At 50.8% G+C, this 103,829-nt stretch overlaps 1 protein-coding gene across 2 annotated transcripts; it reads right to left on the reverse strand.

Moving 5' to 3' along the window:
- Positions 1 to 4,002: 4,002 nt before the first annotated feature.
- Positions 4,003 to 51,569, reverse strand: PKD2L1 (polycystin 2 like 1, transient receptor potential cation channel). Of its 2 annotated transcripts, none has more exons than XM_048506043.1 (15): positions 51,185 to 51,569; positions 45,035 to 45,148; positions 30,609 to 30,736; positions 29,725 to 29,978; positions 25,627 to 25,851; positions 20,748 to 20,976; positions 20,236 to 20,406; positions 14,430 to 14,611; positions 13,061 to 13,181; positions 11,786 to 11,884; positions 8,582 to 8,703; positions 7,622 to 7,739; positions 6,457 to 6,581; positions 5,711 to 5,810; positions 4,003 to 5,008 (listed from the first exon to the last, which is right to left on the reverse strand). In XM_048506043.1, exons 1-15 carry the CDS (start codon positions 51,480 to 51,482, stop codon positions 4,877 to 4,879), a joined length of 2,418 nt encoding a protein of 805 aa, XP_048362000.1. In that variant the 5' UTR covers positions 51,483 to 51,569; the 3' UTR covers positions 4,003 to 4,876. The 2 variants fall into 2 exon arrangements, with proteins under 2 accessions (XP_048362000.1, XP_048361999.1); XM_048506042.1 differs by having other exon boundaries at positions 4,003 to 5,012.
- Positions 51,570 to 103,829: the final 52,260 nt, after the last annotated feature.

Genomic DNA, 103,829 nt, shown 5'->3' on the forward strand with positions numbered 1-103,829 from the left:
AAGGCCTCACTGGCATCATGCGCTGGAAGTGGCATCATTGTGTGGCTGGCAATGTGGGGACACTCTGGTATTTCAGCAAAAACTCTATGGTAGAGGCCAGTTCTCCACAGAAGTTCTGCCTGAGGACCAGAGCATCCTCCTGTCCTGTGGTACTTGCCAGAAGTGAAGCTGCTGCCTTCCTTCCTGGTGACAGTGTTGCGTGTAGGCCTCCCCTGCTGCCTGGATGCAAAGGGTGGGCAGGGGGCTCCCCACTCCCCGTGGGGGCCAGCAATCCTCCCACTCCCCCCTTCCCCGGGCCTGGCCTCTCGGCCATCTGCTTCTCTGCCTTCCAGAGCAAGCCCAATCGCTGGGTGACCCTGGGCCAATTCCACATACCTGACCCCAACCCAGGCTAGGGTTTGGATGGGAGACCTCCAAGGACCCCCAGGGGAGTGGTGCAGGGGCAGGCAACAGCAAACCTCCTGTGAAGGTCTCTTGTGGAACACAATGCGGAAGTCAGCGACTAACTTCAAAATGCCACTTTCGAGCGAACACTGAGAATGACTTAGTTAAAGTGCTTGGAGGCTGTGGTTTTATTCTGACGCTCTAGACCAGCCCGTCTCCTCACTTGGAAACAGCCCCGAGGCTACAGAATCCATGAAAAAAGAGGTCTCCCAAAAGCAGTTTTAAGTCAAGACAGACACAACATCTCTTCCAGTGTGAAACTGGAAGTTATGTCACTGAATCAGGAGTCACTCTAGGATCCCAATGAAATGGTAGAATCTGAAGGTAAAACCTAGAAACCTAATATCCCAGAATGTTACAGGTGTGGGTCCCAAGCACTGGAAAGTGGTTTTGGGGGGCAACCACGTGGCCTCAGCAAAGTATACTTTGATCTTTTGTGATATCACCCCTCAATCTTTGCTACCGAAGTTACCCTAAGAAGATAGCCTCCACTTAAATTGGGATTAGCTGGAAACACAGAGCGAGAGCGGGTAACTGGGATGGATAACAGCAGAGGAAACCGACCACAAGAAAGGCAGACTCCCAGGGATGGGGCCAGATTTAAGAAATGATGGGGACAAGCCCAGCTTTTGCTGTGGCCTTCCATCCCCTAAAGACATCTCACGGGCCTCCGGTGCCCTATGAAAATGTGGAGGCAGAATGTAGTTGTCACATGAGCTTGAAATGTTACCAAGAACTACACAAGAAGCTGTTGAGCCAATGAAAAGAAGGTGTTTTATTCAGAAACAAACAAGCAATGCAGTTCCGGGTGGTCAGGCAGGGACCTCTACTGGCTCACTGTCAGGAATGCACCTTAACATGCGGTGGAGGGTGTTCGTGTTGGCGGCGCACTGCAGAGACCGTGAAGTGCTGCCTCAGCGTGACACTCCCTTGGATACACACACGCAGAGGCATGTAAAAGCCTCTGACCCTTTATTTGGGCACAACCACACGTACATTTTTCTATTCCACACACTTCTTGGTGACCCTAGGAATGGCGTGATTTCCCAAGTATTTGTGCCAAGCACTCCAGAGGCAGAGAGGTGACCCCTGCCCTGTGGCGCACCACTCACAGGAGCACTTTTCAGTAAATCTCCAAACATTTCAACTGCTCTGTTTGCATCTCTGTTTATTTTGCACATCATTTAGGCTCCTGCTGTGTTAGGAAAGCTGTTTGTTTTACTCCACTCTAAGAAGAAAGAGGAGAAACCACCCGGGGCTCAGCACACGGGCTTCCCTGAAATACACTTTTCTCCTTTCAAGTAACATCATGTCTTTTAGCCTACACAACAACAGTGTGACAGGAATCCAAGAAGGCAGAGTGAGAAATGCAGCAGGGGGTGGCATATTGTAAAGCGAGAGGGAATGTTCCTCTTTCACTGGCAACAACCATTACACAACACAAGAGCAGCCACTGCGGGGTGGGTGGAGCATGGCGCACAATCAGGTCTACGGTACCCAGCAATCATCTCTCTGATACCTGGCTTTAGATGTACACCATGCAGAATATATCCAATACATGACTGACTGAAGCTGCATTGATCAGAGTCAGAATAAATCTACACTAAGTGCATAAAGGTATTTTTTTAATCTGATGTTCACAAGGAAAACACCCAGCAGGGCTCCTCCTCTTGTGCAGGGGATGAGGCAGGGATTAGGGAGGCATCAGAAGCACACAGGAAATCCCACTGCTGAGACTAGCTATGAACCCAGCTTGGCTGAGCACGGCTTCCATGCGTATGGCTTGGGCTATGAACATAACACATGACATGCCAGACCACAGCCTGCTCCAACAATTGGGTTTCTGGGCGCTATGCAGGGATGTAGGTATAGATTTTTTATGGGTGGGTTCGGGGGTGGGGCCACACCCCCACCCACCCCTAGGGCATGGCCACACTTCCCCAAGCCTCACCCCATCCTCAGTGCTTATAAAAGCAGCTCTCCAAGGCCAGGGACGGCAGACTCCCCTGCCCCCCCCCCCCCACTGACTGGGCTCCCAGTCAGCAGCTGGCAGTCCCTTCTGCCCTCCCCTCCAGGCAGAGGCATAGCTAGGGAAAATGGAGCCCAGTGCAAAATCTGAGTTTTGCGCCCTGCTCCCCACCATGGGCAGCTGCTGTGATGCTGGAATCCACCCCCAAACAGCATCAATTTCAATGGTGTTTAAACTAGGGAGCCCAGATCTCCCTTTAAATCCATGCGGAAGGCGATGGATTTAATAGGAGAATTTGGGGAAATTTGGGGGGTGCCTGCTGTCTTTAGGAGACCCTCCTGATGATACCACCCAGGTTTGGTGAAGTTTGGTTCAGGGGGTCCAAAGTTATGGACCCTCAAAACTGTAGCCCCCATCTCCTATTAGCTCCCATTGGAAACAATGGGGATGGGGGCACCCCCTTTGGGAGTCCATAACTTTGGACCCCCTAAACCAAACCTCACCAAACTTGGGTGGTATCATCATCAGAGTTTCCCAAATAATCCCTGAAATGGTGGTGCTGCTAGCCTAAAAATGTGTCCCCTGCAGGCCAAAAACTGAAAAAAACACTTTAAAAATTAAAAAAACCACAAACGGGGGCGGAGCTTCAGACATGTAATGGGAGGGTTTAAACATGGGGAAACCCCCCCTTACATATGTCCTTGGTGCTATGAAACTGCTGCTCAGAAAAGATAGTGAAGAATTCTTTCACATGATCCTTTTTGAGTTTTTCTCATTCTAATGGCTAGTAACAATTCTTAGTTTTTCACTGACAATGAAAATGAGCGCTCTGAAGTGGTAACTCAGGTAATTCAGAGAATTTGGCTAAAAATGTGGAAGGTGACAGGTACTGAAAAGTGAATTTCCCTTCCTTTCTATTTCTCTGATCCATAGATCTTGAACAATGGCTAAAAGAGTACTAAATTAGTTTCTAAAACAAAATATGATTGATTATTGAATGGTGAACATGATAAAACTGGTACAATCCATCAGTTCCTCAAAACAGCACAAAAGGAGCGTTCCATTATTTTATGAGGCAAAGTATCAATTTTTCTCTGGCCACAAGGAGAAAGACAATCTAAATATGGAATATTACAAAACATTCCAGGCAAAACTTCAGAGGGTTAAGAAAAGTTAAAGCAGATGCCCCAGCACAGTGAGGAAGTGCTAAATATCTCGTATAGGAAGGCAAGGACCGAGGGGGTAAAATACAGAAGAATTGGGTCAAATCAGTTCTGCCAGCATGAATTACCCAGATATCCTAATCAAGAGGAAGAAGAAGAGTTTGGATTTATATCCCCCCTTTCTCTCCTGCAGGAGACTCATCTCCTTGCCCTTCCCCCCTCACAACAAACACCCTGTGAGGTGGGTGGGGCTGAGAGAGCTCCGAGAAGCTGTGACTAGCCCAAGGTCACCCAGCTGGCATGTGTGGGAGTGCACAGGCTAATCTGAATTCCCCAGATAAGCCTCCACAGCTCAGGTGGCAGAGCGGGGAATCAAACCCGGTTCCTCCAGATTAGATACATAAGCTCTTAACCTCCTACGCCACTGCTGCTCCAATCAAACCTGGTAAAGTCACTCCTGACAATAAAGAGAGTCTCTGTCTAATAAGTTGACTCCTGACATTAAAGAGGGCGCCTTGCTGGAAAACACAGCACACCTTTCTGAAGGAATCAAACGTGATTCCACAAACACGGGCTCCTGAAGTTCTTTTTCGCTGAAAATCAGGCACGTGGGGAGGATTGGGGGGAGGGGAGGGGAGGGGGGGATTAAGTGTCCCCCCACACACACACACACAAATACACCATTTTCCGAATTTGAAATGGCTCTGAGGAGCCGGTATTTACTCTTTTGAGGAAACATACAAATATTTATATTTTAAACAGTTGATTTGAATGCTTGTTTTTAGGTACCAATTCATCCTTCTATATTATAATAAACAAAAGATTTTTCATGGGTTTTAATTTTTCTTTTTAAATGCCACATATATACCAAGGAATATACAAGAAGAATGTGTATGTGTACGAATAGGTTGTAATTGAGGCAGCAGATTCCCACGGAAGGTTCCCCTTCATGAAAGCAACTTCTGTTTAGGAAACACATCTTGTGCAGAGGCCATTCCCAGTCTTCCAGATGTGGCCAGGATTGCAGTCAATTTAAAACATATGTAAAATATAGTCGTAAACAGTTGTAAAATATAGATCCGGATCAGAAATCCCCCAAAGCCTGCAGGTGAAATTTGCCTTTGGGTGCCTGATAGGACAGAGAAGCTCGATTATGGTGCTTGTGTTTTAGCTTCTCTGGCAAGCATAGCAGGACTGGAACAGCAGATGAGGGGGTTTCAGCATCATGTTGAGATGATAAAGATGTGCTAGAAGTTCATGCTAGGTTGCAGCCGGATGCTTTTGGGCAGCTCCATCTCGGTCAGCACAGGGCAGTTGCTGGTGTTGCGCAAGTTCCTGCTGAGACTCTCCATCCGGGGTGGCCCCTCCCTTCCACTTCCTTCCTCGGGGACCCAATCAAGGTTCTGATGGATCCGATCTTCATGGCTGAGTTCTTTCTACAAACAAGGCACTTTATGCACTTATCTGCATATCTATTAATAGCTTCTCTGAAGTCTTAAGAAAAAATACATTCACAGGGCTGTGCATTGGGACACCTGTGCTGTGGGAAACACCTTCCAAACAGGGTGATTTTGCTCTTTCTTCTGGAAGGATATATGGGAAAGGGGCAGTTGTTCCCGACTACATTCAGGGCCTTCTCGTGGCCCTGGGAGCATGTGGAAAAACATATTGCGATGTGCGATGAGATGCTTGCTGGACGGAGTGTGTTCGGCAAGGACAACAGCATGCCTTTTAGTGCTACCAGGGATCTAGCCCTGACTCAGCAATCAAATATTTTGGCAAGGGGCGAGGAGGCGTGCAGAGCTATGCTTTCAGAGACTGTCTGTGCGCCACAGGAAGAATATAACTCTTACAGAAGGGAAGTCTATGGTCCACTCCGCAAGGGTATAGCTACTGCAAATAGGGTTGCCAGCCTCCAGGTGGGACCAGTTTAAGAGGGTGGACTCAACAGCATTACCCCCTGCTAAAGTTCTCCCCAACCCCCCCCCATAGGCTCCACCCCCAATTATCCAGCGGCTTCCCAATCTGGAGTTAGCTCCACTCCCCCTCCGCCCCTGCTGCAAGAGCCACCGAATCCTGGACTAAGGAGACCTATTTTGTTCCTGTGGTCGAGACTCTTGTCTTTCCTCTTTACCTTGTTTCTCTCCAGGGTCTCCATCTTCTTGCCCACTGCTTCAATCTTGGACACGATCCAGCCAATGGAGGATTCCAACTGCAGCACCCGCCGAAGGAGTCTGTGAAAGGAAGTGAGGACTTTCAGAGCCCACCCTTCAAGGGCTGGCGGGAGGCGGGCAGCCGGCCCAGGAAGGGTCCCAGGGCAGCCCTTCTGCCGGTGGGGCTCCAGGGAAGGCTGACTGCTCGCCCGTGAACGGTCAGGTGTGCCCCCGATAGCAGTTAAGCTCTCGAACAGACATTTCAAGTTGGCCTCGGTCTGTTTATTTTGACTTTATATGCTACTTTCCTCTCTAAGTGGGACTCATAGCAGCTGATCCCCTCCTTATCCTTCCTTCAGCTCATTCTCACAACAATAACCCTGTGAGGTAGGTTATAGCAGTAGTTCTCGTGAGCACCACAGAATCTGCTGATGCCTCTCCTGGCGCCCACCAAGTGGTTTTAGGACCACGGGCAGGGCAAGGTGGGACTTTTGCCCCGGAGGACTCTTCTGACTGGCTGTGGAGGTTAGGAAAACACTGCTTCAGCAGCTGTGGCCCCCACGACACACCGGGATCCATTGGCAAACCTATGGCAGGCTCTGTCTGCCCCCTGGCAACCCTCCTCCCCACAGCGACTCCCCTCCCCTCTTTGCCCCACCAATTCCCCACCGTTGCCACCAGCCTGAGGCCTGAGGCCCTTCAGAAGGAAAACCCTGTTAATACCCACATTTGAAACTCTTCCTCAGACCACGAGCCAGACTGGTTGGTTTGATTGTTCTTTGCAAGGGTATCACCAAAATTGTTGCCCCTGAAAGATTTCCCCAAATTCTCAATTTCCGCATTCAGTGCAACCTAGAAAGGAGATGAGAAAAGTCATTTTGTCCTGTTCAGATTTTCCTGCGATACCATGACTATTGATTTAAAAACCTGCCGCCACCACCAAACTCAAAGGGCCTCTGGAAGTGGCTTAATTGCATTTATGTATTTTATTTATTTCATTTGTACCCCACTTTTCTCCCCAATTAGGGAGCCAAAGCTGCTTACAACATAATTCTCCTCTCACTGGTTTCATCCTCACAACAACCCTGTGAGGTAGGCCAGGCTGAGAGTAAGGGACTGGTCCAAGATCACCAGCTCCCTAGGCTTAAGTGGGGATTCAAATCTGCACCTACCACATCCTAGTTCGGCACCAACCACGACCCCACTCTGGCTGCCCTCTCCGAGTGAACGTTTCTTGCTGAGCCAGCGTGGTGTCGTGGTTAAGAGCAGCTGCACTCTAATCTGAAGAACCGAGTTTGATTCCCTGCTCTGCCACTTGAGCTGTGAAAGCTTATCTGGTGAACTAGATTAGCTTGTCCACTCCAGCACATGCCAGCTGGGTGACCTTGGGATAGTCTCAGTTCTTCAGAGCTCTCTCAGCTCCACCCCCCACCTCACAGGGTGTCTGTTGTGGGGGGGAGGGGAAGGGAAAGGCGTCTGTCAGCCCCTTTGAGTCTCCTTACAGGAGAGGAAGGGGGGCTATAAAGCCAACTCTTCTTCTTACGCTTTCCGTTGTGGGGAGCAGCACCTCTTTGCCCGGCGGAGCTGGCTCTGGGCATTTTGGGTCCCAAACCAAGCTATGAACGTGGCTCCAGAAGACCGTGGGCGACCTCTCCTCAGACCTCCTGCTTCGTCTGCTGGCTGTGATCAGCCCCCCCATCGCTGAACCTTTCAGTGAAGCCCAGTGCCAAGAGGCAGGCACAGAGCTGCGCGGGCCTTTCTGTCCTTCCTGCCCCCCTCAGGTCTCCCTCGACCATCAGCAGGGCCGGGCCTCTCCCCTCCCAATCCTGGCCGCGTGGGCTCTGCAGCCGGGCCAGCACTCACTGAGCGCACCTTTGGCCCTTTAGCCTCACCCTCTTCTCCTCCAAGTCGTTCCTCATCCTCTTCTGCTCCTCTTCATCGAGGATCTGGTTGCCGTCTTGATCAAACTTGGCAAAGGCCGTGGCGATCTCGTGCTCTGCGTGGCCAAGCCTGAGGAGGAGAGAGGGGTTGATTCAGGACCTGCACACGAAGCGTGGCCAACTCTGGACGGGGAAATTCCTGCAGATTTGGGGGTGGGGGTGGAGGCTGGGGGTGTGTGGCATTTGGAGATGGGAGCGGCCTCAGCAGGGGATGAGGCCATTCACCCTCACAGGTAGCCTTTTTCTCCAAGGGTACTGATTCCTGTTCCCTGGAGATCAGATCTGATGCCAGGAGATCTCAAGGCCTGGGACCACGCTACTTACAGGAGCACTACCGTCACACAGATCAGCCTGGGGAGTGCTGAAGTCATGGGGGGAGGAGGAGGGCTCTTTTGGCTGCAGGGAGGCCTTCCTCTGTAATAGCTCCCACTTTATGGAATGCCCTTGAGGTCCGACAGGTACTAGGACCATATACCTTTCGGCACCTGGTGAAGACCATCCTTTCGCCCCTCATAGGAATTTGAACGACCAATACGGTCTACCCCCAGGCCCACTGGGCTTTTTCGGAACTTGTCCTCCACCCGCACCTGGGAGGGGGTGGGTATGGTTTAGGTATGTTTTACACCTGTTTTTGTCTTTGGTATGTTTTGGTTTTAGATATGTTTTTAGGATTTTTTATCTGCTGTTTTCACTGTAATGTGGGAAGCATTTTTGGATTGTTGTAACCCACCTGGGATGTATCTGAAGGGCAGAATGGAAATCAACTTTTTTTTAAAAAGTCCATTCTGGAGGTCGGCAATCCAAAGGGGGGTCCTGGCAGGACAGTTTTGAACTCCCTTTCAGGAAGGCATGGGAACTGATCGCCCACCTGGAACGCGGGTTTCTGGCCCGTGCTGCAGTCATTTCACTTACTCTCTCAGGCTGTTTTTGAAATCCTCAAATTCGAGTTCCTTGGTCCCTGTTTGCAGGGCTTTCTGCACGTCAGAGATGCGCTCCTTTTTCAGCTTCAGCCTCATGAGGGTCTTGTGGTAGCCCTGGAATGAAGGGATGCTGGCAAAAGTTAAGCCTTCTGGCCATCTTGTGTGTCAAGCACACGGCCACAGCATCAGTGCATGGGGAAACCAATGGCAAAATCCAGACACACGGTCCTTCATAGGTGAACTGGGGGTGGGGGTGGGCGGGAGGAACCAGAGACAGCACATTTTCACAGATGGCCCCTTGCTTTTGGAATGCCTTTGCCTTTTAAACAGCAGGCCCACACATTTCTTTTTACCTGGGCTTTTAACTAAGGAGTAGTATCTTTTTAGCTGCTTTATGATCTTCTGGACAACCCTGACCTGGATAGCCTGATCTTGTCGGATCCCAGAAGCTAAGTAAAGTCAGCCCTGGCGAGTATTTGGGTGGGAGACCCCCAAGGAACGGCAGGGCTGCTCTGCACAGGCAGGCAAGAGCAGACCAACTCTGAATATACCTTGGCTTGGAAACCCCACCAGAAGTCGCCAGAAGTCAGATCTGACTTAATGGCACACACACGCAGTCATGTAACTACAGCTGGGCCTGGGCACGCAACATGGGGGTCACGTGGGGGGTGGAAAATCACCCCCCCACACACACACACCCTTCCCCTTCGCCCCACCTCACCAGCCTTGGCAGAAGCTCAGCTAGGCTGCTTTTTCAGCTCCTTGCAGCAGGCTGAACTAAGGTAAATGGGGGGTGGCAGGGGTAGCAGGGCCCCAAAAAGGGGGCCACAGGGGGGTGGGGCCATGCCTCCCTGCCCCCCACTTACCTTAGTTCAGCTGGCCCAGCCAGGCTGCTTTTAAAGCTGGTTGCTCTTTGCAGCCGGCTGAACAAAGGCAAGTGGGGGGGGGGCAGGGGACGCCATTTTGCCCCAGGTGCCATCCCCCCCCCCACACCACTGCACACACGGTCTACTTCTGGTTTGTTTGGTGGATATCTTTATCCTGTTTTTATGTCTCTGGCTTATTTTCCATGTTGTTAAATTATCGTGATGTGATGTCATGCTTTTCTGGTATTTTGACAGCTAAAAGAGGAAGGGTTTCTTCTTGATGTGGAAGAAGGCAATAATGGGAAAGCACCTCTGCCAGACCTTTGCCTTGACCTGCACGGCCCATGCCAGCCCAACCTCTCATGTCTCAGAAGCTAAGCAGGGTCAGTCCTGAATAGTGCTTGGATTGCAGACGACTGAGGAAGTCCAGGGTCTGTATGCAGAAGCAGACAATGGCGATATCCCCACTTCAAATTAAATGCAGATACATCCAGGTTTCAAAAGAATTGGAACTTTTTAATCATGGATTCTCCCTCCCCTCTGCAGCATGTTTTTAGTGAAGATATCTATGTCTATTGCAGATTCAAACAATGCTAGACTCCCCACAGACACACGATCAGTTTAGCAGGTCTATCCTGATTGGCTGTCATGCTGTGTTGGGGCGGGGACTTTTGTGCAAAAAAAGTGCTAACGTGAGCATGTAAGCACGTACGCACAGTGTCCATTTTTTTCTGATTGGCTATCATGCTGTGGCAGGAACTGAACTGCACCCTCGTCTTGTTTTCTTTGCGCAGTTTCGTGCCCGCGTTCTTTCGCCATTTTAAAAGAAAAATCCTATTGAAACACACGATCCCTTTAATAATTTCTCTTTATGAGAACAGAGGCTACTAATCTTATTAGAGCTTCTGATCGAGGAGCCAGAGGATAAACACCTCGCTCCTAAAGTCTTAGCAGTGACTCTAAATGGTTTTTCAAGACTGTCCCTTTGAAGCAGAGATCTGAGGATACGTCAGGACCATCTGCTTATTTACTGGACGGGAAGCCCCCTGAGCTCAAGAGAGCTTCCTTTTCCTTTCAGGTAAATCTGCCTATGGCTGCAGGCGTACATGATAGGGAGTGAGCGTAAACTGGAATAGATGGCAATGTCCTGCCATCAGAAAAATACGTCTGTGATTGACTCCGAGCCCTGGGCCAGTTTGTGGAGCCAGAGGAGGTCCACAAAAAGCACCTCTTTCTCCCCACCTGGGGGACGGGGGCGTTAAGTACTTCCGTGGACACTGAAAACCACGCCAACTCGTAGGCTTTGAATCCACAAACTTTATTCCATGGCAAAGGACAAATTTGCAGGGTTATTCCAGAGCAGCCTCTCCTTCAAGGCAGGGGAGCGGAGTCCAGGGGCGCTGCTAGACACTCGGGGAGTCCTTTCCACAGGGCCCACAGGAGGGGGGGGCAAGGAAGCGGCTGTGGTTTCCTCCTGCGGGATTCGGCTTCTCCCTCTCCCCCCCCCTGTGGAATTAACGTGATTGATAAAAGCTGTGGGAGCTGGTTCGGCCCCTGATCTGGGACCGTCACTGCCCCTTCTGCTCTTGGCCCCTTTCATTGCCAAACCAACTCTGGGCTGCTGGGCAGCATGAGGTGCACTCGGCCCTCCTTGGTGAAAGGCTAGGTGGCACCTGTTGAGATCTCTCAGGATCGGGGCCCCAGACAATGTCCCTACTGCATGTGAGAGGTGAGGCCGAAGCAGGCCAGCGAGTACTGTACTCTCGTGCGCATGTTTCAGTGGTACCCAGTGGTTTCAGTGGTACTGTACTCTTGTGCATACGTTTCCACGTTAACCTCAGCCGGCAAAACAGGAAAAAAGGCTGCACGCACATCGCGTACAGCCCACCGTGCTGTGATTTGCATCACTATCTATGGCAGGAAAATTCAAAACTACATTAGACCCCCACCCCCCCCCCCCCCCATGGATCTGGAGAGGAGACGTGTGTTTTTTCAAAAGTTCACATTCAAGCAGGTTTGGGAAAAACCCGTGATGGGGGGACCCAGGACCGGGATGGTTCAGCTGTGGGGAGTTTGTTCTGAAACCTGGATATTTCGGGTGAGTATCCTGGGACTCGTCGGCAGTGGGGATATCGCCAATGGCAAACCACCCCTGCATGGATTTTGCCCTGATGAGGCTGGCCAGACTAGCCTGATCTCACCAGACTCCAGAAGCTTAATAGCCCTGATTAGATTTGTATGGGAGTCCAGCGTTGCTACGCGGAGGCAGGCAATGGCAAACTCCCTCTGCTTGCCTCTTGCTTCGTGTACTTTTACTGGAATGAGCTAACCTGTTTCAGGATGTCTGAGAGCTGCAATTCATCTTTCTGGTTGGACAGCTCCTCCTTTACTTCTGAGTAGGTGTCATTGATAATAGCCAGGAACATGTTCTGTGAAGGAGAAAATGTGATCAGATGAATCAGACGAGTGTAGCTTAGACACAATCAGCTCCCTCCTTGCTTGAGCAAATAAGCATAAAGGCGTGCCATTTTGTGAAATTTCCTTCAGTTCAGGTTGGTTCCCCCCACCACAGAAGAGACTAAAGTTCTTCTTGGTCAGACCATTCAGTCTCCCAGAGCAGCTACCCAAAGAGCCTGCTCTGTTTGCCCCAGCATCTCACGTTCAGAGACACACGCGGAGACTCCATTTGATTGCCATGAATGATAGCTGCCAGTGAGTTTATCCTTCATGAATTTGTCCAACCCCATTTTAAAGCCATCTTGTGGCATTTGAATTCCATACCAACTGTGCACAGTATCTGGTGCGTCTTTTTCTCTGTTCTGCACCAACAGTTGAACAAATGATTGACCCCAATTTCGAATACTCATGAGAAAGAGACAAATTATTTCTATCTACTTTATCTGCTGACATGTTCTGTTCTCCTTCCTGTTCTTTATCCCTCTGCTCCTATGAAGATACCCGACAGTGAGACACAAAAAACGGATACAGATTAACTGCTTTTTCTGTATATTGTCAGCCGCAAATAGAAAGGCTGATATCAGCGTGTGGGATGCTGTCTGTCTTGCTAATATAGGAGTAGGTGTCATTGGAGTTCAGTAATTCTGCCTCTCACTGTGGATGGTGGGAAAGGAATGGCTTATAGACCCTTGTGTGGAAGCAATTACATTTGTTTTACTTGCTTTACTTATTTATATCCCACCTTTCTCCCCAATGTGAGACTGAAAACAGCTCACATCCTTCTCCTCTCCTCCATTTTATCCTCACAACAACCCTGTGAGGTAGATTGGGCTGAATGGCTGTGACTGGCTTAGGGTCACGCAGAGAGCTTCCATGGCAGTGTGGGGATTCGAATCTGGGTTTACCTGGATCCTAGGGTGGCATTTTAACCACCACACTATGCTAACTAGAACGAATTACAGCCTGTGATCCAAGTAATGCTGTTCTGGGAAATCTCCTGTGGGGTGTTTACAGCACAGCCTGAAGGACACTAAGCACCAACCAGTAGCTTTTATTAGGACTCCATTTAGACTGGCTAAAGGTTGCCCTCTTTAAGAACCAACAAGATTCTATGTTAGCGGGAAGCAATTCTTAAAAAGACTCCTTACCAACAGTACAAAGAAGACAAAGAAGACGTAGGTGACAAAATATATGGGCCCCAATATCCTGTTAGCATTGTCGATGGCATTGTAGTCAAAGTCACCGAGGATTATTCGAAACTGGGTGAAGCTGGCAAAGGAAAGGAGAGCGGTCAGAAGCACAGCTGACTCTGTCAGAATTTCTGCTTTCACCACCCACTCACATTCAAGTTAGACATGTTCCAAGGCTGGAGACAGCTGAAATTCCAGGGCCCCTCCCCAAAAATCTGGTTTCATCATCTCACCTATTTGTTTTAACCTGGGAGGTTCTCTCTGACCTCTCCTTCTCTTCCTGTGGTCTTCATTCTCTTTCTCATACAATCATAGCGTTGGAAGAGACCCCAAGGGCCATCCAGCTCAACCCCCTTCAATGCAGGAACTCTCTTTCCTTGTTTATCTACAGGTCTATCATACAAAACCCCATTTGAACAGGTCCACTTGGCACACTACCTGTATTGCTTAATAAACCCTGCTCAAAGGAGAGCCATAATGCTCGTCAGGTTTAATGTTACACCTTCTGCCTTGTTACATGGCAGATTTAACAAGCAAGAAAAGGCTAAAAGATTGTGCCCATGTAATGATGGCTCAGTTGAATCTCTGGCCCACTAATTACTACACTGTTTCAGATTCAAGGAAATCAGTTCCAAGTATGTGAATCTTACTCCTTTACATTTACCCCATCTCCCTGATTTATTTAGATTACACTACTTGCTGGACAATCCTGATCCTTCTCTCTGTATGATAGTGGCAGACTTTCTCCTGGAAATTACTAAATGCCAGTAGATTTCCCTCCACTTAACACTTATTTCCTGTGTTGTATATGTTTTTAATCAATTTTTTACTATTGTTGTACTGTTGTCTATGCCAATAAAGGCTTGCTGCTTGCTGCTGCTTGCTGCTATCATACAAAAGCTGTGTCATCTTACTTGCACACACATGATGTCAAAACAGCTAGTCACTCGTGTTAGGGAACAGTGGTCTTTAGGCTTCTCTCTTTCACCTCTGATTGTCTCTAGCCTTGAAAACTCTACTGGGTCACCATAAGTGAGCTGCAACTTGATGGCACTTTACACAAACACACATAACTGTGCACCGTTGCTATATTAAACTAATACATATCCCCAACAGTGTTGACCAGAAGTTGTCCAGAATCACAGAGGAGAGAGGAGACATAGCACCTCCCCTCCAGCCTGCTCTTGCAGGGCCAGGGCCGTTGACTCCCCGCCGCTGCAGACACCTGAGCACTTTGTGCCGTAAGCAGGAGACCAGTTTGCTGCCCCACCTATCACAGTGCTTGCCTCGTTGCAGATAATGCACACTGCAGACAGACCACACTCACATGCATTTCACAAAGGTGCTGAAGTTTTCCACTTGGGTCCCAAAAAGAAGGTACCCTAGTTGGGCGTAGGCAAAGAAGACAATGAAGAACATGATGGCGAAGCCCAGGATGTCCTTGGCACAGCGGGCCAGAGTGGAGGAGAGTTGGGTCATGGTTTTGTTGAAGCTGATGTATTTGAATATCTGGGAGGGAGAAAAGAGAGAAGCAAATCAAAGCCCTACCTGACCACAGGTGGAGCTGCCTTCTTCTGAGCCAGGTGCTTGTCCTTCATGGAGACGGTCATCTGCTCTGATCTCTCCGGGGTCTCTTGTATGTATTTGTGGCTACAAAACACATTTTGGGTCTTGTTCACTGTGACTGGGGTCTTGATTGTGCATCATGAACTATAGGGCATCCATATGTATTATACATTGAGGAGTACTTCGCCTGGTGGCTTTCAGTCTAGGAGCTCAATTCAAGGCCCATGTTTTAAAATGTGTTTGTGTGGTGCCCTGTACAACAAATTGGCCTATTTGGATATTGTTTCTGCTCAACCTTCATAGCACTAATTCAATTTTGGGTTGAGCTTTTGCTCCTTTTTCCATGTGACTCTGGGCATTGAGCCTTGTCTCTTCAGCACACCAGGCGGATGCTCTGCCGCTGGCCAGGCATGACGGACGCTGTTCTTATCCTGAGTTGTTATTTATGCTGACACATCCTTGGCCGACCAAGGTCAGCACTGACTGTTCTGATTGGATCCTATGCAGAGACCTGGCCTATCACCTGCAGCCCTGCAAACCCAGAACGTTGGCTCCGGTGAAGGGGATCTTCTCAGTGTGTCAGGACTGAGCCTGTCAGGGCCAGATGGAGCTACTTCCTATGGCGCAACATGGAACTCCTCTTTGCCTGCGCCGAGGCAGGGGAAAGGGAATGTTGGGCTCCGCTGCCGCTGGATGGGGCGCTCCAGCCAGCAACCCCGGCCAGTGTGCTGCCTGCCAATCCACAAGAGACACCCCTTCTCCCAGCACTGCCAGGGCCACCCGTACCTCCGCTACCACCAGCAGCCCCACAACAGAGGCAGCGCCTGAAAGCCCGCTTCGATGGGGTGACTAATGCACGGCCTTACTTCCTGGTGCAGGTGGAAGCACACATGGAAGAGTACGAGGACGAGATCGAGAAGGTGCATGAAGCAGGGGCCCTTCTGAGGGGGGAGGCAGCCAGCTGGTACATGGGACTGGACGAAGGCTGGGCACCTGAGCTGCACTCCTTCCCCCATTTCATGTTGGCGCTGCGGCGGCAGTTCGAGCACCCGTTCCAGGAGGAAAAGGCCCGCACCCGCCTCCAGCGGATCCGGCAGGGGACCCAATCAGGGGCCAACCATGTTTCTGAGTTTCGGCAGCTGGCTGGGGTGAAGGGCTGCATCCCAAGGTGGCCCAGTGGGCCCTCGTTACAGTGGAACTGACTTCCCTGGCGGGGTGGTGCACGAAGGCTGGGAAAGCAGAAATCTGGCTGCTCAAGGTGCAGCTACTCAAGCAACAGAGCAGCCCCCGCGCAAGGCCCCGCCGCCAGCTCCCCGCCACTCTCCACTGGGGGAAGCGGCATCTGGCCACAGCAACAAGGGGGCAGCGGAGTCCCTTCATGCCCACCGCCATCAGCCGGGGCTCTGCCTGCATTGTGAAGAAGAGGCTGCCGTGTGTCCCAGCAAGCGAGCCAGCCCAGTGGGGGCCCCCTTGGGTGAGGCGACAAAGTCGGGGGCGGCCAATGGAATAAGGAAGAAGCCACCCTTCAAGAAAGGGACGAGGTTGCAAGTGGAACCGTGTGAAGCAAGTTCTGCCTCGGAAAAAGCAGGTGACCTGGAATCCAGTGAAGAGTTGCGGGAAACGACAGCGACCTGGCCTGAAGCACGCCCACGGCCAGGCCCCATCCATGGGCGCAGACCTAAGGGTGAGTGGCACCAATAAACCAATCCTCCTCCCTGTAGTGGTTTCCAACCAGGTTTCCGGGACTAAAATTCAAACTCAAGTGTTAGTCGACTTGGGCTGCACCCGTTGCCTAATGCAGCCGGCGCTCGTTCGCCAGTTGGGGCTGAAGCAGATCCCTCTGCCCCATCCCATCCAATTCGAGCAAATGGACGGTGGGGGGTTGGGTGGCACCCCGGCCATGCACAAGACTGAGCCCATTTCACTCTGCTGCAGGGGGGGGCACTGGGAGTGACGGGGCTTCATCATTGCAGCGGTGGCTAAATATGCCTTGGTATTAGGGGTGCCCTGGCTCCATGAGCATGACTCTAACATCACCTGGTCCACCAACACACTTCAGTTCGTTGCGGGGCTCACCTAGCTGCTGGACCCAGCAACCCTCTGACTGGGGAAGAGGGGCTGTGTGAGTTGGCGGGCGGTTTGCTAGATGCCCTGGCCATCCCCCTCTCTTATCAGGACCTCCGGCGAGTGTTTGAGGAAGGGGAGTGCAACAAGCTGCCGCCCCATCGCAAAATGGACTGTAAAATCGAGCTTTTGCCAGGTGCCAAACTCCCCAAAAGCCGTCTCTACCCCATGAGTCCCTCGGAAGCTCAGGCGCTTCAGGAGTTTTTAGAGAAGAATTTAAAGCGGGGCTTTATAAAACGGGTTATCAGTGACTTTGCGGCTCCAGTGCTCTTTGTGAAAAAGAAGGATGGCACCCGATGGTTGTGCACTGACTGCCAGGGGCTGAATGCAGTCTCCGCGTGTAATAAATACCCACTGCCGCTGATCAAGGATTTGTTGAGCTGTTTGGGGCAGGGCAAAATCTTCACCAAATTGGACTTGAGGGAGGCTTACTACCAGGTGCGGATCACCAAGGGCATGGAAAAAAACGACGGCTTTTAACACAAGAATGGGCCAGTTCGCTTACCGTGTGCTCCCATTTGGATTATCTGGAGCTCTTGGGGTTTTCATGAGCTTAATTAACAAAGTGCTTCAGCAGTTTTTGTTCAAAGGGGCGGTGGTGTATTTGGACGATGTGCTGATATACTCCCAGATGGAAGCAGAGCATGTGGCCACTGTTAGGGCTGTCCTACAATGGCTGCTGGACAATGACTTGTTTGTGACGCTCTCTGTCAGTTCCACAAGGCAAACTTGACTTTTTGGGGTACCACATTTCCAGCCAGGGGTTGGAAATGGACCCGGGGAAGGTGTAGGATGTGCTCCAGTGGCAGGAACCCTGCACGCGAAGGCAGTTGCTATCGTTCCTTGGTTTTGCCAATTTTTATTGTGACTTTATCCCTGATTTTGCCCAGCTGGCCCTCCCCCTCACCGCACTATTATGCACCAAAGATAAGGGGGGTGGCAGTGAAGCCAGCAGCCCCACTCTCGTGGTCTCCCAAGTGTCAGCAGGCCTTTCAGGCGCTTAAACATGCCTTCACGTCCGAGCCCATCTTGCACCATGGCGACCCCTCCAAACCCTTTGTTGTGCATGTTGATGCCTTGGACAAAGCTATGGGCGCTGCTGCAGCAGGGGGATGATGGGAAGTTGCACCCCTGCACCTACCTCTTCCGCAAGATGTCAGGGGCAGAGCTGCATTGGACTGTAGGGGACAAGGAGACGGAAGATTAAGCGCACCTTGACGGACTGGTGCCATTGGTTGGAGGGCGCTGCCCTCCTCTTTGAGGAGTGGATGGACCATAAGAATCTGGCGGTGCTCCGAGCGCCAGGGAAGCTCTCCACCAAGCAGCTCCGTTGGGCTGATTTTTTCCCGTTTCAACTTTTTGCTGCATTTCTTCCTGGGGAAGTCTGATTGTGTGGCTGATGCCCTGTCACGCTTGCCCGACCCCTTCCCGGTGCCCTCTGTTCTGTTCAGGACTGTGTTCTCCCCTTCCCAACTGGGATTGGCAGTGACTACCCGCAGTCGGGTGTCGCTCCGCACCAATCCCCCTGTCTTGCCCACGTCCCTGGAGGATGCCTTAAAGGAGGCAGGAGCCCTCCCGGTGCCCCCCAGGGAGGGCAGCAACCAGCTAGAAAAATGGGGCGAGTTTTGGTGGAAGGGGGGATCGGCTATATGTGCCTCCCCACACACGCATCCTCATGTTGCAGGGGACCCACAATGTTAAATCAGCGGGGCACTTTGGGTTTGTGAAAACGTTGCATTTGGCCCGCAGGCAATTTTGTTGGTGAACTTTGAGGGGGGACATGGAGGTGTGTGTCAAGGGATGCCCCATGTGTGCGACCACCAAGCGGGCACAGGGGAAGGTGCCTGGCCTCCTCCAGCCCTTCTGGTGCCTTCCGCCCCCTGGAAAGTGATTTCCATGGATTTCATCACTGACCTCCCATCCAGCAAGGGGAAGTCTGTGATTTGGATGGTTGTGAACTTGTTTTCGAAACAGGCTCATTTTACCCCGTGTGCCTTGCTACCGACAGTGAGCAAACTGGCCCAAATGTTTGTGACTCACCTTTATAGGCTCCACGCTGCCCCTGACAAAATAATTTCAGACTGAGGCAGCCAGTTCGTATCGCAGTTCTGGTGCCATTTCCTCAAGCTGCTAGGCATGGAGCAAGCCCTTTCCTCAGCATACCACATGGCAACAGATGGGCAAAGTGAATGCATGAATGCTACCCTGGAACAATATCTGTGGTGTTACATTAATTACCACCAAGACAATTGGGTGAACTTCCTCCCCTTTGCCGAGTTTGCATACAATGCAGTGCATAGTAGCACGGGGAAAATCCCCTTCAAGGCTGCTTCGGGCCAGTTGGCTAAGCCCTTTCCATTTCTGGGGGAGGTGCAACAGGGGCCAGTGGAGCCCCACAAATGGATGCAGTCTATCTGGCAAGCATGGGGCCCCATGCAAAAGGCGCCAGAGAAGGCTAAACAGGAGGACAAGTGGCAAGCCGGTAAGAAACGACGCCCCATTTCTCTCGCGGTGGGGGATTGGATGTATTTGTCTACCAGGAACTTGAGGGGGTTGCAGGGGTGTAAGAAACTGGGGCAGAAATATATTGGACCGTTCCCTGTGCTTAGGGTAATTAACCATGTGACTGCCGAGTTACAGTTGCCTAAGAATCTGCGATCCATACACCCTGTTTTTCATTGCAGCCTCCTCAAGAAGGCACCCTCCCGGACGACTGGAATCCCTGGGCGCAGGTGCCCGCTCTGGTTCGCGTGCATGGTGAGCCTCACCATGAAGTGGAAGTGATCCTGGACTCTAAAAGACACCGCAACCGCCTGCAGTACCTGATTGCCTGGACCATTTCCCAGCCGGGCACAATGAATGGGTGGACTCAGGACATGTGCAAGCCCCCTGCTTAGTGAAAGCTTTTCACCGGGCTTACAATGACTGACCCGGGGGGAGGACTTAAAAGGGGGCGGAAGGTCAGGACTGAGCTTGTCAGTGCCAGATGGCAGGGAGAGCAGGGGGAGGAGGTTTACCATTCTCTGATACGGGGCGAAAGTCCGGTGTCTTCCCCTCAGCGCCCCAGGACATCCCGGACACAGATCTTCTCAAAGGAAGGTGTGAATTGTTCCCAGGCTTGCAATGTTTTGTAGTAAATGCTTTGTAGTTTGTAGAGGGATAGTAGGAGCCATTTGGCTTGGTGGGAGGGGGCAACAAGATATAGGTGGTGGGTTTGCATGGGAATCGCCAGATTCCTCTTTGACAATGTTACCTACGCTCTGAAATAAAGGCTTTAGAACAAATCTACAGTTTCCGTGATTTTCAGATCTGAGGTCTGACACAGTGCCCCTTCAACTTTATAGATTATTGTGGGACAAGGATCTGAGCCCTCAAACAGTGGTCAAAATCCTCTACAATTGGTGGAGCACAGCAGTGGCGGGGAGAGGGATCCAGTAAGCTACCTTGATCCAGGCGAAGAATAAATTGACAGCGTTCATGTTGTTATACTGGGTCTGCCAGAAAGCCAGGAACTCAAAGTCGGCATAAATGCTGGGTTTCTTCAGCAGCTGTCCCATCAACCTGTTGACTTCCATGGTGCGAAACATGTGGAATCCAATGGCAATGATAGAAAGCTGAGGGAAAGAGTTGGGATTCAGTGGGAATTTGGCAGAGAGGAGCTGAGTGTTTCCAGAGGTCTGGTGGCAGGTGCTGATGAGGACAGTGATGAGCCGCACTCTCTGTCACCCAGGGTTAGGCCTCATCCCAATAAAGCTTTGGATGATGTGCCCCACTCTCTGGTCTAGGTACAAGGGATTCTCCTTTAGACCCAATGGATTTATGTTGCCAGATCTTGGAAGATAAGCAGAGCTGGCCCCAACTAGTGCTTGAATGGGAGAACACCAAGGAAATCCATCTCATCTGCCACCCTTTTCTTCCTCCCTTCTACTACTAATTGCAAGAAATCTTATCTCACCAAGATGACCACTATATCAAGGATGTTCCAGATACTGGTGAAGTATCGAAGCCTGTGGATGTGCAGTTCCAAAATCTCTTCTATGACGTAGTAGAAGATGAAGACGCAGAAGACAATTTCACAGGCAACAATAAAGAAGTCCCAAGTGCTGACATACCGGAGGAGCTTGACAGTTCGGATCTGCCACGAGGGGATGGCTCCACCAGTGGCTGGGAATTCAACCACCAACCTAAGCAGCAGTGCAAAGGGAGAAAGGAAAAAGTGTGTTCCCTTCACACATGTCTGAATAGTACAGCAGTGTCCCTGTGGTGTGATAGAATGCTGGACAAGTGGAGGAAGGGACACAAACTGTGGCAAAAAAGCACAAAGAAAAGGTCAGCTGGTGAGGCAGAAGAAGAAACTGGAGAAAAGAAGGGAAGAGGGTGGGTGTGGTCACTGACCAGTCACATGACCAACATCTAGGGTTGCCAACCTCTAGGCAGGGTCTGGAGATTTCCCAGAATTACAACCGACCTTCACATTATAGAGAAAATGGCTGCTCTGGGTGGGTGGGGGAGACATTATACACCATTACACACCAGGCTCCACCCCCCAAACCAGTGGTGGGATTCAAATAATTTAACAACTGGTTGTTTACAAGCACCATTTTAACAACCGGTTAAGAACATAAGAACATAAGAACAAGCCAGCTGGATCAGACCAAAGTCCATCTAGTCCAGCTCTCTGCTACTCGCAGTGGCCCACCAGGTGCCTTTGGGAACTCACATGTAGGATGTGAACGCAATGGCCTTCTGCGGCTGTTGCTCCCGAGCACCTGGTCTGCTAAGGCATTTGCAATCTCAGATCAAGGAGGATCAAGATTGGTAGCCATAAATTGACTTCTCCTCCATAAATCTGTCCAAGCCCCTTTTAAAGCTATCCAGGTTAGTGGCCATCACCACCTCCTGTGGCAGCATATTCCAAACACCAATCACACGTTGCGTGAAGAAGTGTTTCCTTTTATTAGTCCTAATTCTTCCCCCCAGCATTTTCAATGGATGCCCCCTGGTTCTAGTATTGTGAGAAAGAGAGAAAAATTTCTCTGTCAACATTTTCTACCCCATGCATAATTTTGTAGACTTCAATCATATCCCCCCTCAGACGCCTCCTCTCCAAACTAAAGAGTCCCAAACGCTGCAGCCTCTCCTCATAGGGAAGGTGCTCCAGTCCCTCAATCATCCTTGTTGCCCTTCTCTGCACTTTTTCTATCTCCTCAATATCCTTTTTGAGATGCGGCGACCAGAACTGGACACAGTACTCCAAGTGCGGTCGCACCACTGCTTTACATAAGGGCATGACAATCTTTGCAGTTTTATTCTCAATTCCTTTCCTAATGATCCCCAGCATAGAGTTTGCCTTTTTTACAGCTGCCATGCATTGAGTAGACATTCCCATGGAACTATCAACTAAGACGCCTAAATCCCTTTCCTGGTCTGTGACTGATAGCACTGACCCCTGTAGCGTGTATGTGAAGTTTGGATTTTTTGCCCCTATGTGCATCACTTTACATTTTGCTACATTGAACTGCATTTGCCATTTCTGAGCCCACTCACCTAATTTATCAAGGTCCGCTTGGAGCTCTTTGCAATCCTTTGTGGTTCTCACCACCCTACATAATTTGGTATCATCTGCAAACTTGGCCACCACGCTACTCACCCCTACTTCCAGGTCATTTATGAATAGGTTAAAGAGCACTGGTCCCAAAACGGATCCTTGGGGGACACCACTCCCGACATCTCTCCGTTGTGAGAACTTCCCATTTACACCCACTCTTTGTTTCCTGTTTCTCAACCAGTTTTTAATCCATAGGAGGACTTCCCCTCTTATTCCTTCATTGCTGAGTTTTCTCAACAGTCTCTGGTGAGGAACTTTGTCAAAAGCCTTTTGGAAATCCAAGTAGACAATGTCCACCGGTTCACCCCAGTCCACATGCCTGTTTACACCCTCAAAGAACTCTAGTAAGTTTGTAAGACAGGATTTGCCTCTGCAAAAGCCATGCTGACTCTTTCTCAGCAGGTCTTGCTTTTCTACATGTTTTATAATTTTATCTTTAATGATAGATTCTACTAATTTACCAGGAACAGATGTCAAACTGACTGGCCTGTAATTTCCCGGGACCCCCCTAGATCCTTTCTTAAAGATTGGTGTGACATTGGCCATCTTCCAGTCTTCAGGGATGGAGCCTGATTTCAGGGATAAGTTGCATATTAAAGTGAGAAGATCAGCAATTTCATGCTTGAGCTCTTTAAGAACTCTTGGGTGAATGCAATCTGGGCCAGGGGATTTGGTAACAAAACACTTCGGTTCTGCTGAAGTGGTGTGAACCGACTGGATCCCACCACTGCCCCAAACCTCCAGGCATTTCCCAACCTGGAGCTGGTAACCCTGAAACCATATGTGGTTTTGTGTGAACCAGTAACTGACAGACGACCTTTGGTGGCGGCGGCAGCAGGTGTGCTCAATGAGGAGGCCTCCAGAGATTCCCACTAGAAACGGGATTGGAAGAAGCATCCTGTACTGTAGCACTGTTTTCAAAGTAGGTTTTTCAGCCTTTCACCATTCTGCAGCCTGTCAAAGTCAATTGGTTGTGTTCCATGACCAAATCTACATTATAAAAAAATGTCATTCAAGGTTTGTTGACTAACAGCACAATCCTGTACTCAGGTTCAGTGGTCTGCTAGATGAAGATGGGATTGGAACCAAATCCCTTATCAAGAGCCCAACCCTATGTGAACATGGGATTTCTGTGAATGGAGTTCCTTGTATTTTCTAAACAAATTAAATAGCAAGCATGTGGCTGTCCGATGCATACGAGGACTATGTCTCAAAGGCAGGGGGTTTAAAGCCATCCCCCCATGTCATTTTCCTGACCTGAAGCAACCGCATTTGCTATGGGCCTTCTGGAAGCCCACCTTTATCAGTAGCCATCTGCTCCTCAGTGGGACAAACAATAGCTCCACAGGACAGTCTGAAATTAAGAAAATGGTGCCAGGAGAGCGAGCTAACCACTCTCTTTGCAGCAGGGTCTTGGTCCAAAGTATGCTAGTTATTTTAGAATTTTTAAAACTCTGGGAGCTGATTCATGGCTCTCCCAGCGTCCTTAGTCACCACGGCAAAAGGAAGTTGCCAGATCATAATTACGTGGCTGTAAATCCAATATGTCACAAGTAAACTGGTGTCAGGGCCAGGAAACAGGAGGAGATGGGTATACTAGAGGGAGTGTAGGGAAGTAGTTAGCTTCCTCCTGATCCAATATGCCCCCAGGGCCACGTCCTGCTCCTCCTGGGCCACGGAAGTCAATGAAGAGACACACATTAAACCGCTTTCCCCCTCCTCCCGTCCTGCCTGGGCCGCTTCGGTTGAGCACTGATTCCAGTCAGGCCTGCAGCCAGTCATGGCCCAAGACCAGCACTACATAAACCCCTGGAGCCAGGGGCTGGATGCCTGCTGGACCGGGGGGGGGGGGGTGGATTGCCCATTTCACTGACAGGGTGTCAGGCCCAGCATCCCCGAGACCGGCCTAGCTCCGCGGAGTCCGGCACTGCCTGCCTCTAGTCCAAGGCCACGCCTGGCTCGTTATCACTGCTTGGGGTTTGGATGGCTCTACTATTGCCTCGCTTTGTAACTAGTGATTCAGGCATACGTCCTCCTCCTCTCCCATTTCCTGGGACCAAGGGGGAGTCTTCCGCAGGCTCTGACTCCATAACAATACTCTCTCTCTCTCTCTCTCTCTCTCTCTCTCTCTCTCTCTCTCTCTCTCTCTCTCTCTTGTCTGTTGCACATTGTTTGGGGAAAAGGGGGAGGGGGAATGCCAAATGAGCAGGGGCAGGAGCCAGAGCCCCCAGCTCAGGGGACTCGTCCCTGGGGTCCAGGCATGGTTCGGTAAAGCTCATTGCCGGGGCTTCATGAGTTTCACTTATTGACTGGAGTAACAGATCCTTACACAGGGAACCTTTCTGATGGGCCACTGATGTGGGTGGCCAAGTCACAGCAACGGTGCCAGGGCCCCCAAAGGTTGTTTTGTGGGTAGTGGGAGGCCGCGCACCAGTCGTCCCCTCCTGCATGACTGCCTTTTTGTGGGATGAATGAAGCAAAGGGTGAGCCCACGCCCACAATAGGTGCCACTGAGTTCAGTGGTTCCTGAGGGGCAGGGTTGTGTCTCCACGGGGAGTGTTCGGTTGGGCTTGCCCCAGGGCCATTTTCACTGCCCCGTCTGTCCGTTCTTGCTCTGGCCCTAAGAGCATGCAGCTGGAGACTCTGGGGGTGGAAAGAAGGGCTGGGGTGACAGACAAAAAGGGAGTGCTGTGCATAAACAGCACAGCAGCTGAGCTGCTAACAACGCCGGCACAGCCGATGGCTGCTACAAGGAGCCCCCTCTCTCAGACACCTGTTTACTCCTCCAGCTGGGGATGGAACCACGAAGTGTCTCACACTCACTTCAGCAATTCATACCCTGAAGTGGGCCTGACAAAGCAGCATCTCACACTTGTAGCTGAGCGGAGCAGCATTTCATGGCATCTCGTTCCTCAAAGCTTTAGCGTGCAGAAGCCTCCCACGCCCCCTCCCCTTTACAACATGAAGTTCCTGAGTACTGGTGTAACAATTCTTCCTCCTTCAATCGGCGGCCAGCACCCTTGCCCACACAAAAATGACAAGGTACACACAATATTGTGCAGAAGAGGGTCCCCCCGCCCTACATGGCACTCCCATGTTTCAGAAAGCCTCATGCGCTGGGGAAGGTAATGGGGGAAGAAAAGCAGGCATGCTGCTCTCAAAACCTGGTTGCCCCACTGCAGGATCTCACCCTACAGCTGGGCTGGCTAGAGAGGAGACCACTTGCCTGAGCACACAGAAGAGGTTGATGTTGGCATTGTACACAGAGAAGTCGATGAAAGTCACGCGTGTTCCCCGATCCAGCCACAAGTTCTCTTTCAAGACTTGAAGGGTGGCGATGCTTTCCTCTCGGGTCATTTTGAGGTCTACATAATACCCTCCTCCGCTATAACTTGTTAATCTGCCCCAGTGAGACGAGCCATCAAGTTCTTCCTCTGTGTGGTATTGCCACCTGCACAAACACAATATTAGCCCAGGGGTGGGGGGAGAGAGGAAAGGGGGGGAAGAGCCATTGAAGGTGGTTTGGCATTGCCTGCCTGTGTGTGGACTGAGGAAGTTCTGAGAGAACCGTGACTGGCCCAAGGTGATCCAGCAGGCTTCATGGGGAGGAATAGGGAAACAAACCCAGTTCACCAGACTAGAGTCCACCACTCATGTGGAGGAGAGGGGAATCGCACCTGGTTCTCCAAATGAGAGTCCTTTGACACCGAAAGGGAGATTGGGCCTAAGGCAGGTGAGGCATTTTCACAGCTCCTGCCAGTATCCTAGAAACAGTCCACTGAGGGCTTCACTGCTCAAGATCAGCAGCCGATCACCCGCAGCTGGCTCTGGCATGCCCCTGCCCTGCTCTGGCACACAAGAAGTCTCACCAGAAGTGTCCTCACTTCCCACAAGGAAACCAAGACGCACAGGCGGGGCAAGAGGAAGCAAGTCAGGATAAGAAATCTTGCCCCGATGGGCTTCCCCTGCTGGCGTGAGCCAGGACAAGATCTCTCGCCTCGCTGCACTCCAGCTGCCAGCGCACAGCAGCTGCCCCAGGGATAACCAGCCAGTATCTTGAAATGATCCTACAAAAAAATTCTCTAGCATGAAGGGGGTGCTGAATTTTGGTTCAACAGAAGTTCCCAAATAGCCTTCATGGACTGAGAGATCACTGGGGAAATGTATAATACTGGCAATTGATTTAATTGAACTTGTTAATCAATAATGAAAAATGCTTCAAGCACTCACAGAATCAATTCCCGCATGATTAGGGAGGTCACATTAGATGTAACGGTGGCTACAAGTCCTACCTGTGGCTGTTGTGGCCATGTTAGACAAGAATTTGGAATTTTAAAAAGTGCCACAGGATTGGATCCTCAACACAAGGGGATCAGGCAATCTTGTTCCCCTGTTTGGCTTTTCAAGTACTGAAACACTCATCGAGAAGGTGCTTCTGCACTTGAAAAGGCACACGGCTGTTTCTTAAATGCCCCAAATCTTCTCTGAAACGGCAGCCGTGGCCACGGGTCTGCTGTGGCTGCTGGAATATCTTTGTTTGGTCCTCCATCTCTCACAAGGAACGGAGGGGGCGGCAACGGGCAGTGGCTGTTTCTTCACTTGTTAGTGTGTGAATTTGAGATCTTTGCTTTGGAAAGTTTAAAAAACACACCCGCATTGATAACCATGGCTACCTGATTCCTTATGGACTAGCTGTGATGCTGCTGGTTGCTTGACTGAAGCAGCACCGTCCATCAGGGTCTATTATTCCAAGATTTTTTTTACTTATAATTGTTTTTTAGCCCAAATAATTCCTTAAAATGGAAGCCTCTCTCTCTCTCTCTCTCTCTCTCTCTCTCTCTCTCACACACACACACACACACACACACACACACACACACACATCAGAAGTATCCTTGACAAAGCGCTGCATAGATATTGCAGATTGTGATGTCACCAAGTTGTTGCTAGATCGACACATGGTGGGCCAAGGGAATTCTGTTCGGAGGACAACTGTGTTTCTATCCATCTCGGTCAACCCCTGGGGTGCCTATCAATGCAGTGCCAAAATGGGGAGTGCATTCTTTGCATTGGCAGCTGATGCCTCAACCCATTAGATCCGTGGTGGCGAACCTTTGGCACTCCAGATGTTATGGACTACAATTCCCATCAGTCCCTGCCAGTATGGCCAATTGCATTAGATCAATGACACAACCATTAAGGTTGATGTCTGTCTCTTGTCTTTCCTTGGAAAGGCGGGACTCCTCTTTGTCCTGGGTGATTAAAGGGTTAACCCTACATAACCCTCAGGGTCCCCTTTTCCCTATAAGAAGCCCCCTCACCCAGTACTCAGTGGTCAATATCTCTGGACAGCTCTCTGTCTGTGATATTACTCCACAACATTCTGTTCTTCCGGAGCTAAGCACAGGTCACTCAGCTCTGCTCATGGGACCATTCTGCTCCAAGATGAGGTGACTATAACCCTTATTCCCCATTTCCCTCATCTATTCCAGATCTATCCCCTTACAACTGCTTATATCTTAGGACTGGGTGTGTGTTCTGCTGCTTTTATTATTGTGTGCTTGTGTACCCTCATTATCCCAATAAAACTTGTTAAACTTTATTCACTCTCCTGAGAGTTTCTTTCAAAAGCTGACCTCAGTATATACATAAGCCATCAAGGTCTCGAGTTTGCCCAACCTTTTGCTAATCCAAGAGTCTGTTCTCACTAATTCCCCACTCCCACCACAAAGTTACTGGTCCATAAGCAAGAGAGGTAGTACCTCCCCTTTAAAAAATCAGTGCAAACCAGCACATTTATAGCCGTCTCCTATTCTGTATCAAAAGGCTTTCTCCTATTTCGAATAAAAAAGAATGTAAATTTGCATTTTTCAAGCCTGATATTCCATGGACAGCCTTATTCCACAACTTATTTTTTGCTGTCAAGTCACATCTGATTTATGAAGACTGTCGTGGGGGTTTCAAGGCAAGAGGTGGGTTGTCTGCCTTCATGTCATAGCCCTGGTGTTCCTTGGAGGTCTCCCACCCAAACACTTGTGAGGGTCAGCCCTGCTTAGCTTCTGAGATGTGATGAGTTCAGACTAGCCTGGGCTAGCCAAGTCAGGGCTATGGAGCACCAAAAAGGAGCAGCAGTGGCGTAGTGGTTAAGAGCAGAAAGAGTGCTCTAATCTGGAGGAGTGGGTTTGATTCCCCGCTCTGCCACTTGAGCTGTGGAGGCTTATCTGGGGAACTCAGATTAGCCTGTGCACTCCCACACACGCCAGCTGGGTGACCTTGGGCTAGTCCAGGGGTAGGGAACCTGCGGCTCTCCAGATGTTCAGGAACTACAATTCCCATCAGCCCCTGTCAGAATGGCCAATTGGCCATGCTGGCAGGGGCTGATGGGAATTGTAGTTCCTGAACATCCGGAGAGCCGCAGGTTCCCTACCCCTGGGCTAGTCACAGCTTCTCGGAGCTCTCTCAGCCCCACCCACCTCACAGGGTGTTTGTTGTTAGGGGGAAGGGCAAGGAGATTATAAGCTCCTTTGAGTCTGCTACAGGAGAGAAAGGGGGGATAGAAATCCAACTCTTCTTCTACTTTTCTTCAAAAAGATAAATAGGTTCTAGATCAAATGCAGAATCAGTGGATTCTAGATCAAATCTAGAAGCTAAAATGCTTAAATTGAGACTCTTGTGCTTAGTTCACACTGCGAGCGAGACAAGAGTCACTGGAAAAGACAACAATGCTAAGAACAGTTAAAGGCAGAAGGAAAAGACACAGAATGACCTAATCAAAGAAGCCACAATCCTCAGTTTGCAAAACCTGAGCAAGGCTCTTAACAGTAGGATGTTTTGGAGGACACTGATTCAAAGGTTTGCCATAATTTTGAACTAACTTGATGGTACTTAACACACAGAGGTATTTCTGTGGAGGGGAGTGTCATTATGTTTGCAAAAGGCAATCCTAGGGTTGCCAACTTGCAGATGAGGCCTGTTGATGTCCCATAATTACAACCTGTCTCCAGGCTATAGTAATCTATTCCCTTGGAACACAGGTGTCAAACTTGCGGCCCTCCAGATGTTATGGACTACAGTTCCCATCATCCCCTGCCAGCATCATGCTGGCAGGGGATGATGGGAACTGTAGTCCATAACATCTGGAGGGCCGCGAGTTTGACACCTATGCCTTGGAGGAAATGGCTGCTTTGAAGGATGGGCTCTATGGCATTATCCCCTGTTGATGCCCTTCCCCTCTCCAAACACCACCCTCCTCCCCAGACTCCACCTCCAAATCTTCCACCATTTCCTGTTCCTGATTTGGAAATCCTTGTTGCGATCCACTTACGCTGTTCCATTGAGGAGCCCAAAGGAGGATCTGTCTTCCTTCTCCTCACTGTATACATCATAGCAGCCGAAGATGTCTTCTTTGAAGTCCTCATGCACAGAGCAAGAGTTGTTCTGGACCTTCAGCTGCCGCAGTCGAGGGACACCGAGGAGCAAGTTTTCGTAATAGATGTATGATTGAGTGTTCTGGCCCAGTGACTCATTATTGTACCATTTGGTCCAGTACAAACTATTTAGTAAGGGGCCCTGAGTATACTGTGGAAATACAGAGAAACAGGAAACAAAGGCAGGTAATTCAAGACAGCTGCACCACAGAACATGGACTGGCCTCCTAGAAATCAGTTTCTGACTCACAAAGAGAGAAATCCTGGCTTTCTCACTGGCAAAATGGGACAGGAAGTACTGAGGAATTCTGGGCAAATCTCATTTCAAAAAGGCTCTTGGGTCAGAAATTAGGGTAGGGAACGGCAGGAAAATAAAGGCTTTGCTGTGTTGGGTGTGGAAAGGGGTGGAATGGGCATCCTGCATGTGTGTTGAGGGACGGGCAACACACAGGCTCTTTTGTGATTTGCTCACCAATCATAACGCACAACGGCAATAACTAAATGGGTGTTCTCCAGATAACACCTTGTGCATACAGCCAACTTGTGCTCGTAGCCACTGATTCTTTCCTGGAAATGGTTCCTCCCACTGCCATGTGTTCAATCCTAAAACATCAAAGTTTGCACAAATTGAAAAGGGAGTCAGATCAGCTTCCAGATGCTGGCCCTGAATGCAGTGCGCTGTGGCACTCTTCCAGAGAGGTCATGGCTGCTTTAGCCAAGGGGCAACAGTTTACAGTTTTCGTCAGGAGGAACTGTGCATGCAAACCTCATTGATACTCACAGCCCAGAAGTCCGCCATGCTTCCAATGGACTGGAAGGAGACACCATTGTCTGCAGAAGTTTGTAAGAAGAGATCAGACATAACTTTGGTGTAATAGTAGGCATTTGAACTTGTCATCCCATAGGTCACTAAGGAAGTGGAAATGGAAAATGGGTCACAATTAGTTTCTGTGACTTACTCCGTGGTCAGAGCAGGCTTCCAATAAGCAAAGCTGGTATAGAAAAGCCACCGGGAGGAAATTCTACCAGTGGAAGAATATTTTAGGTCTGAATGACAGGAAAATCTTCATCCTACAGTGTTTATCCGGTCAAGGATACAGAATTAGAAATTCTGCTGCAAGATCAAAACCTGAACTGCTTCCACACCAACAGAAACAGCAAAGGCAAAACCTTACCCATTTTTAATTTCAAACTCTCTCAGACCAAGCCAGTGACTTATCCGCAAGTCAATGACAGATGAATGGTTTTGCACCAAAGGAGAGGAGAATGCAAGAGAAAGGAGAAAACATTTTTACCCTATGGCTTGCCAGAGGGCCCCAGGGCCTCAGACCCAGAGGTGGGATCCAGCAGGTTCTCACCAGTTCCCGAGAGGGGGTTACTAATTATTTGTGTGTGCCGAGAGGGGGATACTAATTGGGTCCGCTTTTCCATCTCCACGCCCTCCCCTCCCCAAGAGGCAGACTGCCTTAGAACGTGAAGGTTCCATATAGCAATTGCGACTAATAATGTCACTCCCTGAACTGGGTTAATCCCTTTCAGGTACTACAGTTCATTGATTGTAGCCTTTCGTACCTTTTATCGCACCAGTCTCTATCAAAGAACCTGTGTGTTTCACCATTGCTGTGTTCAGATTTGTGAGTTGGGGCATTTTCTATAATGTGATGATGATTTAGAAATGACCTGGTGCAAAAAAAATTTTTGGGGTCGTAGTGGGGTGGCTGCCCATGGGTGGGCATCCAACTCAGGTTTTGCCCAGGGCTCAGGTTTGCCTAGGTACGCCTCTGCCCCCTTTGCTGAGGGGGTGGGCTGGCGAGGGAACCTGTTACTAAAATTTTTGGATCCCACCACTGCTCAGACCTCCATCCACATCTCCCAGGCAGGCCTACATGGTGGTAGCCCAGGCATGCTGTCTTATCTCTGCTAGTGGGTCTACCTGTCCACCAGGGCGAGCATCCCAGGGAAGGCAAATCTCTGGTGTAGGCCTGTGCCGCCTCCAGTGCCAGATTCGGCCTCCCCCCTTGGATAGGTCTATCCAATAGATAGAACTATTATAAAAACCAGTGACAAAAAAGAAGAGAACAACAACATTTTTTCCACAAGTTCCAAGAAATCAAAGGGAAATGTAAAGCACAGTTAGGCATGCAAAAAGATCAACATGGAAAATCCTTAACTGAACTGGACAAAAAAAGATGGGAACGATACACTGGAGGACTACAAAGAAGAGATGAAAGAATGGCAGATCCCTTCTAAGAAGAATACTTTTAAGAAGTGAAAGAGGCACTGAGAGCAACTGGGAGAAACAAACCACCAGGAGCAGATGGTTTATCAACAGAGCTCTTCCAAGTCACCGAAACAGAGTCCATCAAAATCAGCTCGCGGTTCACAGATTACAGCAAAGCTTTTGACTTGGGTTTGCCCCAGAAGGGATATCCCATTATGACTGCCATGACCCCAGGCCTGGAGTGCCCGTGGCCTACAGGCCCAGGGAGGCCTATGTCAAAGTGGGTCTACATTTCTCAGGCACCCCTCTAGGCCTTGTGACTGGTAAACGATTTGGAGGGGAAAGAAGGGCCAATGTCAGGCCTGAGCTTGACGGTTGGGGTGGCAGGCATTTGCACGGGAACTGTAGGGCCTCCTTCTCTCCAGGTGTCCAGCTATCGCGCTCCCACTGCCTGCAGCCTTGGAGCCGGAAACGGCATCTGCTTATCAAGTGTGAAATGTTCCCAGCTATTCTGTGCTTTGTTCTAGGGATAGAGTGAACCGTTTGGCTACGGGGGGCGGGGGCAGGGAGCCTGGGGAATAGAGGCAAGTGCAGGATCTTTAGAATTGTCTTTGCTGATGTTTGCCCTTTGCTTTGAAATAAAGACTTGAGAGCAAATCTACAGTTTCTATTATTTTTGGGCCCAGGGTCTGACAGCCAATTGGGATGGAGGGGTGGTGCATCGGAAGAAGGGATACAAGGCCTTGCCCAAAAGGGAGGCTGCGGTAGAGGGCCAGATGCCTCATCCAGGAAAGGGGTGGCCTGGCCTGGTGCCAATTCCAGGAGACAGTGTCTAGGGCCAGTAAAGGTAGATGTGGCAGGCAGAGGCGTAGCTACCATGGGGACAACCGGGGACAAATGACCCAGGCACCACCTTGTGGTGGGCGCAAAAATTGCAGGTTTCTTTGTGGGTTTTTCTATTTTTTAGTGTTTTTTTCCATTTGTGGCCTTCAGGGGGCGCAGTTTTTAGGCTAGCGGCACCAAAATATCAGGGTATCATCAGGTGACTCTACTGATGATTCCAGACAAGTTTGGTGAAGTTTGAACCTGAAAGGACCAGACTTAAAGTAACTGTAACAGTTCTTTATTTCTTAAACTTCCATGATGCACAATACAGGAAATGCACAACGCAAGAGCACCGGCTGGGTTCTAAAGCGCGCGGGACCTTCGCTTCCCAACAGGCTGCCATCCATCTGGGTAAATGGAATGGGTTTGGCCAAAGCAATCCGCTCAAGACCCAATTGTTCGGCAACTTGGGGTCTCATTAGGCAGTGAGAACAACCAGAGTCTACTAGAGCACGCGCAAGGATGCGCGTGTGTTTAACAGGGTTGGCTAAAGAAGTCATGATTGTTATGGGGGCACCACCATCACTGACCGCGTCTGGCGGGGGAGTTTCCTCCGAAGGGACCGACGAAAGACTCATGGCGCTCCCTGGTTCCTCCTTGGCCTCAAATTCTTCCAAGTCATCCTCCAGCATTGCTTTCGACACTCCCTGAGGGGCTTTCGTCCCTGGCTTGTGGGGAGTTTTGGCTGTTAACTTGAGTAGGGGCCTTAGTTTTCTTCGGACAGTTGGCTGCCATATGTCCCGGACCCCCACAATAGAGGCATAACCCTAGACGGTGGCAATGATCCGATGTGGATTCGGTGGCCAGTGTTCCACTGGTGGCCTTTTTCGTCGGGGCAGCGGCTGTCTTGGATGGCTGTTGTTTCCCCGAAGGCACATTGGAACATGTAAGCAATAGCACTGCCAACCTCAATCCATTCAGCTATCGTACGGGGCTCTCGGTGCATAACTGCCCATTTTCGGATCTCCGGATCCACGGCTTCAAAGAAGTATTCGCATTTCATGCGATCAGGCCAATCGGGAATTTTACTGGCAGCTGCACGGAATTCCCGGGCGAAGTCGGCAAAAGGACGATTGCCCTGTTTGATGGTTTTTAGAGTCTTTCTGGCCTTATTGACCACGTCTTTATCCTCAAAGTGAAGTCGGAGTCCCTGGAGTAGTTCAACTACAGTTTGTAGTTCATCAGCCTCCAGTTCAAATAGCTCCACGAACCATTCAGCAGCCTCCCCGTCCAAAACGGACCCGATGTCTCGAATTTTTTCGAGACATCATCATATATAAGTGACGATAAAAGTCATCAAATTCCTGCATGTGGGCATCTAACTGCAGGATAAAGTAGGGTAACTTGGAAGCGGTCCCATCAAAATGTGCTGGGATACGAGGTCTAGGATAGCCCCAGCCCGGAGCCGGCGCAAGTCGAGGTGCAGGAATTGGTGCGGGGGCCGGTATCGGAGGCTGAACTGGTGCAGGCGGCGGCTGAGGCAGAACCGGTGGGAGGATAACCCTAGGCTGCGGCCGGGGAGCTGCTGCTCGTGGTGGGGGTACAGCACCGACTCGAGGAGCAGCAGCGACGGGGGGACCAGTCGTTGTTGCAATGTCCGCCAGTGTTGGGGCGGGACGAGTTGCCGGTAAGGTAGGCCTTCTGTCAATTCGGAGCACTCTTTCCAATTCCTCGAGTTCCCTCTCTTTGTGCGCGAGGGCTTCTCGTTGTCAATCTAGGGTGTCTCTCTCGCGTTGCAATCTTGCTCGCTTGGCCTGCTGCATCACGGAGTCGACCTCCCCCTGGGTGCGAAGAGCCTTCAAACTTTCTCTCTGGCGTTGGAGATCGAGCCTGGACTGTTCCGTCACCTTATCCTGGATCGTCAGATCATGTAGGAATTGTAGTTGAAGGACTTCTTTCTCCCGAGCCAGTTCTTCTTCGAATTCTTGGCGTTGCTGTTTGCGTTCCTCAATAAGGGCTTCCCGTTCCTGTTGCCAGTCCCGCTCAGCCACTTCGAGAGCCTCCAGCTGGGTGGCCCAACGGGTTGGGTCCGGTTCAAGGGGCCGCGCCAGATCTCCTTCACGTAAGGAGGCAGCTCCTGGTGGGTCAGCCGGATCCAGTGGGTCCCGATCACGGGGATCTTCTGCAAAAGAAAGTCGAATCCGGGATCCCCGTGTTAAGTCCACTATGCCCTTGGATGCATCCCCAGTCGCAGGTAGGGCCGCTGACGGTCCAAAATCAGGCAGAACAGAATCCATGGATTCCCGGGGAGCTGAGGAGCGAGAAGCAACCTTGGGGCGAGCCCTGGTACTTTGCCATTGGTGTTCAAGGGGAGGTTCCTCGAGGTGACGATCCAAAAACTTCTCCAGAGATCCTTGGGTGTCCCCATGGATGGTTGACAACCCAATTTCTTCGGTGACTGTTCGTATCACCGGTTTATAATCCACATGTTGGCGGGTGGTGATGTGCAGCTCTCGAGGGGCACGATCCATCGACACTCCGCCACCTGGATCACACAGGTCACGACGCACCTCTAGGCATTCGGTAGATACTGTGCGTCTGGCCATCAGGGTAGCCTCGTCCACTTGCTCTTGCAGTTGGAGGAAGGCCATGCTTCGGCTGAGCCGAGGCCTGGAGAGGGCCACCAGGGAGACGGATTCCTACAGCTCCCGTGATGTAACAGATGCGGGGAGAGAAGAGACGGAGCCCTCTTTGGGGGCTACCGTACCCTCCTCATACTCCGAATTCAACGGTCCCCAAAATTTCAACTTCTGCATGCCGAAAGACATCAGAGTCCAACAGGATCGGGTAACGTGGCTGGTTGGAGGCCACGGTTACTCCGAGGAAATGTGGAGAGTCTGCATAATGTAAGGAACCTGAAAGGACCAGACTTAAAGTAACTGTAACAGTTCTTTATTTCTTAAACTTCCATGATGCACAATACAGGAAATGCAGACTCTGACCTTTCCCCACCAGACAGCTGCTTTTACGAGCTTCTCTGACCCCCGCCCACAGCACAAAGCAAACACTCCCAAAACTCCAACCTGCAATGTAAGTTCTCACGCGAACAGAAAGTAAGATTTCACACACATATAGAAAGCACAGATAGACAGCAAGGTTAGCGATATCAGCAGTCCTGGACACGCAGCCCAGTCCGAGGAATATCTCCAAGGCCAGGCTGACGGGCAGAAATCAACCCACAACCTTACACTTAAGAGGGTTCAAAGTTATGGACCCCCAAAGTGGGTGTCCCTATCCTCCATTGTTTCCAATGGGAGCTAATAGTAGATGGGGCTACCATTTTGAGGGTCCATAACTTTGGACTCTCTGAATCAAACTTCACTAAACCTAGGTGGTATCACCAGGATAGTCTCCTGCTGATTCCACCCAGGTTTGGTGAAGGTTGGTTCAGGGGGTCAAAAGTTATAGACCCCCAAAAGGGGTGCCCCCATCCCCCATTGTTTCCAATGGGACCTAATGGTAGATGGGGCTACCCTTTTGAGGGTCCATAACTTTTGACCCCCTGAACCAAACTTCACTAAACCTGGGTGGTTTCATCAGGAGAGTCTCCTGAAGATAGCCTAAAATTTTGGTACTGTTAGCTTAAACATTGCTCCCGTGACAGGCACCCTCAAATTTCCCCCAGATTCTCACTTTAAATGACCCCCCCCTTCATGGATTTAAAGGGAGAATCTGGGCTCCCTAGATTAAAAAAAAACATTGAAAGTATTGTTGAAGGCTTTCACAACCAGATTCAACTGGTTGTTGTGGATTTTACAGGCTGTATGGCTGTGGTCTGGTAGATCTTGTTCCTAAAATTTTGCCTGCATCTGTGGCTGGCATCTTCAGGGGGGTATCACAGAGAGAAGTCTGTTATAAGAGAAGTCTGGACACAGTGTATAACAGACTTCGCTCTGTGATACACCTCTGAAGATACCAGCCACAGATGCCGATAGAGCTATTAGGAACAAGGTCTGAACCGGTAGGATCCACGCAGCCCAGAAACCCACAATAACCAACATTGAAAATGATGCTGTTTGGGGGGTGGGTGGGGAATCTACCCTGAAATAGCATTACTTTCAATGTTGTTTAAACTAGGGAGCCCAGAGTCTCTCTTTAAGGTGGATTTAAAAGGAGAATCTGGCCTCTCTAGTTTAAACAACATTAAAAGTGATGCTGTTTCAAGGTGGATTCCCCCCTTCAAAAAATAGCATCACTTCCAATGTTGTTTAAACTAGGGAGCCCTGGGTGTGTTCAGATTTGTGTGTTGGGGCATGTTCTATAATGTGATGGTGACTTTGAGATGACCTGGTACAAAAAAGTTGTTTGGTTGTGGTGGGGGAGGGAGCTGCCCATATGGGGGGGGGGGTGCAAAACTCAGATTTTGCCCCGGGTGCCATTTTCCCTAGCTACACCACTGATGTCAGGGTTTTCATTTGTTCGTTTATGGGCTTATATGTGCATTGAATTATTGTTGTTATTAGACCTCTTTAATAAACTGTTTGTTATTCTGTCTGGGTCTTCACACCTCATTTGGTCACATAAAAGGTGTAGGAAGTGACTATAAGAGGTAAGGAAAACAGGATATCAGTTTGCAGTTGAAAAACAGGATACGTATGTCCCCGCAAGATAAAATAGCCACAAAAAAAGAGAGCATGTTTAGAAATTGTCAAAATTTTCCCACTCAGTTATAAATACACATTATTTAGTTAATAACTCTGGGATATTACGTTAGCGGGTCTAAGAATCAATCAGGGGGCAATACTGGTAGTGTATAAATTGTCTTGCTACTCGACTATTCTTTGAAGACCCCTTAAGAACATAAGAAAGAGCCTGCTGGATCAGACCAGAGTCCATCTAGTCCAGCACTCTGCTACTCGCAGTATCCCACCAGGTGCCCTTGGGCAGGGGTGTAATGCCCATTGGGCAAAGTGGGGAGTTGCCCAGGGTGCCCCCTTGTGGTGGCCGCCAAAAATGCAGGGTTTGTTTGTGGATTTTTTTGGTATTTTAGCAGGTTTTCCGTTTTTGGCCTGCAGGGGGCGCAGTTTTTAGGCTAGCAGCACCAAAATTTCAGGGATGTTTCAGGAGACTCTCCTGATGCTATCACCCAGGTTTGGTGAGGTTTGGTTCAGGGAGTCCAAGGTTATGCACTCCCAAAGGGGGTGCCACATCCCCCATTGTTTCCAATGGGGGATAATACATGGGGGCTACACCTTTGAGGGTCAATAACTTTGGACCTCCTGAACCAAACTTCACGTCCCTTTTGTACAGGCCTGTCTTGTCCCCAGTTCCTGACAAATCTGAAACCCTCTGCCTTACACCACCTTCTCATCCACGCATTGAGAACCTGTATCTCCGCTTGCCTAGCTTGCCCTGCGCGTGGAACAGGTAGCATTTCTGAGAATGTCACCTTGGAGGTCCTGGACTTCAACCCGTTACCTAGCAGCCTAAATTTAGCTTCCAGAACCTCCTGGCTACATTTCCCAATGTCGTTGGTGCCAATGTGGACCACAACTGCTGATTCCACCCCAGCACTGTCTAACAGCCTATCTAGACGAAGCGTGACATCTGCAACCTTTGCACCAGGCAGGCAAGTCACCATGTGGTCATCACGCCTCTCATAAACCCCACTCTCTATATTCCTAATGATTGAATCACCTACTATGAGTAGCCCCCCACCTCCCAGAGGGGTATCCTCAGTGCGAGAGGATATCTGATCACCAGCTAAGGAAGGGGTCCCATCTAAGGGAGCATCTTCCCCCACCTCAGACTGGCACCCTCCGTCCCCAAGACCTTCATTCTCCATGACATCTGAAGAGATGTCACCTTGGGAGTGGGACCCGGCTGTTAGGTCCTTGAAAGTCTTGTCTGTCACCCACTCTGCCTCACTCAGCTTCTCCAGGTCTGCCACCTTGGCTTCAAGAGAACCCACACGTTCCCTGAGTGCCAGGACCTAATTGCAGCGAGGGCACACCCACAACTTGTGTTCTATTGGCAGATAGTTGTACATGTGACACTCAGTGCAAAACACTGGAAAGCCCCCATCCCCCTGCCTTCATATCTGCGTGTTCCTCTTTATTGCAATAAAGACTATCCTTTTCTACTGTCCATACATTGCTATTTGGCATTGTTTTTCCAGCAAAGGTATTCCCTGTTGGGAAATAGTCTGGGGCAGAGAGGGTGCTCTGAGCCCTCCTGAGACCCACACCAGAGAGAGTGGTGGCAGCCAAGAAAAATTTCCCTTTTCTCCCCACTTATTGCTGTTGCTTATGGCTGCCCCCCACCCCCAGTACCCCACGGGTTGCTGGGTTGAGCAAGGCAAGCCTAGATTTCCCCACCCCTAGCCAGTGGGTGATTGTGCCCTGCATCATGGGTTTGCTGGATAGTGTATTTTAACTCTTATTTCCCCTGGTTTGAAAAGCTACAGGAGGAGTTGAAGGCCACAAGAGGAGAAACCAGGAAAGCAGTGACTCCTCTGCTGCTGCGCTGACCAGGAGCGTCTTTGCTGGTCTAATTCCTGGAACAAAAGGCTCTTCTGTGCCATAGACAGGCTGGCTGTCCTTACGCAGGCAAGAGATAGAATCTGTGAATAGGATCTAACTTATCTCATGCACCCATCCACACATAGAGACACAAGTGCTCTCTTTGTCGAAACATCAATTGCTAGATGTTCAGGGAAATTCTGACAGGCACCAACAAACTTTCAAAGCATCTGTTTTGTACATGTCAGAGCCTCACGCCTGTAAGGGAAGAGGGATAGGCATTTTGTTCCCCTGCTTGCCAATGATAGCCATCATCAGTGCGCCTACTCTATCGCAGTATGCATGAAATATGACCCATTGCCCTATGAGACACCACAGGTGCTCCTTTGAGATAGCAATGAATCTTCCTAAAACAAACACCCATTGTTCTGCCTTTACAAAGTGCTTTCGTATTCGGCACACAGTTGCATAGATCCACCTTGAGAGAACAATGGGAACTACCCTCATGTTATCAGCCTGGTCACCCTTCCCACATTAAACCAAGTCATGGTCTCGTGGAAGTTTTAACTGCACCTTTCACACATCAGAAAGCTCCGAGGAAACATTCTTGAAAAATGGGAGCATCATATTATTTGTATCCAGCATAGTTTGCTGTGATTAAGCCGGATATTTTATAAAATGCTTATTAGCATGTGGCAGAAAGTGCCATCAAGTTTCAAACAATTTCTGGCAACCCTGCTGGATTTGCAGGGCAAGAGTTGTATGCCACAATATAAACTCAAGCCTGCTCAAGCAAATACAGGTAGCTTCTAGAGCGTCATTAATTAATAATCTTCATGTTGGAAGAGGGAGCACTCATGACTGAATTTTGCATTAATAATAATAATAATAATAATAATAATAATAATAATAATAATAATAATAACAATAATAACAATAATAACAATAATAATAATAATAATAATAATAATAATAATAATAATAATAATAATAATAATAATAATAATAATAATAATAATAATAATAATAATAATAATTCTGGACTGTCAATTTGCAGCTGACTCATGGAAAGCCCATGGGGTTTTCAAGGCAAGACATTTTATTTTTATTCATTTATATTCATATTTATACCCTGCCCTTTCCTAGCTGGATTCAGGGCAGTGAACATCAAATAAATACAGATTAAAACAGCCATAAAACAGCAATCAAATTATTAAAATTAAAACAACAGATGGCGCTAAAAGAAACCCCAACCACACCCACGGGAGGCCAATGAGGACAAAGGTGGTTTGCTGTTTCACTGCATGTCTCTGCACAACAACCCCAGTTTTCTTTGGATGTCTCCGATCCAAGAGCTGACCACGATCAAACCTTCTGAGGACCAGGCTGGGCTAGTAAACTGCTAACTTTGCACTAGAAATTCATTTTATTTTACTGTACATTCAAATCTATAACCTTCCTTTTAATCCCATGGAAGAGAAGGCATCTTCAAAGGGATGTAGATTCCTGGACAAGGGAAAGAAACCACTTTGGAAGTAAAGGTTTGCAGGCCAGGAAGAAAATTAAGGCTCTACTTTGGTTCCTCCCCTGTGCAAGCACAAGGTCAGTACTGATCCATGGGGGATTATGTCACTTCACAATGTGTACAAGGCAGACTGTGTTTTACAGGGTGGTTTGCCACTGCCTTCCCCAGTCCTCTGCACTTTACCACCAGCAAACTGGGGACTCACTTTACTGACCTCAGAAACCTTGAGCCAGCTGCTTGAAACCGACTTCCGGTGGGATCGAACTCAGGTCCCAGGCAGAGTTTTGACTGCAGTACTGCAGCTTGTTAAGTTGAACCACAGGCCCCTTTTATTTATTTATTACTTACTACATTTATATTCCACCTTTCTCCACAGTAGCGACCCAAGATGGCTTCTACTGCTCTCCTCTGTTTTATCCTTACAACAACCCTGTGAGATAGATCAGGCCAAGAGTATGTGACTGGCCCACAGCCACCCCGAGGAGAGCTCTGGCTACTGCCAGATGTCATGTGTTGCCATCAGCTCTTCTGGAGGGAAGATCTAAGAATATAGAACGTTCTAAAAGGGTTTGTTCTTGTGATCTGGTTGACCACTCTCTGTTTGTAGGCCCTAAATATGATAAGATACGCATGAAATATATGAATTCTATTTTCTTGCAATGTTCCCAGTGGCAAGAGGGTTACAAGATACCCAACCTCCTGAATTTTATACTGGAAATTAGTAATGTTAACTGTGTTTTTTAATCTTGTTTTACTCTGAAATTTTGTCCTGTTTTGTATGCCAATAAAGGCTTGTTGTTGTTGTTGTTGTTGTTGACTGGCCCAGAGTCCCCCAGTGAGCTTCTGTGGTGGGGATTGGAACCTGCATCTCCCAAATCTTAGCCCAATACTCAGTTCGCCCCCCTGGCACTCGGTGATTCTCGAGGCATCTCTTCTCAACAAGCTGAGTGAAGCCACTTCCATTTTTGAGATGAACCAGATGACTCAGGCGCTTGAGGAAAGGGCAGCAGAAACAGGCCCAGAACATGACAGACATGATGACTTTTCACAAAGTCTGCGCACGGACACGGTTCTGATTCGCTCTCCCTCTCAATTAACTTCACCTGGTCCCTCTGAATCATCACATGGCCAGATCAACGCATGACCTCTGAATACTTCTGATGGATGGATTGTACAGTAGCAGTGAGGGTGGACAGTGAGTGGGGGACAGAGCCTGAAAGCTGTGCCCCCCAATGTTTGGCAACCCAGCCCCCACACTGTTGTGGAATATGGAGGCTCCTCTTGTCCGGGCGCGAGCCCCAGCGCGGTGCCCAGACTTGTTCCGGAGCCGTGCGAGACCGCGGCCCTGCCCGCGGCCGGAGAGGGGACGACTCGCTGTCTGGCTGATCCACCACCTCCCCGCCCCGACGGGACGCCGCTGCCCCGACACGGCGATTCATTGGCACCCGGACCGGACGCCATGTCGATACATCGACCTACTGATCCTTCGGCCAGGCGATCCACCGATCTGCCGACACAAACGCGCCAGGTTGAGGGACTGCGGGGGCGGGGCTCTGAGCCCAGCCGGGCTTGCCCAGTCTCAGACGAAGCAGGGAGATGGGGGGAAAGGAATATAAGGGGGTGGGAAAGGAAGCTCTGGGGCGTTGGCTGTGGGAAGAGGGAGGAAGGGAGTCCTGTAAGGAGGCAGGGAAAGAGAGCTCTGTAGCCCAGGAGGGCAGGGAGTGGAAGGGTCCTGCAGCCCAGCTGTGCAGGGGAACAAGCTGGGGGACCGGTGCGGAGCCCCCACCCTGTGAGGGTACAACAGGGGAGGGGGAGTGGTGGGAGCCTGCTAGGCGGACAACCCCCAGGTAAAGGGAGGTGGGGGGCGGTCAGGGGAGGCGCCACACCTCTTAGGCTAACGCAGCAGGCGACAGGGCTGGTGAGGCAGCTGCCAGGACCCAGGTGAGGACCACAACCACTGACCAGCTCTTCACATGCCTACCCTGCCAATGTGCCCTTCCCTCAGACTCCCTGTTTTTGCCAGTGAAGAGGAGGAGTTCGCATGTATACCCCACCTTTCTCTCCGCAAGGAGTCTCAAAGCGGTATACAAACTCCTTTTCCTTCTTCTCCCCACAACAGACACCTTGTGGGGTAGGTGGGGCTGAGAGTTCAGAGAGAACAGCAGACTTCAAGTGGAGGAGTTCTCCAGATTAGAGTCCGCTCCTCTTAACCACTACACAACACTGCTCTTTATCCCCAAATTGCCTGGTGCCATTGGAGAAAAGGCATGGGAGGGTCTCACAGACAAAAGAAGGATACGTAGGCAGGCAGGAGGGCAGGGAAGGAGGAGTCAGTGGGGACTTGTTGTAGGCAGAAGGGAGGAGAGGGGCCCAAGGCTCTGTCTGCCCCCAAACTGGATCAATGACTGTGACTGATCTGGGAGCTTCGACTTGCAAGAGCTCATATTTCGAAAATCTTGTGGAGCTCTAATGTGGATTCCATACAGGCCAGATAGAACGTACACAGGGCATTATATGAACTGTTTGGGTGGGCGGGGGGGGGGGGGCGATTTCACACAGGTCCCATCCCCGAAACAAGTTTGGCCCATTTTATTCCCCTCAACCCAGGATTTTCAAAGATCCTTTTGCAGAATCCTGGGTTGAGGCATTCCCACACAAATGCCACAGGCAGGAGAACGCTTTATTCCCTTCCTTTCCACCCATTCACTTTTGGCTCTGCACCATCCATTGTCAGGAAGAATCTTCCCACCCACCCGCCATTCTGTGCAGGTAGCCCAGCAGGTTGGGGACAGATTCTCTGAGCACCTGACAGGGTACAAAGTCCCGCAAGCCCATTTTTCTCCCCCTGGCAGCGACTATGACAGCCATATAGATCTACAGCAGTGGTGGCGAACCAATGGCATGGGTGTCAGAGGTGGCACAGAGTTTGTCATGTGGGGGGGAATTGCCCCACACACATCTAGGCTGACCTGGGCTGCTGGACTTGATGTGCATGCACCTCAGTGAGCAGGGAGGACTCGGCTGGCAGGCCTGGTGCCTGCGCTCCAGGTGGCTGCTGCCCGGGGGGGGGAGGGGGCAGAGGCATCAGAGATGCTAGAGAGGCGCAGAGCGGCGGATGTGGGACTTGCTGGAGGCTACAGCAGGCTAAAGGGGGTTATTCAGGCTCGAGGGGGTTATTCAGGCTAAACTGCCGCATTGGCACTTTGAGATAAATAAGTGGGTTTTGGGTTGCAATTTGGGCACTCGGTCTCAAAAAGGTTCACCATCACTGATCTACAGCAACACATTCATTATTGTCTGGCCAGTGCAGGGAGGTATCTTTTTCTTTTTCTGTCTGTTTTGCTTATTGCACATATGCAGCTATGCAGGTGCAGCCAATAGGACTGTGGGACAATCGGCATGACTGCGGGGGTTCACTTCTGCATGCCTGCGCAGCTATGCACATGTTACAGGAAATTAAAGAGAGAGAAGCGTCTCTGTGTGAAGGCACAAAAGCAACCCGGATTGTTTCCACAGGTTCCAACTGCTGCCTGAACGGGTGAAGGGCACACCTGTGGACAGGAAGAAGGGAAACAAGTTCCAGCCCATTATACATGGATGCTGTGCTGAACCCACCAGAGGTGCTCCTGGGCTCAAATATCCCTGTTCTACGGCAGACCAGCACAGCTGCCCTCTGCCCAACTGTCAGTGACAAAAACGGCATCTGTGCCTGAGCAGCCCCAGGAAAAAAATTATACAGAAAGGAGTGGGAAAAAATGGGAATATTTACATCGTCAAAAGGTGGAGGTTTATTTATTTATTTATTTATTTATTTATTTATTTATTTATTCATTCATTCATTCATTCATTCATTCATTCATTCATTCATTCGATTTGGTAAACCGCCCTACCCCCAAATTTCACGGAATAGTTCTACCAAATGGTTATTTTTTCCATTCCCCCAAAGTAAAGCTGGAGCATATTTGGCACAGCTGTAATGGATGCGAACAGACGCTCCCCCCTCCCTCCCTCCCTCCCTGACCCCGCCCCTTTGTGAGCTGCCTGCACCGGCCTCTGAACCGGAAGGAAGAGGGCACCACCTGCATCCTGGTAGGACACCCACATGCGCTACTCACACAAGCAGATGTCCACTAAGAATACCACATAGACCAGAAGTTCACGCAGCGTGGTCTTCACATAAAGCTCACGGTTTTCAGTTGTGTTTTCAGTCAAAGTCGTGCCCCACAGTCCTGGAAAGGGAGCAATACAAGGAATAAAATGGCCAAGCTTGTTCATCATGATTTACTTTCAGTGGAAATAGGCTGGGATGGAAGCTCTGGGATTGGCATAACGTGCCCCGGTGATCTGTGGCCAGGCAGAGATTCCCACCCCTCAAGTAGAAATGCTGGATCAATCCCTCATTTCCCAGTGGAAAAGTGCCTGGTGTAGAAACTAAACAAGGAAGAAGAAGAAGAGTTTGGATTTATACACCCCCCCCCCCGTAAGGTGACTCAAAGGGGATTACAAACTCCTTTCCCTTCCTCTCCCCTCAGCAGACACCTTGTTAGGTAGGTGGGGCTGAGAGAGTTCTGAAAGGACTGCGACTAGCCCACAGTCACCCCGCAGGCTTCATGTCTAGGAGTGGGGAAACAACTCCCATTCACCAGATAAGAGCCCACCGCTCATGTAGAGCAGCGAGGAATCAAACCTGGTTGTCACACTGGCTCTGCGTGTGGTGTACATCTGGACTGCTGGACACGGTGCTCCTCTATCATGTCCCTGTCTATAAAGCATCTCTCAGCAGCCCTTTGGTGGCGGAAGGGAAGGAAGGTCACGGCCAACTCGTGCTGACCCCTCACGGGGTTTCCGCAGCAAGAGATCATCACAGATGTTTTGCCACGGCTTGACTCTGCGTAGCAACCCCGGCCCCTCCCTCGGGGGTCTCCCGTCCAACTACCCACAGGGCTGGCCCTGCTTAGCTTTTGAGATTGGACAAGGCCGGCCTCGCCTGGGGCAGAAGGAGGAGGAGCCCTGGAGTCCACACAGGCCCACGGCAGGAAGAAGCCCTCTGAGTCCCACAGAAACCCCTTCCGCTACGGGCTGCTCCAGCATCCCACGTCCCCTCCATGCTGAGCCACGCTTGGCTTTAGAGCGCCTGCAGAGGAGGCGAGCGCTCATGCTGGCACGTGGCAAGGAGAGCATTGGTTTCATTGATCAGTGCACTGCGCGGGGGGGAGGGGGGGCTGGTGCCTCCCCCTTAAAAAGCTCAGCGTTGTGTCACTAATGGCTCACTGTTTGTTCTTGTTCTCACTCTGTGTGAATTTTCAGCTGAAAGCTGCGAAGGTGGCTCCCCTGCCAATATCCACGGGGTTTGGCTCCTTTCATGTTGTGTCAAGTGGCTCAGCCTTGAGAACGCCCAGGGGGGTGGATCCAAGCACCTCTCCTCTAATCGAAAGCACTCAGTGCTCTCACTGCAGGGGGGGGCACTAAAAGCTTGGCTGGGCTGCACACCTCCCTGTCCTATGCTGGGCTGTACCCTTCCCAGCTCTGAATGGTCCAAGCAGGGCCAGCCCCTGGGCCAGACACCTGAAACGACACCCAGGCACTTCCCCCCACCCGCACCCCCACCCCTGGTTAGGGGCTGTGCAGCGCTGGGTGCATCCTGAGCAAGCTTCCATGTCCCCAAATGGCTGCGCATGGATTCAGACCTGGGTGACAGAGGAGGCTCAGCCTGTCCGTCAGCCGAGCGGCTGGCTGGGGAGTCTGGAGGCAGGAACAGAATGGGGGGTTGTCATTCTTCCTGCCTGCCTTCCTGCCTGCCTGCCTGCCTCATGGGAGCAGGGGTGGAAAAGATGGCACTGGGAGTCTGGGCGGCAACGAGGGTTGTTGCTTGAAGCCTGAGGTTGCCGGCTGCCATGTGGAGTCAGGACATCCCCCGAAATGGCCACAGCAATCCAGACGACAGGGATCGATTCCCCTGGAGAAAATGGCTGCTTTGGAGGGTGGACTCTGTTGACGTTCCTCCCCTCCTCAAATTCTGACCTCCCAAAGTTCCATCCCCAAATCACCGGGAATTTCCTGACTGGCAACTGTGCTGCCCCTGGACCCTCTGGCCACCCAGGTGATCACTGGTGGCCAGATGGCCATCAGGCTGCCTTGCTTCCTCTTAGACATTTCACCATTGCTGGTGGCCTGAAGGTCCTTCCGGCATCGTGCCCCATCAAGAGTGTGGAGCCCCACAAGTGCTGCCAGCTCTGGGTTGGGGACATTCCTGGAGAACTGGGGGCAGAGCCCAAGGAGAGCAGGGTTTAGGGAGGGGGGGCACCTCAGGGGGTTATTATAATGCCACCGAGTCACCCTCCAATTCCAAAGCAGCCATTTTCTCCAGGTGAGCCGATATCTGTCGCCAGGAGATCAATTGTAATCCCAGGAGATCTCCAGGCTCCCCCTGGAGGCTGGCAACCCTTAGCACCAGTGAATAGCCAGTGCTCATAGGCCTCAAGCACATAATTCATATAACTGAAAATATAATGTCTAAAATCCCAGATGATGTCAAGATCATCTCTGCTCACCTGAGGTCCAGAGCCAGCATAGTGTACTGGCTAAGAGTGGAGTGGCCATATTCAGTTCCCCACTCCTCCACATGAAGCCTGCTGGGCGATCTTGGGCTAGAATTCTCTCAGAACTCTCTCAGCCCACTCAGGGGCAAGCAATGGCAAACCACCTCCAGCCGCCTCCAACTGCCTGGACTCCTGACACCGTAAGTCAGCTTTGACTTGACAGCACATAGGGAAAAAATGATGGATGAATTCTCCTCTCGGGTCAGCACGACGCAGCATCAGTAGAAGAGGTTTTAGATGTTGCTGAGTAGACAGTGGGACAGAATCCCCCTCTAGCTCCAGAGTGGGCCCAGCCATGAAGGAGGAGAGCAAAGAAGAAGAGTTGGATTTATATCCCCCCCCTTTCTCTCCTATAGGAGACTCAAAGGGGCTGACAAACTCCTTTCCCTCCCCCCCACAACAAACACCTTGTGAGGTGGGGGGGGGGGGCTGAGAGAGCTCGGAAGAACTGTGACTAGCCCAAGGTCACTCACAAGTTGTCACCGAGAACTAGCAGCTACAGTCTAGTTGCAAGCTGGCATGTGCTGGAGTGTTCAGGCTAATCTTAATTCCCCAGATAAGGCTCCACAGCCCAAGTGGTAGAGCGGGGAATCAAACCCGGTTCCTCCAGTTTAGAGTACATCTGCTCTTAACCACTCCGCCACTGCTGCTCTGAAAGAAGATGAAAGAATCTAAACTGATCGCCTGACGGTCCTGGCTTCATGCCCCCTCAAGGGTCAGGAGCCCCTATAGGGCTGCCAGCTTTCCCAGTTTTCCAATACTTAACTTGGCTCTGGGTGCAGCTGAGCACAACTGCGACATGCTCCAGGGGAGGTCTAGCATCATTTAGCAACTGAGTTAAGATGCTACAAGTCATATGATATCACCCAGAGTACTGGCAATTATGCTGTAGCTTTAAGTTCCTGGTTGCAGCTTGGGAGTAAATGCACAGAAAGGCCTGATTTGGGTTGCACAAGAGAAGGAGGAATGCCTTCTTCGCTCATGCAGTGGCCATGATCCAAATTGGGTGCTGTTGAGTTTTTACTCACAAGTTGTCACCAGGAACTAGCAGCTACAGTCTAGTTGCAAGTCTCCATGGAGAACTGGAGCAGTTTGGGGTTTTTTAACCTGAATAATAAATATTATTATTATTATTATTATTATTATTATTATTATTATTATTGTTGTTGTTGTTGTTGTTGTTGTTGTTGTTGTTGTTGTTGTTGTTGTTGTTGTTGTTGTTATAATTAGATTTGCACCATCAGCTTTTGGTTGGTGCCTCTGTACAGCATGGCAAAGGAGCAGGCTCAGCTTGAAGGGGATCACGCAGGGAGCTTCCTCGTCCGTCAGGGCTGGGCCCCCTCTGGACAAGACCCTGCTGCCCTGGGAGGAGGTTATTGCTGGCAAGACTGATCCTACAATGCCACCTAGGATGCAGACCCTGCCCCCCTCACCAGCAGGTTCAGTCAACAGGAGAGGTCATGCCCATGTTCCTCTTCTCCTCTCTGGGGTTCCCAGCTCCAGGTTAGGACATTCCTGGAGATTTGGGGGGTGAAACTGGGGAGGACAGGGTTGAAGAAGGGGAGGGGCCTCAGCAGGGCATAATACCATAGAGGCCACCCTCCGAAGCAGCTGTTGACCCCAGGTCCGGGGGGACTGATCTCAGCAGTCAGTTGGAATTCTGGGAGATTTCTAGGCCACACTTGGGGGTTGGCAACCCTCCCTCCCACCCCCAGCCACTTGTCAGGGATTAGCTGTAGGCTAATCTCGCAAGCCAACTTGCTCTCTACTCAAAAACAGGCCAGCCTGACAGCTGGGCTACAAACAGAGAATTGGTGCTCTGCAGGACGGGGGCCAGAAGAGTGCTCAGAGCTCCGGCAGCTCAAAGAAGCGGAGAAGGAGATGAACAAGAGTTTGGATTTATATCCTACTTTTCTCTTCTGTAAGGAGACTCAAAGAGGCTTACAAACTCCTTCACTCATAGTGGCGTGGTGGTTAAGAGCTCATGTACTCTAATCTGGAGGAACTGGATTTGATTCCCCGCTCTGCTGCTTGAGCTGTGGAGGCTTATCTGGGGAATTCAGATTAGCCTGTGCACTCCCACACACGCCAGCTGGGTGACCTTGGGCTAGTCACAGCTTCTCAGAGCTCTCTCAGCCCCACCTACCTCACAGGGTGTTTGTTGTGAGGGGGGAAGGGCAGGGAGATTGTCAGCCCTTTTGAGTCTCCTTGCAGGGGAGAAAGAGGGGATATAAAATCCAAATTCCTCCTCCTCCACCTCCTCCACCTCCTTCTTCTTCCCGCAACTGACACCTCGTGAGGTGGGGGGGGGGGGGCTGAGAGAGTTCTGAACAAACCCTGACTGGCCCAAGGTTACCCAGCAGGAATGCCGGAGTGCAGAAACAAATCAAGCTGCACTTTCCAAGAGAAAGCCAAAAGGAAGGTGATCCTGAATGCAAGATGAACCCCCCAAAGTGTTAAACACTAAAAGGGATTTCCCCCCCTTGGTATTGGATATAGAAATAATTAAATTTAAAAAATAATTAAATATAATTTTTAAAAACAATTTTGGAATTGGATATACCTGCAATTTGTTTGCAAATTTGAGACTTCTTCTGATGGCATACCAAGGGAAAACCTCATTTGAGTATCTATGTATGCAGCTGACCTGAAAGTCAGAAGCAGAGGTGGTTTGCCATTGCTTTCCTCTGCAAAGTCTTCCTTGGTGGTCCCCCTTCCAAATATTGTTGATGCCGCCTTGCTTGCCTCTGTGACAAGGTCAGGCTACACCACGCTGCCTTTCCCCTTCATTTGAGCAAATACTGTAATAATCCAGAGCAAAATAAATGTGATCCACCACCAAATCATTGAGGGAACTCTCCTCTTGCCCCCAAGTAAGACAGACCTTGAGCATAAAGGCTGCAAACAAAATCCTATCTACACAGCTGACATCTTGCCTGGGGTTGAAAACCCTGGCTTCGTAATGCTCTCCTTGGGCCAGAATCCACGCAGACCCCCAGCATTCCAAAAGGCAAAAAGGTCACCCAGGTCAGGCAAGTGTGTTTGAGGCCGCCGTCTGCCCCCTCTGCCGACTTGCGATGCTCAAGTGAAGACGATGTTCACCTGAAAGCGCTGACAGGCCCTGCAGGCAGCATTGGGGAGGTCTGTTTTCCTGCTTCGCAGCCTCTGGATCAGGCCATACGGCGGACAGGCTACAGAAACGACTGGCCAAGGGATACCAGACTGCAGAGTTGTTCTTATAGTCATCATACAAGTGTGCTGTTCTTGCTTGGTCATGGATCTGACCGGTGGTGGGATTCAAATAATTTAACAACTGGTTGTTTACAAGCACCACTTTAACAACCGGTTCTTAAAATTTTTCCCAGAGCCTGCTGAATCCCACCCCTGGATCTGACATACGTTGCAAGCAGACCCCCGTTCATGTATTCATTTATAATTTAATGTATAGGCTTCCATCAGAGGAAGGCTTCCAGCAGTGTTAATAAAATCATAAAAACGTCAGTCAGGTCCTCACAGTTAACATATATCTCATCGGGCCCAGTTCCCAGGTCAAAGGAGGAGAGCAAAGGCCGTGGCTGCCCTCAGCCCTAGGCCTGGAGGAATAGCTCCGTCTTACAGGAAGTCCTGATGTAATGATGCAGCCTCAGCCCCACCCCAGAAGCTTACCTCGAATGCCTCTGGCGATGTGGAGACAGCAGCTGGGGACGGCCCGGGCCCTCTTGGCTCCCTCCACTTCCTTCCTCTCGCCCTGGTCGGGCAGAGCACCGCTTGGCTGCTCGGTGTTCTCGTAGGGGTTTTCCAGGATGGCCTTGGGGTTGTATATGGCCCTGATCTTCAGCGAGGAAGAAGGTGACCCGTTATAAACAGGGTTGTCCCAGGCTTTCTTCCCCAGCGTCTCCAGCTCATGTTCTTCTTGCGCTTGGAAATGGCTCTCCGCTCGGTTGTTCAGGTGCAAAGAGCTCATGTTTGTATTATCCCCAGCAGAAGTTTCCTTTCAGTCTCAGGATTGTTCAGAGGAGCCCAGATGAAAAGCTCCACACTCACACACACACACAGAGGCAGGCAGGCAGGCAGGCAGGCAGGACAGTCACGGGGTGGGGGTGGCGATATTACTGCTGTCTGCTCCGTTGCCTCTTTTATATCAGTCCATTGGTTGACAGGTATAGAAAGGAAGACCAGGCCATTGTTGGGAACAGATGTACGGTCTGTTCTCTGAGGCTCCCGGTTACGCCCAGGGGAGGAGGCGCTCAGCCTCTTTGCAGACCAGTCGGGAAAACCAGCATGGGGTGGGGTGGGGGGGAGGCTGCTCCAGTACTGCTTGTCAACAGGGAGGGGGGAAAGGGAAGAAGGGCGAGACTTTCACTGGACACTTTGGGTTGTGCAGTCGGCGGTGAGTGGCACCTGGCTCATCCCCAAACACTCAGGGCTGCTTTTAAATAGAGAGGCACCAAAGGGAGGCTTTGAGATCTGTAAATCATCTGTTCTAGACTTGTTTTTTGGAAACTGGTATTCAAAAGTGGGGCCCTTGAGAACTCACAGATTCTGCACTACAGAAGATGAAGGAAGCGGTCTTGGTCCATCACCAAGTCCAGACATAAAAGACCACGAAAGGCCATTTACAAAGTTCAGTTTAAAAAATGCCACACAACTGGGAAGCCCGAGAGCCCTCCAGGACTCTCCTTTCTGTGTCCTACACCCAACCCAATGAAGAGTTCTGGAGAACTCCAAACGTTGCCTCTTGTGTTTGGGATGTGGCTTTTGTTTTTCAATGTTGTATAGGCACCTTTACTCTGTTTTAGTCGAATTGATACAGTTTGCTAAAGATACAGAGAATGCTTGATTAGGACACATGGCAACCAAACGAAAGGTGCACAGTTTGTAGGGTCACAGACTGCCTAGTACCAAACAGCCAATTCAGTTTTAAGACTGGCTGCTTGTGAACAGCCAAAGCACATCCTGGATGGATACAATGCTAAAGCTTTCCCCAGCCATTCCCCCCTCCCAGCAATGGCATCCTCCTGACAGCACCCTTCTGAGCAGGTGTATATGCTGAAGAGATACTCATGCAGAGATACACCAGACTTGAGTCATCATGTTTAGTCCCAGCCAGGGACACCCACTGCAAAGACACCCAGTTTGCTCCAGTCTCCAGAGCTTCAGTGTGGAAATGTTTGGCTGCAGGACCAGTTGGGAAAACACGCTTGTGGAGAGTTCCCGTTCATCCTCTTCCAGCCCTCCCACACGACCGATGGGGGGGTGGGGTTCCGTTCCAAAGCCTTGCCAGACTCTGCTGGGAAGAGGAAGTGTTCTTCACTGGAGATTCCAGTCATAAAAGGAGTACAACCTACCCAAGCAGTCAGGTTAACCAGTGTCCAACCTAAGCAGGGGTAACAACTAGGGCTGAGCAAATACCTGGATTTGGGGATTTCATTTCATGTGTGGTGCTGAAATCACCTGTTTGAAATGATCTCCAAATGCAAATATAATGGCTGCATCAGCAGGGGTGGACCTTTGTTGTTCTTTAAAGTTCTCTTCCACACTAATCAGCAGACAGCTGGCCCACACGAGACATGGACCTGATGACCAAGTTTGCTAAGTCCAAATTGGGAAATTTCTGGATATTTAGGGAGGATAAAGTTTGGGGAGAGGAGGGGACGTGGCAGGAACATTATGCTGTCATCTGCCTTCCAAAGATGTAATTTCATCCTGGAATTATATTGACTGCTGCCAATATCATTCCCTCAGACCTCTGGCTTCCCTCAGAGGTTGGCAGCCTTGTGTAGTACCTTGTATCCAAGCCTGTTACCACACAGTCATTTGCCAACTTGTTCAGGAACAGCAGCGGATCCAACATGCAGTGACCGGTTTTGAACGGGAGGCAACAGCAGAGGGAACCTGGGCACTGCTCAGAGCCTGTTCTGGGAAAGAAGACGAAAGTTGCCGGCCTCCAGGTGGAGCCTGGACTTCTCCCAGAATTGCAACGAATCTCCAGGCGACAGAGATCAGTTTGCCTGCAGAAAATGGTTGCTTTGGAGGTTGTATTTTATGGCTGCAGCCCCAGTCCCAAATACCCAAGAATCTCCCAACATGGAGTTGCCAATCCTATAGAACAGCAGTTCCCAACTTTTTGGTATAGTGATCCATCCAAGATTGGGCCAGGATTTTTTGGCGCCCTAGGCAAACGACGACCCTGGAAACCACCTAGATCTGTGGTGGCGAACCTTTGGCACTCCAGATGTTGTGGACTACAATTCCCATCAGCCCCTGACAACATGGCCAATTGTAGGGGCTGATGGGAATTGTAGTCCATAACATCTGGAGTGCCAAAGGTTCGCCACCACTGACCTAGATCAATGTTCTATTTTTCAGCAGTGGATAACGAGATGTTTTTGCAAAAACAACCAGCATCACACAAAGGGTACATCTGCCCCCACTGTGTGTTCCCTAAAGTGGTGGTGAATTAGTGATAGCAGATTCTTGGCTTAGCAAAGGTTGGGCAAGCTCGGAATCTTGGTTGTGCGGGTGTAGAGAAATCAGCTTTTTGCAAGAAATTCCTCAGGAGAGTGAATACATTTTAACAGTTTTATTGGGATAATGGGGGGTACAACAAGCACACAATAATCAAAACAACAGAACACACAAAGACCTAGGATATAAGCAGATGTGAGGGGACAGATCTGGAATAGATGAGGGAATTGGGGAGTAAGGGTTATAGTCACCTGATCTTACAGCAGAATGGTCCCATGAGCAGAGCTGAGCAACCCACACTTAGCTCAGGTAGAAGAATAATTTGCTTTGGAACAATATCACTGACAGAGAGGTATTTGAACACTGTCTACTTGGCATGGGGGCTTCTTATAGAAAAAAGGGCCCCTCAGGGTTATACAGAGTGACCCTTAATTTCCAGGGAGAGGCAAGGGGTAGACATCAACCTCAATGGTTGGGTTTGTTAATCTAATGGGTTGATGTTCCAAGCTTGGGAGTGCCTGAAAGGAGGAAGGTAACTGATGAAACTATAGCTATAGAACAATGACAATGCAAATGTCATTAGAGAGGTATTAGCCTCAGGATGCTTTCCCCACCAGCCTCTGTTTGCAACACAGACCCACCACCGTCTTTTGGGGCCCATTGGCACGTGCCAGCTGAGCAAAGGAGAACTTCCCCACAACAAGGCATCTGCAGGAGTCATGCCGTCAGCAGGCTAGTCTGCCATGACATACAGAGCATGTGCTTACAGAGGCCGACACATTGTGCCAGGTGGGAATAAGAAGTGCGGGAGGCGAGCAATATGAGGCAGGGCATTTCAATTTGAATGCTTGTGGGGGAAAGAGTTGGAGTTAGGGTTAGTAAGCGATGGTGGGGGTGGCAGTGGTGGCAGGGGGGCACAGGGGGCGAGCCGGTGGTTAGAATTTTGGAATCCCACCACCTGATTAAGTCCTCCAGGGTACATGGTTCCCAACTTGAAGGCAAGCCTCGTTTCCATCTTCTTCACCAGTCTGAGTTTCCCAGAGCCATGCAACCTTGCCTCAGCAACCTCTGGGACAGCCAGGAGGACTCCTAGCCACCCGGAGCTGCACCACCTCCCTTTGGTTGCCTCCAGGACAGCCGGGAAAGCCCTGAGCCACTTGAAGGTGCCCGACCACACCCAAAGCCTTTAAGCATGAGGGGGACACCAACCAAATCCAGGGGCTCCCCAGCATACCCTCCCCAGGGTCACCCACACACACACACCCCCCCACCAGGGCCCCACATTTATTCCCTGACTTGGCAAGGGAGAGGTAGCCAGCCCATGCAGGCCTCAGTGTCATGTGGAGAGAGAGGGCAGACACAAAGGACTGTTAGGGAAGGCTGGGGGGGGGGCGGTAGCCTCTGGCGCCAGGAGGAGTGGGCTCAGCCCAGACCCAGAGGCCCCGATTAGTGGGCGGCAGGCCAAGGGCAATGGAGAGGGGATAAAAGGGAGGCTGAGGAGGAGGCCAGAGGGCGGCAGTTACCAGTGAGCTGGGAAACTGGCTGGCCCAGAGGGAGGGGCAGCCTGTGAGACCTCCTCTCTATCTTCTGATGCCAGCTCAGGGGAGTAAGAGTTGGAGTTGCCCACCCGAGGGTCCATGGAAGAGGGGTCTCCAGCGACAGGGGCGCCGCCACAGCCTTATCCCTTCCTCTGCTCTTGCTGGGCACCTGCCAGCTGACCTGTTCAGAAATCCTGGCAGACCTGCCCAGGCCCCCTTTCCTTGCCCTCCCCCCACTGTCTGTGCTTCCAGGAGGACGCCTTCCTCACTGTGCCAAAGGGATGGCATGGCTGTGGGTGCAGGCACTCAAGGACCTGGAATGCAGACATTGATTTATTGGGTAAGATATGAAAAAACTCTGATGGGCCATTAGCTTGTGATGTTTGGGGCACAAAGAGAAATCTGGCCTATGCTGGGAAGCCTTCCAGACTGCCCCCAAGACCCCTCGAGGGTTCAGCCAGGGAGTTCTGAGAATGGAGAACTGCCACACTCCAAATGAGGGCTGGAGATCTAGTGGAATCACCACTGAGGTCAGTTCTCCTGGAGAAAACGGCTTCTTTGCAGGGTGGATCCTATGGTCCCTCCACTCCCCAAACTCCACCCTGCCCCACACCCTGCCCCAGGAATGTCTGCCCTTTGCAGATGGTTGACATCATTCCCAGTTACACCAAGTCAAGGGAACGGACAACAGCAGAGGGCAACAGACAGAGAGCCCCCTGGGAAACTGGGGGTACACCAACCACATTGTCATTTTCAGGATAAAAAAATACCTGGAGATTTTGGGGGTGGTGCCTGAGGAGGGTGGGGTTTGGTGAGATGATTTCAATGGGGTGTAATGCCAGAGAGCCCACTCTCCAAAATGGCCATTTTCTTGATTAAAGTTTCCCTTTTGGCTGATGGTGGAACCAAGGAATAGAAAATCTTGAACAATTTCCATTTCTTCATTTTAATCTTAAAGTTGCATACTTCTCCAGTAGTTATTGCTGTTATCTTGGTGTTCATCTGTAATCCTGCTTTGGTACTTTCTGCTTTGACCTGCAACAGTAGTCATGTCACGTTTTCACAATTTTCTGCCAATGATGTCATCTGCATACCTCAAATGGTTAACGCTCCATCAATCAATTTTCACTTTCCCTTCACGTAAATGTAGTCCAGCTTTCTTAATAATATGTTCTGCATATAGACTGAAGAAAGAGACGGGGGGATAAAATACATCCTTATCTAACACCTTTTCCAACGGGAAATCATTCTGGTTCTGGAGGGTTTTCCGGGGGGCTGTGTGGCCGTGGTCTGGTGGATCTTGTTCCTAATGTTTCGCCTGCATCTGTGGCTGGCAACTTCAGAACAATGGACTCCACCCGACACAAGATTTGAATTCACCAATACTGCTGCTGCAGGGCATGAAAATGTGAATCACTCCCTGGACTGATAAGTCCCACCCACAATACAATACTATCAACCACATCTTTGCATAACAAGTTCCACCCAAACACTTACTGATTGGTTCCCCACCCTGGGACATGGACAATATATACCCCAAACATTTCCTTCTCTGTGTGTAACAGACTTCCCTCTGTGATACACCTCTGAAGATGCCAGCCACAGATGCAGGCAAAACGTTAGGAACAAGATTCACCAGACCACGGCCACACAGCTCAGAAAACCCACCAGAACCAGTTGAATCCGGCCGTGAAAGCCTTTGACAATACATTGGAAATCATTCTGTTTCTTCACATTCTGTCCTAACAGAAGCCTCTTGTCCAGAGTACTGATCACATACCCAAACATTCAGATGTTGTAGCACTCTAATTTCTTTTTAAAATCAGTCATAGCTTTTTGTGATCTATACAGTCAATAGCTTTTCTATAATCTATGAAACAATAAGCTGATTTTGATGGACTCTGTTTCTGTGGCTTGGAAGAGCCCTATTGATATCCCATCCGTTCCTGGTGATTTTCTTCCCCTCCCAATTGCTCTCAATGTAGTTTTCACATCATCTTCGAATACTGTAGGTTCTTCTTCAAAATATTCCTCCTGGAATGAATTTGTCATCCTTTCATCTCTTTGGTATAGTTCTTTCACGTATTGTTCCCACTTTTTTTCTTTATTTGCTCAGTTAGTGTATTTCCATGTTGAGGTTTCAGCATGCCTAACTGAGCCTTACATTTCCTTTTTATTTCTTGGATCTTGTGGAACAGATCTTTTGTTCTTCAATTTTTTGTAGTTCTTTTCCTATTTTTAACACTGGTTATTACAAAGGTTCTCTGCCTCTATGTGCAAATCAGTGAAATACTGCATTTAGACTTTTGATTCTGTTTCTATCACCATTTACTTTTGCTTTTCATTTATCTTTAGTAGCATTAAGAGTTTCCTCAATCATCCATCAAGGCTTTTCATTTCTTCTGGCTTTGAGTATTCTTCCTTGATAATATCTCTGGTTACAACCCATAATTCTTCCAGGTCACATTCACTTGAACTTAGTCATGCAAATCATTGCTTGGGTGAATTTAGCTACATGAAATAAAGAAGGGAGATGTGGTGCCCCTTTGGTAGCAGGGTGTTTGTTGTGAGGGGGGAAGGGCAAGGAGATTGTAAACCCCCTTGAGTCTCCTAGGAGAGAAAGGGGGATATAAATCCAAACTCTTCTTCTTCTTCTCTTCTTGTTGCCTCTCCCATGCTTTTCAAATGTGTGTCTCAGCCTGCCAGCTACAGGCTCAAACAGAATCAGCCTCTCATGGCATTTTAAATGACTTTTAAAAGGGGGGCGGCATCTGTATGGCAGCCAGGAAGGTGCCGTCACATCTCGTTTAGCTCTCAGTGACACAAGAAAATATGTGCTGAAAATGGTTTCTTCACCTGAGCTTGCTACACTTGTTTTTCGCTACTGAGAACAAGATTTGGAAATACCTCTCTAGGGTCGATTCCCCATTTACCATTAGATGCGTGCTCATCACTCCAAATATCAGGGTTTCCTGCAGCATTACCCACTACTCCAGCCACCAAAACAGATTCACCCCGTTTCCGCCACTCCCCCCCCCCCCAGCGTGTGTTTTTTCGGAACCTCAATGCATGTACAACTTTTTAAAAAACACACGCCAAACAAGGAGTAGTGGGGAACCTCGGAGGTGAATCTGGAACTGAATTCCCCACCGCTGATAGTGACGTGGAGCCTTTCGTCCAATCAGTGTCTGATGCGCGCACAACGCTTTTGTCCCCATGGAGCTGAGATTGACGTCCATTTGAGGCATTGTGGAGCCAGTGACATAGCAATGCAAGGGAGCAGTAACCTTGCATTCACTTAAAGTCTAGTATTTATCCCCTTCAGCTAGTAGGGCTCTTGTGGCTCAGGTGGCTAAGCCTTGCGCTGCCAGCCAGGGACAAGTAATTAAAAAAAACTTTTTGTGTATGAAGGAATTGGGGTCGATTTTTGAACAGGACAAGTTTTTTGTTGTCTACATTTATCTATTTACTGCAGAACTGTACAGCTTGATCAGGCTGAACCTAAGCAGTGTCCCATAGTTGCAAATCTAACTTCTGAACAGAAAGCAAAGCGATCTCTTCGGAAGGGGACGCTGCTGGTTTTCGAAATGGGGTGCTAACACTTTCACGCAGCTTTCTCACTGTCATTCGGGTTTACTTGAAACACACCACCATAAATCCCTCCAGTTTCTGTCCCCAGCACAATTCAAACACCGGTCAAAATCCTTGCATTCACTTAAAGCCTAGTATTTAACCCCTTTTTCCACTAGGGCTCTTGTAGCTCAGGTGACTAATCCTTGCGCTGCAGTGTACAAGGCTGCTGGTTCTAGCCCAGCCAGAGACAAGTAATTTTTTGCTCGCACAGATGTGGATCCGACGGGAAAAAGTAAAAAAAATTCCCACCCAGCAGCAGCCGCCGCCGCCGCCAATCAGGATAGCCCCTGAGCTGAACGCTTCAGAGTGAGGAATCCTGCATTGCGGCTGCCTGAGGGTGGTCTGGGGGGCACAAGCTGCCGTGGGGAGCATGAAACTGGGATGAAAAGGTGCCGATTCTTTTCAAACCTGGTTCTATCTGCATTCAAATAGTGAGTGGGGAATTGGCCTAGGTGTATTTTTTTGAGGGGGAGGGGGAGATGGTATAGATCAGGGGTCCCCAAACTTTTTAAACAGGGGGCCAGTTCACTGTCCCTCAGACTGTTGGAGGGCCGGACTAAAAAAACTATGAACAAATTCCTATGCACAAATGATTGTAAAATTTTTGATTTCATCTTTCAGCCTTTCTGTCATGGTCTATTTTTAGAACAGTGACCAAAGTATGTCAAGTACAGGGTGGGCTCCAAATATTGTTGGGGAGGCTGTGGAATACCTTCCCCTGTAAAAAAAAGCAGAACTTTCCCAATGAAGCATTCAATCTAACCCAGGATCAGGCATCTTCCTGGGTTCTTTCCTCCCTAGCAGCCAGCAAGCGATTCGCCAGCCTGGCTGATGCCAATGGGAGTGGGGCGGAACAGAAAGCCTGAGAGGCAACACATGGAGTAGCCAAGAGGGAAGGGCGGAGCAGGCGTTGCCACATGTAAGGTTTCCAACTCTGGGTCAGAAAATTCATGGAGATTTGGGGGTGCAATCTGAGAAAGGCAGGTTTTGGGGTGGGGAGCCCACCGTCCAAAGTAGTCATTTTCTCTAGGAAGAGCAGACCTGTGGGCACTGCCTTATTGCATAGGCTGGTTGGGGAGAAAGGAGCCCAGGAGCCCAAGGGAGCCGATCTGGCAGACCCCGAAGGCCGCGGGTATATCCAGAGCTCTGTTTTCCCTCCAGCAGACCCAACAGTCAAAGCCACGGAGACCCGTTCGCCGCCTACCAGCCGGTCCCGCAGGGTGGGGGGTGGGGATCACCCTGTTTGCTTTCAGCTGGCCTTGTTGGCAGGGGCAGAGGTGGGTAGCCCCATTCTCAAGTTGTGGGGGGCCTGAAGGCAGACAAGCGACTGCAAGCACAACAACCCAGTGGGAAACCCTCCTGCGCCGCCAGACCCGCGCCCCACATCAACGGCCGTTGGGGCTGGTTCCTCCTCTCCCTGGAGCCCCCTGGAGCCCCCACTGCACCTGAATGGAGCCATTGCCGCCATGCCTGGCGGGCCGGATAAATGCCTTCAGGGGGCCACATTTGGCCCCCAGGCCGTAGTTTGGGGACCCCTGGTATAGATGGTATCCTTTGCATTTCTGTTTTTAAAAGTAACTAGAACGATGTCCCCATGATGTCCCCCTTGACACTTGCAAAGGCAAGCTGTCGACACCTCCATCAAAGAGCTCTGTCAAAGAGAAACTGTCCAGAGAGGCTTTTCTCTAGTGAGGTGGGTTCACTGGCAGGCAAGTGGAATGTGACAGGGAGAGAACACCTCCCGAGGAGTTACGATGAGGGTGGAAGGGTGAGCTTCAGTCGAAGTTATGAATGTTGCTGAGCAGGCTGGCCAATTCAGAAGCTCAGTGAAATTCACCTTTATGTGTTCACCTTGGTGCACCAAAGACCAGAAGTGCTTTCTGCGTTTATAGCTTTTCATCTGGGGATTGGACTTGATGGCCCTTGTGGTCTCCCCCAACTCTATGATTCTATGGTTATCGATATGACGGTGCAGACACACACCTGCTCTTCTCAGTGACAAATGGAAAAGAAGCTGTCAGAGGAAGTGAAATGCTGAAAGCAAGCTTTCCACATCAACTTGACAGATATCCAAGCAGATAACTCCAGATTAGATCAGAAGATCCAGAGGCTTCCCAAAGGCAGAACAAGGCAAGCCACTGAAGAGCAAGGAAGTGGAACAGTAGCAATTTCTTGCTTGTAGGTGCTATTTGAATAACCAGGACAACTTCCTTGCTTGAAATTAAAAGTATAAGCTCCCCACTGAGTCTGGGAATCCCAAGCATACTAGGCCATATAGCTGAATATCTTTCTCGATTTAACGCTGTGCAATCTGTCCTGCTCTCTGGAAGATTCCAAAGAGTACCTTATGCAGAACGAGTCTGCTCTTATGATCCAGCAACTATTGAAACAGTACAACATATTTTATTCTTCTGCTCATTCTATGCTAAGATTTGGGCCAAGTTCTTAATCCCTATTCTAGTACTGAGAACTAACTCTTCTGTTGCAGCTCTGATGTCCTTCTTTTGCAGATTTGTGTGAGGGTAGCCAGTTTCCTACAGAGCGCTATAAACTTTCGCCTTGCCAGGAACGTGTCAATTTTAGGTATTGTAAAATTATAACATAAGCATTTTTATAATGTTGTTTCTTCAAATTTTTGTATTGCTTTTTCATGTTAAACAACCGTTACTCCTTTTAATTATTATACTTTTGATGCCAATAAAATCTAATGTATGTATGCATGTAAAAGTAGAAGAAGAAGAAGAAGAAGAAGAAGAAGAAGAAGAAGAAGAAGAAGAAGAAGAAGAAGAAGAAGAGGAGGAGGAGGAGGAGGAGGAGGAGGAGTTTGGATTTATATCCCCCCTTTCTCTCCTGTAGGAGACTCAAAAGGGCTTACAATCTCCTTGCCTTTCCCCCCTCACAACAAACACCCTGTGAGGTAGGTGGGGCTGAGAGAGCTCCGAGAAGCTGTGACTAGCCCAAGGTCACCCAGCTGGTGTGTGTGGGAGTGTACAGGCTAATCTGAATTCCCCAGATAAGCCTCCACAGCTCAGGCAGCAGAGCTGGGAATCAAACCCAGTTCCTCCAGATTAGATACATGAGCTCTTAACCTCCTACGCCACTGTGTGTGTCCAGTGCCATCAAGTTGCAGCCACCTTTTGGTGAACCTTCATGGAATTTTCAAGGCAAGAGATAAACAGAGGTGGTTTGCCATTGCCTGCCTCTGTTGGTGGTCTCCCATCCAAGTACTAACCAGGGCCAACCCTGCTTAGCAGCCCAGATTGGCTGAGATAAGACCAGCCTGGGCCATCCAGGTCAGAAAAAAAGCCTACTTAGTTCTGCCAGTATCCCAAGTAGGAAATTTAAACAGTTTCTCTGTTTTCACATTTAAGATGCAGCAGGAAAACAGATTTTGGATTTGGAAAAGTCTAACTACAGGTTGCAGCTCTTCTAGTAACCTGCTGGTGGCAACCAAGAGCCACCAATTTGTGAAAGGGAAGAGGGCGAAGGAGCTTGAAAGGTGAAGTCCTCCATGTCAGGGATCTTAGGCACATTCCTCACTCCCCCTGGAGTAAAGGAGGGCTTTTGGGGGTCATTTTTCCACAGTCCCAACTTGGATCAGGACCATTTCCCCCCTCCCCTTCCCCCCTCCGTTTCCTCTTATAGCTCTTTGTCATGCCCTTGCATAGATCAATGTCACGGACTCATTTGGAACGCAGAACAGGGTTTTTGGCGCTGATGTCTCTTGAAACATTGCAGAGCTGGAAAAAATGCCGGGCAGACAAGTTGGCCGTTGGAGTTCCCTCCCTTCGAGACAAGGCTCAAGGACCCGAGGCTTTTCAGCTTACAAACAAAAGCACAGCTAAGAGAGGACATAATAAATGGGGGCATAACAAATGTTTACCAAATTAAGCATGGAATGGAGAAACTGAACAAGGTGTTAGCTGGATAGGAAACTGGTTGGAGAACCACACCCAAAGAGTCTTGGCATTTCATCTGATGGGAGGCTTGGTACTTTTCAATATTTTTTTATAAATGATCTGGATGAAAGGATGGAGAAATGCTCATTAAATTTGCAGATGAAACCAAATTGGGAGGAGAAGTGAAGACATCAGAAGACAGAAGTGGAATATACTGAGATCTGAACACACTGGGAAAGTGGGCACATGTGAATAAGTCGCAAGTTGAGAAGGATAAATGCAGAATTCTACATGCGGGTAACAAAAATAAGAAGCACGCACACTGGACGAAGGATACGCTTCAGGGTAGCAGTGTGTATAAACAAGACCTTGGGGTATGGATGGACTGTAAATTAAATATGAGCTGCAAGTGTGATGCATTGACAAAAAAGGCTAATACAATCTTGCGGTATCAACAGCAGCATAACATCCAAATGGCAAGATGTCATAGCAAGGACATAGGTAAGGGAGGGTTTCTTGGGTTCAACCTCCCCCCTGTTGCTTGTCTGAAGCTCTGTCCCCTGTTTGTGGGTTTTTTCCTAACTTTAAGTGTTTTTTGTCTTTTGGTCTGCAGGGGGTGCAATTTCTAAGCTGGCAGCACCAAAATTTCAGGGGTTTGTTGGAGGACTCTCCTGATGATACCACCCAGGTTTGGTGAGGTTTGGTTCAGGGGGTCCACAGTTATGGACTCCCAAAGGGGATGCCCCTATCCCCATTGTTTCTAATGGAAGCTAATAGGAGATGGGGGCTACATATTTGAGGGTCCATAACTTTGGACCCCCTGAACTAAACTGCACCAAACCTGGGTGGTATCATCAAGAGGGTCTCCTAAAAATACCCAGAAATTTTGGTGCTGCAGATTAACAATTGCACCCCTGACAGGAGGCACTCCTCAAATTTCCCCAGATTCTCCTTTTAAATCCACCCCCTTCGGCATGGATTGAAAGGGAGAATCTGAGGTCCCCAGTTTAAACATTGAAAGAGATGTTGTTTCAGGGTGGGGGCTAATCCACCCCCAAACAGCATAACTTTCAATGTTGTTTAAACTGGTGACCCCAGATTATCCCTTTAAGGTGGATTTAAAAGGAGAATTTGGGCTCCCTAATTTAAACACCATTGAAAGTGATGCTGTTGGGGGGTGGATTCCAGCATCACAGCAGCTGCCCATGGGGTGTGTGTGCAAAACTCAGATTTTGCACCGGGCTCCATTTTCCCTAGTTACGCCTCTGCCCGGAGGAGAGGGCAGAAGGGACTGGCACCTGTGAGCCCAGCTGGTGGGGGGAGCAGGGCACTCTGCCGTCCCCAGCCTTGGAGAGCTCCTTTATAAGTACTGAGGCTGGGGTGGGGCTTGGGGAGGCGTGGCCACACCCCCGAACCCCCCATAAAAATTTATACCTACGTCCCTGTATTCTGCTGCACACCACATTGGTCAAGCCTTACCTGGAGTGTCGTGTACAGTTCTGGAGGCCTCACTTCTAAAAGGATGTGGACAGGTGCAGAGGAGAGTGACGAGGATGACTGGGGGCCTGGAAATCAATCCCTACAAGGAAAGGCGGAGGGACTTGGGGATGAAGAGGAGGCTGTCACTTGGAGGAGCTCAGGGAGCTTTTTCTGTAGGCAGCACAGGAATAAATGTGTATCAATTACAGGTGGAAATGACAAGGGATCACCTATGTCAGGAACATTTTTTTACAGTGAGAGTCATTGTTGTGGACTGGGCTGCTGGGGGGCGGGGAGGTGAGCTCCCCCTCTCTGGCAGTCTCCAGCTGGACAGCGTCAGACGGCGGGTCCGGAAATAATAGAAACTGGAGATTTGTTCTAAAGTCTTTATTTCGATATGAAGCAAAAACGAACCTGAGGTTCCCGCTTCAATCTACTGCCCGTGTCCCCCAAAGCTCCCTGCCTGTCAGGCTGAACACACTCAAACTAAGTTCACATAAAGGAAAGAACTTTATTGCTTTGTGTTGCCCTAAATACAGGGTGCTGGAACTGAGGATTCGTGTCCTCAGTTCCAGTATTTATTTTATTTCTGAACTCAACAACAACCAACCAGCCTTCTCCCCCCGCCCAGTCTTTGGCCTCTCATTGACCGTGAAGCTCTGGTGGGATGTAGCTTCTCAGTTTGTTTTCCCGCTCTTGTTGGAAAAAGGCGAGAACCAGTGCATGCTGGGAGTTGTAGTCCTGACACTGCCCCCTGTAGCCCAACAGCTCCCATGATTCTCACTACAAAGCACTACAAGCCTGGGAACAGTTCACACTTCCCATACGATAAGATCAGTTCTTCCAGGCTGCCAAGGCCATCTGCAGAAGGAGAGAGAGCGCTGGACACCTGCAGAGTACAAAGCAATACAGAGCAATACAGTTCCCCTTTGCGATGTCCGCCACCCACCCACTGACAGGCACGGGCCTGACATTCAGCCTCCTTTAAGATTTCTCCCCCCCCCCCCCATGAGGTCAGTCAGGGTAAGCATGATGAAAAGCTCTCACTAGCCGGGGGGCTTGCACGTGCTTCAAATCCACCCACTCATTGTGCCTGGCTGGGAAATGAGTCCAAGCAACTAGATACTGCAGACGGCTGCGATGCACTCAAGAGTCCAGGATAGCATCAACTTCATGATGGGGACGTGACCCGAGGTGGGCACCTCTGCCTGGGGATGCCAGGCGTCCAGGGGAGGCGCTTTCTTGAGAAGGCTGCAATGAAAAACAGGGTGTATAGACCTCAAATTCTTAGACACATTAATTCTGCAGTCACATTGTTAATTGCCTTAACCACCGGGAATGGCCCAATATATTTCTGTCCCAGCTTCCTATACCCTTGAAGGCCCCTCAGGTTTTTGTGGACAAATACATCCAGTCTCCCACTGCAAGATCAAGGGGATGCCATTTCTTATTGGCTTGTTGTTTATGTCCCTGCTTAGCCTTCTGGAGTGCTGTCTGCATGGGCCCCTATGCTTGCCGGATAGATTGCACCAACTCCTGAAGCTCTACTGGTCCTTTCTGCACATCCCCCAGAAACGGAAAGGGCTTAGTTGACTGTCCCAAAATGACCTCAAAGGGGCTTTTACCCGTGCTACTGTGCATTGCATTGTTGCAAGCGAATTCCGTGAAAGGTAGAAAGTCCACCCAGTTAACCTGGTGATAATTGATGTAGCAGCGCAGATATTGTTCTAAAGTAGTGTTGGTGCAGCATGATACGTGGAGGAGAGGGCTTGTTCCACGCCTGATAGCTTAAGAAAATGGTGCCAGAACCGCAATACGAACTGGCTGCCCCAGTCGGATATTATTTTGTTGGGTGCAGCACGGAGCCTATAAATGTAAGTCACAAACATTTGGGACAACTTGCCAGTGGACGGAAGTGAGGAGCATGGAATGAAGTGGGCCTGTTTTGAAAACAAATCAATGACTATCCAAATCACAGATTTCCCTTTACTGGACAGGAGATCAGTGATAAAGTCCATGGAAATCACTTTCCAGGGGGTCTCAGGTTCCGGGAGAGGTTGGAGGAGACCCGGCGTTTTCCCTTGCGCTCGCTTGCGGTTGCACATGTAGGGCACCCTTTTGCATAAACCTCCACGTCACCCTGCAAGGTCCCCACCCAAACTGCCTGTGAGCCACGTGCAGCATTTTCACAAAGCCCAAATGCCCTGCAGATTTGACATCATGGGCCCCATGCAACGTGAGGAGGCCTGCTTGGGGGGGCACGTGGAGTTTATCTCCCTTCCACCAGAACTCGCCCCTTTTTTCCAACTTATCACTGCCCTCTCCTGGCAGCACTGGGGGGGGGGGGCTCCCACCTCCTTTAAGGTGGGCAAAGTGGGGTGTGCGGTGCGCAGCAATCGCTGACTGTGGGTAGTCACACTCAAGCCCAGTATGGAAAGCCACTAGGGCCACATCTGGGGGGTGGGGCAAACAAGAAAGAGCATCAGCTAAACAATTGGACTTCCCAGGGAAGAAGTGGAGCATGAAGTTGAAACGGGAGAAGTCCACCCACTGGAGCTGCTTGACTGAGAGCTTTCGGGGTCGCAGAGTACAGCCAGGTTTTTATGGTCAGTCCATACTCCAACCAATGACACCAGTCAGTTAAGGTGCACTTAATAGCCCCTGTTTCCTTGTTCCCTACAGTCCAATTCAGTTCCTCCCCCGAGAATTTGCAGGAAAGGGAAGCCCAGGGGTGCAATTTTCCATCCTCTCCCCTCTGCAGCAAAGCAGTGCTGCACCATAAGAACATAAGAACATAAGAACTAGCCTGCTGGATCAGACCAGAGTCCATCTAGTCCAGCATTCTGCTACTTGCAGTGGCCCACCAGGTGCCTTTGGGAGCTCACATGCAGGAGGTGAAAGCAATGGCCTTATGCTGCTGCTGCTGCTCCTGAGCACCTGGTCTGCTAAGGCATTTGCAATCTGAGATCAAGGAGGATCAAGATTGGTAGCCATAGATTGACTTCTCCTCCATCAATCTGTCCAAGCCCTTTTTAAAGCTATCCAGGTTAGGTGGCCATCACCACCTCCTGTGGCAGCATATTCCAAACACTAATCACACGTTGCATGAAGAAGTGTTTCCTTTTATTAGTCCTAATTCTTCCCCCCAGCATTTTCAATGAATGCCCCCTGGTTCTAGTATTGTGAGAAAGAGAGAAAAATTTCTCTCTGTCAACATTCTCTACCCCATGCATAATTTTTTAGACTTCAATCATATCCCCCCTCAGACGTTCCCTCTCCAAACTAAAGAGTCCCAAACGCTGCAGCCTCTCCTCATAAGGAAGAACAATCCTTCAATCATCCCTCGTTGCCCTTCTCTGCACTTTTTCTATCTCTTCGATATCCTTTTTGAGATACGGCGACCAGAACTGAACACAGTAATTCTGTGCAGCCTAATCACTGCTTTATGGCAGGGTATGAATAACCTTGCAGTTTTATTATCAACTCCTTTCCTAATGATCCCCAGCATAGAGTTTGCCTTTTTTCACAGCTGCCATGCATTGAGTTGACATTCCTAAGGAACTAATAACCGAGACTTCCAAATCTCTTCTCCTGGTCTGTGACTGATAGCATTCGACCCCTGTAGCGTGTATGTGAAGTTTCCGGATTTTTTGCCCCCTATGTGCACTACTTCACATTTAGCTACATTGAACTGCATTTGCCATTTCTTAGCCCACTCACCTAATTTATCATGGTCCACTTGGAGCTCTTTCGCAATCCTTTGTGGTTCTTACCAATTTGCTATAATTTAGTATTATCTGTAAACTTAGGCCACCACACTACCCACCCCTACTTCCAGGTCATTTATGAATAGGTTAAAGAGCACTGGTCCCACACGGATCCTTGGGGGACACCACTCTGCTATTCCTCTCCATTGTGAGAACTTCCCATTTATAATCAATTCTTGTTTCCTGTTCCTCAACCAGTTTTTAATCCATAGGAGGACTTCCCCTCTTATTCCTTCATTGCTGAGTTTTCTCAATAGTCTCTGGTGAGGAACTTTGTCAAAAGCCTTTTGGAAATCCAAGTAGACAATGTCCACCGGTTCCCCCTTATCCACATGCCTGTTTACACCCTCAAAGAACTCTAGTAAGTTTGTAAGACAGGACTTGCCTCTGCAAAAGCCATGCTGACTCTTTCTCAGCAGGTCTTGCTTTTCTACATGTTTTATAATTTTATCTTTAATGATAGATTCTACTAATTTACCAGGAACAGATGTCAAACTGACTGGCCTGTAATTTCCCGGGTTCCCCCTAGACCCTTTCTTAAAGGTTGGTGTGACATTGGCCATCTTCCAGTCTTCAGGGATGGAGGCAGATTTCAGGGATAAGTTGCATATTAATGTGAGAACATCAGCAATTTCATGCTTGAGCTCTTTAAGAACTCTTGGGTGAATGCAATCTGCACCAACACCTTGTCCAATGCATCAACTTGCCTGACAAAGGGTTTGGAAGGGTCGCCGTGACGCAGGATGGGCTCTGAAGTGAAGGCATGTTTGAGAGCTTAGAAAGCCCTTTGGCAGTCCAGGGTCCAAAGGAGCAGGGCTGCCGGCTTTGCAGCTGCAGCCCCCTTATCCTTGGCGTGCAGCAAGTTGGTAAGAGGGAGGGCTAGCTGCGCAAAGTCAGGAATAAAGTCCTGATAGAAGTTGGCAAAGTCAAGAAAAGATGGTAGTTGCTTTCGAGTGCATGGCTCCTGCCATTGAAGCACATCCTGCACCTTACCAGTATCCATTTCCAACCCTTGGCTGGTCAAGATTTTCTTTGTGGAACTCACATTTGGACAATTTCACATACAAGTCACTTCTCAGCAGCCGTTGCAGCACTGTTCTAACAGTGGCAATGAGCTCCTCTTCAGACTGGGAATAGATCAGCACATCGTCCAAACAAACCACTTTTCCTTTAAACAGAAATTCTTGGAGCACTTTGTTAATCCAACTCATGAAGACCCCAGGGGCCCCGAGAGTCCAGAAGGCATCACACGGTAGGCAAATTGATCCATTCTTGTGTTAAAAGCCGTCATATATTCCATCCCTTTGGCTATTAAAACTTGGTAATAAGCCTCCCTCAAGTTAGATTCCATGAAAATTTTGCCCTGCCCCGAACAGCTCAACAAGTCTTCGATCAGAGGGAGCGGGCCCTTATTACATGCGGAGTCTGCATTCAATCCCCGGTAGTCAGTTCACAACTGTCAGGGGCCATCCTTCCTTTTTACAAACAACACCAGTGCTGCAAAGTCACTGGTTATTCTCTTGACAAAGCCCTGCTTCAAGTTTTTCTCTAACAACTCCTGAAGCGTTTGCGCCTCGGTGGGGCTCATTGGGTAGAGTTTGGCACCTGGCAATAGCTCGATTTTCAGTCAGTTTTGCAGTGGGGCACAACCTGTCACATTCCCCTTCCTCAAAAACCCGTTGTAGGTCCCGACAGGGGAGGGGGATGGCCGAGGTATCTAGCACACCAGCAGCCAAGTCATTCGGCCCCCTCCTCCTGCAGCAGGGAGTTATTGGGACCATCGATTAGGTGATCTTTGCAAGGGGGGGGGGGGTCTGTAAACTGTATAGTGTTGGTGGACCAGGTAATGTTGGGGTCATGATCATGTAGCCAGGGCACCTCCTGCACTATGGAATATTTGGCCACCGCCACAATGATGAAGCATTGCTTCTCCCAATGCCCCCCGTAATGGATCAGAACGGGTTCAGTTTTATGCATGACGGGGACACTCCCAACACCCCACCGTCCAAATTGGATGGGGCAGTGCAAAGGGATCTGTTCCAGCCCCAGTTGAGCCACTGAAGAAGGCTGCATTAAGCATTGGGTGCATCCCGAGTCCACCAAAGCTTGTGTCAGCAATTTAGTCCCACAAGCTTTGTTTGGTACCACTAAAGAGATGAGGAAAGGTTTGTTGGTGCCGCTCACCCTTGGAAGGGCCCATTTCAGGCCAGGTCGCGGTCATTTCCTGCCGACTTCTAGCTGTACTCTGAGTCGCCAGCTTTCTTGGATGCAGAACTTGCTTCACATGGTCGCAACTTCAGCCCCTCGCCTTTCTTGAAGGGGGGCTTCTTCCTGGCTCCCTTGGCCACCCCTGGTTTTTTCACTTCACCAGAGGGCCCCCCGGGAGGGCTGCTCTTCTTACTGGGGCACACTGAGGCCATGTGCCCCTTGTCTTCACAATGCAGGCGGAGCCCCAGGCAGAGGCGTCGGGCATAGAGGGACTCCTCCACCCCTCCGTTGTTGCGGCCAGACCTTCAGTGGGATCCGATGGGGTGTGGGGACTGGATCTTGCATGGAGGACTGCTCCGACGCTTGAGTTCTTGCCCCTTGCGTATGCGGGTCTTTATTTCACCGGCCGTAGTGCACCAACCCACCAGGATTGTCAGTTCCCCTGTTACTAGGGTCCACTGTGCCACCTCGGGGTGCAGCCCTTCATGAAAGAAGTGGATTTTTACCAGCTCCGGCCAATCTTGGATCACAATTGGCAAAACTCAGAGATGTACTTGCTCATGGATTGGGTCCCCTGCCAGATCTTCTGAAGTCAAGCGTGTGTCTTTTCCTCCTCTGAAAGGGTCCTCGAACTCCTGTCGCAAAGCCAACGTGAAGCAGGGGAAGGACCGTAGCTTGGGTGCACGGCCCTTGTACAGCCCCACGTACCAATTGGCCACCTCTCCTTCCAGGAGTGCCCCCACCTCGTGCACTTGCTCGATTTTGTCTTTGTATTCCCCCCATGCTTTCCCATGTGCACAAGGAAGTAAGGTAAGGCATCAGTTGCCCCATCAAACTGGGCCTCCAGGCAGCACCTCCTCCTTGGGGCTGCCGCTGGGACAGGGACCAGTGCTGATAGAGGAGGTCCCGGAGGTCTTGGCTGGGGTGGCGAGCAGGGCGCCCCCTTTGCCCCAGTGGGAAACTGACTGGCCCCTGTGTGAAACAGGATGCTGGACTGGGTGGGCCAGCAGGGTGCTGCTCAGGGCCTGGCCCTCCTCCTCCTCCTCCTCCTCCTCCTCCCGGAGCTGCTTTTCTCCAAGACTGCTTGTGCCAGGCTGAGCTGCAGCAAAGCTGTTCCTGGAAGTTTCTGCTTTTAGAAGAGAATCCCTTCGCAATCTGTCATTCCCACCGGGGAGCTTGGAGGAAACCCTTTTCATCTTCCACTGCCTGCGAGTGACGTGGCCCCTGGGCTCAAATGGGATGGCGTCGGGCCAAGCAGCTGCATCACTCCAGCCTGAAGATGCAGGGAAAGTTTTCTCAAGCAAAAGTTTCCTTTCCTCCTGATGAAGGGAGCTTGGACTCCTGAAAGCTCGTTCTCTGAAAATGTTGTTGGTCTTCAGGGAACTGCAGAACTTGAATCCAGCTGTTCTGTGGAAGACCAACACAGTTGCCCTCTGAACCTTTTCTCAAAGAGCTTGTCCAGCGGAGCACATCAATTTGGGGGCAGAGTGTCAGGATCATGCCTTTGTAGTCATGTAACCATTGCTGTCTGCCGTTTGATCTATATTCTGTCTGATCTGTAACTATCCTGACTTAGGTTCATGGCTTTCTTGATGCTTTTAGATAACTAGGCCTCCAGTCTGGCATGCCAGCACTCTGAGAAAGAGTAACTGGATAATTATCTCGTCTCTGGGCTGCCAGCCAGGTGGCTCACTGCAGTTATCAGTTTCTGATAGAATAACCTTGGTACCGGGTCAGACCGAAAGTAACTTTTGCCAGATGTTCTGCTCTGGGCAAGCAGGAGGACGGGGCAGGGGGAGGGGGCTTGTGTATCAACTGGCCAGGTTCCTCAGAACGGGCTTCTTCATGTGTACACTTGATCTGCCTGTCAATAATAAAGGAAACTGAGCAATATACCAGAGTCGAATTATTGGGACAAGACTCAGGGATATAACACCCCAATAACAGCCCCAATATTGGAGGGGGGGCACTGTGAGCACTGTCTGGGGATGCCAAACCTCAGATGAAGCCTGAAGATCTCACAGATTACAAACCCCTCTCCAGCGACAGAAATCAGTTCCCCGGAAGAAAACGTCTGCTCTAAAGTATGAGCGGTGGGGCATCATGTCCTGCTGAGGTCCTTCCCCTCCCCAAACCCCACCACCCCTGTGCCCAGCCCCAACGTCATCAGGAATGTCCCAATCCGAAACGATCCATCCTGAGAGCGCGGAGCCGTGCAGACAGGGCAACAAAGAGGTCTCGCCATTTCTTTGGCCATGCAAGTGGTTTCTGGCACTCCACGGGAGCCATTTTGGGGGGCCCCCACGCCTCCTTCTCAAAGGTCAAAAAAGTGTCCCCAGGTTCAACAAGGCTGAAACCTTTGCTTCCAAACCGGCCTACTATGGCAGCATGAAAGAGTTAGAAAGCTGGGCTAGGTTCTATAATGTCTGGGTTCAAATCCCCATTGTGCCATGAATCTTTTTAGGTGACTGTGGATCAGTCACTCTACTTCAGTTTAACCTACCTCACAGGGTTGCTGTGAAGATAAAACAGTGGAGCAGAAAGCTATATACGTTGTCCTGAACTCTTTGGACAAAAGATGGGATAAAACCCTATTAGACTCACATTAGCATCTCAGAGGAAATACTAGATTACATACATATGCTATACACTAAGCAAGCTGCTTGCTGTAATCTGGTTTTGCCTCAGAAACGATAACTTCCTGGGTCACTGAAGAGAAGAGCTGGGAGTGCCGTGCTGGTGTCAGAATGTAACTCAGGAACTGAGTCCAGAAAGCTTCAGCAAAATGTTTCCCTTTGTTAACTCCACTTCTCAATGCACGTTCCACCCCTCATTTATTCATTCATTTTATGAATATACACATCAGATTCCATCCAGGGAGAATCTTTTTAAGAAGAGCCTGCAGGTTGAGATAGTGAAGAGAAAGCTGCACTGGGAGAAACAAATCACCAGCATCACACAGGATATCAATACGGCTATTTCAAGCCACAGAAATGGAGACTGTCAAAATCTTGACAAGAATATGTCAAAACAAAACTACGGCCCACAGACTGAAATTCCCAATTCCCAAAACAGGACATCAAAGATTGCAGCAACCATCAGACCATCACATTAATTTCTCATGCAAGTAAAGTGATGTTCAAATCCTACAACAAAGACTGTTGCCATAAATGGGATGAGAAATGCCTGATGTTCACATTGGATTCAGAAAAGGGACTAGAGATTATATTGCAAATTAACGTTGGTTACTGGAGCAAACGAGAGAATTTCAGAAGAAAATCAGCTTGGTTTCATAGATTACAGAAAAGATTTTGACTGCGTGGATTATGAAAAGGTATGGCTCGTTTTAAAATAAATGAGCATGCCACAATATCTGTTTTGTTGCTCAACCTGTACTCTGTCAAGAGCCTGCAGTCAGGACAGAACAGAGAGAAACAGAATGGTTTCCAGTTGGCAGAGATTTCAGACGAGGATGTATTTTATCTCCCCATCTTTTCAATCTGTATACAGAACATATCATTAGGAAAGATGGATTAGATTTAGATGAAGGCAGAGTGAAAATTGGTGGAAGGAACATTAATAGTTTGAAATATGCAGATCATACCATGTTAGTGGTAGAAAATAATGAAGAGTTGAAACACCTCGGAGCACTAAAGGCCAGACATGCTGTGATGTGGAGCCCCCTCCAGCTTGGGAAAGGAGCTGCCGGAAGGGCTGAAACACCTGAAGTGAGCTTTCTTCAACAACAATTTGAGATACACAGATGACATCACATCAGTGGCAAAACAGGATGGAGACTTGAAACAACTCATGATGAAGGTCAAAGACAAAAGCAACAACTACTACGGAATTACACAACTTCAAGGGTGACAATGAAGCACTGGAAATTGTTAAAGATTTCCTATTCCTTCACTCCATCATCAACCAACAGGGAGTCTGCAGCCAAGAAATCAGAAGGAGATTGAGACTAGCAGCCCCATTGTGGTGGTGGGGTGGGGGTGAATCTGCCGGTGGAAGCAGCACATGGCTGCACCCACAGATTTGCCCTCCCAGGGGGCACTTGCCCTGGTGGAGGGGCGATTTTGCCGGCGTTCAGTCACCGCTGCTGGCCGGGAGATGCCTACAGGGCATGAGGCCTCAGCCCCCCAAAAGGTGGTGTGAATCTACTGAGGCCCACGGGGGCTTCTCCGCAGCAGGGGGGCCTTTCTCAGCAGTGGGGAGATTTCCTCACTTTGCAAGCCTCCCTACGTGATCACGAAGTCTCTGTGGGAGTGGTGGGACGGGGTGGCCACCGGGCCTCTTGGACGGGCCTGCCTGTAGGGCAGTCATGAAGGGAGAACTCAGGGCTTTTCCAGATGTTCAGGGACCACACTTCATCAGTTTCCCTACCAGCATGGCCAATTGGCCATGCTGACAGAGGCTGATGGGAATTGTAGTTCCTGAACATCTGGAGAGCCGCAGGTTCCCTACCCCTGAGCTAGAAAATATCCTGAAGTGTAAGGATGTGTTGCTGGAGACTAAGATCAGGGTAAGGCATACCCTACGACTCCCTATTATTATGTTTGGGTGTGAAAGTTGGGCAATGAAGAAAGCTGACAGGGAGAAAAGTTGATTCCTTTGCAATGCGGTGCTGGAGGAGAGTTTTAGAGGTACCACAGACTGCCAAAAGCACAAATCAGTGGGTTCTGGATCAAATCAAGTGTGTTCTCCCTAGAAACTAAAGTAAGGCTGTTGTATTTTGGTCACATGATGAGAAATCAAGATTTACTGGAAAAGAAAATAAGGCTAGGAAAAGTTGAAGGCAAAAGGAGACGATGAAGACCCAACACAAGACGGACTGGCTGCCTCAAGGAAGGCTCACTCCTCGGCTGGCGAGGTCTGACCTTGCTATTCATGGCAGGATGTTTTGGAGATGATTAATTCTGACATGGGTGGTCCAAGTCAGCTGAATCCTGTCAGATCTCAGAAGTGAAGCAGGGTTGGCCCTGGTTAGTACTTGGATGGCAGACCACCACCGAAGTCCAGGGTCACTATCAAGAGGCAGTCAATGGCAAACCACCTTTGATTGTCACTTGCCTGGAGAACTCTATTGTGTTGCCACAAATTGACTGTATTTTGACTACACATACACAGTTCATAGGGTTGCCATAAGTTAAAAGCAACTTGACAGCTCTTAATGTGCACACACACACAGCACACATTTCAGAAAAAAAGGACAGAAAAGTCATAAAACCGACCGCATAAAAGACTGGGAGAAACCCCCGAATACAATGCACAGACCAGAGGAGAACTAATTAAAATAGGCCTGCTGCACTACTCAGTCTTGGCCTCTGGCAGGCAGCATCAGGATCAGCTGCAGCTCCAGCCCTGCATTTGGACAGGAACTCACTCAGACCTGAGCTACAAATGGTTTGTTTTTTGATGTAGCTGTTATAACTAACTCAAACTGCAAACTTTATAACAACCAGCAATATTTGGAAGTCTTTGGTTCAGACAGTCACAGGCAGTGACGTAGGCATAGATTTTTATGGGGGAGTTCGGGGTGAGGCCACACCCCCACCCACCCCTGGGGGTGTGTCCACACCTCCCAAGCCCTGCCCCTGGCCCCAGTGCTTATGAAAGCAGCTCTCTGAGGCCAGGAACAGCAGACTCCCCTGCCCTGCCCGCCCCGCGCCCCCCCCCCCCACCGGCTGGGCTTCCAGCTGGTAGCTGGCAGTCTCTTCTCCCTCCCCTCCAGGCAGAGGGATAGCTAGGGAAAATGGAGCCTGGTGCAAAATCTGAGCTTTGGGGCCCCCGCCATGGGCGGCTGCTGTGATGCTGGAATCCACCCCCAAACAGCATCACTTTCAATGGTGTTTAAATTAGGGAGCCCAGATTCTCCTTTTAAATCCATCAGTTAAAACAACATTGAAAGTGATGTTGTTTTGGGGTGGATTATCCCCCACCCTGAAACAACATCACTTTCAATGTTTAATCTGGGGACCTCACATTCTTCCTTTAAATCCATACCGAAGGGGGTGGATTTAAAAGGAGAATCTGGGGAAATTTGGAGGGTGCCTGCTGTCAGGGGTACAATTGTTAAGCTAGCAGCACCAAACTTTCAGGGTATCTTTAAGAGACTCTCCTGATGATACTGCCCAGGTTTGGTGAAGTTTGGTTCAGCGGGTCAAAAGTTATAGACCTTCAAAGGTGTAGCCCCATCTTCTATTAGCTCCCATTGGAAACAATGGGGGATGCGGCACCCCCTTTGGGAGTCCATAACTTTGGACCCCCTGAACCAACCTTCACCAAACCTGGGTGGTGTCAGCAGGAGACTATCCTGATGATACCACCTAGGTTTAGTGAAGTTTGATTCAGGAGGTCCAAAGATATGGACCCTCAAAAGGGTAGCCCCATCTACTATTAGCTCCCATTGGAAACAATGGGGGATAGGGCACCCCCTTTGGTGATCCATAACTTTGGACCCCCTGAACCAAACTTCACCAAACTTGGCTGGTATCATCAGGAGTGTCACCTGATGTTAGCCTGAAATTTTGGTGCCTCTAAAAACTGTGCCCTCTGCAGGCAAAAATGAAAAAACACTTTAAAATACAAAAACACAAAAGGGGGGTGGAGCTTTGTACATGCAATGGGGGGGGTCTGAACCCAAGAACCCCCCTTACCTACATCCTTGGTCACAGGGCTGTCAGAGTTCAAGAAGTTCAGAATTTAGCAATGGCAACATAACTCAGCCCCAGCCACTCACCCCAAGTCCAGTGCTCCTCAGCCTCATCTCAAATATGGCATACCTGCAGTAAATTGTGCCTAGGGCAAGCAGTGAAATCACCCCCCTCCCCGTAGCATGGCTACTGGCAGCCTGGTGCACACTTGCGCGCGCACACACACACCAGCTCTTTTGGGTCTTCCTTTCTCCCCACTTTGGGGTGGTGTTAGATGGCCACTGTGCCTACTGCAGCCTCTCCAAGCATTGGGAGAAAAAACCCACTTAGGGCGTGGGGAGGAAACCTGCCTGGCAGTGTCCTCAGGTGGAATTCCCTGCGCCAGTTCTAGGGTGGCCCTGAAGGTCAGATGGACACCAGAAGGATGCATGTAGCTCCCTGGGTTCTCTGTGGCAGGCAGGTTGAAGGCAATGTTGGGAGGGAGCAAGGGAGGGGGTGGGGGAAGAGTTGAGGGCAGAAGTTGGCCAGCAAAGCAGAGAGCGCCAGCCAGCACTGGGGTGTTTGCCAAAACAGACTTGTTCCTGGCACCTTGATGGGGGACGAGGAGGAGGGGACTGGGCAGGGTTGGGTGTGCAGCTGGTAAGGAAACTGCCGGGGACACAAGGAAAGGGTAGGTAAGAAAAGACTCTGACAGCCTGGGGCTGCAGCACAGGCACGTTCCCCACAGTCAGCCCACCCTGCTGGTGGCACAGGAGGAGGAGGAGTGAAGCGCACCACAGCTGAGCCTGGGCTGCATGGGGATTGGTCGGGCTGGCTGTTGGGCTGGCAGCTGTGGCTGAAGGAGTACAGGGGGGCCAGCTGATTTGCACCCCCCGTGTGACATCTGAAAGTGGTGCCTGGGGCATCCACCTCCTCTGTCCTTCCCTAAATACACCACAGCTTGAAATGCCACATTTCAGTATCATACCTGCAAATCTTTATTTTCACACCAATTTCTGTAACTTCAGGTCAGATTTTCTTTTCATGTTTAGGCATTCCTAACGTTATTTGTGTGTCATTGGACAAATGACAGGATATATAAATGGCACGGGAAAAGATGTTAAAATGCTGTAGGAGAACCACATACCCTAAAAGCACAAACAGTGAAAACGGCCAAAAAATAAAATGTTCCTCAGTGACAAGACTGGAAAACTAAACATAACATTAAAACATAACATACAAAATAAGGCTTCCGGTTGGGTAATGGCTACCTCCAAACACTTCTGAACTTTGCTCCAGAGGCATCCGTGAAAACATCTGTATACCTCCTTGGAAAAAGGGGGAAATCCCTCCTCAAGAGGTAGGAGAGATTCTAGCAATAGAAGGTGGAATATTTCGCTGGGTTAACCGAAGAGGACACGTTCTACAACCCAGAACTTCACGGAAGGCGAGTCCAATAGGAGGAAGCCATACCTGGCAGCTACAACTACTTGAAAAAATACTCATAACATGAATGCACTCTAAAAGAAACTCAAATAGTAAATAATAGAACGTTACAAGAAAGGACTGATTGAAAAAACAAAAATAAAAGAAGATAAGGAATTATCAGAAACTCCGGGTGGACAAACTGCGGGAGACGCACAAAGGCAGCACGTCGTTCGTCCCGGCTTACAGCCCGAGAGGAGGAAAAAGTGGAACATAAGAACATAAGAACTAGCCTGCTGGATCAGACCAGAGTCCATCTAGTCCAGCATTCTGCTACTCGCAGTGGCCCACCAGGTGCCTTTGGGAGCTCACATGCAGGAGGTGAAAGCAATGGCCTGCTGCTGCTGCTGCTGCTGCTGCTCCTGAGCACCTGGTCTGCTAAGGCATTTGCAATCTGAGATCAAGGAGGATCAAGATTGGTAGCCATTGATTGACTTCTCCTCCATAAATCTGTCCAAGCCCCTTTTAAAGCTATCCAGGTTAGTGGCCATCACCACCTCCTGTGGCAGCATATTCCAAACACCAATCACACGTTGCGTGAAGAAGTGTTTCCTTTTATTAGTCCTAATTCTTCCCCCCAGCATTTTCAATGAATGCCCCCTGGTTCTAGTATTGTGAGAAAGAGAGAAAAATTTCTCTCTGTCAACATTCTCTGCCCCATGCATAATTTTATAGACTTCAATCATATCCCCCCTCAGACGTCTCCTCTCCAAACTAAAGAGTCCCAAATGCTGCAGCCTCTCCTCATAAGGAAGGTGCTCCAATCCTTCAATCATCCTCGTTGCCCTTCTCTGCACTTTTTCTATCTCTTCGATATCCTTTTTGAGATGTGGCGACCAGAACTGATGGTGACTGCCTGGTGAGTTGTGAATGCCGGGAGATTTGGTTGGACTTGAAAAAAGCTTATTAATAAATATATTATACGTTGAGTGAAAACCGCCTCACTGCTATGAGAAAAGCTGCTCCTTTAAGTGGGGAGAAGTTAGAATTTGTTGACAGCAAACTTCTGGGCTGAGACTCTGAGGTTAACAAACAACGCGAGATTTGGAGAAGGTTACCATAACAACGGAAGGGTAGAAACGACCGAAACTGCGACTAAACCATTTGCTGTCGGAATACAAAGGAGACGGTCTGGTAAAATCAGAAACAGATAAAGATAAAAGAGGTAAGAATTAAGGAGTCGACACTAAGAGGCGAAGAACGGATATAAACAAAATTTTGCGGAGTCTAGACAAGACGCAATAGAATCATAGCGCCCAAAATAGAAGAAAAAAATTGAGGAATGACGGCTTCTGCCAAGTCTAGGCAAACACAGCTAAGCAAGTTAAAAGGTATAAAAAATGGGCTGACAGACCCAAAAACACCAGTAAAGATGACTGATTTATACTCCAAACTGAAAAAAATATTGGACATTACTACAAATTCTCAAAAGGATATGGCCACATTTCAACAAGAGACCATGGAAAGGTTAACTAGAATGGAGAGAGAAATGCTTAACCTTAAAAAGGAACTGAGCCACATTAAAAAAATAGAAGAAGCCTTACTTTCAATTACAGAAGACTTAAAAGGCAAAGAGTCAAAGCTAATAGTGGTAGAAGATGCAGTAGAAAATTTAAGCGATCATAACCTGCGCCAAGATGCTATACTTGTAGTATTGGAATAAACTTTTAAAAAATGCTCAGAATAAGAGGTGTCCCAGAATTGGACAGGGAAGTGACATTGAGTAGAATTATGCCTCTACTACAAGAAGTATGGGGTCTCAGTAGAGAGGAAATCCTTAAAGAAGTGGACCAAATTTATAGGGTTAATACGAGATCTTCGAGAAATAATAGCCAACCCAGGGACATAGTGTAAGGAATTCCATAGAAGCAGAAATAAAAGGCTCTTTGGTGAAAAAGACCGTTTATTCAGACATCTTAGAAAGCTCAAGTACACGCAGTGGCAGGAATGACACTTCCCGCCAGAAGCACAGGTTATAACTCTATCCAACCCATCCCCCACCCGGCTTCCCATGGGAACGGAGACCTCATCTCCCGCGCAGAGATAAAGTCTCCGCAGTTGAAGCTGGCCCATCGCCCGGGCTGTGGAATGCACTCAAGGTTACTTTACCATCAACACCATTGAAACTATTGAAACCTTTACACTCTGCCTCCCTTAAAGAGAAGACCCTCCCCTCAGGTTTATATGGAAAGGCTGCGGTGGAAAGCAGAAATAAGGGTGGAAGGCCAATATTTCTTCGAATAAAACCCCATTGATTATACCCAGAGGAATATCCCACCCTTAAGAGGACTAAATATTGCAAGCGTTATGCATTAAAGTGAGAGTCCAGGGATGGCATGCCAATTCTCGTGAGGTGCTTGGTGGCCATCAATGAATAGCTTCGGTGGGGGTCTCTCCGCTGGTCGGTAAGCCAGGCATCGGAAGCGGGAGCCTCCCTTGAGTAAACTGGAATGGAAGACAGGATGAATGTTACTAAGAGAGTTAGGGCAAATCCAATCGAAAGCAGTGACATCATTAAATCACTTTAGTAATCTGAAAAGGTCCCACGAATCTTTGCCAAGTTTGGAAAAATTTATGCACGCCTCTGAGATTTTGGTAGACAAATACACCCAAGCGCCTGGCACACGCAGAGGGAAATCCTCGAAGCGGTGCTTATCCGCTTTGCAGCTTTTGGGGAGTCCTTCGCCTCGTTGTGGGCATGTCTGACCGCATTTCCACCCCCGCTAGGATGAAATCCATTGTTGAAACTCTGAGGATCCAAAGCTGTCGCTGGTAGTTGTGGCAACGGGCGGGAAGCTGGAGCCGCACCAGACACAATTTCTAAAAGGGGGGTTTTCTTTGTAAATTGCTAAGTGAACCGACATTGTTATAGGTATGCATTCGCAAACGGAATGAGCTCCGGCGACCAATTGTCTTGGTGGTAGTTGGTGTAACAACGTGAAATACTCGCTCTCTAGGGTTCTGTCTGCTTCTCTCCGCCCTTCACCGCTACACTTTGAACGTGGTAGGGGGCGGCGAGTACCGCCGGGCGGCCCCCAACAACCCTGCAAAAACGCAACTTCCAGAACTCTTTGAAATGAATTGGGGGTCAAGCGGTCGGAGACCACCTTTAACGGGGGCGGAAATGTAGACGGGTAAACATGTTGAATGAACAGCCGCGGCTAACTTATAGGGAGCGGAGGGGATGGGAGGCACATGGAATAAAATGGGCTTGTTTAGAAAAATAAGTCCACCACCACCCACAAAACCGCAGGTTACAGCGATGACTTTCGGCAAATCTGTAATAAAATCCATGGAGGATGACTTCCTTAAGGGCGGGAGGCCACCGGGAGAGGTTTCAACAGCCCATGGGCTTTCCCGGAATGGTTTTGGGCTTCTGCACAAAACCGAAAGCAACCTTTTAATATACTTACCAATGTCCTTAGCAGCATTGGCGCCGCTTCACCAGAATCCTGACGGCGGGCCAAAATGCAGAGTTTTCAGAAAGCCAAAATGTCCAGCCGAGCGGGCATCGTGGGCAGGCTTCAAGAACCTGCTTGCATGGAGGGGGGGGGTAACGTACTCAACAGTCCCCTCCGCCAAAACCGCCATTCTCCAAACGCAATTGGGAGTCATCACTTTCCCTCCGCTGTTGGAGTAAGCTTTCGCGGCAGCCCCGCTTTCCTCGAAGTTCCCTTCGCGAGGGAAAGGAGAGAGACAAAGACTAGGAATGGGCGGTGTGTGAAGGAGGAGTGGACGCTTTGAGATCGGGCAGGACAGCCAGCCCCTAACTGGGAGTGGGGAGAGAACAGTGCGTGGAATGTTCCTTCGTAAGGCAGCTCCACCCTCCCCGGGTAGGGCACGAGAGCCGCCAGCCAGCTTTTATTGGTTTTTCCGGGAAAGAATGGACTGTAAAAAAGAAGGAAACGCAGAGAAGAAATCAGCCTCAACGTGGAGTTGTTTTATGGACATCTTGAGGGGGGGGGTGGAAAGAGCTGGCCTGTGGTTTTTGTGGATCCCACCAAACCTGAAAGTGGGTGTTTAGCCTCCTCCAGCCAGTGCGCCAAGTGGAGAGTGCTAGCAATTTGACGGCCGCGAAGTCTCTTTATCCCCTACAGTCCAGTTGAGTTCAGCACCAGAGAATTTCTTTGATAAATAAAGCTACCACGGAACCAGCCTCACCATCTTTATTTTTCTGCAAACAGGGCTGCCCCAAGTGCTTTGTCCGGAAAGGCATCCACGTGAACTACAAACGGGAGATCAGGATCAGGGTGCTTTTAGGATGGGTTCGGGTGGTAAAGCAGGACTTTTAAGAGTTGAAAGGCTGTTTGACACTCTTCAGGTATCCAGGGAAAGGGGGGCCCCGGGGCTTGGTGGACAGTGGATCTTTTACCCTTAGTGCGTAAGAGGTCTGTGAGAGGGAGAGCTCAGTTCAGCCAATTGGGGTATAAAGTCACTCTAGTAGAAATTCTTTAAGCGCAAAACCAAGAAAAAGATTGGAGTTCTTTGCGGTTGGTGGGGGCAGGCCATTGGAGGACCGCTGGCCAATTTTAGCAGGATCCATTTCCAAGCCCTCGGGCTGGAGATCCGGGTAAACCCAAATAGTCAATGGAGGTCTGGTGAAAACAGCATTTTGGAGAGTTTGGCAAGAGAGAGAGTTGTCGAAAGCAAGCCGCTTTCAATACCTCCCTAACCAAATGTTTCATGCTCTTCTATGGTTTTGTGAATAAATTAAAACGCCATCTAAGTATACCTCACAACTCCCTTGTAGGGCCAATAAAATCATGAAGAACTTCGTTGGATAAGGGCCATAAAAAGCCCTCGGGGCCCGGTAATTTAACCTCGGAATGGCATTATCAAGTATTCAAACTGGGTCCAAACTTTGGTGTTAAACGCGCAGTCAAGTGTTCATGGGCAGCCTTCAGCTAATTCTGACCCCTGTAGTAAGCTTCTCTCAAGTCCAATTTAGTAAAATGCGCCCTTTGCCCAGTGCGTGCATCTTAAAAGCAGTCCCTTGATCAAAGCGCAAAGTGATATTTATTGGACAGGGAGACTCGCATTGAGACCCTCGAGTAATCTGTGCAAAGCCGTAGAAGACTCCATCTCTTTACAAAACAAAACGGAGCAGCGTGTGGTGGTGTTTGGTATTCACAATATGAACTCCGGTAGAGCCGATGGTTCTTTGTCCAAGAAGGCAACGGAAGTTCCTTCTTCCTCATTGGGACTCCATACGGTAGGATTCTACCCTTTGGGCAGTTGCCATACCTGGTTGTATAATGATTTTGCAGTCAGTGTCTCTATGGGGTGGCATAACTCGGATCGCATTCTTGTTCCTGAAAACTCCTCTGGCTAGATCATGGTATCGGGTGGGATGCCAATAGAATCGGGAGCAATCGCTGATGAAGCCAGGGAGGGGGGTGTGTCAGGAGAAGCTGAGTTTTCCCCAATTCATGTGTTCACCGCGAGGGAGGGTCAGTGGAATTCTAAGATCCGGTTTCTTTTCCTAAAATGAACTTTGGTTCATGTAACAATAATCCATGGAATGCCCAAAACTATGGAGTGTTTCGCCACTGGCGCTTCAAAATAAAACTAATTTTCTCCCAATGGTCGGCGCTAACGGAGGGAGAACCGGGTTGTGTTTTGAACTGGGCCGGTCCTTCGCTCCCCGAGGGGCTGCCAGTCCATTTGGGTGAATGGTATGGGCTTAGCCAGGGGAATTTGGCCCAGACCTAGCTCCTCTGCCACCCGGGGCCGCATTAAGCAATGGGAGCAGCCAGAATCCACAAGGGCCGCAGGCTATAATGCGTAAGTATGTTTTAGCTGGGTTGGCCAGAAACGCTTTGACAGTAATGGGAGCGCTGCCTTCACTCACCGCGTCAGGAGTCGGACCCATATCCATGGGGGGCTGAAGAAAAGGCAAAACAGGCTGCTTCCCCTCCTCTAATCGCCTTCGATGACCGCCTTTAGATGAGCTCCGTCGGGCGGCCCCGATTTTATGCGGCGGTGGCTTAGCAGATGGGGTGCTGCGGGCTGGAGCTGTGTTGTTTTTTGTTTTTCGACAGTTGGCGGCTAGATGACCTGGCCCCTCCGCAGGTACAGACACAATCTCCAGTCGGCATGACGGCGCCAGGAGGTGGACTCGGTGAAGCGGCTGTAGCTGGGTTTTTGTCTTTGGTGGGCGAGTGGCAGGCTTGGCGTATGTCGCCCGCGTATCGAAGAAAGTATTCTAAGCGTTTTAGACGCCACCTGGGGATCCTGCAACTGGATCCAATCGGCATATAGTGCGAGGGACCCGAATTAAAACACCAAGCTTCACGCAGCTTGCCGTCACACAATCAAAGCATCCGGAGAAGTATTTCCGCAGATTTCAGCGCGCTCAGGCCACTCAGTGAGGGAGTCGAAAGCAGCCGCCGCATCGTAAATTCACGGGCAAATTCTGCAAACGGGCCGGTTGCCCTAAGTTGGATAGTTTTGATGGTGCTGGATAGCTTCTATTTTCCGCACCATTCCGGATCTTGGAAGTTTGCAGCCCCTCAAGGCTTGGAGGAATGCGCGGCACCGGGCGGCGAGAGTCTTCATCCCTTGCAAATCCAAAAGAGTCACGTAATTTAACCAGTCGGTTGCTGCCCCATCCAGGACTGGAGCCGATGTCCCCGTGATTTTCCTCAAGCCAGACCGGGTATAAATCATCATAGTCCTCCATGTGGGCATCAAGTTGCAAAATGAAGTAGGGAAGTTTGGAAGCCGGTCCCATCAAAACGGCAGGTATCGGGGGCCTATAGTAAACCCCCCCTTCCATCGGGCTCTTTGCGCAGCCGGCAGGGCTGGGCGGTTGCACTGGTTGGAGCAGGTTGGGCGGGCAGCGGTGGCGCAGGGGGCCGCTGGATCGGGGTGGTATCAATGCTCGGTGCCATTGGCGCTTGGGTGGCAGGACTCCAGCAACGCTGTTCCTCTGGCGCCGGCAGTATTAGTAACAGCATAGACTCCAACTTGGGGGCTTCCTGGTCTGTTGCTCTCCTCAGTTCCCTCTCCAATGCAGCCAGCTCTCTCTCCTTGCGGGTCAATGCATCCTGGTACGCGATGCAGAGCTGCTTTTTTTTCTCGCTCCAATTCTCTAGCCAGTTCGGTCTCCGGCTAATAGCTGCAGGTAAGCTCACTTTATGTGGCGCTAAAGCCTGAACGCTGCTGCTGCCGCCTGTAAATCCAGTCTGGAGTGTTCCAGGACCTTATCATGCGACCGGACAGATTCTCTGCGCATATTGCCGCTTGGAGCGCATCTTTGGCACGGTCCAACCTCGAAGTTGGACTTCTTTGGCGCTGCTGTTCCCGGGTCCCTCTGCAGGTTTTCGCCTTGCTGCAACTGTGCCCGTTCCTCCCTCCCATAGCTGGCGCCTTCACGGGTCCATGCTTCTTGGGCATCTCGCGAGTCGCCCCACTTCCTCATCCCAGTTCTCTCTCGATGCGGGAGAGAGGGGAACAGATCTGGCTGGGAATGCAGGCTTTCTTCGGACTCTTCGCCGCCTGGAAGCTTGTGAGACATCGGAAACACCAGTGAAAGCCACCGGGTGGCTCCCCGGGGCACTCTCTATGGGTGCGTCAGCTGGCCCGGGATCAGGGGGTCCGATTGACAGCACGGGTACTTTGATACCCTCCCAATCCCAGGTTTTTCTAGTCCCAGTAAGGTCCTTCTCGGATCGGGCCCCAGTGCGCGCTGTGCCACGGTGGTTCTTGGGAGCATCACCAAAATACGAAGTCCAGGAATCGCTCTCAATCGGACCTCCTGGGTTGCCGCAGATGAAAGGTGGTCAGGCCCGGCCTCCTCCATGACAGGTTGCATTCCTGAGGTTTCCAGTAATCCACCACCTAAAACGGGTAGAGATCCCCGGATCCACAGGTGGCGCTCGATCCATACACAGCGCCCCAAACGACTCATGTAAGTCCCTCTATGGTCGCTGCCACGCCCCCTCGCTCCAACGGGAGTAAAGGAAGACTCGTGGCTGATTATCCGAGGACGGAAAGAGTCACCATGCAGACCCGCTCTCCCGCCGGTTCCTCCAGGATCCAGAAGGTGAAAGGTCGGAGCCCTCTTTGGGGGCTACCGACCTTCCTCGCAGCAAGTAACATGCAACCTTCTCCATGCCGAGACACCAGGAGGTCCACTGCACTAGGAATATAGATGAATTTAGGATTCCTGCCACAATGTAAGGAATTCCATAGAAGCAGAAATAAAAGGCTCTTTGGTGAAAAAGACCGTTTATTCAGACATCTTAGAAAGCTCAAGTACACGCAGTGGCAGGAATGACACTTCCCGCCAGAAGCACAGGTTATAACTTCTATCCCAACTCCATCCCCCCCCCCGGCTTCTTCCCATAGCGGGAACGTGAGACTCCTCATCTCCGCAAGCAGAGATAAAGTCTCCGCGAGTTGGAAGCTGTCTCCATCGCCCGGACTGTGGAATGCACTCAAGGTTACTTTACCATCAACACCATTGAAACCTTTACACATTGTCAAGGCTGGATTAATGGCCTCCAGCGAGCCCCGGCCGCGGCACCGCTGAGCGGGGTGGGGGTTCCTGAGACCAGGGATATTTTGGCCGTGTGGAAACAGCCATATACTTGGCTCACAGGATTCAGGGCTTTGGTTTGTTTGTATGTGGCTCATTTCTGCTTTCAATTCTGTTCTTTCTGATATGGCGTAGGAGGAAATGTTTTGTTTTGGCTGATCAGTATGTAATGCTGCTGACTACGTATAGCTGCCACCACTGCACTGCCAATAGCCAGAGGGGTAAACATTTGTCATTTCTGCAAAAATCCCTGAAAACATTTTAAAAACATTTTCAACCCACCCACCTCCTTTACCATGACAGACAGACAGAAGCCTTTAATGGCATTATGAATTACAATATTAAGAACAAAAAAAGAACATTTATCCATTAACTGAACCCATCAAAATACATTAAAAAATACATTGAGTATCCACATACAAACCCCTATATATAAAACACATAGGTTGATTCCCCACTTCAAAATTGAAAGTAGATTCAAACCTGTTTCATATGAATCAGGAGCTTTTGAGCACAGATTCATGCTCCCCACTGAAGCTGGTCTCTTTGGAATACCTTGCTTCCTATCGAGGTTTCAGAAATGCGGCACTCCTCACAATCACGTGTTCGGCAGTGTTCAGCAGGACTGATCTCTGTTCCGATTGGCTGGAGTGCTGTTTTGGGGGGCAGACCTTTTGTATATTTTTTCTTACTCAAATTGACGTGCATGCGTCGCCACACGCACATGTCATTTCAAAGCTGTTCAACAAAATTTCCCAGCTTATGCTGCAGGTTTTTAATTGGCTAGTGTGTTGCGGCGGAAAAAGTTGCCAAACTTCCTGGTTGTCCAATCGTAATCGCACGTACTCGCCATTACACGATACAGCCGTGCAGACGAATTGACATCTATTTGAGCCCACATATCTGTATGCCTACGTGGCGACACTTTAATCATTTTAAACCATAGCTTCGTCTCCACGCTTTTTTTGGTTTAGTAAAAAGTTCATGCCTTTGTGCCCACTTTGGGTTAAATGCCCACTTTCAATTTAAACCTTTCTCTGCTGGTGCAGACTACTAGACTTGTGCTCAACATGCCTTTTGAGCCTGACATCGCAGATCTGTTGACCGTGATCCTTGCACTCGTCATTCAACAGCGCAGGCTCATCTAGGCTGCCCTCAAAGAATATGGATCTTCTGGGGGGGGGGCACAGAAGGTGGAATTGGCTCGCGCTTGCAGCTATTCCCACACCCCATCGCCAGTGGGTTTACCCACATAGGAGCAGCGACTGGTGGATTAGATGCGTCTGGTCCTCCTGGGATGATGAGGAATGGCTGAAGAACTTCAGGATGACCAAGCGGACCTTCTGCAAGATCACAAAGAGTGTGGCTCCCAGTCTGCAGCATGAGGAAACAAACATGCAGCCAGCCTTGCCAGTGGAGACGAGAGTCGGGATGGTGATCTGGTACTTGGCCAGTCCAAACAGTTTCCGGGAGGTGAAACAGCAATTTGGCTGACAACGGTCGCTGATGCTGTCTATGATTTCTGCCGAGCTGTGCAGGGGATTCTATTCAAGAGGGTGGTCCACTTTGCGGATCCTGTTGACCTGTTTGCCTCCTCTTCCCACAAAGGAATAATTTGCAATGGTTTCAGAAGGCTACAGAATACACGGTGCACAGTGCCATTCACCTCTTGCCCACCTATGGCATCACCCACAGGAAGGCTCCCCCAGTCACCCACCACCTGTGTATGGATCCATCCATCCATCCATCCATTCCCAGTCTCAGTCATCCACCTTTCATGCGGCTCTACTTCTTGAATGGAAATGGGTTGTTCCCTAACCTCTCTTTCCCTAACCATCTCTGCAGGTCATTGCCGGATTTTCCAACATCGGATTCCCACAGTGTGTGGGCACCATTGATGGTTGGCACATCCCGATTCTAAATCCCTCAGATTCGGATGATTATTTGAACAGGAAAAAGTTCTTCTCCATTGTGCTGATGGCAGTGTGCGACCACAAGGGACATTTCTTTGAGGTGGACATAGGCCAACCGGGAAGGAGCCACGACGGGCACATTTTCCACAGCTCCCACTTCACGCATGCCATGGACAGGGGTGCATTTATCCCAGGCAATCCAACACTTACAGTTGACGGAGTGGCAGTGCCAACTTTGGTGCTAGTGCATGGAGCATTCCCAATGTGTAGGTGGCTGGTGAAGCCATACTCCCCAGCAAACATTGCAGTGGAGCGGCATTTCAATAAGAGACTGTCAAAGGCAAGATGCGTGATAAAGCAGGCCTTTGGCTGGCTAAAGGCTCGTTGGCACTGCCTTTTGACACGGCTGCCGGTCAGTATCACAAATGTTAACAGAATTGTGCGAGCATGCATGGCGCTACACAACATCTGTGAGAGCAAAAGCCACAATGCGCCAGAAAGTGAGGGCTGCGCTGGCCCCCTCCTCACACAAATGGAAGAGCAGCAGCCAATTGTGGTGGAACAGGCTGGCCCCCCTTTCCACTGATGACACCAATTTAACTGAGGGAAAAGCGGTCTGAGATGCTGTGGCCGCCTACCTGTGCCACACACAAGAGCAATGGCAGTCGGCACGATACCTGTGCCCACTGAGCATGCCAGCATCCTGCTCATGCTTAGAAGTCAAATCTGTTAAACACCTTGACCAGCATACGGCACACGTGTTTTTGGGTTGTGTCTGTCTTTATTAATAAAACAGTGGCCCCTTCCGCACACGCAAAATAATGTGTTTTCAAACCACTTTCACAACTGTTTGCAAGTGGATTTTGCCATTCCGCACAGCTTCAAAGAGCACTGGAAGCAGTTTGAAAGTGCATTATTCTGCATGTGCGGAATGAGCCAGTGTGTCCTGAAATATGTCTGAATTCCTTGGCACTCCTGCTGTCGTCTGTACAATGCCCTGCCAGCATGGGCCGCAGTTGTAGGCTTGCACGGGGTAAAATGCTGATCCTCATTGGGAGGGATCACATAGGCGGGCAAAGGGTGAAGATGAGCCTTCCAGGGGATTATGGCATAGCCAGGCACAGGGTAAAAAGGCAGAGGCTTCTTGGGAGGGATGGCATGGGATGGCAAGGGGAGAAAAGGCAGAGGCTTCTTGGGAGGGATGGCATGGAATGTGTGTGTCCGTCCAAATCGGCGTCGATCCGAATCAATGTCGACCTGTGAATGCACAGGTGCACGTCGTATGCAACCATGGCAACGTCGCTTTAAACAGACGTCTGGACGTCGTTGTAAAGGAGCGCACCTTTTCCAACGGGCGCCTTTTCAAATTTCATTTTCATGGTGATGTGCATTTGGAGCAGCAATAAAATGGAGCCAGCAGTGTTCCCAGGAGGAGACCTCCCCCAAAGGGTGGAGGGTGGCTGAGGTGTGGGTGCTCCTCAACACTGTGAAGGAGAGTGGCTTTAGCCTTCTCTTGATGGGGGCAACACGGCTCCGCAACAAAATTGAGTTTGGAATAATATCCCAAACCCTTGCTGCCAAGGGCCTTAGGCACACTGTAGCCCAGGCCCAGAATAAGTGGAAAACACTTAAGAAGTCCTTTTGGGATGCCTGCCTTAAATGGCAGTGAGACATCCCCCCCCCCCCCGCCGTTCTGGGTGCCCTCCCTATTATGAAGAGCTGGAGGAGCTGTGGAGATTGGCTGGAGAGCCACCCACCAAACAGGCATTTTGAGTGTGAGTTTCCCTTGCAACCCCCACTCCCCAAAGGCAGCCCTTTGTGACATGACATATGTGGGATGGTTAAGCCAGGACTATGCCACACCTATTTGACTGATTCAATCCTGCCTGATCCCAGCACTGTGAACCATCCAAAGATCCAAACAGAGGTCTTCTGCACTTTGCCATCAACACTTAGTTTTCACTTCACTTAACTTTGCAACCCACTACCCAACAATGCAGTACATTGACATGTTCTTCCTTCATCTGCAGGAACCTCTGGTGAGGCAGCAGCAGCAGCCTTGGGTGCTCCCCAAGAGGGGGGAAGGCCACGGGCAGCCGAGCAGGTGACCCACACCACCTGCGTGCTGATGGGTAAGCGAACGCTTGCGTTGAGGTCCTGCCATGAATCAAACCGTTCTTCTGAAAAATGAGGGTTCCTGCTATTACACCAATTCTAAACTGCCCTGGAAGCAAGGGGGGCACCTGGACTTCAATGCAGCTGAATTTACAATGATGTAGATGTGTGGAAACTATAAAAAGACAGCAAACATGCCACGGCGGTCTGTGGCATGAGCTCGGCACCAGGAACCTGGGCTGTGCTTCCTTGTGTGTGGTTCCATGGGAATGAGAGCCTGATCTGAGTTGCTGTGTGGGGGAGGTTTGCGAAAGAGGGGATTGTAGAACTGCCAACACTGCCATGTCATTACATAGAGGTGTTGTGCAACAGTGCGTGGGTCTATGGTGGCCAAAGACATCCGATTGGCCAAGTATGGATGCAGAGTGCAGGGTCAGACATGCAATCCCCTGATCCAGCGGGCTCTCTTGCAGGGATGTAGGTATAGATTTTTATGGGGGGTTCAGGGGGGCCAAACCCCTACCCGCTCCTGGGGGCATGGCCACATTTCCCCAAGCCCTGCCCCTGGCCTCAGTGCTTATAAAAGCAGCTCTCCAAGGCTGGGGATGGCAGACTCCCCCGCCCCCCCACCAACTGGGCTCCCAGCTGGCAGCTGGCAGCCCCTTCTGCCCTCCCCTCTGGGCAAAGGTGTAGCTAGGGCAAATGGAGCCCTGTGCTAAATCTGAGTTTTGCCCCTCCTCCTCATGGACGGCTGCTGTCATGCTGGAATCCACCACCAAACAGCATCACTTTCAATGGTTTAAACTAGAGTGCCCAAATTCTTTTAAATCCACCTTAAAGGGAGAATCTGGGGTTCCCAGTTTAAACAACATTGAAAGTGATGCTGTTTTGGGGTGGATTATCCCCCACCCTAAAGCAGCATCACTTTCAATTGTTTAAACTGGGGACCTCAGATTCTCCCTTTAAATCCATGCCGAAAGGGGTGGGTTTAAAAGGAGAATCTGGGGAAATTTGGGGGGTGCCTGCTGTCAGGGGTGCAATTGTGAAGCTAGCAGCACCAAACTTTCAGGGTATCTTTAGGAGACTCTCCTAATGATACCACCCAGGTTTGGTGCAGTTTGGTTCAGGGGGTCCAAAGTTATGGACCCTCAAATGTGTAGCCCCCATCTTCTATTAGCTCCCATTGGAAACAATGGGGATTGGGGCACCCTCTTTGGGAGTCCAAAACTTTGGACCTCCTGAACCAAACCTCACCAAACCTGGATAGAGTCATCAGGAAAGTCTCCCAAAAAGTCCCTGGAATTTTGGTGCTGCTATCCTAAACACTATGTAACTATTAGAACTGGTAGTGAAGAATAAACGCATTAGGAATTTAAAGGTTGCCAACCATGCCCTAGTAATGAGGAGATGTTGTCCAGTCCAGGAGCAGCAGTGGCATGGTAGTTAAGAGCAGGTGTACTCTAATCTGGAGGAACTGGGTTTGATTCCCCGCTCTGCCACTTGAGCTGTAGAGGCTTATCTGGAGAATTCAGATTAGCCTGTACACTCCAATTTTAGTGCAATTATACTAACATTGCTTAAATAATTGCAGAAGTCACTGTTATTTAGTGTGTTATGCCAGGCTGCAGTATTCCAGGAAGTAAATTCCAGAAAATAAGATGGTAGCTTGATGTTCACCTGGCATCAGTCTTGTTCCTCAATTTGTTTCAGTTGACTGCCAGTCACAAAAAACGTACTCATTAATGTGGGTCATTGCAGCCTGACCTCAATCAGATTCTGCCAGGACAAAGGTGGAGTGGCTCAACACAGGAGTTGATGATATGTCAAGAAGAGCATGTGGAATACAAACCAGGCTGAGAATCCACAGGAAATGCCTGGTTGTATACAGGATCCACTGCTGGAAAAATACCAATCTCTTCCAGCTCTTTTGCCCATGTTTCACCTTTCATGGGCACATTTGCTTGTTAGCTACTACCAACAACTTGTGTGAGTCTTTATCAAAGTCATTATCATTTTGTGATTCTTGAACTAGTTGACTATTTGGAATGGATGTGCAATGCTGGTTGGTGCAACTCAAAGGCATTATAATTGAAGGATGATTTTCCTCAGCCAAAGGAAAAAGTTAGAAGCATACTTAGACTGACTATCTGGCACCTCCACTACAGATGAATCTTTAAAAGGTACAGCAGACATTTGAGATTGATGGAGAACTTATTTTAGTTGATCCAGTCTCCTCACTATCATATCTTGTTGTTCAGAAGGTAGATTGAAGGAATGTACTCCTAGCACTCCCTTGGGTGAGGGGCATATAATCCAGCTCTCTTGCGGTAGAGTGGAATTTCTGAATACGGAGAGAGAGTGTTCACCAGCGATCTCCAACTGGGAACCTGGGATTACAGACCCTTTGTTTCCATCAGCACTTGGCTGTGAAATGGAATAAGGGAGGTGCAGCTTGTCCAGGTTATGAGTCAATACGAGTCAAAATAAATGAACTGTGCATTAAGGTTCTACATATATAAAGCTGTATGACTGACTAACTTTGAAGGACAAAAAAGATTATAAAGATTACCTCTGCTGATGAAACAATGTCATCGGTGTGGACTGCTTAGAAGAGAAAGAAAGAAGACGCTTGATTGTCTTGGTTTGACCTGGCGCGATAGATAAGGTGTGGATGCCCTCCAAGGTTGTGAAGGTAAAGACGAACAATAAATTTAAAGTTTTTGAGGCTGGTTTATGAAGCGGAGATTTAGCAGTGGTAATTTGCCAAACTAGCCAATTTGCCAAAGTAGAGCTAAGCACTGCTGGGCAATCTCTTGAACTCTCATGTTGCTTTAACAAACATCCCTGGAAGTGAGTACAAACCATAGAGAAGAAGGAAGGTATTACTGGGTAATCATAAAAATCACATAAATTCTCACGTGACTGGTTTTGGAGCTGATTTCCTCACGGTTACTTCAATACCAAAGCAGAGTATGTGTAAAGCTAAGACGGAGGTGAAATGTAACGTTAATGCTGGTCTACATGTTTACATTGTAAGTAGAAAAATTTAAAACCAATAACCCAACCAAAGTAAACACTCAGACAATGTTGACAGCTAGAAAAACAACCAATAACACTGAAGCTAGACAGATGAAGAGTCAGACAACAATCGAGCTATGCACCCCTGAAAAACAAGGGAAAACAAATCCAAAAATGGAACAAATGATGGAACTGTTGCTCAATTTTCAAAAAGAGACTAAGAATCAACACTCTGAAATAAAAAAAAAGATCTGGGTCAATTTAAAAAAATTGAGGAATCTTTACAACAAATAAGAGAGACTTTGGAAGAAAATCAAAGAAGTGGAAGAAAAAAATGGATGTCCTGCAATGTCAGGTAGATTTGCAAGCTGATAATATGGTCATATTGGAGTTAAAAATGAAGGTAACATCTTTAAGAATTAGAGGAACTCCTGAAAAGGAAAACCTACTGGAAAGAATGATGACATTATTGGCCCAAATCTGGAAGATGGAGGAGAAAGATGCAGTTAGAGAAGTGGATCAGCTCTACAGGATCAACTCTAAAGTAGCAAGAGAAAGGTGTTTGCCCAGAGATGTCATCATTACTTTCTTGTGCAAAAGTTGTTGTGACTCATCCTGAAAGCACAATCTGCACAAAAACTGCAAATAGATGGGAGAGATCTCACTGTGCTGAAAGAAGTGTGAGTGTCAATTTGTCGAAAGAGAAAGGATTTACACCAGCCCACTGGCGTTCCTGCCTAGGGACATGGGGCACCCCTTGTCCCCGGGGCGCATCGATTGAGGTCACGTGGGGGGCGCCAAAACATCCTCCTACAGAGGGAGGGATTGAGCAAGCCCTAGAAAGCAAGTACTGAGGCAGCCGACTGCTCCCAGTGCCTGTCCTAGCCCCGCCCACTCTGTACGGTGGCCTGGAGTGTCCAGGGGGCGGGGGAGAAGTCCCACTGGGCTCCCAGGAGCAGGACTGAGGAGCTCCGCCTCCCCTCCCTCTGACCCAGCATGCCTTATTCGCCTTAACTGAAGTGTGGCATGACTCGGAAGCCTTCTCCCCAGCAGCCCGAGCGCCGGCAGTGCCACAAGAGGAAAAGACAAGCTGAGCAACTGAGCCCAGAAGCAGCAACAGCAGCAGCACTAGAAGATGATGCTGACGTTTGCTTGGTAAACCTTCAGATGGGGGGGTGACTTGTGAGAGATTTACATGCTTAAAGTTTAATTCCCACTTGCACTGGCTTGGAGCTGTTTCTCAAGCTAGCAGCTTACCTTCAGGGTTGGTGTGAGGACACAATTAGAAGGGAAAGTGGTGGGGAGAAAGAGCCATGCCTGGTTAGCTGGGAGGAGGAGGGGATTTGGGAGAGATGATGATGATGTTTATTTGGTGAACCTTCAGATGGGGGTGACTTGTGAGAGATTTACATGCTTAAAAGTTTAATTCCCCTTGCACTGGCTTGGAGCTGTTTCTCAGGCTAGCAGCCCTACCTCCACAGGGTTGGTGTGAGGACACAATTAGGAAAGTGGTGGGGAGAGAGGCCATGCCTGTTTTGCTGGGGAGTAGGAGGTGATTTGTGAGAGAGATGATGCTGACGTTTGCTTGGTACACCTTCAGATGGGGGGTGGCTTGTGAGAGATTTACATGCTTAAAAGTTAATTCCCCTTGCACTGGTTTGGAGCTGTTTCTCAGGCTAGCAGCCTACCTCACAGGGTTGGTGTGAGGACACAATTAGGAAAGTGGTGGGGAGAGAGAGCCATGCCTGTTTTGCTGGGGGGAGTAGGAGGTGATTTGTGAGGGGGGAGTGATGCTGACGTTTGCTTGGTAAACCTTCAGATGGGGGTGACTTGTGAGAGATTTACATGCTTAAAAGTTAATTCCCCTTGCACTGGTTTGGAGCTGTTTCTCAGGCTAGCAGCCTACCTCACAGGGTTGGTGTGAGGACACAATTAGGAAAGTGGTGGGGAGAGAGCCATGCCTGTTTTGCTGGGGGTAGGAGGTGATTTGTGAGAGATGATGCTGATGTTTGCTTGGTGAACCTTCAGATGGGGAATTTGACTTGTGAGAGAGATTTACATGCTTAAAGAGTTAATTCCCCTTGCACTGGCTTGGAGCTGTTTCTCAGGCCCTAGCAGCCTACCTGCAGGGTTGGTGTGAGGACTTGCCTGAGTGGAAAGTGGTGGGGAGAGGAGCCATGCCTGTTTTGCTGGGGGTAGGAGGTGATTTGTGAGAGACGATGCTGATGTTTGCTTGGTGAACCTTCCAGATGGGGGGGGTGATTTGTGAGAGATTTACATGCTTAAAAGTTAATTCCCCTTGCACTGAAAACTTAAGGCCATTTCTCAGGCTAGCAGCCTACCTCCTGGGGTTGGTGTGAGAACACAATTAGGAAAGTGGTGGGGAGGGAGCCATGCCTGTTTTGCTGGGGGTAGGAGGTGATTTGTGAGAGAGATGATACTGACGTTTGCTTGGTAAGCCTTCAGATGGGGAGTGACTTGTGAGGGATTTACATGCTTAAAAGTTAATTCCCCTTGCACTGGTTTGGGCCTGTTTTTTCTCAGGCTAGCAGCCTACCTCACAGGGATTGGTGTACGGGGACAATTAGGAAAAGTAGTGGGGGAGAGAGCCATTACCTGTTTTTGCTGGGGGGTAGGAGGTGATTTGTGAGAGATGATCCTGGCGATTTTGCTTGGTAAACCTTCAGATGGGGGGTGACTTGTGAGAGATTGACATGCTTAAACGTTAATTCCCCTTGCACTGGCTTGGAGCTGTTTCTCAGGCTAGCAGCCTACCTCACAGGGTTGGTGTGAGGACACAATTAGGAAAGTGGTGGGGAGGGAGCCATGCCTGTTTTGCTGGGGGTAGGAGGTGATTTGTGAGAGATGATGCTGACGTTTGCTTGGTAAACCTTCAGATGGGGGTGACTTGTGAGAGATTTACATGCTTAAAAGTTAATTCCCCTTGCACTGGTTTGGAGCTGTTTCTCAGGCTAGCAGCCTACCTCACAGGGTTGGTGTGAGGACACAATTAGGAAAGTGGTGGGGAGAGAGCCATGCCTGTTTTGCTGGGGGTAGGAGGTGATTTGTGAGAGATGATGCTGACGTTTGCTTGGTAAACCTTCAGATGGGGGTGACTTGTGAGAGATTTCCATGCTTAAAAGTTAATTCCCCTTGCACTGGTTTGGAGCTGTTTCTCAGGCTAGCAGCCTACCTCACAGGGTTGGTGTGAGGACACAATTAGGAAAGTGGTGGGGAGGGAGCCATGCCTGTTTTGCTGGGGGTAGGAGGTGATTTGTGAGAGATGATGCTGACGTTTGCTTGGTAAACCTTCAGATGGGGGTGACTTGTGAGAGATTTACATGCTTAAAAGTTAATTCCCCTTGCACTGGCTTGGAGCTGTTTCTCAGGCTAGCAGCCTACCTCACAGGGTTGGTGTGAGGACACAATTAGGAAAGTGGTGGGGAGAGAGCCATGCCTGTTTTGCTGGGGGTAGGAGGTGATTTGTGAGAGATGATGCTGATGTTTGCTTGGTAAACCTTCAGATGGGGGGTGACTTGTGAGAGATTTACATGCTTAAAAGTTAATTTCCACTTGCACTGGCTTGGAGCTCTTTCTGAGGCTAACAACCTACCTCATAGGGTAGGTGTGAGGACACAATTAGGAAAGAGAGTTGGTGGGGAGGGAGCCATGCCTGTTTTGCTGGTGGTGGGAGGTGTTTTGTGAGCTGGCGCAAAAAATCATTGTTTGGTCGTTGTGGGGGAGGGTGGTCGTCCATACCTGGGGTGGGGGTGGGGGCACCAAACTCAGATTTTGTCCCCGGGCTGCAGTTTGCCTAGATTCGCCCCTGCACCAGCCTGACCAATGTCTTAAGATCTAATGCAGGGGTCTGCAGCCCGCGGCTCCGGAGCCGCATGCGGCTCTTTCAGCCTTATACTACGGCTCCACATGGCCTGGAGCTTGGAGAGTAGCATGGGTGTGTCCCTCCAGAGCAGCCGCCATCCCCCCTCTGCCATCCCCACAGCTGCCATCCCCCCCTCTGCCCCTCAGAGCAGGCAGCTGCCTGCTCCATTGGGCAGAGGGGGTTTCCCTTCCTGGCAGCCCCGCCTCCCTGCGCTGGAAGGACAGGTGAGTGGAGGGGCCAAACCATGTGTGGCTCTGTGTGGAGCTGCCTCTCTGGCTCAATAGATCTTCGGGGCCTTGGAAAACGGGTCCAAATGGCTCTTTGGGTGGTAAAGGTTGCTGACCCCTGATCTAATGGAATCACCTTTCATTGACTGGCACCTGAAGATGTTACTTTTAAGTCTGGTGAAAAGAAATACAACATTGTTGATGTTCAGAGAGCTCATGAATTTGTTAAAAAAATTAAATCAAGACAACAGTGCATTGAGTAGTAAGCTATATCCAGAAAGGTAACTGTCATTCCGGGTCATCTTCAAGGTGTTGGTATTGACCTTTAAGGCCCTTTGCGGCTTGGGGCCCCTCATACTTGCGGGACCGTCTTACCCCATACGTCCCGAATAGGCCACTGTGCTCTGCATCAGCGGAGCTGCTGGAAGTCCCCGGTCCTTCAATGATGCGGCTGGCCTCTACCCGAGCCAGGGCCTTTACAGTCCTGGCCCCTGCCTGATGGAACTCTCTCCCACCAGCTATTTGGGCCCTGCGGGACCTTGTTGAGTTCCGCAGGGCCTGTAAAAATGAGCTGTTTCACCGGGATTTTGTAGAGGCTGGCCGTGGATTGGCTGCCCCCTGATGAGGCCCCTGCCATATTTTGTCCTCATAGGGACGTTGAGTTGAGTCTGTTTTTAGGATTCTGTATGCTGCTCTTGATTTTAAGGCTTGTAATTGTGTTTTAAATGATTGTTGGACATTATGTGTTGTAAACTTCCTAGAGCCCTTCGGGGATGAGGCGGTCCACGAAATCCTGATGATGATGATGATGATGATGATGATGATGATGATGATGATGATGATGTCGTCTTGTAAAGTTTTTTGTCTCAATGTTAATGTCTTAAACAATGCAAGTAAATGTAAAACAATCTTTTTTCAATGTAAGAAAGAAAATAGTTCAATTTTATGTTTGCAGGAAACCCACATAAAGAGAGGGGATGAGAAATTTATTGACAATCCAAAACTAGGTAAGTTATTCCATGCGAGTTTTAAAAGGAAAAAAAGAGGGGTGGCCTTATATATTAAAGGTACTTTACAACCTATAGAATGAATAAAGAAGGTAGATATATAGGGGTCGAAATTTTATTGCCTGGTAGAAAAGCTATAGTATTGGGAATATACACGGCAAATGAAAATAAAATGCAGTTTTATAAACAACTTAGTGAACATTTAGCCGATTTGCCAGAACGGGAATGGATAATATTGGGAGATTTTAATGAAGTAGTAGACCCCAATATGGATTAAACTTCAGGAAATAAAAAATTAAAGGGATGTAATAATAAAAGTAGGGATAACAAATCACCATGAACTTTCTTTACCTTGATACGAAATTTGGGGTTGGGGATGTTTGGAGAGAAAAGGAAGGAAATGGCAAAGAATTTACATGTTATTCAGCGAGACTCCACTTGCATTCACATATTGATATGATTTGGGCTTTGAGGAGACTATGCATCAAAACCAGGAAAATTAGTATAAAACCAAGGACCATGTCTGACCATAACACAATTATATGGGAATTTGGGTCAGGTCATATGAAATGAGACTGGAAAATGAAAGATTGGATTCCTCTTAACCCTAAAACAAAGGAAGAAATTGGTAATAAATTAATATTGGGAAATAAATGTAGGTTCGATTTTAGACGACAATATTTTATGTGATGCGCATACAGCAGTGATAATGGGATGTATTATCAGTGAAGTAAGAACATAAGAACATAAGAACTAGCCTGCTGGATCAGACCAGAGTCCATCTAGTCCAGCACTCTGCTACTCGCAGTGGCCTTTGGGAGCTCACGTGCAGGATGTGAATCAAATGAACAATTATCCCTCTCCCGGGATAGCGGGCATAGGTTTGCTCTCCTGACCCAGCCATTCCTATAGGAGGCCTGGGCGCATGGTGGAACAAAAAGAGTGAGTTCCAGCACAATGTAAGGCTGAACACACTCAAACAAAGCAGCATGAAAAAGAAGAACTTTATTGATATATGTCGCCCTAGGTACAGGGTGCTGGAACTGAGGATTCTTGTCCTCAGTTCCAGTATTTAAACTATTTACAAAAAACAGATAGCAACCAATCAGCTTTTCCCCTCCTCCCAGCTCCTGGTCTCCCACTGGTTCTGAAGCTCTGGTGGGATGTAGCTTCTCAGTTTATTTTCCCGCTCTTTTTCCAAAAAGGTGGGAACCAGTGCCTGCTGGGAGTTGCAGTCCTAACATTGTGGGGGCACTCCTTATTAAATACAGATTATAAAATATTTGCAAATATACTTGCAAATAGATTAAAGATAGTACTGAACAAATATATATCGCAAGACCAAATGGGTTTTTTACCAGGTTAACAAATTAAGCGCAATATTAGAATAGTTTCGATTCGATTTCGAATACCTTTAATGGCATATAGATTGTTTAAGATTAGCTTAGTGTGGGGGGGGGGGGGGGTGGGGGGGGGGGGGGGTGGGGGGGGGGGGGGGTGGGGGGGGGGGGGGGTGGGGGGGGGGGGGGGTGGGGGGGGGGGGGGGTGGGGGGGGGGGGGGGTGGGGGGGGGGGGGGGTGGGGGGGGGGGGGGGTGGGGGGGGGGGGGGGTGGGGGGGGGGGGGGGTGGGGGGGGGGGGGGGTGGGGGGGGGGGGGGGTGGGGGGGGGGGGGGGTGGGGGGGGGGGGGGGTGGGGGGGGGGGGGGGTGGGGGGGGGGGGGGGTGGGGGGGGGGGGGGGTGGGGGGGGGGGGGGGTGGGGGGGGGGGGGGGTGGGGGGGGGGGGGGGTGGGGGGGGGGGGGGGTGGGGGGGGGGGGGGGTGGGGGGGGGGGGGGGTGGGGGGGGGGGGGGGTGGGGGGGGGGGGGGGTGGGGGGGGGGGGGGGTGGGGGGGGGGGGGGGTGGGGGGGGGGGGGGGTGGGGGGGGGGGGGGGTGGGGGGGGGGGGGGGTGGGGGGGGGGGGGGGTGGGGGGGGGGGGGGGTGGGGGGGGGGGGGGGTGGGGGGGGGGGGGGGTGGGGGGGGGGGGGGGTGGGGGGGGGGGGGGGTGGGGGGGGGGGGGGGTGGGGGGGGGGGGGGGTGGGGGGGGGGGGGGGTGGGGGGGGGGGGGGGTGGGGGGGGGGGGGGGTGGGGGGGGGGGGGGGTGGGGGGGGGGGGGGGTGGGGGGGGGGGGGGGTGGGGGGGGGGGGGGGTGGGGGGGGGGGGGGGTGGGGGGGGGGGGGGGTGGGGGGGGGGGGGGGTGGGGGGGGGGGGGGGTGGGGGGGGGGGGGGGTGGGGGGGGGGGGGGGTGGGGGGGGGGGGGGGTGGGGGGGGGGGGGGGTGGGGGGGGGGGGGGGTGGGGGGGGGGGGGGGTGGGGGGGGGGGGGGGTGGGGGGGGGGGGGGGTGGGGGGGGGGGGGGGTGGGGGGGGGGGGGGGTGGGGGGGGGGGGGGGTGGGGGGGGGGGGGGGTGGGGGGGGGGGGGGGTGGGGGGGGGGGGGGGTGGGGGGGGGGGGGGGTGGGGGGGGGGGGGGGTGGGGGGGGGGGGGGGTGGGGGGGGGGGGGGGTGGGGGGGGGGGGGGGTGGGGGGGGGGGGGGGTGGGGGGGGGGGGGGGTGGGGGGGGGGGGGGGTGGGGGGGGGGGGGGGTGGGGGGGGGGGGGGGTGGGGGGGGGGGGGGGTGGGGGGGGGGGGGGGTGGGGGGGGGGGGGGGTGGGGGGGGGGGGGGGTGGGGGGGGGGGGGGGTGGGGGGGGGGGGGGGTGGGGGGGGGGGGGGGTGGGGGGGGGGGGGGGTGGGGGGGGGGGGGGGTGGGGGGGGGGGGGGGTGGGGGGGGGGGGGGGTGGGGGGGGGGGGGGGTGGGGGGGGGGGGGGGTGGGGGGGGGGGGGGGTGGGGGGGGGGGGGGGTGGGGGGGGGGGGGGGTGGGGGGGGGGGGGGGTGGGGGGGGGGGGGGGTGGGGGGGGGGGGGGGTGGGGGGGGGGGGGGGTGGGGGGGGGGGGGGGTGGGGGGGGGGGGGGGTGGGGGGGGGGGGGGGTGGGGGGGGGGGGGGGTGGGGGGGGGGGGGGGTGGGGGGGGGGGGGGGTGGGGGGGGGGGGGGGTGGGGGGGGGGGGGGGTGGGGGGGGGGGGGGGTGGGGGGGGGGGGGGGTGGGGGGGGGGGGGGGTGGGGGGGGGGGGGGGTGGGGGGGGGGGGGGGTGGGGGGGGGGGGGGGTGGGGGGGGGGGGGGGTGGGGGGGGGGGGGGGTGGGGGGGGGGGGGGGTGGGGGGGGGGGGGGGTGGGGGGGGGGGGGGGTGGGGGGGGGGGGGGGTGGGGGGGGGGGGGGGTGGGGGGGGGGGGGGGTGGGGGGGGGGGGGGGTGGGGGGGGGGGGGGGTGGGGGGGGGGGGGGGTGGGGGGGGGGGGGGGTGGGGGGGGGGGGGGGTGGGGGGGGGGGGGGGTGGGGGGGGGGGGGGGTGGGGGGGGGGGGGGGTGGGGGGGGGGGGGGGTGGGGGGGGGGGGGGGTGGGGGGGGGGGGGGGTGGGGGGGGGGGGGGGTGGGGGGGGGGGGGGGTGGGGGGGGGGGGGGGTGGGGGGGGGGGGGGGTGGGGGGGGGGGGGGGTGGGGGGGGGGGGGGGTGGGGGGGGGGGGGGGTGGGGGGGGGGGGGGGTGGGGGGGGGGGGGGGTGGGGGGGGGGGGGGGTGGGGGGGGGGGGGGGTGGGGGGGGGGGGGGGTGGGGGGGGGGGGGGGTGGGGGGGGGGGGGGGTGGGGGGGGGGGGGGGTGGGGGGGGGGGGGGGTGGGGGGGGGGGGGGGTGGGGGGGGGGGGGGGTGGGGGGGGGGGGGGGTGGGGGGGGGGGGGGGTGGGGGGGGGGGGGGGTGGGGGGGGGGGGGGGTGGGGGGGGGGGGGGGTGGGGGGGGGGGGGGGTGGGGGGGGGGGGGGGTGGGGGGGGGGGGGGGTGGGGGGGGGGGGGGGTGGGGGGGGGGGGGGGTGGGGGGGGGGGGGGGTGGGGGGGGGGGGGGGTGGGGGGGGGGGGGGGTGGGGGGGGGGGGGGGTGGGGGGGGGGGGGGGTGGGGGGGGGGGGGGGTGGGGGGGGGGGGGGGTGGGGGGGGGGGGGGGTGGGGGGGGGGGGGGGTGGGGGGGGGGGGGGGTGGGGGGGGGGGGGGGTGGGGGGGGGGGGGGGTGGGGGGGGGGGGGGGTGGGGGGGGGGGGGGGTGGGGGGGGGGGGGGGTGGGGGGGGGGGGGGGTGGGGGGGGGGGGGGGTGGGGGGGGGGGGGGGTGGGGGGGGGGGGGGGTGGGGGGGGGGGGGGGTGGGGGGGGGGGGGGGTGGGGGGGGGGGGGGGTGGGGGGGGGGGGGGGTGGGGGGGGGGGGGGGTGGGGGGGGGGGGGGGTGGGGGGGGGGGGGGGTGGGGGGGGGGGGGGGTGGGGGGGGGGGGGGGTGGGGGGGGGGGGGGGTGGGGGGGGGGGGGGGTGGGGGGGGGGGGGGGTGGGGGGGGGGGGGGGTGGGGGGGGGGGGGGGTGGGGGGGGGGGGGGGTGGGGGGGGGGGGGGGT

The sequence above is a fragment of the Sphaerodactylus townsendi genome, linkage group LG08, assembly GCF_021028975.2.
Source record: "Sphaerodactylus townsendi isolate TG3544 linkage group LG08, MPM_Stown_v2.3, whole genome shotgun sequence".
NCBI lineage: Eukaryota > Metazoa > Chordata > Lepidosauria > Squamata > Sphaerodactylidae > Sphaerodactylus > Sphaerodactylus townsendi.

Bases quoted from the DNA above. Each gene is read 5' to 3' on its own strand.
- PKD2L1 (XM_048506042.1), bottom strand. From the start codon at position 51,482: ATGAGCTCTTTGCACCTGAACAACCGAGCGGAGAGCCATTTCCAAGCG. The intron at 8,704-11,785 runs GTTAGCTCATTC...CCTTCATTCCAG, and splicing joins TCTCAGACATCCTGAAACAG to GGCTACCACAAGACCCTCAT. The intron at 6,582-7,621 runs GTGAGGCTAAAG...TCTCCTTTCTAG, and splicing joins ACGACTTGGAGGAGAAGAGG to GTTGCACTGAATGCGGAAAT.